Here is a 144,179-nt window from a genome sequence, read left to right as displayed (position 1 = left end):
TCAACCTAGAACTTTAATCAATATGTCCCCTGGACAGTGGTATCCTATAAGATTATCCAGGATGAAAGGAGTGTTTCCATTTAGACCCCTTTGCTGGCATTCTAGCCTGCTTGGCAAATGCGTATTAATGTACATGACTGCTCACAATACCTTAATCATGAACAGCATAAAGAACCTGATCTCACTAAAGGCCCTAATAGGCACAGAGCCCTTTGGGGGGTAAGGAAGCCCTATTAGAGAACACAAAAATATTATTTTAAAAGTGGTTAAAAAAAAAAAAGTGGTTAGAATTGTTCATTTTAACCAGGAATGCTAAACAGGGGCTGCCTCACTGGAGCTGCAGAGTCTTTGTGTTGTAAACCTTTTAGATAAATTCAACTAATAACTTCTGCAAAAGGACTAACCTTTGTGTTCATTAACGAATAGATTACAAGAAAACAGCTTTGCATTCACCTAGGTCATAAAATGTCAATAGGCCCCGAGGCCAGAAGATAATGTATAAGACACTCACAAAGAAGTTACTGTAAACACCCTGGTTTCCTGAGGGACAAGATGATGTAATGTTAAACTTTCTTCCCCTAAAAATGTACTAACTTAGAATATAAAGCTACAGTAAAAAATAAAGTTTGGCCAGACTCTGCCAGACCCTGCAAACACCCCCGTCTGGTCATTCTCTCTCTTTCTCTCTCTCTCTCTCCCTCACAGACTTGGCCCTATCAAGGCTGGTCTCACGTGTCTCTCTCTCGCCAATGCCATTCATCCTGAGGGTACCCCCTGGATCCTGCCGAGGCTGGACCCTGGCACTCAGCCTTCTTTATGGCCCAACTCTCAAATCCATACATGACCACTGGAAAAACCATAACTTTGACTATATGGACCTTTGTTGGCAAAATGATGTCTCTGCTTTTTAATATACTGTCTAGGTTTGTCATAGCTTTTCTTCCAAGGACAAGCATCTTTTAATTTCATGGCTGCAGCCACCATCTGCAGTGACTTTGGAGCCCAAAAAAGTAAAGTTTCTCACTGTTTCCCCATCTATTTGCATGAAGTGATGGGACCTGATGCCATGATCTTAATTTTTTTAAATGTTGAGTTTTAAGCCAGCTTTTTCACTTTCCTCTTTCACCTTCATCAAGAGGCTCTTTAATTCCTCTTCACTTTCTGCTACAAGGGTGGTGTCACTTGCTTACCTGAGGTTATTGATATTTCTCTGGCAATCTTGATTCCAGCTTATCATTCATCCAGCCTGGCATTTCTCATGACATACTCTGCATTTACCAGACCATCTGACCTGTCTCTTGAGAAACCTGTATGTGGGTCAGGAAGCAACAGTTAGAACTGAACATGGAACAACAGACTGGTTCCAAATAGGAAAAGGAGTACGTCAAAGCTGTACGTTGTCACCCTGCTTATTTAACTTATACACAGAGTACATCATGAGAAATGCTGGGCTGGAAGAAGCACAAGATGAAATCAACATTGCTGGGAGAAATATAAATAACCTCAGATATGCAGATGATACCACCCTTATGGCAGAAAGTGAAGAGGAACTAAAGAGCCTCTGGATGAGAGTGAAAGAGGAGAGTGAAAAAGTTGGCTTTTCAGAAAGCTAAGATCATGGCATCTGGTCCCATCATTTCATGGGAAATACATGGGGAAACAGTGGAAACAGTGTCAGACTATTTTTTTGGGGACTCCAAAATCACTGCAGATGGTGACTGCAGCCATGAAATTAAAAGACGCTTACTGCTTGGAAGGAAAGTTATGACCAACCTAGACAGCATATTAAAAAGCAGAGACATTACTTTGCAAACAAAGGTCCGACTAGTCAAGACTGTGGTTTTTCCAGTGGTCATGTATGGATGTGAGAGTTGGACTATAAAGAAAGCTGAGTGCCGAAGAATTGATGCTTTTGAACTGTGGTGTTGGAGAAGACTCTTGAGAGTCCCTTGGACTGCAAGGAGATCCAGCCAGTCCATCCTAAAGGAGATCAGTCCTGAGTGTTCATTGGAAGGACTGATGTTGAAGCTGAAAATCCAATGCTTTGGCCACCACATGCGAAGAGTTGACTCATTGGAAAAAACCCTGATGCCTGAAGGATTGGGGGCAGGAGGAGAAGGGGATGGCAGGATGAGATGGCTGGATGGCATCACCGACTTGATGGACATGGGTTTGGGTAGACTCCAGGAGTTGGTGATGAACAGGGAGGCTTGGCATGCTGCAATTCATGAGGTCGCAATGAGTCGGACATGACTGAGCTGAACTGAACTGAACTCTGCATTTAAGCTAAATTAACAGGGTGACAATATACAGTCTTGAACTACTCCTTTCCCATTTGGAACCAGTCCGTTGTTCCTTGTCCGTTTCTACTGTTACTTCTTGACCTTGTAAGGTGGTCTGGTATTTCCATCTGTTGAAGCATTTTCCACAGTTTGTTGTGTTCCTTGTAGTCAAAGGCTTTAGCATAGTCAATGAAGCAGAAGGAGATGTTTTTCTGGAATTCTCTTGCTTTTTCTACGATCCAAAGGATGTTGGCAATTTGATCTCTGTTTCCTCTGCCTTTTCTAAATCCAGCTTGAACACTTGGGAGTTCTCGTTTCACATACTGTTGAGGCCTTGCTTGGAGAATTTTGAGCATTACTCTGCTAGCATATGAAATGGGTGTAATTTTACAGTAGTTGGAGCATTCTTTGGCATATATAGCTGGTGAGAAGTTGCTGTATTAACAAGGAACCCAGCTTTGCACTCTGTGATGACCTAGAGGGATGTAGTGGTGGGGAGGGGAGGGAAGCTCAAGAAAGAGAGAATATATGTGCTGGGGTCCAGCCTCAGCAGGATCCAGGGGTACCCTCAGGATGAACGGCGTCGGCGAGAAAAGGAGAGAGAGAGAGAGAGAGACCAGACTGGAGGGGTGTAGTAAAGTCTGGCAAATCTTTATTTTTTTACCGTAGCTTTTATATTCTAAGTTAGTACATTTTTAAGGGGAAGATAGTTTAATATTACATCAGCTTATCCTTCATGAAACCAGGGTGTTTTCTGCATACTTCTTTGTGAGAGTCTTATACATTATCTTCTGGCCTTGGGGCCTATTGCCATTTTGTGACCTAGGTGAAAGCAAAGCTGTTTTCCGTAATCTATTCTTTAATGAACACAAAGGTCAGTCCTTTTGCAGAAGTTATCAGTTAAATTTATCTAAAAGGTTTGCCACACAAAGACTCTGCAGCTCCGTTGAGGCAGCCCCTGTTTAGCATTCCTGGTTAAGATGAACAATTCTAAACTCGTATTTTTCTAAATCTTTAACTCTAACCACTTTTAGAATAATATTTTTGTGTTCTCTAATAGGGCTTCCTCACCCCCCGCAGGGCTCTGTGCCTATTAGGGCCTTTAGTGTGATCAGGTTCTTTATGCTGTTCGTGATTAAGGTGTTGTGAGCAGTCATGTGCATTAGTACGCATTTGCCAAGCAGGCTAGAATGCCAGCAAAGGGGTCTAAATGGAAACACTCCTTTCATCCTGGATAATCTTATAGGATACCACCGTCCGGCGGACATTTAATTAAAGTTCTAGGTTGATTCTGTTTGGAGAGAAATCGGGGAAGGCCTTCTACCCGTGTCACAGAAATTAGGGAGTGGTCTAATGTAGCAGGCATCAGAAAGACAGAGATCATCTTTAAGGTGGGCGCCGGGCAGCTTTTCGAAATCCCTGAAGTTCTGATCTGCCTTGCTTGTCAGGCCTCTCCTCACGATCTTGTCATTGGTGGGATCTCGTGTGCTGGCTCCCGGCATCTCCCCCTTTTTTATTTTTTAAGACAGCCAGATGGATCTCAGTCACGAGCTTCTCAGTGTTCTGCCGGAGAGTTCTGAAAATGCAAGGAAGGATTATAATGAGAAGTAGGCCTAGGGCTGCTACAGCAGCATAACTGAAGATAGTTGATATTTTTTCCAGTAATAAAGTTAGAAAAGGTATGAAAAAATTCATTAGCAGCTCCTGCAGCAGTAAAGTCCAGGCGGGAATGTTCTAAGGTTTTTATCTCACCATGAAGCTTTCTAAGATCTAAACTAATGCTGGAGCTATTCCATACACCTGAAATATGATTTTTAATCCTTTCCCAATTGTAATCTGTATCATTTATTTTCAGGGGTGTTACACAGATCCATCAGTAGTCGGCATGACAGAATAGTGCTAACTTTACCCTTAAAGCCTGCAACTCAGTTCCAATATGCATGACTGCTTCTTTTAGGGCATCTATTTTTACTTCTAATTTTCCATCTATAAATTCTTGCATATCTAGAGCTAAAGAAACATTTTTTGACATATCATTGACATATTGAGCAGTATGTACCTGTTGAGTCAATGATATCGCTGCCACAGTGACAGAGGTAATTGCGGTTATTAAGGCTGAAATCCCTAGAATAAGTAGTCCTACAAACCATCAGGATCGCATGAAATCTTGCAGTTGTTGCTGAACGGCTAGACCGTAATTGTCATACCAATAGGTATTCACTGCGACCGGCACCATAAGGTAAGGTGGATGTCGCAGCACCACAAAGGAACAAATATTATATTGAGAGGTTAGGCAGGATGAGAGCATGCGTTGTTCACAGTAGACTATATTGGGTCCACCTGTATAGTTCATCTGTATATGAAGCCTTTTAGAGTTATTAGTAAACAAAAAAACATAAGGGGAGGGTAAACAAGCCAGCACAGAATAGGTGGAATCATTTTCTGGCGGAGATAGAGTAACAAGGGAGGTGGCAGCAAGGGCTCTCCAAATTTCTGGTTGCCAAAAAGTTTTACCCTTAGTTGTATAGGACAACATGGGTGGAACAAATTGATTATAATACCATCTGCTGGCCACCAATGGCCAAGGGAGGGAATCATTTTTTCAATTGTTAAACCTACTGACATGGTCAGAAACAGATCTCAGATTCTGACTTGGATTTGGATTGCTCCAGTCTTGTACCGAGTAGTTTCCGCCTCCCGGTATTTTATAATCTGTTTTTGAATTATAAGTACAGGATTTCCATACCGGGTATCCCAGGCAGTTGTCTATAGTTTTCCATACGACATCTGAAGGAGCAACATCAATATAATTTGGATATTTTGGTGGAGTATTAAGGAACAAGGATTTATAGGGGTCAAGGACCCCGGGCATACAGGCCTGTAATATCCAAACCAGCAGATCTCCTGTTTTATCTGAGAATTTTGATGTTGGAGAATTTGTTAAAATTGCCTTCTTGGAGGTTCTGACACACCCCTCCTTAGAGGGAGTGATAAGATCGCTTGTATGACTATGGGGGAGGTTAAAGCAAAGGGGGAGGTCATCCATTAATCCCCTAAAAGTATAGTTTAAATTGATGGGATAATGATCTTTATCATAGGAAGTATAGGATCCTCCCAAGAGATGAGGCTGGTCTGTGTTGACCCGTATAGGGTCGCTGTTCCAAGTAACTACTTGGAAGGTCAGGGGATCAGGGAAATACGCCCAGTATTTTTCTGATGTAGAAGCGGTAGCACTTGCCTGGCAAGACAGTAAAGCAAGCATAGCAATAAAAGCCCTTTTGGGAGAGGCTGAGAATCCCTGCAGGGAAGCTATTCCCTGTGCTTGATGACAGAGTGACTTAATTTGCCCCCATGTGGGTATGGAGGCTTGTTGAGTTGCCCGCGCTGGACGTCCTGGTGGTTTCCATTTGTTCTTCCGGGATCTCCACTGCCGGTTGTCTCAGAGTCTGCTGGACCTTCTAGGTGGGCGGCGGAGGCAGGGGCAGAGGAGTGTCCTTCTTTTGTGGTCGAAGCAATGGGGGAACCGATGTCTGGGGGACTGCGACATGGCGAATCAGTCTGTCCGGGATCCAAATTGGCTACTCAGCACCCTGGGGGAAAATACAAGCACACCCTCGGCCGCTGGTTAGTAATGGGTCAGGACCCCTCCATTGTCCTGAAAGGAGGTTTTTCCATTTAACCAGAGGTTTTGTACTCTGCTGCTCTGGACTCCAATGTCGGAGCATTGCAGTAATCCCAAATGAATCAGTGTTTAGATTGTATATCACAAAAAGAGCATGTTGTAGAATCTGGTGAGGGGAACTATACTTAAATTCACCTTTATGTAGTTTTAAAATTTGAGTTTTCAGGGTCTGATGTGATCTTTTTATGATGGCTTGTCCCTGTGGGTTATAAGGGATACCTGTGCTATATGAAACATAAATATATGTTTTATATGAAACCTTGTACAAAAGTCTTGAAAAGATTTAGAAGTGTAAGCAGGGGCATTGTCAGTTTTAAGACATTAAGATCGCACAAGTCTAACAGTGAGGGGTTAGTTTTGGTAGAAGCAGAATGAGCTTTTATATGTACCATAATCTTAAATAACACTTATTTACTTTACTAAAGTATCAAAAGATTTTAAAAACAAATATAAATCACTTAAAGGCAAAGAAATTCATAATTTGTTATTGAAAGATTCATCCTAAGAAAACTTTGTTCTCTTAACATAGAGAGTAGACTAAATTCCAGTCTGTTACCAATTTACCGGATAGCAAACAAACAAAATTTTTCAGTTAATCTTAGAAAAGTCTTTTTATAAATCTTGAAGAACTAATAGTATTTTTTTTTTTAAGGCATGAGAGTGAAACTATACAAGGCATGTTTAAAATCTAATTAAATTGTAATTGACAAAGTAGCCTGGTCATTGTTGTGACTTGTAACACTTTAACGTGATAACTAAAATTATAACTGACATTTTACCAGGACATATCAGATTTTCATGAATTTCACATAATTTCTAGGGTATCTGTTAGAAAACGCCGCGGGAAGAAAGAGCCACCTCTAAGGACCGTTGATGAAGGCCTTTATTGGGCGGTCGCTCTCGGGCAGAACTCCCGGGGGCGGGTGAGTGAAGAGACAAAGGGAGTCTGCAACCTGCGGGAAGGGGGGCGGCACCTATATACCCTGGCGGATACGGAAGCGGCGGGACCTTTTCGAATATGCTTGGAGTCAGGCTCTAGGGTGCTGATTGGCCTTTTGTCCGGTGTCGGTTTTTCTTGATTGGCTGGAGTCTTGGCACCTTCGCGTCCATCAGTCTGCCTGGCAACGGGCTGCTGATTGGTGGATGTCTGTCCCTGGTACTTATTTGGGACCTTTTGGCGGGGGCAGTCAGCGTGACCTTTCATCCCGGCCTTTTTGATATAGGACAAGGGGTGGCGTTTGTCTTCTGGCTACTTCCTGCTGGACGGGGGCGACGTGGGGGTCAGGGCCGGTCGGGACGAAAGGTCAGCTTATGCAGGATTGTGAGGTGGGTCTATGTCTTCTTGATTGAGTTGAGTGTAAGCTGTTAGTATCATGGCCCGTCCAGTCGCGGCCTGCGCTATTTCTTGGACCCTGCGAAAAACAAGTTGGAGGAGGCAGGGGCCTATGGTGAGGCCCATAACTAGTAGGAGTATAGGGCCCAGGGCGGGTAAGAGGTAAGGGAGTAAACCATTGAGCCCGGCCCAGAGGGGGCTCTCTTGGAGCTGCCAGCGCCTTTGTTCTAAATCGTCTTGCAGTTTTTTGATCTTAGTCCGGACTGCTCCAGAGCGGTTGGCATAGAAACAGCATCTTTCCTGCAAGAAAAGGCCTAAGCCGCCCTCTCGGGCAGTGAGGAGGTCTAGCCCACGTCTGTTTTGGAGGACAGCTTCTGCTAGAGAAGCTATCTGCCCCTGAAGTTCTAACATGGTGTCAGCCACATGTTGGACATCTGATATGATCTGTTGGGAGAGTTTGGCGTACGTGTGCTGTGAGAGGCCGATCCCTGCCGCCCCCGCTGCTAGGCTGGTGGATAAGCCCAGTCCCACCAGCAGGGGTACCATCTGGACAGCTCGTTTTGCCCTGCCGGCCACATGGTCTAGAGTGGGCATGGGGACTGGTTCTTTTCTTTTCTTTTTATCAGGTCAATGTCTGGGAGCAGAACTGCGAGTACGCAGGTTCCAGTCCAGTTTGTGGGGAGGAAAGTATAGGCCAGGTCTCTTCCACAGACAAAGACCAGGGGATGAGGGGCGCATATTGAGGTGGTGATGTTCTGTATTGTGGTGTAGCTGGCAAAGTCTCTCACCCCCACGTCTATAGCTGTCTCATTGTCCATTATTTGGCCTCTTAGGCAGTATCCTATTGAGGCTTTTATCGGTTGTACCCGCAAGGGTGGTGTCACTTTACACGCTGCTGGGTCTACAGAGGTGTTGACCGGTTGGGAGAGGTTGGCCGGCACGGCTAGCGGGCGAGGGGTTCTTACGGTTAGGCATATCCAGCAACCTTGGGCCCACTCGGGGCTGGACTGATTTAGGGTGTTTTATGTTACTGTATTAAGTTTGTAGTGGCTGGGTCTAATTGTAAAGGACCCCGCCGATCAGGCAGGGCCAGGGGATGGTAATGGACTTTTGGAAAGTAATGGTCCATTACTTTTTGGAGTCTTTGTTAGGCTTGTTGTTCAGGGAGGACCAGTTTTTCGTGGAGGGTGATCCATCCGGAAGGATGTGTTTGTGTCCCCTCCTGGGCGAGTAGCGCTCTGGTTTCTGCCTTGGTGTATTTAGGGATAAAGGAGGTCTCCAGGACCAGTAGAGGGGCCACCTCTCACTGCAGGGCAGTTTGCCGGGCCACCTGGTCAGTCAAATTATTACCCTGGGCTATTTTATCTCGAGCTGCCTGGTGTCCCCGGCAATGTAAGATGGCCACTTCTTTTGGCAGGGGGATGGCCTCCAGTAGTTTGGTAATATGGGAGGCATTACATATTGGGGAGCCTTTAGTGGTGAGAAAGCCCCTCTCTTTCCAGATTGCCGCATGTGAGTGGGCGATTAGGAAAGCGTACTTAGAGTCCGTGTAGATATTGGCCCTTTTGTTTTTTGCCAGGTGTAAGGCTCGGGTCAGTGCAGTTAGTTCTGCTTTTTGGGAAGTTGTTCCTAGTGGGAGGGGTTGGGCCTCAAGGACTTTCTGTAGGGTGACTACAGCGTAGGCCGCTGCCCGGCGCCCATCTGGGTCCTTTTTGGAACTCCCATCGACAAACATGGTCATATCGGGGTCTGGCAGTGGCTCTGCAAAGAGGTTTGGCGGTGGCTGTGTCAGAGAGTCCAAGATCTCAGTACACTGGTGAGCCGGGACTCTTAAGGAAATCGGGAGAGAGGGAAGCGCAGATAGCGGGTTCAGCTGGGAACTACGTCCCACGGCGACCTGCGGGTTGTCTAGGAATATTAGGTGGAACTGCTGTAGTCTGGAGTCACTGAGGTCAGAGAGGAATCTGGAAGCCAGGAGGTCACTGAGGCCGTGAGGGGAGAAAATGGTTAGAGGTTGATATTGAAGTAACTCTTCTGCGTCCATGTAAACCGCTGCTGCTGCTGCCAGTGCCCGTAGGCAGGGGAACCATCCCTTGGCAGTGGGGTCTAGTTGTTTGGAGATGAAGGCGACAGGCAGCAACTCAGAGCCCACCGGCTGTACCAGGGCCCCAAAGGCTATTCCCCCCTTTTCATCAGTATAGAGATGATATGGGTAGTTAGGATTAGGCAGGGAGAGGGGAGCGGCAGATGTCAGAGCAGACTGTAACGTGAGAAAGGCTCGGGTGACCTCGTTTTGTGAGGAGAGTGGCCCCTTTGGGGTTTCTTTTGCTGCTGCATAGAGGGGTTTTGCCAATGAGGCGTAGTTGGGAACCCAATGGCGGAAGAATCCCGCCAGGCGCAGAAAAGACAGGATTTGGTCTCCGTTAGCTGGAGGCTGGATAGACCGGAGGAGTTGGCACCGGTCGGTTGTGAGGGCCTTGGTGGTGGGGGTAATTTGCAATTCCAGGTAAGTAACTGAGGACTGAGTGAGTTGAGCCTTTGACTGTGAGGCCCGGTATCCTTTGGAGGCCAGGAAGTTAAGGAGAGTTATGGTGTGTTGTTTTGAGAGATCTTCGGAAGGGCTACATAGTAAGAGGTCATCCACATATTGGAGCAGGGTACTAGGGCTAAGAGGGCAGAGGGCCAGGTCCCGGGCCAGGGCCTGACCGAAGTAATGAGGGCTATCTCGAAACCCCTGAGGCAGGACCGTCCATGTGAGTTGAGTGGCCTGTCTGGTGTCAGGATCGATCCAGGTGAAGGCGAACAGAAATTGACAGTCGGGGTGGATTGGGAAAAGAATGCATCTTTGAGATCGATCACTGTGAAGTGGGTGGTGCCCGTGGGTATTTGGGATAATAAAGTATAGGGATTAGGGACTAGCGGATGTGTAGGAACGACGGCCTCGTTAATAAGTCGGAGGTCTTGGACTAGTCGGTAGGCCCCTGAGGCCTTACGGACTGGAAGGATGGGGGTGTTACATGGGGATGAGGTGGGGACCAGTAGGCCCTGTCCCAGGAGGTGGTCGATGATTGGCTTAAGTCCTCGAAGGTTGGGCTGGGACAGGGGAAATTGGGCCCGAGCCGGAAAACAGGTGGGGTCTTTTAGGTGTATGAGGACTGGGGGTTGGTGTTGGGCAATTGTTGGGATCTTGGTATCCCACACCTGGGGATCTATTTGGGCGTCAGAGGACCTGATTAGCAACAGCAGGAACCTGCCTGTGGAAGGAGAAGGCCCTGGGGTCAGGTGAAGTGTGGCCTTGAGTTTTGTTAAAATGTCTCTCCCTAGTAGAGGGGTTGGACAGGAAGGAATAACTAGAAAGGAGTGGGTGAATAGGCAGTTGTCTAATTGACAGTTTAAGGGCTTGGTCTCTAGGGGCCGTGATGACTGGCCATCAATTCCCATTACTGAGACCCGGGAAGGATGTAAGGTGCCTCCGAAAGAGGGAAGGACCGAATAGGTAGCCCCCGTGTCAACCAAGAAGTCGATCAACTTACCCGCTACCTGGAGCATTACCCTGGGCTCGGCTTGGGTTATTGGGGTTCCCGAGTCTGGGCGGCTTCAGTCTTCATGAAGGTCAGCAGTTGTAGTGCGGGGTCTGGGCTTGGAGTCACCTTAGGTCGCTCTGGTCCCTTACCCCCTAGGGTCAGGGCCCGAGAGGCCGAGGGACAGTCACTTGCCCAGTGTCCGTGTTGCCTGCACTTTGGGCAGGGCTTTGTGGGTGGTCTCGGGTTAGGACACGTTTTGGCCCAGTGTCCCTCTTTGCCGCATTTGAAGCAGGCCCCCGGTGGGGGTTTTTGTGGGCCCGAGCCCGTTGCCGGCCACAGGGCTGCTACCAGAGCCTGGGTGTGTTGGTTGAGAAGGCTAGCCTGGAGTTCAGCCTTTTGTTTTAGTCTGGCTTTATGGTTAGCTTATGCAGTCTCTTCCCAGGCATTGTAAACTTTAAAGGCCATTTTTACCAGGTCTCGTATGGGAGTCTGAGGGCCTTTGTTGGCCTTGGCTAGTTTTTTTGGATGTCGGGGGTGGATTGAGAGATAAAACAACTGGCCAGGGTGACTGCTCCAGCTGGGGAGTCTGGGGCCAATCTGGTATATTGGGTGAGGGCCTCTGTCAGCCTATTCAAGAACATAGCAGGATTTTCGTCAGGGCCCTGGGTGATCTCATCCAGCTTGAGGAAGTTGACCACTTTATTAGAAGTGGCTTCCATGTCATCTAGGAGGCACTCTACCATATATCTGACCCTGAGTTCGCCTCCCCCAGTCTCTTGATAGTCCCAGTCAGGGTCTGTGTCTGGGACTGCCTCGGCCCCTGGGGGGCGTTTGGGGGAGGGATTAGCAAAGTGTCTCTGGTCAGCCTGGGCTCTAGCAGCCATCCAGATGGCTTGTCACTCTTCTAGGGTAGTAGTGGAACCTAAGACTACATAGATATCTTTTCAGGTTAAGGCATATGAGCGGGTCAGTTGGGTGAACTGTTTGATGTAATGGGTAGGGTTGGATGAGAATGACCCAAGCTTGGCCTCGATTTGAGACAGGTCGTGAAGGGAGAAAGGGACGTGGACCTGTGCCAAGCCCTCGGCTCCGGCTACCTGTCTCAGAGGGAGTAGGGGAGCCGGGGCACGGGGAAAAGAATTTTGGGATGACTGTCCATGGGACCGTGTGTGTGAGCTAACTGGTGATGGGGAGGGTGTCAGGGTCGCTAATGGAGGATAGAGAATGGGAGTAGGAGGGGGGTGTATAGTTTCAGTCGGTTGTGTATCAACTGAGGAAGTGTGGGGAGGTGTTGTCAGGGCAGTTACAGGGGCAGAGGTGGGGGAAGGAGCTGCTGGACTCAGAGGAGCCGAAGTGGGGGAGGAGGCTGCTGGACTCAGAGGAGCCGAAGTGGGGGAGGAGGGGGCAGGAACCGTAGAGGAAGGGGTGGGGGCCGTGGGAGAGGTATAGGGAGGGGGGCCACCAGATCTTCTGGGGGAACAGAGAAAGCAGAGGACTCAGACGGGAGGAGTTGGCTTGGCCCGGGAGGGTGAAGTCGGGGGGGCCATGGTGAGTAGGATTTGGCTAGGAGCGCACGTGGTGCACAGGGTGGGGAGAGAGCGCAACGTCCAAAAGGCCTGAACATAGGGGACTTCAGACCATTTTCCCGTTCTCCGGCAGTAATTATCTAAATCACGGAGGACGTCAAAGTCTAATGTCCCTGTGGCTGGCCATTGTGAGCCATTATCTAGGGAATACTGAGGCCAGGCCTGTGAACACAGAAAAGTGAGCTGCTTGGGGCGGATGTATCCCTTTAGTCTTAGGGTCCGCAGGTTAGCCAGCAGGCACTCTAAGGGTGTGGACTATTGGGGTTCGGGTTTGGAGGCTGTCGATCCCATGGCGACCACGGGGCGTGGAGGCAACCCCCGCTGTCCGAACGTCTTCGGACGTGTCAAGGGAAGCCGGAGGTCCGTGCAGCCGTTCGGAACGTCTTCCTCACGAGCTGGGGACCGGGAAAGGCCAAAGCCGGAGGTCTACTCAGCCGCTTGGGACGTCTCCCTCACGAGCCGGTGACCAGAAGAGGCCGAAGCCGGAGGTCTACTCAGCCTCTGGGGACGTTTCCCCACAAGCTGGTGACCGGGAGGGCCCAGTAAGTGCGCACCCGTTACTGGGCCCTAGGAGACGGTCGCCAGGGAGGGCAGGCCACAAAGCCGAGGGGACTTACCCCGTATCCTGCCGTCCGGGGAGTTGGTCAGCCGCCTGGGTCCGGGGCTACTGCGGCGGTGGAGCTCGAGGGGGCCTCAACAGCGAGTGCCGGGGGCCCTCACCTCGAGCCCCACGTTGGGCGCCAGATGTTAGAAAACGCCGCGGGAAGAAAGAGCCACCTCTAAGGACCGTTGATGAAGGCCTTTATTGGGCGGTCGCTCTCGGGCAGAACTCCCGGGGGCGGGTGAGTGAAGAGACAAAGGGAGTCTGCAACCTGCGGGAAGGGGGGCGGCACCTATATACCCTGGCGGATACGCAAGCGGCGGGACCTTTTCGAATATGCTTGGAGTCAGGCTCTAGGGTGCTGATTGGCCTTTTGTCCCGTGTCGGTTTTTCTTGATTGGCCGGAGTCTTGGCACCTTCGCGTCCATCAGTCTGCCTGGCAACGGGCTGCTGATTGGTGGATGTCTGTCCCTGGTACTTATCTGGGACCTTTTGGCGGAGGCAGTCAGCGTGACCTTTCAGTATCTATATAAGTAACATCAACCATACAATATAACCTGAGAATATTTATCACTCCTCCAACAATAATTCCCATGCAATTTAACATGTCAAATGAACTCAGGTAGTTTAATAGCTCTTTGGGATATCTCAGGGGCCCTCTGAAGCATCCCAAAGTCAGCTAGAAGTCAAGCTATTTAGGCAGCTTTGTCAATAAGTATCAAAAGGGTTTATGGTACTCTGTCAGGTAGAATCATATAGATCACTGTGAAATAATATATTTGCACTTTCCATCAAACCTTTTTAACACTTTTTGTACCCATTACTTTGTTCTCCCATCCTGAAACAGCCACCTGTAAGTCAGACTTACTTCCCCACTTTTTTTTTTGTTTTTAAATGTAACTTCATTTTTCATACCTTCTTTACTGAAGGCACACATCTTACTTTCCTTTAGCAGCCAAGAATTTACCTTTATGTTAGCATTCTATAGATTGGTGAACATAAATACCAGTGATAATTTCTAAAAAAAATTCTAGCAAACATCTCAGGATGGCATCAAACATTATTCATTTGTAGTCCCAAATCTCTTTAATTTTTCTATAAAGGGAAATCAGTGTTTAGTAGTGAATGTTTCAGAATCTTATTATTATTATTTTTAATGATCTAGCTATTCAATAAATCAGCCACTTAATTTAGCACAACACTAGAAATTCAGGTTACCAAAATCTAAAGGGACTGTTTTAGAGAGACATTTCTAAAGTATGATGATTTTTAATAGTTTATCTAAAAACTCCTATCTCATTTACATTTTTTTTTTGAAGTTTCTTTACTTGAGGTACTTTCCTTGTTGACAAACTTGAACAATATTTAACTTATAATAAGCCTAGGCATAATGAAAATATTTTACTTGATGTTAATTACTCTAAGACATGTCTATATTAGATAGGTCAACAAACAAACATTAATATCAGGTATTTAATACTGAATATTTTCCAGTTTACCTGAACCTGGAATTTATTGTTTAATTTAGAATTATTTGATTTGTAAGCACTTACCTTTTTTTAAAGCCAATTAAATAGAGCTCATTTACCAATTAACCTAAAAAATATCACCCAGAGACAAAGACATACCAAGACATATTTAGACAGACACAGTGTAAGATCTAGCTTCATTTTTTAAGTTTGGTCATGAATTAGATATTACAATATAAAATTTACTAATTTATAAAAAGTTGAAATAAATAAAAATTTTAAAGGCTTTTTCCCTTTTTCCCTCAGTCTCAGGATTTAGAGATGGTCTAGATAAGTGTTCCTGAGAGCCCTGGTCTCAAGGTACAGGGAAAGAAAATCAAGTTCTAACAGAAAGTAAAATGACCATCAAAAATCACAACACAGAACACAGAGTTAAAACATACACATAAAAACCTGGCAGTCCTCATCAGACACTCCCTTAAATACAAGAATACAGTCTCTCAGAAAACCTTCTATAGAGACACAGAACTTCAGATGTCTTCAAAGATTTTAAGGAAGAAAGGAAAAGAAGAAGGAGGAGGAGGCGGAAAGGGGGCAAAAGGGGTGGCCTTACAGACGTCTCCTGCCACCTGCAGATACCCAGGCATTATGGGACTTTTCCCTGGGCTTCCAGAGAAGGGAGTTCTGGAACTCGGCCCTACCGGAATTCGAGCTCTCTGCCAAGAGGAGGTGATCAGTCTCCAATCCTCAGCTCAAGCTGAGACCCGTCGACCAAATTCCTGCGTCCAGAACCGGGGGATTAGAAAAATGGGAAGGATAGGAAGGCTAAGGAGAGGAAAGAGAGAGGGAAGGGGAGAGAGGTCAATAAAGTCTCTTGTTCCTTACTAGTCGGGGCACTCTGGCCAGTTGTCCAGTCAGGAGGAGACCAGGGACAAAAGGGTCCCAGTTGCGGCCGCTGGGTCTGGTCCATTGGCAGGCAAGCTGGCCTCTGAGTACCCCAGTGGTCAGGATGTCAGTCTCAGCGAAGAAGAGTCCCCACCAGTTGCAGGAAGGGGGACCCCTTCCAGGGCCAGTAACTGGGCTTTTATAAATGAACTGTCCGAGGAGACACATGTGCTGACAAAGCAAGAGATCTCATTGGAAAGGGCACCCGGGTGGAGGGCAGGAGGGTAAGGGAACCCAGGAGAACTCTCTTCTGGAAAACAAGGACATTGCTCTTGGACAAAGGTAGAAAAGGACTGAACACTGGTCTTTTTAACTTTAATTCCTCTGCAGTTGCATTATGATTCCAATAAAAAGCTGTTACCCATTTTTGTTACTAATTAGAAGAAGAAAAAAAGAGAAAAAAGGAAGAGCCTTAATTTAGAGAAGAAGGAAACTGAAACGTACCCACTTTTCTTACCCTACCTATCTTATGCAGGGGGGCCTGCAGCGCCTAGTAGGGCCCTAGCCGTCCCGAAAACTGAACAATGGGGGGATTACCTTCGGGTTCCCTATTCGTGGCGCCACTTGCTGGGGTCCAGCCTCAGCAGGATCCAGGGGTACCCTCAGGATGAACGGCGTCGGCGAGAAAAGGAGAGAGAGAGAGAGACCAGACTGGAGGGGTGTAGTAAAGTCTGGCAAATCTTTATTTTTTTTACCGTAGCTTTTATATTCTAAGTTAGTACATTTTTAAGGGGAAGATAGTTTAATATTACATCAGCTTATCCTTCATGAAACCAGGGTGTTTTCTGCAACTTCTTTGTGAGAGTCTTATACATTATCTTCTGGCCTTGGGGCCTATTGCCATTTTGTGACCTAGGTGAAAGCAAAGCTGTTTTCCGTAATCTATTCTTTAATGAACACAAAGGTCAGACCTTTTGCAGAAGTCATCAGTTAAATTTATCTAAAAGGTTTGCCACACAAAGACTCTGCAGCTCCGTTGAGGCAGCCCCTGTTTAGCATTCCTGGTTAAGATGAACAATTCTAAACTCGTATTTTTCTAAATCTTTAACTCTAACCACTTTTAGAATAATATTTTTGTGTTCTCTAATAGGGCTTCCTCACCCCCCGCAGGGCTCTGTGCCTATTAGGGCCTTTAGTGTGATCAGGTTCTTTATGCTGTTTGTGATTAAGGTGTTGTGAGCAGTCATGTGCATTAGTACTCATTTGCCAAGCAGGCTAGAATGCCAGCAAAGGGGTCTAAATGGAAACACTCCTTTCATCCTGGATAATCTTATAGGATACCACCGTCCGGCGGACATTTAATTAAAGTTCTAGGTTGATTCTGTTTGGAGAGAAATCGGGGAAGGCCTTCTACCCGTGTCACAGAAATTAGGGAGTGGTCTAATGTAGCAGGCATCAGAAAGACAGATCATCTTTAAGGTGGGCGCCGGGGCAGCTTTTCGAAATCCCTGAAGTCCTGATCTGCCTTGCTTGTCAGGCCTATCCTCACGACCTTGTCATGGGTGGGATCTCGTGTGCTGGCTCCCGGCATATGTGTGTAATTATAGTTGATTCACGTTGTTGTATGGCAGAAACCAACACATTATAAAGCAAATTTTCTCCAATTAAAAGATTAAAAAAAAACCAAACAATAAGATCCCACAAGGTGTATGGCTCAGCCAGAAACAAATAACTTCCCTGAACCCTACCTGTGATACAAATAAAGACAAAGACCTCTGTTAAAAAAAAAGTATAAAGTTTACCCATAACTGTAGCTTTAACATTTAAATGAATTAAAATTAAATAAAATTAAGCATTTGGTTGTGCTTGCCACATTTTAGGAGGTCACCAGACACCTGTGGCTGTGGTTAGAGTATTGGACAGCCTAGAAGGAAAGGGTGAGATAATCCTTGGGGAAGCCTCTTGGACCATACTTGTGTATGACCTTGAAACCACATACAGTCATCCTTTCACCTTATTTGTGAATTTTGGATAATTTTTATCAAGAGTTCTGAGGGTATATAAATTATCTTGATTTTTAAAAACAGCTTTATTAAAATATAATCCACACACCATAAATGTATAGTTAAATAAATGTATAGTTTAACTACACATAAATGTTAACATTTATGTATAGTTAAAATGTATAGTTGAATGATTTTTTTCACAGAGTTTTGTCACCATTATCACAATCAAGTTTAGGACATTTTTATCACCCCCAAAGAAACCCCATACCCATTGCAGTCACACCCCATTTCCCCAAACCCCTTCAGCCCTACATAGCCACTAATTTACTTTCTCTTTCTATAGATTTGACTATTCTTAATATTTCATATAAATGGTTCATTTACTTTGTAGCATGTATCAATACTTAGTTCTTTTTTTATCACCCCAAATATTCTATTTTATGAATTTACTATATTGTATTTATCCACTTGCCAGTTCATGGATTTTCAGGTTATTCCTCTGATTTTTTTGTGTTGATTGAACTGTGGATCTTGTCAGCCGTTATGGGGCTGCATTCAGCTGGGAATTTGGCAGGGGCTCCTTAGTTCTTCATGCCTCTCTCTCCACGTTGTATCTCACTCTCCATGAACCCTCTCTCTCCAACAGGATAGCTTGGACTTCCCTATCCATGGAGACTGAGGTCCAAGAGAGGGAGTGCCACTTCTTAAGGGCTAGGCTACACCTACATGATTTCTGCCACATTCTACTGGTCACAGAGGTGACAATGTCAGATTTAGAGAGAGGAAATATAGGCTATATCCTTTGATGGGAGGGATGATATGTGTGTAATTGATGGGTAAGGAATGTGGGTTACATCTTTGGATTCTATCTGCCACACCCGCATTTATCAGTCATTTTAAAATTAGGTGGGGCTATCTGACTTGTGGACAATGGGCTGTTGGCAAAAATGACATATTTCATTTCCAGGCTAAAGCAAAGAAAAACCTGCAAGATACTCCAGGTGTGTTATCTCTTCTGCAACTAAGAAGGCCTCATGGTGTAATTACTGTGACTTGTTCCACAGAGGATAATTATTTTGCAATCCCCAGACCTGCAACTGACTTTGCATTAGCAAACAATAAACCTGTGTTGTGATAAGCCACTTAATTATGAAGCTGTTTCCTAGGGGAACATAATGGAGCTCATTCTGATGAAAATGCATTGCTTATGTCCTTACCTCGCTTCTAAACCCATTACTGCTGCTGCTGCTGCAGCTTTGGCCTCATCTACTGAGCCTGCCTTCGTTGCTTCTGCTTCTCTGGATAAACTTGTTTAATATAGCTTGACTCTGGGATCTTCCACCCTTAGTGGCTGGTGTACCCGGTTTATTGGTCTTGGATTTCCCCCTTGGACCTGTTGTAGGGCCATAGCAAACAGAGGGATCTGCCTCAAAGTTAAAAATTGAAGGTCCTCATGGCCTCAGCTAGGCTTAACGGCAAAAAAACTGTAGGCAAAGGGGAGCTGTCTAGAAATTTTTAATTTAAAGAGTGATTTAGGGAAAAAGACTTGAAGAATGATTTGCTCATAAGAGCAGAGTATATGGCTCTGACTTTGTGACTGATAATAAAAAAAAAAAACATATATTTGGTTTTCATCTCCATTTTTGGCACAGAGCTCTAAGACCCTTGGAGTTTCTTAAGTGATGAGAAGGATACAGATATTTTCTGTTATGCAAATAAGGTGAAATTTGAGCCCCGCCTAGGGATGGGGGCTGGTTGCTGGGAGAACCAACCCTGTGATTAGAAGGTTGGAACTTTCACTCCCACCTCTCTTGACTCTTAGGGAGGGGAGAGGGGTTGGAGGTTGAATCAACCAGTGATCAATGATTCAGTCCATAAAGCCTGTGTAATGAAGCCTCCAAAACCCCCCTAAGGACAGGGTTCAGAGCTTCTGGGTTGGTGGCCATGCGGAGATTTGAGAGTAGCATTCTCAGAGAGGGTGTAGGAGTTCTGAGCCTTTCCCCCATACCTCGCTCTGTGTATTTCTTCTATCTGGCTCTTCTTGAGTTATATCCTTTCATAATAAACTGATCATCTAGTAAGTGAAATGTTTCTCTGAGTTCTGTAAGCTGTTCTAGCAAATTAATTGAACTCAAGGAAGGAGTCAGTGGAACCTCTCATCTATAGCCAGCAGGTCGGAAGCACAGATGGCAATCTGGACTTGCAACTGATGTCTGAAGTGGGCAGAGTCTTGTCAGACTGAATCCTTAACCTCTCACTAGATAGCATCAGAATTGTGTTTAATTGTAGGACACCCAATTAGTGGTGCTTGGCAGTGTGGGGAAACCCTCCTCCCCCTACTAGAATTGGGTGCAGAATTCTTTCTTTTTTTGGTGCAAAATTCTTAATGGCAGGGGAATGAGGCTGAAGAAAGCGAGATCAGTTAGGGAAATGGTAGTGTAACTGTTACTGCCAAAGTCAGTAATTAAATTTACATTATATAATGTTTTATAGCTGAACTTAGATCATTTATTATTAATCATCATAATTCTATACGATAGTCATTGTTGTCTTTTTAGCTGGAATACCAAGGTTTGGGGATGCTGGTGATTTGCAGTTACTAATAGGCAAAGCCAGTACATTCATCAGTTCATTCATGCAATCTTCTTTAATACAAATCCCTTTTCAGAATCCTGGCACACACAAACAAGGATGATATTTGCATGGCATTACTGAGGGAGGTGCTCCTTAGTATTGCCAATAGAGGACATTCTGGTGGTGGGCATTATACCTAAAGTCTTTTGCTAAGATAATAACTGAAAATAGGGAAGCCATATAAATAATATTCAATATAATTTTAATTGAAGTGAACATTTAAGTGGTTATGAAATATGGTTTTACCTTTTGTATCACTATAAAAAATTTACAGCCATCAGGATCTCCTGGGACACCTGTAACCTGTTTACACTCTACAAAGGTGCTAAGTTACAGGAGCTGGGAAACTCTGGGCAATGCACTGCCCTGTAAGCTGAGAACACAGGGATGAAGGAGACAGAATGTTTACCCACAAGAATTATGTCTAATAGGCAGAACCCAACAAAATGATTATTATGATGTAGTTTAATAAATCTGATGACAGAAGTGTATCTAGGGTACAACCTAACTCAGGCTAAGGGAGGGGAGGTATACTAATCATTTCTCTTGTTTTGTTTTTCTTTTTTCACAGAAGGCAGTGTTGGGACTCAGGGCAGGCTGCCCCCAGATATGCCAAAATGGCATATTGATTATTTTGAATGGAAGATACTTAAGGAACTGTCAATGCAAGAGGAATGACCTGGCCTTCCTCTCTGTCTCCTTCAAAGTAGAAAATAAATTTCCCATGTGAAAGGTACCCTCCTTGCATCTGGAGATATAAGGATACCTTTATCAAGAGAGTTAGTGATGTTGGGGCCAAGAAGTGTGTATAAACAAACTTTGCTGCTTTAGTAATCTCTGTAGATTCTTTACTAGGTAAGCACCCAAAGCCTATGTTTGTCTCATCAATTCCTCACAAATATATTGTTTGTCTAAAAAGACTAAAAAACTGCTTTATAGGTACCATTCCTGGGAACTCTGTGCACACAAATTTGTTTTTTTTCCCTCTTGTTAATTTGTCTTGTGTGAATTTAATTACTAGACCAGCCAAAATAACTTGAGAAGGGTGAGGGAAAGTTTCTCCCTCCCCAACAGTAACATTTATTTGAGGCTTAACATGAAATTTTACAAATAAAATTTATATAAACACAAATCCACATTCAGTCATAGACAGATAACAAATGACAAGTAAAAACAAAGAAAATCAATTGGTGACTATGAAACCACGTAACTCAAATTGGGACTTGAACCAACGAGGCTGGCACTCAAATCCAGTCAAAACTCCCAGTCTTCCTACTGAGATCATACACCTAGCTTCAGCATTTAATGAAGCCCAGTTTCTTGATGTCTCATTGCAGAAAGAATTCAGTGAGAAACAAAGTGACAGGTAAGAAGTGGTTTCATTTAGAGAGAAACATACTTTACAGAGCTGTGCTATCTCAGAAGGTAAGAGGCCCTGAAATATGGCGTGGTTAGTATTATGGGCTGAGTAGTTTCATAAACTAAGGAGTGGGAGAGTTATTTCAACTTTTTTGAGGAAGGGGTAGGGATTTCCAGGAACTGGGCCCCCACCCACCTTTTGACCTTTGATGGTTGACCTCAGAATGGTCATGGCACTGATCAGTCAGTCAGTTCAGTCACTCAGTCATGTCCGACTCTTTGGAACCCCATGGACTGCAGCACACCAGGCTTCCCTGTCCATCACCAACTCACATAGCTTGCTCAAACTCATATCGGTCGAGTGGGTGATGCCATCCAATAATCTCACTCTCTGTTATCCCCTTCTCCTTCTGCCTTCAATCTTTCCCAACATTAGGGTCTTTTCCAATGAGTCAATTCTTCCCATCAGGTGGCCAAAGTATTGGGGCTTCAGCTTCAGCATCAGTCCTTCCAATGAATATTCAGGACTGATTTTCTTTAGGATTGACTGATTTGATTTCCTTGCAGCCCAAGGGACTCTCAAGTCTTCTCCAGCACAGTTCAAAAGCATCAGTTCTTTGGCACTCAGCTTTCTTTATAGGCCAACTCTCACATCCATACATGACTACTGGAAAAACCATAGCTTTGACTAGACAGACCTTTGTTGGCAAAGTAACATCTCTGCTTTTTAATATGCTGTCTAGGTTGGTCATAGCTTTTCTTTCAAGGAGCAAGCATCTTTTAATTTTATGGCTGCAGTCACCATCTGCACTGATTTTGGAGCCCCCCAAAATAAAATCTCTCACTGTTTCCTTTATTTCCCCATCTATGTACCATGAAGTGATGGGACCAGATGCCATGATCTTCATTTTTTCAATGTTGAGTTTAAGCCAACTTTTTCTCTCTCCTCTTTCACTTTTATCAAGAGACTCTTTAGTTTCTCTTCACTTTCTGCCATAAGGGTGGTGTCATCTGTATATCTGCGGTTATTGACATTTCTCCCAGCAATCTTGATTCCAGCTTGTACTTCATCCAGCCTGGCATTTCGCATGATGTACTTTGCATATAAGTTAAATAAGCAGGGTGATAATATACAGCCTTGATGTACCTCTTTTCCAGTTTGGAACTAGTCTATTGTTCCATGCCCAGTTCTAACTGTTGCTTCCTGAACTGCATACAGATTTTTCAGGAGCCAGGTCAGGTGGTCTGTTATTTCCATCTCTTGAAGAACTTTCCACAGTTTGTTGTGATACACATAAAGGCTTTGGTGTAGTCAATAAAGCAGAAGTAGATGTTTTTCTGGAACTCTCTTGCTTTTTTGATCATCAAATGGATGTTGGCAATTTGATCTCTGGTTCCTCTGCCTTTTCTAAATCCAGCTTGAGCATCTGGGAGTTCTCAGTTCACGTACTGTTGAAGTCTGACTTGGAGAATTTTGAGCATTACTTTGCCAGCATATGAGATGAGTGCAATTGTGCGGTAGTTTGAACATATTTTGGCATTGCCTTTCTTTGGGATTGGAATGAAAACTGACCCTTGCTAGTCCTGTGGCCATTGCTGAGTTTTCCAAATTTGCTGGCCCATTGAGTTGCAGCACTTTCACAGCATCACCTTTTAGGATTTGAAATAGCTCAGCTAGAATTCCACCACCTCCACTAATTTTGTGATGCTTCCCAAGGGCCATTTGACTTCTCACTCCAGGAATATCTGGCTCTAGGTGAGTGATCAAACCATCATGGTTATCTGGTTCATTAAGATCTTTTTTGTATAGTTCTTCTGTGTATTCTTGCCACCTCTTCTTAATATCTTCTGCTTCTGTTAGGTCCATATCGTTTCTGTCCTTTATTGTGCCCATCTTTGCAGGAAATGTTCCCTTGGTATCTCTAATTTTCTTGAAGAGATCTCTAGTCTTTTCCATTCTATTGTTTTCCTCTATTTCTTTGCATTGATCACTGAAGAAGGCTTTCTTATCTCTCCTTGCTGTTCTTTGGAACTCTTCATTCAGATGGGTATATCTTTCCTTTTGTCCTTTGCCCTTCACTTCTCTTCTTTTCTCAGCTATTTGTAAGGCCTCCTCATACAACCATTTTGCCTTCTTGCATTCCTTTTTCTTGGGGATGGTTTTGATCACCACCTCATGTACAATGCTATGAACCTCCATCCATAGTTCTTCAGGCACTCTATCAGATCTATTCCCTTGAATCTATTTCTCACTTCCACTGTATAATTGTAAAGGGTTTAATTTAGTTTATACCTGAATGGTCTAGTGGTTTTCCCTGGTAGGTATGTCATTTAGCTTGCTGATATGTTACAATGAGCATATACTGAAGGCTCACGGCCTAGTGGAAGTCAACTTGTCTTCAGTCTTTGCCGGGAGCCGACACACGGAGACCCTACCCTGACCCTAAAAAGGCCATAGGGGAGAAAACCTGATGGGCAAGGCGAATCAGGTTTTCAGGGGTTTTCGAAAAAGTCAGCTCACGAGACCCTACCCCTAACAAGGCCGTGAGGGAGAAAACCTGACGGGCAAGGCGAATCAGGTTTTCAGGGGTTTTCGAAAAGGCCAGCTCACGAGATCCCACCCATGACAAGGTCACGAGGAGAAAGCCTGACATGCAAGGCAGATCAGGTTTTCAGGGATTTTGAAAAGCTGCCCCTGGCTCTCACCTTAAAGATGATATCTGTCTTTCTGATGCCTGCCTCAATGGACTCTGACACAGGCAGGAAGGCCTTCCCCAGTCTCTTCCCAAATAAGAATCCATTTAGAACTTTAATCAATAAGTTTCCCAGGTGGTGGTATTTTATGAGATTATTTAGGGTGAAAGGAGTGTTTTAATTCAAACTCCTTTGCTGGTAGTTTGTTAGCCAAATGCATTCTATGCCCTTGGTACTAATATGCATGATTGCTTATAATATCCTAATCATAAAATAGCATAAAGAACCTGATTATATAAAAGCCCTAATAGACATAGAGCCTTTTTAAGGGGTAAAGGAGTCCTATTAGAAAACATAAGAAAAATTATTCTATAGGTGGTTATTGGGTTGAGATTTGCTTGCTGTGATTTGCTTGCTGTGTTTTTGCTTTTAATGTGCTAAGGTTGTGTTATAGAAACCATTGTTAATATAGTTAAAGATCTAGAGAAATAAGAACTTAGTCCTAGTGTAGTAACAATGAGATGGTTGTTAATTGTCAGCCAGGAGTGCTAGGCAGAAGCTGCCTCACCAAAGTCACAGAGTCAGTGTGGGGTAAACTTCTTAGATAAACGCAACTGACAACTTTTGCAGAAGGATTAATTTTTGTATTAACAAGAATATAATTCTACTCTGTACTATTTCCCTATGAGACTGTTACCTTTCAGTTAAGGTCACCATAAAAACAGAAAATAGGTTTATATTCACCTGACCTGCATAAAATGTTAATAGGCCCCAAGGCCAGAAGATAATGCACAAGACCCTCATAAACAAAGAAGTATGCAGAAAACACCCTGGTTTCCTGAAGGACAAGCTGACGTAATGTTAAACTATCTTCCCCTTAGAAATGTACTAACTTAGGGTATAAAAGCCATGGTAAAAAATAAAGCATTGCCAGACTCTGCCAGACTTTGCACCCCCCGTCTGGTCATTCTCTCTCTCTCTCTCTCTCTCTCTCTCTCTCTCTCCCTCGCAGACTTGACCCTATCAAGATTAATCTCACATGTCTTCTCTCTCTCTCGCCGACACCGTTCATCCTGAGGGTACCCCCTGGATCCTGCCGAGGCTGGACCCCGGTACATCTTGGACCTGTTTGGTTCTAATCAGCTTATGTCATGTCCTCAGGCTATGTCACTCTTTTAAAGAATGTGCTTTGCCCCCTTCCCTCCTGTTTTAATTATATACAGTGGGACATAGTTTTGTCTTGTACAGTAGAAAATGTTTTACAAAATAATCATTTTAAATCAACAGAAGAACAATCATTAATACCTTAGCACCTACTCTTGCTTTCTCCAATGCCCCTGACTAGTACGGCTGGAACTTGTTTTGGTGATTGTCTCCTGCTTGAGATGCATTGCCATAAGTGCTCTGTTTGCTAATATCTGCATTTTCTAGTCCATATCCAGATTTCCCATAGTTCTACACAGTATCTTGATACCACCCATAGCCACTATAGTTTTGATCACCACTATAGGCACTAAATAAGGTTCTGAGACTCAGTTCCTCTGTGTGTGTGTGTGTGTGTGTGTGTGTGTGTGTGTGTATGTATAGGCTTCCCTATACCAACAAGCAATATTTGGATGCCAGCAGAGTGTCTGAGCATTTGACTCAATTTTGACACTACCTGCCCAGAGATAGATTCCACAGGTAAAGTGCTCAGTCCCACAAGCCTTAGTTGTTTGGTCACTAAGTCACGTCTGATTCTGTGACCCCATGGACTGCAGCAAGCCAGGCTTCCCTGTCCTTCACTATTTCCCGGAGTTTGCTAAGGCTCATGTCCTTTGAGTAGGTGATGCTATCTAACCATCTTATCCTCTGCCGCCCTCTTCTCCTTTTGCCTTCAATCTTTCCCAGCATCAGGGTGAGGGGCCACAAAAGGCAGAAACTGAGTCAGTCAGGAGGCAGAGATAGTGAGGGGAAATCTTATGCAAGAGCCCTTATTGTGGTTTCCATCGGAAGAGGTAAAGCAGGACAAGCAGGTTTAGTATTGGCTAGTGTGAATAATTTCAGCGGGCTCTGGGGCACAGGAGCTGTCTCTAGTTGTCTGGTTCCTGATCCTTGGTGCCTGGGGCGGGTTGACAGTGTCCTGGAATGGGAGACCCTAATAGAGAGGAGACTGAGGGTACCAGCTCTGTATTGGTTGGTTTGCACACGACAGGAAAGTTCACAGGCAAGTTGTTTGCTACCCTTAGGAATTAGCTAACCCTGACAGGGATAGTTCCTCCAGGGTAAGCAAGGCCCCCAAGAAGTCAAAATATTAAAAAATTCAGGGAATGGGCCCTTCTGCCATCATTTTAAATTCAACTCCATAAAATGCATCATCATCGCTGCTGCCTGGACTCAGGCTGAGCACCAGCACCTCCACCATGCAGCATGTAAATAAGTATGATGACCCAGAAGAATTTGCAGAGGGCTACAAGATCAACATCAGTAAGGATCAGCAGGATGATAGTAAAATGTTTACTGGAGCCTTGAGTTGGTATATAAGCAAGGAGGACCTGACTGAATACTTATCTCACTTGGTAAGCTGTAGACTGCATGATCAAAACAGATCTAATTACTAGAAGATCAAGAGGACCTGGATTTGTGATTTTCAGAAATGCTGTTAGTGTTAGTAAGACTTTGGAAGTGAAAGAACACTGACTAGATGACAAGTTGATAGACTCCCCCCCAAAAAAAAATGTCAATGATTTAAGAGGCAAGGAATCTCCTAAAAAGATTTTTGTGGGTAGTTGAGTCCAGATACTTCTGAAGAACAAATTAAAGAATACTTTGGAGATTTTGGAAGGGTTGAAATATTGAACTGTCCATGATACAAAAATAAATGAAAAAATGAGGATTTAAAAAAAAATCACATATACAGATGAAGAGCCAGTAAAGAAATTGTTAGAAAGCACATATCATCAAATTGGTTCTGTGATGAGTAAAAAAAAAAAAAAAAGCACAACCCAAAGAAATGTACAAGCAGCAATAGCAACAGGAGGAAGGGGAGCTGCAGCTGGGGGACCAGGTGGTACTAGGATCATGGTGGACATCAGGGCCAAACCCCAAACCAAATATTATGATGAAAGATATGGAAGCTACAAGAGTGCCTATGATATTGTGATTTATAGAAAAATATACTTGATCATTCAGGTGATAATCAGAATATATGAGAAATATGTATTTGGTCTTCATCCATAGTTCCTGTCTTACAGTTCTCTAAACCCTTGGAGTCCATTGAGTGATAAGAGCACTGGGATAACGTTTAGTCTCTTGTCCTCAGTTCCTGAAAATGCTTCAGGGAAAGCCAAAACAATCTTGAGGAAGCAAAAACAGAGCCAGAGGAATCAGGTTCCCTGACTTCAGACTATACTACAAAACTATAGTCATCAAAACAGTGTGGTCTGACTGGCACAAAAATAGAGATATAGATCAATGAAACAAGATCAAGAGCCCAGAAATAAACCCACGCACCCATGGTCAATTAATCTATGATGAAGGAGTCATGATGACACAATTTTGAAAAGACAGTCTCTTCAACAAATGGTGGTGGGAAAACTGGACAGCAACATGGAAAAAAATCAAATTAGATCATTCTTTAATGCCATACAAAAAATAAGCTCAAAATGGATTAAAGACCTAGAGGTGAGACTGAGCACTATAAAACTCCTAGAGGAAAATATAGGCAGAGCACTCCTAACATAGATGGCAGCAGTATCTTTTTTGATCTATTTTCTAGAATAATGGAAATAAAAAACAAAAATAAATAAGTGGGAATTAATTAAGCCTAAAAGCTTTGGCACAGCAAAGAAAACCATAAACAAAACAAAAGACAACCCACAGACTTCGAGTAAATATTTAGAAATGATGTGACTGATGAGGGGTTGGTCTTCAAAATCTACTAACAGCTCATGAAGCTTAATATCTTCAAAACAAACAGTACAATCAAAAAATGGGCAGAAGACCAAAATAGACAGTTCTCCAAAGAATACATACAGATGGTGAAGAAACACATGAAAAGATTTTCAACGTTACTAGTTACTAGAGAAATGCAAATCAAAACTACAATGAGATATCAACTCACACCAGTAAAATGGCTACCATCAAAAAATTCACAAACATTAAGTGCTGAAGAGGGTGTGGAGAGAAGAGAACCCTCCTATACTGTTGGTGGGAATGTAAATTGGTATAGCTACTATGGAGAATAGTATGGAGGTTCCTTAAAAAAGCGAAAACTAGAGTTACCACATGCCTCTGCAATCCCACTCCTGGGTATGCATCTGGAGGAAAACATGGTCTGGAAGGATACATGCATCCCAGTGTTCATTGCAATATGTTTACAGTAGCCAAGACATGGAAGAAACCTAAATGCCCATTGATAAAGGAATGGATAAGGAAGAAGTGGTAGATATATACAGTGGAATATTACCCAGTCATTAAAAAGAATGAAGTAATGCCATTTGCAACAACATGGATGTACCTAGATATTGTGATATTGAGTGACAAAAGTAAGTCAGACAGAAGTAACTGGGACAAAGAAAAGTATGATATCCCATATCTCTCATATGTAGAATCTAAAAAGAAATGATATAAATACACTTAAATACAAAAATAGAAACAGACTTTCAGACTTAAAGAACAAATTTATGGTTACCGGGGGGAAGGGTGGAGGGAAGGGATAGTTAGGGAAGTTTGGAGATCAGTATGTATAACCAACCTGACTGCTGTTAACAAAGTACAACATGATGAAGCTGAGGATGGAGACTGACTTCATTTTACTTCGTTTTAATGTAAGCAGACAGCTGGGTCATGGAAATGAGATACTGAGATTAAGAAATCACAACTGAGTCTCTTTATCATATAAACTATATATATATATATATATATATATATATATATATATATATATATTTCTTTTTTGACTGCACTGTGTGGCTTGTGGGATCTTAGTTCCCTAACCAGAGATTGAACTCAGGCCCTCAGCTTGAAAGCTTAAAGTCCTAACAATTAGAGAGGTAGGGAATTCCCTAGAAACTATATTTTATTCATCCTTTCTGTTATTTAGTTGCTAGGTCGTCCTACTCTTTTGTAACCCCATGGATCATAGCCCACCAGGCTCCTCTGTCCATGGAATTTCCCAGGCAAGAATACTGGAGTGGATTGCCATTTCTTTCTCCAAGGGATCTTCCCAACCCAGGGATCAAACCCGCATCTTCTGTGTCTCCTACATTGGCAGGTGGATTCTTTACCACTGAGCCACCATGAAAGCTCTTATTCATCTTATATCCTGGCATCTATTAGGACACCTGGTTCATAGAATATATACAGTAAATGCTCTTGTATAGACCATGGCCTAGAGGGAGAGATATAAACTCCTGGGTTAGGAAAAACATCTAAACAGGCCAGTTTGCTTGCAAAAACTCAGCCTAGACAGGAGATGGTGCAACAAAGATGAGTTAGGCTTCCCTGTATAAGACAACATTGGGAAGTTAGTAATTGATGTCAGAGGTTAGCGAGAGGCTCTGGGAGCCAGAGGCAGGGTCACTCTTCTGAGGGGGAAATTCAGCAGTAGGAAGTTCCTTGTTTCAGGGGTGCTGAGGAACATGAGAACAGAGATGTCTAATGCCCCATATTTATTTATTTTGGGGGCTGTCAGTAATTCCTCTCTATTATCCCAAAACCTTCAGTAGCAATCTCAACAACTGCCTTGGATTGGTGATATTTTGCAGATAAAAGAGGAGGCTTCATACTTGGTCCTAAATACAGTGTAAGGATGAGAACTATGTGGGAAGAGAGACATGAAAGAATTCAGCAAGAACAGGAAGTCAGAGCCAGAGGTAGCCATGAGGGGCCCCTGGGAATCCCTTGAAATCTCAGAGAGGGCATGGGGTTTTTCCAGAGTATGTAGAGCAGGAAGTTGAGTCAGCAGATTTTTTTGTTTTTTTGTTCAATGAAAGTTGGAAGATTTGGACTTGGGGACATTCTGGCTAAAACGTGTTACATATTCATTTATTAAAGCATACATTTAATAGTTTTTATTGAACACCTACGACATGGCACACACAGAGGGTAGAATAGTGAGTAAAAACAGATGTGGTCTCAGGTACCTGAGAGTGTTCTTCAACTCATGACTATATGGAGATGTCAAAGGGATCTATCCAATGAGACTGTCTGAAATATCACCCTTGAGAGAGAACCATGGTTTGAGATTATTTATAGACAATGAGTCATTAAGGATGTGTTTGTAAACTGACCTAAGCTAAATTGGTTGTTCACAGTTGCTACCAAGTTCTTTTTGGTAGGTGTAAGTGATCTTGATGATTTGAGGTAGTGAAGGCTACGGGTCTGCTTTTCCACAGCCTCCCTTGCTGAACTGATACGCTACAAGGAAAGCAAATCTCAAACTGAAATCTACCATACTATTTATTATGGAAGAGGTGCAAACCAAATATGCAACTTGTTCTTTGGAGTTCAGTGAAGTAACAGCACTCTGCATTTAGGCACTTTAGGTTCACTGGAGCCAGATGTGATAATATTCTATTGCAGGACTAAGCATTCCTTTAAATTGGATCAGGATCAGACTCCTCCTCTAAATGGCAGAATGGGAGAGTCTCAGGCTGAAGGCATACTGCCAATCATTAGGTCTGCACAGCATTTCTAGCCCTTCCTCTAAGAGGAACATCACTCATTACCATTTCTTTTTTTCCCCAAACTTTAAACTCTTTATTTTGTATTGGGGTGTAGCTGATTAACAATGCTGTGATAGTTTCAGGTGAGCAGTGAAGGGACTCAGCCATACATATACATGTATACCCCTCTCCCATGCAGGCTGGCACATAAGCTTGAGTAGAGTTGCATGTCCTTGTTGGTTTTCTATTTTGTATATAGCAATGTGTACATGTCCTTCCCAAACTCCCTAACTATAGCTGTCAGCAACCATAATTTCATTTTCTAAGTCTGATTCATCACCATTTCTCTGGTTAGGAACATCACCAAAGAAAAAAGTGTTTATCATCTCTTATGCCAACTAAAGACTTTTCTTGGGTAGATTCAAGGGAAAGATAGTTCAAGCTCTAGTTAAAACCCTTGGGTAATTCCAGAGTGGAGACTCCTCAGTATCTTTCAAGTAATAACCTATCACAACTTTTTTTAACTGTCACAAAACATACATAACACAAAATGTACCATTTTTAAGTATTTTAAGTATTTAAGTAGAACAGTGGTTATGAGCGGCTGAAATTAGGAGGGAGATATAGAGGTTATTGTTTAATGAGTACAGGGTGGGATGATGGAAAAGTTCTGGAGATGAATAGTGATGATGGCTGCACAACATTATGAATATATTTAATGTCATTGAACTATATACTGAAAGTGAAAGTGAAGTCTGACTCTTTGTGACCACATGGGCTGTAGCCTACTAGGCTCTGAAGCCTGTAGGGACATAGACTGCCTCCGCCACAGGAGTTAAGGCCCTATCAGAGTCTTTTTTTGAGTCTCCTGTAGCTGGCGATCAGAAGGCCTTTTTGGCCAGTCTTTCTCCGTAGCTCTGCCCGTTCAGGCACTAAGAGGTCTCCCTTGCCTGGGGTCCTTCTCTGTCGTTCCGCGTGTCAGGCACGCGGCGTGGTCCCCTGGCTGGGGTCCTACTCTGTAGATCGGCACGTCAGTCACTTGAAGGAGCACCCTGGGTGGGTCCTCCTCTAGTTCAGCGCGTCAGACATTTGATGGTCCTCTCTGTTGTTCCGCTGCCGACGCTGGCGTGTGGTGAGGGAGAGGCCATGGTGGTGACTCCACCCCCTACGCGTGACTCAGCAGTATCTCCTTGCTTCCATCTCTGCCTGGCTTTCCCCCACAGGCGTTTCCGACCACAGTCTCCTCCCTCACATCCCCTCGATCCGTCTCTCCACAGTCAGCAGCAGCCCTTGCCCTCGGATTGCTCCACAATCCCTAAACTCCAGGTCCCAGATGCTGTGCCTTCCTGGGGACCCGTGTCCCTGTCTGGGGTATGTATGGCTGTGGCAAGGACGGTCTGATTTTCGTTCCATTTAGGTTACCACGGATCAGCTGTTTCACTCTCAGCCTTAAATGTTTCTCCTCTGACTCAGATGCCCCGATGTGGGGATCGGACCCCTGCTTCAGTTCCCCTACCTGCCAAGGGCAGGTCCAGTCCTAGTAACACTCCTGTTTTCCCCCCTAGTTCCTTCATCCTACTGAGTATTGTCTGGTTCTATATATTCTTCTCCGCTAGTCAGGTAAGCGCATCCGCTCTCAGCTGGTGTTCTGTATGCACTTCTGTGTCTGAAGGTATATTCCTGATGTTTGCATGGAGAGAGATGTACTCCATGTCCACCTACTTCTCTGCCATCATCTCCTCCATCACTTTAGTTTTTAGAAATATTTAATATTGCAGAATAGCTCTTTAAAATTAGTTCTGCTAAAATTTTGTTATATTGCCAGAGAAATGTCTTGAAATTTGAGTGTACACCACCATGATAATTTATAGTATGGGTAGGCATTGACTTTAAAAACTAAAGGACCAATTGGTGATCCCTGGAAACAGGGACATTTTGGGCAGTGGTGGCATCCCCAGATCCTACTGTCATCTGAGCCTTCTTCTCTGCTCTTAAGCCCACAAGCCATTAGACACAAAGCCATAAGACTTCCAGCAGGAATGGCCCACCTCTGAAGGTGTGGGTGCCTCCTGGGAATTTTGCAATTCTCATAACACATCACAGAAATATTGCTAATGAAGAAGATACTTAAGACAAAGGAACATAAAATTATGTTTTGCAATCAAGAGGACCCAAGTGGAATAACTAGCCTTGAGAGGTAGAGAATTAACTCACAAGCAGAGGTCAGATTCATTGATTTGATAATAATATACTGAGACTTTACCCAGACCAAGTCATGTGATAAATTCCAGAAGGAGGCAGGTAGATTTGGAAACAGAGGGGAATAACATTAATGCTTTATTCTTGTCAAGATCAGGGGTTGGCAAACCGTTGCCCATTACCTGTTTTTTTATGGCCAGTGAGCTGAGCATGGGTTTACATATTTAAAGGTTGGGAATTCTCTGGTGGTACAGTGGTTAGGACTCACTGCCAAGGGCCTGGATTGGGGAACTAAGATCCTGCAAGCCCTGTGGCATGGCCAGGGAGGCAGAAGTGATTACCATTATTTCTAAATTATTTTCTAGGTTTAGTAAAACTAAGAGCAAGATTCCACAAAGTCACCATTTTTCAACTTCATTAATAATCAAAGAAATGTAGGTGACAAGTTTTCTTTTAAAAAAAAGTTGAAATTGACAAAAACATGATAAATCATAGTTTCTAGTAGTGAACTCAGCTCATCATTCCAATCTGTTTTCCCCCTTTCTTCTAATGTCAGTACAAAATATTAAAATTTTCAGACTCCTTAGTATCTAGAGTTGCCATGATACAAATGCTAGTGAGTAGAAGTCTAAATGGTCTTTGTTCATCCTTTACTCTTCTTTATCTCTGGAAACAGATAGGATGATTGGAGAGACAGTAGCCATTCTGTGATCAGGAGGATGAAAAAAAATTATGTGCAATAGAAGGTGAAGTACGAATATCAAAGAAGTATCCTCTTGAAGTGGTTGAGTCTCACACTAGTCCTTCATTGCCTACCCCTGGAATTTTTATTTTGTGATAAATAAATCCACTGAATTATTTAAGCTGCTGTGATAGGTTTTTCTATTATTTGCAGCCAAATATAATCCTTGACAAAAGGTTCACAAAAAGGACTCTTAGTAATTCCCTGGTGGTCTAATGGTTAGGACATCATGCTTCCACTGCAGGGGGCATGAGTTCTATCCCTGGTTAAGGAACTAAGATCCCTCAAGCCACACAGTGAGGTAAAAAAGAAAAAAAAAAAAAAACAAAAATCAATGGACTCTTTTAGGACAGATTTTTAGTTGCCAGAGGAGGAGTGGGGTGGGAGAGTGAAATAGATGAAGGGGATTAAGATGTACAAATTTCCAGTTATAAAAAAAGTAAGTCATGGGGATATAATATACTTAGTCATGGGAATAAAATGTAGGGAATTTGTTAACTTTGTGAGGTAACACATGGTACCTACACCTACTGTGATGACCATATTGCAGTGTACATAAATGTTGAATTGCTATGTTGTATACCTAAAACTATAGTATGTCAATTATGCCTCCTAAAAAAAGAGAAATAAATGGATCCTCTAATTCTCTACAGGTAGAAACAAAAATTGGCAGAAAGTTCCAGGTGGACAATACATTAAAAAATGTTCATAAGTGTATTTAGTCCAGATCATGTTTCCTGAAATTCACCTGGCCCTTAGAAATTTATTCATATATCAGAGTCTTAGTTTTTTTTTAACTGAATACAGGTCATACAGACACTAATAATGTACAGATAGTAATAGTAGAGTCCTCACTTGTTTTTATAAATAATAAATGAAATAGCTTTACAGCCCTTAAAAGAGTGCCTGGATGGTGATAACTGCTTGATACTTGTTAACTATTATTATATTCTTAAGAGTTTTGAAAAGTCTACTTCAATTCAGTTTTACTCAATTATTAAAAAGAGATTTTTGGGACACTTTTGCTGAATAATCACTGTACTATGAATTGTGGTAAACTCTGAAACAGATGAAAACAATATGTTCATTGAGTTGTAGAGTACAGTAGGATGGAGGGTGAAGTCAAGGGAATGGCAGGGAGAGACATACACGTAAGCAAATTATTCAAACGCTATGAGCACACTTTTTTCCTATTCTATCTAAGAGATTAAGGCATTAAAAACATTATTAGTTTAAGTTTTAGGACACACAATGTATAAAGCTGTAATTTTGTGACATCAGCAACAGAAAGGGGTGGGGGCAGAGCTATAAAGAAACAGAGTTATATAATACTGAAGTTAAGCTGTTAAAATTCAAATATGGCATTATAACTTTAGCAGGTTACATGTAATCTTCATGTTGAGCACAAATTAAATAGTATAGAATATACACATAAGAAAATGAGATAAGAATTTAAATGTTTCAGTACAAAAATTTACCAGCTGAACACAAAGGAAGACAGTAATGAGATGATAAGAAAGGAAAATCTTTTAACAAAATGAAAGAAGTAAATCCCCCCTTGTCAGTAATTACTTTAAATATAAATGAATTAAATTTTCCAATAAAAAGACAGAGATGGCAGAATGGATTAAAAAGTCATGATCAGGACTTCCCTGGTGGTCTAGGGGTTAAGAATCTGCCTGCCAATGCAGGAGACATGGGTTCGATCCCTGGTACTGGAAGATACCACATTCCATGGAGCAGCTAAGCCTGTGTGCCACACCTACCGAAGCCCACACACCCAGAGCCTGTGCTCCACAAGCAGAGCCACCACAATGAGAAGCCCGTACACCATGAGGAGAAAGTAGCCGTTGCTCGCTGCAGCCAGAGAAAGCCCATGCACAGCAACAAAGACCCAGCACAGCCGAAAGTTAAAAAAAGTCATGATCCAACTCTATGATATCTCCAAGAGACTCACTTTAGATCTGAAGATGCAAATAGATTGAAAGTGAATAAAAGTGAAAGGCAGGAAAAAGACATTCCATGCAAATATTCATACTAATATCAGACAAAATAGATTTTAAATTAAAAAAAAAACAGTAGCAAGAGACAAAGGACATTATACATTTATAAAGTTCAGTACAGCAAAATGATACAGCAATTATAAACATTTATACAACTAATAACATACCATTATAATATATAAAGCAAAGATGGACATAACTGAGAGATAGATCTACAATAGGCATACAACCCCAAAGGGAAAGAAGTGGGAAACTTAATAACCAAACCAGAATAGCCCCAGCATTCTCCTTCCAAAGAGCAGAGGAACTTTCTCTTCTCTCTCCCTCCTTTCATGAGCTTCTTGGAGTGAAGAATTTCCTGTTAAGTTGGGATCCTTTCCTTGTTTTATGAAGTCTGTAGGGATTGCTGCTGGGTCTTTTAGGAGGAAAAGGCGGTGGTGCCTCTGACCATGTATTTTGCCCCATGGAGATGAAGACAGGTTTTCTTAGGACTAGACCAGGCTCAACACAGAATCATAACTTAGGACTTGTCACAAAGTTTATTTACGTGGGAAACAAGAAAAAGTTGTTACAAAATTAAAAAAAAATTTCCATTAAAAATTAAAAAGCAAAAACAGAACATCTGTTATCAGTATTATTTTACATGAAAGGTATTTTAACAACACCAAAATAGAAAGGCCTTAATCACAGAGTAAATGTAGTTTTTTAGCTTGAATACATCTGGTTCCATAGAAAACCTATATTTTTGTTCTTATATTTTTTTATGTTGTATGCCTAACACTGTCATGACCTGCCCCAATCTTCAGATGGCAATTTGTGAATCTATGGTTTAGTACAAACCCCTCTCATGATCAAAAAGCGTGACATTATTCATACTCTGGAGACAGTGAGCTCTTCAAGGACAAATTTTTATCTCCCTTTCCCAGTGACAAACTCAACTACTTCCTTGTATGTAATTTCCTAATTTTAAGACAAGCTTTTATTATGTACCTGATTTCATTGCATTTCAAATATTTATTTATCTTTTATGCAATTCTCAAGAAAATATTGGTTGTTTCCCTTGTTTGCTAAGCTAACGTTTTCTATTTTGAGGATATGAAGGAAATGAATTACTCAGTAAGTCCGGGTGAACTAACATAAAAAAGAGTTCTTAGATGTATAGGGGTAAGAATTAAACGAGTTGCAAGAATAGACCACAACTAGGCCTAAAACCTGGGTCTGCCACCAGGATGTAGTGACTAACAAACAAGCCTTCAGTATCCAAGTACACTGTTGTATTCTGTAAGACTGAAATGCTGCTGCTGCTGCTGAGTCGCTTCAGTCGTGTCCGACTCTGTGTGACCCCATGGACTGCAGCCTACCAGGCTCCTCCGTCTATGGGATTTTCCAGGCAAGAGTACTGGAGTGGGGTGCCATTGCCTTCTCCAGACTGAAATGCTAGTGTAGGGTAAAACCAAGATGGGGTTTTAAGTGAAAAATGGGTATGGTGACAATTTTTTAAAGGAGTGTAGTTCTAATTTGAAATTTTAATGTAAATTGTTCCTTTGGATATATAAATTAAGATGTAAAAAATCAGATTTCATATTCTTGAAAAATACTAAAATATGTATTGTACCCCAAATATTGGTATTTTGGAACTTAAGAGCACAGTAATTCAGAATGTCAGTACGTGAATGAACGTCTGGAAACATGCTTAGTCTAAACGTAATTAAAAAGGTATTGCTTTAGTCTCCCAAATTTTACTAGTAAAATTTTAGAAGTTTGATATATAGTGCAGGAACAATATTTCTCAGCTCCCTCAGTTGCTAGGTTGTGTTTTTGCACTACTTACTATATTGCACATGAGATACTAAATAGTATATACTTGTTCTTGACTAAAGTGGACAGAGACAAAGATTTTGGGAGTGGTATGTATCTATATCTTATCTATATCTATATATCTGGAGGAGTAAATGGCAATCCACTTCAGTATTCTTACTTGGAAAATTCCATGGACAGAGGAGCCCCCCAGGCAATAGTCTGTGAGTCACAAAGTGTTGGACACGACTGAGTGACTAACATACACACACACATATAGCGCTTCTGTGTGTGTGTGTGTCCTGATAGAAGATGATTTAATGATTTGTCAAGGAAATTTTTCCATACCATTTGCCTGTTGAAGACCCAGGATTAGTTATTCCTTTCACTCCTGCTTGCAAAATGACCGCCTTTTCTCCCAGACCCTCCCCTTTGTAATACAGAACCAAGACAGCCGACTCGCAGTGCCGACAGTGTTTCCCTGAGGCCTTCGTTTAACGCCCCAGTGCAGTCTGTACGTCACACAGCTCCTGAGATACCACAGGCAGCACATTTAACATTTCCCCTAAAACAGAACACAGAACGCCATCCTTCCAACCTCGAAGATTAGTTTCCTCATCAGACATAAACGTACCACCAAGCCAGGGCTCTCTATTTGCCTTGTTTCCTGAGGCTGGAAAAAGGACGGTGTGGACTTGTGCCCGGCCTGGTGAAGACTTCAGCCTGAAACTGACCCTTCCTGCTCACCTCACTTGGCTAGAACAGGTCCCATGGCCCATTTGACTTCACAGAGGAGAGGGGCAGCCTTTCCTGTGCTCCAAACAGAGGGAATTAATCACAGTGAACAACCCAAATGACGACCTGAGAAATCCCCTGATTAAGTGGTGTTAGTGGTCATTTCCCTATGGCTGTAGCAAACAGCAGAGATGTATGGGTGATAGGTCAGTCCTCTCTCCATCTCTCCCTCCAACCCTGTCCTCTGTGAAAACAAATTCAGTGGTTGTGATGTGGTAGAGTGCACGGGTAAGTGTAAGTTGTGAATAACATTCCAGGCCTTGGACTAGACAGTGGTTTATGTGTGTGTAAAGCATTTGCCTTCCTCCGCACTGAACATGCTGGAGGGCTCCTGTATCTTGGACAGCAAAGAGATGTGGGGCTGGAGGCCCAGGAATGAGAAGAAGTAATGCCCTGAACACCAGCAACTGATCCCCCAGAGCAGCCCCAGCAGCAGAGGTGGTGGAAATGAGGTATCATAGGGTCAGTGGTCAGCCAGAGTCTGGACAGTGGACAGTGCTGAAAGGAGTTGGGCTGGCTTGGGTGTGGAATGGAGATGTAGAACATTGTAAGCAGGTGTAGAACATACCCTGGGGATTATGGGCTTCAAATGTGGACAAGAAATCTCCTAATAACGGGAGAGAATGAAAGCCAGAGAAATTTCAGTTTCCTATGGGTGCTAGTTGAACTGAGTGGCACTCCCAGGCTGGTGGAACCTAGCAAGTTACACTGTTACACTGAAAAGAGCTAATGACAATTGCACTGTGGTTACATATGAGAATATCTCTATTAGTAAAATGCAAAGTTGCCTATGGGAAAGAGCCTTGACGTATGTAACTTACTCTCAATTTGCGCAGAAAAAAAGTGTTGTGTGAGTTTGTGTACACGTATAGAGAGAGAGTATATATGATAAAGTAAATGGGTGAAACACAATGGGTAGATATAGGCAAAAGCTATATTTGTGATTATGAACTATCTTTATTTTTACAATATTTTCTAAAGTTTCAATTATTTCTAACCCAAAATAAGTAAAAGAGTGACATGACAGTAGGACATCACATAATTAGGGGTTGGAAAAAGCCCATAGTAGGACAGGAGAGTATCCATCAGCTTCTCCAGGGGGTGGGAGTGTCAGGGATGGCTTAATGGAGAGATTTCAGGAGAGACTGGAAGGATGGCGACCTGACAGGTGTGTGAGGCTCTGGAGCATCTGACTGAGGTGGGAGCAGGACAGGCTGCAGGGAAGAACCGTGAGGTCCCGTCCATCCTGAGAGTCTGTTACGGAGGGAACACTGTGTGTGCTCTGACCCAGCAGGGCTCACCCTCCTCATAGTGGGTGTCACCTGTGTGCCCACGAGCGCTGCCTCCTGCCCCTCCAGCGGGTTACACAATCCTTCTCATTGCTGGGGGCCGAGACTCAGGCAACTTCAGAGGAAGAATGCTCAAGGGTGGAGCCTGCAGCCCAAAGTAGGCTGGGATGGGAAGGGCCCATGTGGTTTGCTCTCCCCAAAAGGTTCAGCACTTTGCCTACCTCAGACCGCCCTGCAGAGGCAGCAGCTCTGAGACTCCTCCTGCTTGGGCGCTCTCCGCTCCTGGCATCTGCGAGGAAGGAAGGCTCAGCTCTCTGTGCTGTGAGGAAGCTGAGTCTGAGAGAAGATCCGAGTGTGTGGGGAGCCGCGATGCCAGCTCAGGTCTGGTCTTAGGGAGGGGGAGTGTCAGAGAAAGGAGCCTGTGGTCCCTTAAAGATTTGTAGGGTTGGATGGGGTGGGCTCTATTCCAGGAGGTTCCAGAGTGCCCAGAATCCCATCATTTTCCATTTGGGGCTTCCTTACTCAGAGAGTTCGAAGAAAAAGGATGGAAGGGAGAGAAAGGATGAACCAGCCAGTGACCGCGTGCATCTCCCTTCTACTCAGGGGACAGGAGTCAGGCTTGACCTCCTGCTGTTCCTCCCCGTGGCCGCCAGAGGGCAGAGCAGCCGTTTCATCCGCTCAGGTGTGCCGAGGAGCCCAGGGAGTGGAACCAGGCTGGATGCTGAAGTTCTGGCCCAGAGCGGGAGTCGTGGAGATGCAGAGAAGCCAGACTTTGCAGCCAAATTGAGCTGTGGCCAGAGTGTTCATCGCTGGTCTCTCTGGATGTGTGGTCTGAAGCCAAGGCCTGTCCTGGGGCGCCATCTGTGCCTCTGTGTGGCTGCTCGGGCTCAGCGGAGCCATAGTGACGAAGACTGCTTCCCTATAGCTGCTCCCGCTCCTACGGCCTTGGCCTTGGGGTTCCCAGAGGGTGCTTGGCGGTCAGGGCTGTGTCCAGGGAACATCCTTCCCTAGTCCTCATCCTCACAGTTCCATTTATCACAGTAGGCATAATGAGGGTTTTCATGTTTAACTGGTTGTGGAGAAGAATGCAAGTGTTGAGTATGTACTAGATTGTGGTCAGCTATTCTTAGCTGAGAGAATCCTCACTTCTGGGGCCTCACAGTCTAGTGATGAGCCTGTGAAGTGGGAAGGGGCTAGGAGCCAATGACCAGGAAGGCTGGTGTGATGGCATGAGACTAAGAACTATCCTCACATCCTCTAGCAGGGACGCTTTCTGTTGAGAAGTTCTGGGACAAGGAAACCTGTCCTCCTTACCTCTCCTTCCTTCCAAGAAGCTGCAAGGAAATCAAAGAAAGTTGCCATAAAGCAGGTGGTGAGTAATAACCCAACTCAGCATCCTTTCCTCTTAACCACTTTTTAGCTAAACAGATCTTGGTCATGGAGATCAAGAGGGGGTGTGCCTACCACTCCTGTCTGCTGTGACTCCAACTTCCAGCCTAGGAGATTTCTATTGGGAATTTTGAGGCTTTTGGATCCAACCTAGTTGTCAGAGACATGATCTTCTGAACATAGGGAGAATGTGCTGTTCCTGGTGAGTCTTAGCATGGTGACCATAGCTCCAATGGGTGTAAGATTTTCCCCTTCTTGTAAGCTAAGAAGTTAGTTCTGTCTTAGTGTCATAGATTCTGGCAGAGAACATGAGCCTCCAGAGGCAGAGACATAGAACTTTATTACTTACAATTACAGAAGTAGTCAGAGCATCAGCTTTTTACTTTGCTGGTGTTCTGGGTCCCATCCCATCACAGTGATGTGAAAAGGGCCAGGAGATATCTGCCCATGTAGTTTGTTTGCCAAGAGGCTTATAAATTGGGTTCGTCAAGCAAATGTAAGCCTTTTTGGAGAAGACAGTTTATTTTCTCTGGGGCTGAGTATAAGGAAGAACTCTGCATTTAGGGAATATGAATCTCATATAATGGGCGGTGACCATGCCTGCCCTTAGCTCTGGGTGCAGAGGCCACATCCTGGTGTGGACTTGAGATGTGGTCGGGCAGGATTTCTGGCCTCTTCTGGCCAGAAGGAGGCTCTATCCCGAGGGAGATACTGTCTCTGTCTCCTAGGACGTTCGCTCTGCAGAGTCTTTGAAAAGGTAGCATGCAACAAAGGCAGAGATACCATCTCTGTCTCCTAGGATGTTTGCTCTACTGAGTCTTTGAAAAGGTAGCATGGAACAAAGGCAGTGAGTGTCCACAGAGAATTGTCCTCAACAAGCGGGTATTTGTGGGAGCCTTCAGGATACATTTCTGAATTCCCAGAGTCTTTCTGGTTGTGGGTCTGAGATGGACCCTGTGCTCTAGACACAGGGTCTCTGACTGGTTCCCTCTGCAGATGGCCTGTATCACCTCTGCATTGAGAATGGTGTCGTCTACCAGACCTTCTGTGACATGACCTCCGGGGGTGGCGGCTGGACCCTGGTGGCCAGTGTCCATGAGAACAACATGCGTGGGAAATGCACCGTGGGCGATCGCTGGTCCAGTCAGCAGGGCAACAGGGCTGACTACCCAGAGGGAGATGGCCACTGGGCCAATTCCAACACGTTTGGGTCTGCAGAGGCAGCCACCAGTGATGACTACAAGGTACTGAGCACCCAGGTGGGAAAGGGTGGGAGCTGAGTGTGGCTGGAGCAGAGCATGTGGAAGGGAGGGTGGGAGATGGGGACATGGAGGAAGGACTGGAGAAGAAGAAAGACAGAAGTCCATGTCTTGAATGACAAATTCCTCTCACCAAGGCTGTTTGGGTGGTGGGGCCTCATCGTCTGCTGGAGGGAGGTGGGGGTCTGAGCACTGCTGGGCACCTGTCCCCTGGAGCCCTGAGCTCTCAGCTCCACTGAGGGCTGTGTGTGTGGGTCTTTGGCTGGAGGCACCTCCTGGGCTGGTCAGGCTGAGTGTGTGTCCCTCTGCAGAACCCTGGCTACTACGACATCCAGGCCCAGGACCTGGGCATCTGGCACGTGCCCAACCAGTCCCCCCTGCAGCACTGGAGGAACAGCTCCCTGCTGAGGTACCACACCGACACTGGCTTCTTCTGGAGACTGGGTTATAATCTGTTTGGACTCTACCAGGTACATGGGGCTGCTAGCTCAGGGTGGAGGCACTTATTTTAGTGAACAGAAAGCCAAGTATTTGGAAAGAGGAGTTAAGTCTGCTCTGTCCCTATCACTAAGTAGCGCTTCTGTTTGGCTTTCTTCTACCTCTGGGTCACTACAGACTAGGGTGCTGCCTCTCAGAAGAACTCTGAGCCAGGAAGTGGAAGAAGCCTGGGGGAGAAAATTATGGGTGGGTAAAGAGGGAGAAAAACAAGGGTCTTGAGGCTGGTTAGGGTCCTAGCTATGATTGCAGGTGGGAAGGATTCACTGTTATTCAGTCTGATTTCTGAGTATGACACCCAAGGGCATTAAATCTCCTACTTCCCTACATGGCAGCTTGCCTACTGTCGCACACAACCCTGTATTTTGGTCCCTGCAGAAATTCCCAGTGAAGTATGGAGCAGGGAAGTGCTGGACTGACAATGGCCCAGCCATTCCTGTTGACTATGACTTTGGCGATGCTGAGAAAACTGCATCTTATTATTCACCAAATTGTCAGTGTGAGTATCTCCCACCAAAACCCAGTCATCAATCCTTCCCTCCTCTCTTGGGGAAAATGTAAATAACAATTAGTGATTGCTAACATTTATGGAACACGTAGCAATACAGTATGCCAAACTGTTTTCTAGAAACTTGAGATGGTTTTGTGTCATGAAAAACCTATGAAGTTACAATTACTGTCCTCTCCATTATAGAGGATATAAAGCCAGACTTCTTAACCAATATGCTCCATGACTTTTATAATAGTTAAGGAAAAGGCAAGCTAATGTTCACAGGTGAGAACAACTTGGAAAGTATTGAGAAAAATTTTTGTTCTCATTTTATCAAGAACACCATGGCTTATCTGGAGAACCTCCAGTTGAGAGTAAGACGATCAAGGCTCAGGCTCACAACAGTCACTTGTCTAAGGCTCATAGGAAAAATTTGTTTTTGCTCTTTATCATGTAAAAAGAACCTCATGTAAAGAGGTAAGTTCTTTTTACATGAGGCAGGTGTAAAGGTGCAGATGTGAAATACTGAGAACCCGAGCCAGGGTGTTCTTGATAAAGTGAGAACAAAAACAAATTTTTCTTGATAAATAGATGGATAGCTATTTTTGAAAGAAGACATTTTTTCAGTATGATAAAGCCATAGAGCATAAGTCTTTGGTGGGAAAATACAAGCCATCAGTTTTTACCTTTACTGTTTCAACAAGAACAGGTAATGGTAGGTAGGGCAAATAAAGTCATGGTAATTGGATGGCCGGTGTGGCTTCAGAAACAGATGGCACCTTCTGATCATTGCTTATTCCTGCTGGACCTCTGGGGGTCTTCTTGCTGATCTCTCAGTGGAGTCTCATTTCTCCTATGAGCCTTAGCAGAAAAGTGACTCTCGTGAGCCTGAGCCTTGGTCCTCTTACTCTAGATGGAGGAAAGTCTCTTCCAGCCAAGTTCAGAGCCTAGATATAGCAGCCACTGTTCACAGAGGTGCTGGGCTTCATCCTTGCAGCTTGGAGTGTTGGGCTATAACCCGACCTGTTGATTTAGGGAATCCCTGGTCTGAACAGTGGAAAGCTGTGTCTAGTTCCTCCTTTGCATACTTAGGCCTTTCTCTGCCTCTTCTTTTCCAGGGGAATTTGTTCCAGGGTTTGTCCAGTTCAGGGTGATTAACAATGAGAGAGCAGCCAACACCCTGTGTGCTGGGATGAGGGTCGCTGGCTGCAACACTGAGCACGTGAGTTTGCGGACAATCCCTGGTGTGTGTGTATGTGTGTGCATGTGTGTGTACATGTGTGCGCACGTGCATGTGTGTGCATGTGCATGCATGTGTGTGTGTGTGCGTGCATGCGTGCATGTGTGCATGTGAATGTCTGATTGGGGTGTTGATGTATGTTCCTTTGGCTTGTGTTTTTATTCTTTTGCTGGTATTTTGTGGACAAACTTTTAAAATTGTTAATATTATTTTTTTGTGTGTATAAATATTGTGCTTTAATGAACTCCTTATACAGAAATGTCACGACAAAAATATATAATTGGAAGAGATAGGGTGTCCCATGTATACTCCATATTCATAGAAAACTATAAGGGAAGAAATAGAAATTGGAATTAAAGAAGCAGCAAGAGGAGGTGAGAAGGAGGTCTGTAGGTCATCTTGTTGGCACTGATAAACAGTATACCTGATATCACAATTTACTAGAGTGATATCCAAAATTTCCATCCCAAAGTCATGGAATTGCCCTGAAAAAAGTTCTTCTGGATTGTTTTTGTTTCTTAATTCTTCAAATGACCAGAACTATTTAAACCAAACAAGGCAGGGTGAGAGTTGGATAAGGTTAGCACCACTCATCTGCAATAGAAACTCAGGTCAGAGATCTTGTTTATGAAAGCTGAGGCAGCAAGACCAGATAAGAAAAACTGAAGTGAAGTTGCTCAGTCGTGTCTGACTCTTTGTGACCCCATGGACTGCAGCCTAACAGGATCCTCCATCCATGGGATTCTCCAGGCAAGAATACTGGATAAAATTGTTAATATTATTTTAAAATTGAGATTCAATGGACATATGACATTATACTAGTTTTAAGCATATAACATGATGATTCTATATTTTTATGTATTGTGAAATGATCATCACAGTAACTCTAGTCAACACCCACCGCTATACATAGTTGCAAATATTGTGTCTTGTGATAACAATTTTTAATATCTACTCTCTTGGTAACTTTTTGATGAACAAAATAGTACTATTAACTATAGTCACCAGTCTGTACATTACATCTCCAGGACTTATTTTATAACTGAAAGTTTGTACCTTTGACCAATGGCTATAATTTACTGTATTGGAGTCCAATTTATCTATATTCTCAATGTATGATTAGTACTTTTATGCTGTGCTTAAGAAGCATTTCCTGATGATATTCTCACATATTCAACATAGAAACTTTATGTTTTTATTGTTTTTCTAGTATTGAGAACACCAGAGTTTGGTTAGTGGAGACTGTCTCTGAGGGACACTCTATGGCTGGGGGCAGGAGGAGGAGGGAGTCAGAGTTCTAAGAGCAAGGATGCTCACTCAGCACATTTTCCTTCCACAGCTCTCACTCTGAGAAATGTGACCCTGAAGTCAAGGACATCTTCACTTTCCCCTGCAGTTATCAGTTTGTCCATTTCTCAGTTGAGGCGTAATAGCTGTGTCTTCATGGAAGGGCCCCTGGTGATGATTTGGAGGATTATGCAAGTGTAGGCCCTGGGAGGAGGGTGGGGTGTATTTCCCCTACACTGCCTTTCAGTGAGCCTTATGCTCATTAATGCTCATTTGCATGTACCCCTACAAGCACTGATTCCTTAAAATACCTGCTAGGGAACCTACAGAGTGCAGCTATTAGAGATGCAAAGCTGACAGAGTCATCTTAAGGAACTCAGACTGAGAAGGAGAGAGATATAAATGCACAATTGCAATTTCATGTGGTATCACCTGAGATAGCAACATAAACAAGAGGCTCTGGGGACACAATACAGGGGCTTCTACCTCTGCTAATGGCACACAGTTGATTCTCCAGCAGGTGACATCTTTGCTGAATCTCAAAAGATGTGTGTAGAGTTCAATAGGCAGCAAGGGGCAGAGTAGTGTCCTTTGAGCATGAGTGGCTAACATGCTCTAAATCACTGGGATTTGATACACCATGGTATGTTGAGGGGGACATGAGCTGTTGTTTAATTTTGGAGCATTATATGCACATGGGGTAGAAGCAGGGAGCTATGCTAGAAATACCTACAGGAAATAGGGCAATCAGGGTGTTTACATTATATCCAGGACATAGATTTTATATTGCAGATGATGGGACATATCAGAAGAGTTCAAACAGTAGTGACCTGATCCACTTTGGTTTTGCTATGATGATGCATAGCCAGGTGAGGGACCTAGATTCAAGAGTAAGGAATTTAGAGGCAAGGAGACCATGAGGCAGGTATAGAGGTGCAGATGTGAAATGTTGAGGACCTGAGCCAGGGTGGCCTTGATAAATTTGAAAGAGCAAGCATGGATGCATAGACAGTGAAATCAGCAATTCTTGATGATTAACTGACCATGAGGGATGGGAAGTGAAGGAGACTACAGACTTCAGGGTTTTGTTTTGGGTGACTGAATGTTATCACTTAAGATGGGTGACAAGAAAAGGAATAGATTCAAGGGCAACAAGAGAGCGAATTAGTTTTGTTTTGCTTAAGTGGAGTTTTAGATCTAGTAATATGTAGGTGGAGATCTTCATCTGGCAGTCCCAGAAAATACCTGACTGGTCATCCAGATTTAGGATGATTATGCTGGTTCTAGCAAAAGTCAAGGGAGAAGACAGGCCATCATTGGGAGACTGAGGTGTGGACAGAATTGTGAGGAATAGCATTTGGGGGCTCCAGGTGACTGCAGCCACAAAATTTAAAGGTGCTTGCTCCTTGGGAGAAAAGCTATGACAGCATATTTAAAAGGAGAGAAATCACTTTGCCAACCAAGTCCGTATAGTCAAAGCTATGGCTTTTCCAGTAGTCATGTATGGATGTGAGTTGGGCCATAAAGAAGGCTGAGCTCTGAAGAACTGATGCTTTTGAACTGTGGTGCTGGTGAAGACTTTTGAGAGTCCCTTGGACAGGAAGGAGATCAAATCAGTTAATCCTAAAGGAAATCAGCTCTGAATATTTATTGGAAGGACTGATGCTGAAGTTGAAGCTCCAATACTTTGGCCACCTGATGTGAAGAGCCAACTCATTGGACAAGATCCTGATGTTGGGAAAGATTGAAAACAAAAGAATAAGGGGGAGACAGAGAATGAGATGATTGGATGGCATCACCAACTCAATGGACATGAGTTTGAGCAAATTCAGGGAGATGGTGAAGGAGAGGGAAGCCTGGTGTGCTGCAGCTCATGGGGTTGCAAAGAGTCAGACATGTCTTAGCGAATGAACAACATAACAATTGAGGAAAAAGAGTGAGCAAGGGGTCTGAGAACAAACATTAAGGAAGATAGAAAGGAATTCAGGAAAGCATGGTTTCAGAGTCCACTGGAGGGAAAGGTTTGTTCAGGGGAACGGTCAAGGCACATAGGAAGAGGGCTGCAATTACAGGGGATTCGACCATTAAGAGCTCACTGGTGTGTCCACAGCCAACCCCTCACTGCCTCTTCTCCCTGCCCCCCAGCACTGCATCGGCGGAGGAGGATTCTTCCCAGAGGGCAGTCCTGCGCAGTGTGGGGATTTCTCCTCCTTTGACCGGATGGATACGGAGCTCACAAGGGATACAGCTCCAGCCGGGAGATCACTGAGGCAGCTGTGCTCCTGTTCTACCGCTGAGAGCTGTGTGGTGTGAGTTGTGGAACCCAGCTCCCAAGCCAGACCCTCAGAAAGGGAAAAATGGAATGCTATCAAGGAGGGAGGGGTATAAACGATGTCACTTTGTGCTGTCTGTGGTTGTAAATTTCACTGAGCTCCGGAGGGATGTTTTAAAATGATGCCTCCTCTTCTGGTGATTTCTACTTCAGACATTCTGTTTGGAACTTCAAGTCTCAGGTATCCCAGACATGTTTGCTTATCTTTCTAGGGGACCCCTGTGGGAGACTGAGGAGTAGGGGAAAATCATTCTCCTTAATTTTCCCACCACACTGTTATTGGCTAGTCATATCAAGCCCTCAACATAAACATCTTAAAGAGGAAAAGATGACTATTATCTAAATTCAGTAGAAAAAAAGAGAAATTGAGGTCATAATTGTGCATTTCCTCTAGTATGACAGTTGAGACAGTGTCCCTAAAATGATTTGGTACTATTTGCAACATCTCTGTATTGGGGAGGGGTCTCACAATATCAAGAAGTTCACTGACACCTAGCAGGATGTCTTGCAACTCAACCCCATTTTGACCCAATCATGGACCAGCACCATTCAAATCAGTTTTGCTCAAGGGTCAACCATGTTTGCTTTTTTCAGTATCTTCCTTTTTTTTTTTTTTTCACTTCCCTAATAAATCTTTTCCCCTTACTAGCTCATTCCAGATTTCTGTCCTTCTCCTTTATCCCTTCTTTCTTACTTCTTTTTGTTACCGCTTCTCTTATTTGTCTATCCTTATGTCAGAGTGTTACATTTCCAAACTTCAATCTGCTGGCCTGTGTGTGTAAAGCCAGTCTACTGACACAGGGTTGTGGTGAAGGAAAGTGCAGCATTTACTGCAGGCACTAAGCAAGGAGTTTGGGTAGCTAATGTTCAAATCCTGTCCTCTGAATGCCCCACTGTCTTTCAGGGGAAAGTTTTTAAAGACAGGATGGGAAAGAGGATTGTTCTATGCAAGATCAGAAAGTCAACATTCTTCTTCTTGGTTGTTGGTGAGATTTGGGATTCAACATCATCAGTCTTCTTGTCCAGCTGATCTGGAGTCTCCCTGCTTGTGGTCAGCACACAGTTAACTTCTTCTATCTGTTGTGGGTTTCATTATTTGCAAATCATTTTGAAGGATATGGCTCAGAAGAGATTTGTCATCTGGAAGGAATATGTTTGGAGTCCTGGCGAACTTTTTTTTTTTCTTTTTTGAAAAATAGGCAGTCATTTTTATGGAGCTCAGATGAGTTATCCAGGTGTCTTGAGGACCTCTGTGCATTTGTCAGTTTTCTTCTCTATGTTCTTTTCAGCCTGCTTCTGTAACCTCATGAGCTGCTTTTAAAAATTTTTTTCCAGTAGCGGATGTTGCTCTTCTTTCTCTTCTCCTCCCGTGTGGCTGCTACTGACTAGGACTTCCAGCCAGCCTTGTGAGCCAGGCAGCCTAGGTAGGCAGACTTGCACGTGGGTGTTTGTTTGCACAATCTGGCACAGTCCTGAGGATGGCAGGAATCACCATCCACTTTTCTCTTGTCATAGGGTGGTGTGATCCCATAAAATACCCCAAGATAGTCCAGAGTGACCTGGCCTTGCCTGGTAGCTGGGGCACCGTGTTTTACAATGTCCACCAGAAGATGCAGCTGGGGGATTGGATGTGGCAGGGGCTGCGTGAGGAATTGGTATTCACGTGCTTGCTGAAGAAGGCCAGGCACTTCAGCTTGTTTCTGTAGAAACTGCCAGACATGTTGTTTCCTCATAGTGCAGGAATACTACCTTCTGGCCCAGAAGCACCTGCTTGCCCAGGATGGCTTCCAGGCGTCCCAGGTGACGGCCTTGTCATCAGGCATCAGGACCTTCCCCTCCACCATCTTTGGCAGCCACCTGGGAAAGAAACTTTTATTGCTTAAACAGGATGATGAGCCTATAGGCATTTACTTTTTATAATTCATTAAACTGTAGATTTATGTTTGATATCCCTTTCTGTATGTTTGTCAATTTTTTACAATATTCTTTTTGAAATTTATTTATTTTAAATGAAACAAAGATGAATATTTTTAGAGATAAAAATTACAATTCACAAAGAAGATAGATATCATAAACCATTAGACACCTTAACAACAACAACAAAAATAAGGCAAAAATCAGATGAAATACAAGGGAAAAGAAAAAATATATAATCATAGTGAGACATATTAACATTTCTCTGAGAATATTTTACCAAATGCAGAAAAAAGAAGAATAGGAGCATCTTGAATGATGTCATTAATAATTTAAATATAATAGATTTATATTTTATTAATTTATATTAATCACATCCTACACAAATACATTTAAAATTTTGTATCTCACACATTATTATTAGATGTCCATAAGACATTTAGAAAAACTGGCAAAAAGATAAATGTTACTAAATTTCAGAAAGTAGAGTTCTTTCTTGAGGGTGTGATTCAGTTATACATATACACATATATTATTTTTGAAGTTATTTTCCATTTAGGTCAATATAAGATATTGACTATAGTTTCCTATGCTATACATTTAACTTTTGTTGCTTGTTGCATATCTATATTTTTAAGTTAGAAATCTAGCATTCTATTTATACTAAGTCAAACAAGTGGAATCAAAATATCATAAATTTTTTAGTTATAAAAAAATTCATGTTTTCTAAAATATATGTATTATACATATTATTTACATATATGTGTTCAAAATCTTTTCTACTATGCTTGATAAAGGCTTGAGAAAGAACTTCAAAATAAAAAAAAAGAAGAGATGGAGGAATTGGAAAATAAGTTAAATGAAATGGGAGCTCTGAATATGAAATAGAAAAAGTGAAACAAACTAGATAAAAGTAAAAGATCTTCATACAGTCCAGTTGTTTTTAAACGTGGCTGCTCATTAGAGACATATCTGGAGCTATGGCAAAAAACAAAAAACTGAAAACAAGTAACACCTGGGCATTTGTATTTTTCAAAAATTTCCAAGGTAATTCTGATATGCATATGAATTTTAAAAAGTGATTACAGGTTCTTCTAGTAAATGGTAGCTTTGATGATGTAGAATTCTATAGTTTTTCTGTTGACCAATCATGATACAATGATATTAAGTAAGTAGAAGTTACATAATCGTAATAGTAAAAGATGTTTATCAGTTTTCACAATCAATATCCAGACAAAAAATAGAAGATAATTACAATTGCAAGCCATAATGAGAACATGATTAACCTAACAATATAAATAATTACATACAATTTTGGGGGGAGTCAAGCATAGTGATGTGGTAAGTAGAAGGGCATATGTGCACCTGTTTTCTTCTGCTCAGCCAGTCTATGTCTTTTGGCTGGTGCATTTAATCCATTTACATTTAAGGTAATTATAGATTTGATCCTTTCATCGTAATAGGTATGATCCTATTACCATTTTCTTAATTGTTTTGGGTATATTTTCTGCAAGTAGGGTTTTTCTTCTCTTGTTTCCTGCCTAGAGAAGTTTCTTTAGCATTTGTTGTAAAGCTGGTTTGGTGGTGCTGAATTCTCTTACTTTTGCTTGTCTGGAAAGTTTTGATTTCTCCATCAGGTCTGAGGGAGAATCTCGCTGGGTAGAGGCTGTCTTGTTGGCTGTAGGTTCTTCCCTTTCATCACTTTACATATGCCATGCTGTTCCGGCTTGTACAGTTTCTGCTGAGAATCAGCTGAGAGCCTGATGGGAGTTCCCGTGTACATTACTTGTCATTTCCCCTTTGCTGCTTTTAATATTTTATCTCTGTCTTTAATTTTTGCCAGTTTGATTACTATGTCTTGGTGTGTTCCTCCTTGGGTTTATTCTGCCTTGGACTCTCTGTGCTTCCTGGACTTGGTTGATTATTTCCTGTCCCGTGTTAGTAAAGTTTTCAGCTATTATCTCTTTGAATATTTTCTCAGGTCCTTTCTCTCTCTCTTCTCCTACTGGAACCCCTATAATGCAAATGTTGGTGTGTTTAATGTTGTCCCAAAGGTCTCTTAGGATGTCTTCATTTCTTTTCATTATTTTTTCTATATTCTGTTCTGTGGCAGTGATTTCCACTGTTCTGTCTTCCAAATTATTTATCTGGTCTTCTGCCTCAGTTATTCTGTTTGGGTTCCTTCCAGTGTATTATTCATCTCTGTTTGTTCTTTAGTTCTTGTAGGTCTTTGGTTAACATTCTTGCATCTTCTCAGTCTTTGCCTCCATTCTTTTTCTGAGATCCTGAATCATATTCACTATCATTATTCTGAATTCCTTTCCTGGAAGGTTGTCTATCTCCACTTCATATAGTTGTTTTTCTGGGGGTTTATCTTGTCCTTTCATCTGGGATGTAACTTTCTGCCTTTTCATGCTGATGAACTTTCTGTAATGTGGTTTTGTTTTAGTCACTGTGGGATTGTGGTTCTTGCTTCTTCTGTCTGCCCTCTGATGGAGGAGACTAAGAGGCTTGTGTAAGCTTCCTGATGGGAGGGACTGGTGGTGGGAAAAACTGGGTCTTGCTTTGGTGGGTAAACCTTATTTTCTTGGGCTCCAAAATCATTGCAGATGGTGACTGTAGGCCTGAAATTAAAAGATGCTTGCTCCTTGGAAGAAAAGCTATGACAAACCTAGATAGCATATAAAACAGAAAAGACATTACTTTACTAAGAAAAGTCCATGTAGTCAAAGCTATGCTTTTTACAGTAGTCAAGTATGGATGTGAGAGTTGGGCCATAAAGAAAACTGAGCACCAAAGAATTGATGCTTTTGAACTGTGGTGTTGGAGAAGACTCTTGAGAGTCCCTTGGACTGCAAGGAGATCAAACCAGTCCATCCTAAAGGAAATCAGTCCTGAATATTCACTGGAAGGACTGATGCTGAAGCTGACACCCCAAAACTTTGGCCACCTGATGGCCAAAGAGAACTGACTCATTGGAAAAGACCCTGATGCTGGGAAAGATTGAAGGTGGGAGGAGAAGGGGATGACAGAGGATGAGATGGTTGGATGGCATCACCGATTTGACGGACATGAGTTTGAGCAAGCTCTGGGAGTTGGTTATGGACAGAGAAGCCTGGAATGCTGCGGTCCATGGGGTCACAAAGAGTCAGACATGACTGAGCAACTGAACTGAACTGAACTGAACTGACTAAACTGGTGGGCAGGGCCTTTCTCGGTAAAGCTTTCCAATTATCTGCTGATAGGTGGGGTTGAGTTCTTTCACTGGTAGTTTCTTGGCCTGAGGTGACCCAGCCCTGGGGTCTATGGGCTCTATGGTAGGGTTAACGGTGACTTCCAAGAGGGTTTACACCAAGGAGAACCTTCCCAGTCAGCTGCTGCCAGTCCCCTTGTCTCTGCAGTGAGCCCCTGCTGACTCTCCAATCCTAGCAGGTAGTTTTGGTTCAGTTTCCCATGGAGACAGTGCTCTGTTCCTCTGAGTCTTGGTGTGCACAAAGTTTTGTTTCCCCTAGTCCTGTGGAAGTCTTATGATCAAATCCCGCTAGCCTTGGAGGCCAGATTCCTTGGGGATTCCCAGTTGCTTTGTTGGGTCCCAAGGCTGGGAAGCCTGACGTGGGGATCTGAACCTTCACAAGAGTGGCAGAACTTCTTTGGTATTATTGTTCTCCAGTTTGTGGGTCACTCACCTGGCAGGTATGGGATTTTATTTTATCATGATTGTGCCCCTCCTACCATCTCAGTGCAACTTCTTCTTTGTTTTTGGATGTGGGGTATCTTTTTTTTGGTAGATTCCAGTGTCCTCCTGTCGATGGTTGTTCAATAGATAGTTGTGATTTTGCTGCTTTCACAGGAGGAAATGAGCATACATTTTTCTACTCCACCAGCTTGAAACAGGAGCCTACAACATTCTTTTTAACAATAGAGCATAAACAAGTCACTGGGAGAAGCTAGACTGGATGCAAGTTTGAAATGGGGATGGCTTTTGGTTGTACTATTCTCTCTCTACACAGACAATGTTTTTTGTTTTTTGTTTTTTTTTTTTTTGGTCTACAGTGCATTTTGAACTATGTTGATATGGACTGGTGATTGATGATAAATCTGAATTCACAAAAAGCAATTCTCTCTCAGAATCAATTGTTTATTTCTTCTATTACATTTTTATCAATGCTTCTCTACCTTACAAACATTTCTAGCATGTTACCACACACAATCCAGCTTCAATCTCTTTCTTTTCTCCCCAGTTTAGGCTGTCCTGTCCTGGAAAGATCAGTTGGCTGCAATCCCCACCTCCTAACATTTCCCTTACTTTCCCCAGCTCCTCTTCCTGGCCAGTGCTCTAACATTCCTTGCTGCTTCTATAGTTTCCCTCTTAACTTTTCTGTCTAATTCCTAACTTCTGGTGCACAGGAAGTTCAGAGATGAGAGAAATTGATCTACAGGGCACAAGGGCACAAAATGGGGAAGAGAAAGGTGCAGAGGGCAAGTGCTGGGCGTTCTCACAATCCCACTGGCCAGCAGCAGTGTGTCAGTCTTCCTTCCAGATACATGAGCAACGTAAGTCTAAAGGCTATCCTGAAAGCCTGTTTTCAGGTGTTATTTATCTTAGCCCATGTCTTCTGCACATAGAAACCTGAGTCAAAGATGAAAGTTCTAACACGTGAGTTGCTAGCTATTGATTCAGAAAATAAGGGTTAGGGGAAAATGGAAGAGATGAATAAAGCATTAGGAACTATGTGATTTGTGATCACTCTGCCTATCCTTTCATAGTGATTCTGGAAGAGAAATGGAAAGGCAGTGTTCTGACCAGAAATCATCCCAGGTCCTGTGGTGCATTGTCCAGGGCGGGAGAAAGTTTGGCTGACATCTGCTATTTCTATATGAGGAACAGGAACAAGGAGGGGCAGAGAAAGAGGAACAGAGAGTGAAGGGGTCAGGGGATAAAGAAAGACCAGAGGAAAAAAGGAAGGGGGATTAAGGAAAGAGATAAGCAAGTTGAGGTGCCAGGGGGAAAGGTCACTGATGAAGGAGTGAAGGAGTGAGAAGGCCTTCAAATATCCCAGTGACACCATTTGCAGCAGAAACAAGCTGTCCCCACTGAACTCTGCTCAAATTGTAGACTCAGGAGCAAAAGAAAGGATCGTCACTGTGTTAAGCCCCTGGGTTTGGAGTGGTTTGTTGTGCCATAGTTAATAACTGATCCAACTTCATGGTGTGGAGGTTGAGCCTGGTGCTCTAGCTGATGACATGCATATTCTTGGTGGGATTGCGGAGGAGCTTGTGGTTTACAAGGACCCTTGCTGGCAGCAATGTGGGGAAAGGATTGGAGGGGGCCAACATTGGACACAGTGAAGATTAGAAATGGTGCCTTGCAGGAGGCCATTTCAGGAGTGCAGGCCTCAGCATGAACTTGTTCTGTGGTCACCAACATCATCCCATGTCCAGATGACTAGTTTGAGGCAATCAAAGTGATTCCATGATGGATTTTAAAATGGGTAATGGATATGGTGACATTTTTCAGAGGCGTGTAGTTTTATTCAATTTGAATTTTAATGCAAAGTGATCTTCACGGTTTATATTATGACATATAATTCAGATTTCATACTTTGAAAAACATGAAAGTATTTTATTTTATCCCAATATTCATATTTTGGAACTTAAGCACACTGTATTTCAGAATATAAGCACGTGAGAAACCTGTACTGCCGTCATACCTCCTCTCAACCAAGCCCAGGTTGTCAGGCTGCTTGAGGTCTCATCCAGCAATTATACACCATTTTGGAAGAGGTCACTGAATACGTATTTAGCCACATATCCTCAATAGTCCCATGTTAGAAATAGTATTCAGCAGAGGATAAAGCCATGTACTGATGCCCAAATAATGAACATCTGGAAGATGACTCAAACAAAATGTAATTAAAAATGCATTGTTATATTACCCTAAATTTTGCTAGTCAAATCTTAGGGGTTTGATGCACAGTGTAGGAACAATATTTCTCTGCCCCTTCCCTTGGATAGGGAGGATATCTGTCACTGGTTATTATAATGCAGAAGAGATACCAAATAGCAAATACATGCTCTTGACTGAGGTGGTTGGAGACAAAGATTTGGTAGTAGTATTTTTGTATATATAAGTATATAATGGTTGCCTCTGTCTGTGTGTGTATATGTCCTGATTGGAGATAATTTTTTTTTATCAGTGAAATTTTTCACACTGTTTGCCTGTTGAAGACCCAGAATCAGTTATTCTTTTCATTCACGCTTGCTAAGCAGACCAACTCTTTCTCCCCGAGACCTTCTCCTTTGTAGCACAGAACCAAGGCAGCTGACTCACAGTGCTGACGCTGTTCCCCTGAGGTCTTCCTTGAATTCTCCAGCTCAGTCGGTAGATCACACACCTCCTGAGATACCACAGGCAACACTCTTAGCATTTTCTTACAATAGAACCTGGACACCATTGTTCTAAGCTGCAAGATGTGTTTCTTCATCAGCTATAATCATATCACCAAGTCGGTGTCCCACGTGTGAATTATTTCCTGATGCTGGAAAAAGGACGACATGAACTTGTACTCTGCCTGGTAAAGGCTTCAGCCTGAAAGTGACTCTTTCTATTTATATTTCTCAGCTAGAATAAGTCCTGTGCCCTGTTTGTCTTCACAGAGAAGAGGCACAGTCTTACATGTGCCTCCAAAAGAGAAGAGAATGAATCACAGTGAACAGCCCTAGTGATTACTTGAGGAATTTCCTGATGAAACGATATTAGTGGTCAATTCCTTATGGTTGTGCAAAACAGCAGAGATGCATGGGAGACAGGTCAGGCCTCTCTCCATCTCTCCTTCTCTCTCTCCTTTTCCCCAGCGCTAATTCAGACAGAATGATGTAGGGAAGCACACGGGTGTGTGTAAGTTATCAATAACATTACTGTTCTTGGGTTGGCTAGTGGTTTCTCAGTGTGTGAGGCATTTTCTTTCTTCTGGGCTGAACATGGAGAATGACTCCTATAGCCTGGACAGCGAAGAGAGGTGATGTTCCAGGTCTGGGACTGAGAGGGAGGGAGCAGTGCCCTGAACATCAGCACTGGTCCCAGAGAGCAGAGCCAGTGCCAGAGGTGATAGCAATGATGAATCTTAGGGTTTGTGGTCAGCCACGACCTGGGCAGTGAACAGTGCTGAAATGAGTCAGGCTGGCAAGGCTGTGGAATGGGGATATTTTGTTTGTTAGCCCACAAAGAACATCCTCTGAGGATTATGGGCTCCAAGGCAGAAAGGAACTCTCATAATAATGGGAGGGAATGAAAACCAGAGACATCTCAGTACCATAAGTATCAGCTCACTAGAACTTCTGGGCTGGTGGATCCTAGGAAAGTTCCAGTTTCATGAAAAAAAGTTAACGATAAGAAATAGATGAATGCATATGGCCATATACAAGAATATCACTATTGGGAAAATACACTCCTATCTATGGGAAAGGACCTTCATGTATGTAACTTACCCTTAATTTGTTTATAAAAAAAAGTTTGTGTGAATTTGTGTATGCCTATAGAGAGAGGGCATACATGATAAACCAAATGGGGTAAAATATGAACTCTAGGTGAATTTAGTTAAAAGCTGAATGTGTACTTTTGTACTGTTCTTATTTTTTCAATGTTCTGTAAATTTTCAATTATTTCTAACCCAAAAGTAAGTAAAAGAATGACGTGACAGTGTGACAACATGTCATAATTAGGAGCTGGATGCAGTGGTCCTGGAGAGGGACTACTCTGGGGAGAGAGGACAGGGGACCCCCAGCTTTGCCTGGGGGTGGGAGTGTCAGGGAAGGCTTCACGGAGAGGTTTCAGGAGAGACTGGAAGGATGACGACCTGACAGGTGTGTGAGGCCCTGGAGCATCTGACTGAGGTGGGAGCAGGACAGGCTGCAGGGAAGAACCGTGAGGTCCCGTCCATCCTGAGAGTCTGTTACGGAAGGAACACTGTGTGTGCTCTGACCCAGCAGGGCTGGCCCTCCTCATGGCGAGTGTCACCTGTGTGCCCACGAGCGCTGCCTCCTGCCCCTCCAGCCAGTCACACACTCCTTCTCATAGCCAGGGGCCGAGGCCCAGGAACCTTCAAGGGAAGACAGCTTGAGGGTGGGGCCTTTGGCCTGAAGCGGGCTGGGATGGGCAGGGCCGGCGTGGTTTGCTCCCCCGTTAAAGGCTCAGCACTTCACCCACCTCAGGACTCTGCAGGGCCAGTAAGTAGCTCTGAGTCTCCACCCGAGTCTCAGCTCCTGGCACCTGTCCGGAAGGAAGGAGGGACTCTCTGAGTCTGAGACAAGATCTGAGTGTGTGGGGAGCCATGATGCCAGTTCAGGTCGTGGTCTCAGAGACGGAAATTTTTAGAGAAAGGAGGGTTGGATGAGGTGGGGGCTATTCCAGGAGGCTCAAGAATGCCAAGAATCCCATCATTTTCCATTTGAGGTTTCCTTACTCATAAAGTTCCAAGAGCAAGGATGGAAGGAGAAAAAGAGTGGACCTGCCAATGACTGTGGATCTCTCTCTTCAGGAGCCAAGGGTCAGATTGTACATCCTGCTGTTGTTCCTCTCTGTGGCCACCAGAGGGCCGAGTACGGGTAAGTCTCTCAGGAGCAGCAGTTTGATCAGCTACCCAGGTGTGCAGAGGAGCGAAAGAGAGCTGGGCTGGATGCTGGAGTCCTGGTCCAGAGGGGGCGTCATGGAGATGCAGACAAGTCACACTTTGCAGCCAACTTGAGCTGCAGTCTGAGTGCTGATAGCTTGCCTCTGCAAGGTTCCTGGGGCCCCGGTCTGTGCCTCTGTGTGGCTGAGGGGGCTCAGGGGAGCCGTGGTGAAGACTGTGCTTCCTTTTAGCTACTCTGGCTCATATGGCCTTGGCCTCTGGGTTCCTGGAGGGAGCTGGTGAGAGTTGTGCCAAGGAGGTGACGGTTGTGCCAATGTGTGGTACCCATTCTCACAAGTCCATTGGCCAAGGTGGGCATAATGATAGTAATAGTCTTAATTTTTAATTAGTGGAGCAGAACAGTGCCAGTGTAAAGCCTTACTAGATTGGGAGTCAGTTAGTCTTAGCAGAGAGGACCCTGACCTCTGTGGCCTCACAGTCCAGTGAAGAACTGGTGAAGTGGGCAGGGGCTGAGAGTTGATGCCCTGGAAGGCTGGCGTTGAGTGGCTCCGGACTAATAATGAGAATTATCTTTCATCTTCTAGCAGTGTCCTGTTCTCCTGAGATGTTTTGGGAGAGTAAAACCTGTGTCCCTTTGCGGTCTTTCCTGCCTCAAAGCTGCAAGGAAATCAAAGAAATTTGTAGTGAAACAGGTGGTAAGTAATAAACCAACCTTGTACCTCTTGTTTTAGGCACTTTTAAGCTGAACAGATCTGCGTCATGGAGACGAAGAAGAGTGTGCCTATCTCTTCTGTCTTCTCTGACTCCAGCTTCCAGCCAAGGTTATTTCCAGTGGGAATATTGAGGGTTTTCTGTCCAACCCAAGGACAGCAAACATGTTCTTGTGAACACAGAGAAATGCAGTGTTCCTAGTGACTCTTAAGGTGGTGGCAGGAGCAATGATGGGTCTAAGATTTTCATTTTCCCCTTCTTGTAAGCTGAAGATTTTGCCAGTCACAGTGTCACAGATGCTGGTAGAAAATGTGAAATTCCTGACAGTGAGACAAGAAAATTCATCATTCACATTCGTAGCAGCAGTCAGAGTATCAGCATTTTCTTGTTCTGGTTCCCTGAGCCTCAGGCCCAACAGAATGATGGGAAGAGGGCCAGGAGACAGCTGCACAGGTAGTTTGTCTGCCAAGCAGGCCGCCAAATTGGGCTTGTCAAGAAACAACCACCATTTTTTCCATCAGAGAATTTATTCTCTCAAGGGCTGGGTCCAGGAGAGGAACTCTGTACCTAGGAAATCTGAATCTCGTGGCAGTGACCATGCCTGCCCTTTGCTCTGAGTCGCAAAGGCCACATCCTGATGGAGACTTGAGATGTGGTCAGGCGCTGATTTCTGGACTCTCCTGGTCAAAAGGAGGCTCTATCCAGAAGGAGATATCACCTCTGTCTTCTAAGGATTTAGTTTTTGGAAAGGTAGCATGGAACAAAGGCAGTGAGTGTCCACAGAGAATTGTCCTCAACAAGCGGGTATTTGTGGGAGCCTTCAGGATATATTTCTGAATTCCCAAGAATCTTTCTGGTTGTGGGTGACCCACAGAGATGGACCCTGTGCTCTAGACACAGGGTCTCTGACTGGTTCCCTCTGCAGATGGCCTGTATCACCTCTGCACTGAGAATGGTGTCGTCTACCAGACCTTCTGGGGGTGGTGGCTGGACCCTGGTGGCCAATGTGCATGAGAACCGCATGCTCGGGAAGTGCGTTGGCGATCGCTGGTCCAGTCAGCAGGGCAACAGGGCTGACTACCCAGAGGGCATGGCAACTGGGCCAATTACAACACGTTTGGGTCTGCAGAGGTGGCCACCAGTGATGACTACAGGGTGGGTGGCACTGAGCACCCAGCTGAGAAAGGGTAGGGAGCAGGGTGTGGCTGGAGCAGAGCATGCAGAAGGGATGGGGATGTGGAGGTGGGGCTGGAGAAGAAGAAAGACAGAAGTCTGTGCTTTGAATCCCAATCTCTTGGAACCAAGGCTGTTTGGGTGGTGGGGCCTCATTGTCTGCTGGAGATGGGGGTATCTGAGCACTGCCGGGCACCTGTCCCCTGGAGACCTGAGCTCTCAGCTCAAGGGAGGGCTGTGTGTGTGGGTCTTTGGCTGGTGGCACCTCTTGGGTCAGTAAGCCTAAGTGTGTGTCCCTCTGCAGAACCCTGGCCACTATGACATCCAGGCCCAGGACCTGGGCATCTGGCATGTGCCCAACCAGTCCCCCCTGCAGCACTGGAGGAACAGCTCCCTGCTGAGGTACCACACCGACACTGGCTTCTTCCGGAGACTGGGACAGAATCTGTCTGGACTCTACCAGGTACATGGGGCTGCTGGCTGGGGGTGGGGGCACTACCTTTGGTGGACAGAGAGCCAAGTGTTTGGGGTGAGGAGTAAGTCTGCTCTGAGTCCCTGATCACTAGCAGATACTCATGCTTGGCTATTTCTTCCACCTGTGGGTCAGCTGAAATCATGTGCTACCTCTGCTGAGCAAGAGAAGAAGCCTTAGGGGGAGAGAGGGTGAAGGACAAGGGTCTTGAGGCTGGGCTGAGGGCAGGGAGGAGGAGTCACTATTATTCAGGCTGATTTCTGCAGAATAACACCTGAGGGCTCTGAATCCCTTATTCCCAATGTGGCGGCTTTTTTTTCCTGTCCTCACACAACCTGTATTTTGGGTCTCTGCAGAAATACCCAGTGAAGTACAGAGCATGGAGTTGTCAGACTGACAATGGCCCAGCCATTCCTGTGGTCTATGACTTTGGTAATGCTGAGAAAACTGCATCTTATTACTCACCATATGGTCAGCATGAGTGTTTCCTTCCAAATCCCATTCATCAGTTCTTTCCTGCTCTCTTGGAGGAAATTATAAATCACAACAGTGATCAGTTTCTAGCATTTACTGAACACTTATCAACACGGTGTATCTCACTCCTTTCCAGGAACTTGACCTCGTTCTGTGTCATTTAATCATCATGAGAAAAGTATGTTCTACAGGATGTAAACCCAGGCTTCTTAACCAACACCCTGTATGATTCTTAGAATAGTAAAGACAAGGCTAATATTCCCTGGTGAGAGCAACTATCAAAGTGGTGAAGAAATTTTTTTTTTTTAATGGATAGACATTAAAGAAGACATTTTTTCAGGTAATAAATCCATAGAACATAAGTCGTTGGTGCGAAAATAAGAGCCATCACTTTTAAAAAATTTATTTATTTTTTAATTGAAGGATAATTACTTTACAGAATTTTGTTGCTTTCTGTCAAACTTCAACATGAATCAGGTATACATACATTCCCTCTCTCTTGAACATCTGAAAAGGTTCTCCCTCCTATCTCCCTCCCCATCCCACCCCTCTAGGTTGATACAGAGCCCCTGTTTGAATTTTCTGAGACATACAGCAAATTCCCATTGGTTATCTATTTTACATTTGGTAATATAAGTTTCCATGTTACTCTCTCGATACATCTCACCCTCTCATCCCCTCTCCCCATGTCCATAAGTCTGTTCTCTATGTCTGTTTCTCCACTGCTGCCCTGAAAATAAATTTTTCAGTACCATTTTTCTAGATTCCATATATATATGTGTTGGAATAAGATATTTATCCTTCTCTTTCTGATTCACTTCACTCTGTATAATAGGTTCCAGGTTCATCCACCTCATCAGAACTGACTCAAATGCATTCCTTTTTATGGCCAAGTAATATTCCATTGTGTATATGTACCACTGCCTCTTTATCCATTCATCTGTTGATGGACATCTAGGTTGCTTCCATGTTCTAGCTATTGTAAATAGTGCTGCAATGAACAATGGGATGCATGTGTCTTTTTCAATTTTGGTTTCCTCAGGGTATATTCCTAGGAGTGGGATTGCTGGGTCATATGGTGGTTTTATTCCTAGTTTTTTAAAAAAGAATCTCCATACTGTCTTCCATAGTGACAGTATTAATTTACATTCCCACCAACAGTGCCAGAGTGTTCCCTTTTCTCCACACCCTCTCCAGCATTTATTATTTGTAGACTTTTTGATGATGGCCATTCTGACAGATGTGAGGTGATATCTCATTGTAGTTTTGATTTGCATTTCTCTAATAATGAGCGATATTGAGCATCTTTTCATGTGTTTGTTAGCCATCTGTATGTCTTTGGAGAAATGTCTGTTTAAGTCTTTTCCCCACTTTTAGATTAGGTTGTTTGTTTTTCTGGTATTGAGTTGTATATTTTGGAAATTAATCCTTTGTCAGTTGCTTCATGTGCTATTCTGAGGATTGTCTTTCACCTTGCTTATAGTTTCCTTTGCTGTGCAAGAGCTTTTACGTTTAATTAAGTCCCACTTGTTTACTTTTGTTTTTATTTCCATTACTCTAGGAGGTGGGTCATAGAGAATTTTGCTTCAATTTATGTCATTGAGTGTTCTGCCTATGTTTTCCTCCCAGAGTTTTACAGTTTCTGATCCTACATTTAGGTCTTTAATCCATTTTGAGTTTATCTTTGTGTATGGTGTTAAGAGGTGTTTTAATTTCATTCTTTTACATGTAGCTGTCCAGTTTTCCCAGCACCATTTATTGAAGAGACTATCTTTGCCCCATTAAATATTCTTGCTGCCTTTGTCAAAAATAAGGTACCCATAGGTGCATGGGTTTATTTCTGGGCTTTCTATCTTGTTTGACTGGTCTATATTTCTGTTTTTGTGCCAGTTACCATACTGTCTTGATGACTGTAGCTTTGTAGTACAATCTGAAGTCAGGAAGGATGATTCCTCCAGCTGCATTCTTCTTTCTCAAGACTGCTTTGGCTATTAGGAGTTTTTTGTTTTTCCATATGAATTGTGAAATTTTTTGTTCTAGTTTTGTGAAAATGCCATTGGTAATTTGATAGGGGTCACATTGAATCTGTAGATTGCATTTGGTAGTATATCATTTTCACAATATTGATTCTTCTTACCCAGGAACATGGAATATCTCTCCATCTGTTTATGTCATCTTTGATTTCTTTCATTAGTTTCTTATAATTTTCTGTGTACAGTTGTTTTATATCCTTAGGTAAGTTTATTCCTAGATATTTAATTCTTTTTATTGCAGTGGTGAATGGGATTGAGTCCTTAATTTCTCTTTATAATTTTTCTTTGTTAGTGTGTAGAAATGCAAATTATTTCTGTGTATTGATTTTGTATCCTGTAATTTTTCTAAATTCAGTGATTAGTAATTTTCTGATACCATCTTTAGGGTTTTTATGTACAGTATCATGTCATCTGCAAACAGTGTGAGCTTTACTTCTTCATTTCCAATCTGGATTCCTTTTATTTCTTTTTCTTCTCTGATTTCTGTAGCTAGGACTTCCAAAACTATGTTGAATAGTAGTGATGAAAGTGGACACCCTTGTCTTGTTCCTGATCTTAGAGGGAATGCTTTCAGTTTTTCACCATTGAGAATAATGTTTTCTGTAGGCTTATCATATATGACTTTTACTATATTGAGGTAGGATCCTTCTAGGCCCATTTTTTGAGTTTTAATCATAAATGGGTGCTGACTTTTGTCAAAGGCTTCTTTTGCATCTTTTGAGATTATCATATGGTTTTTGTCCTTCAGTTTGTTAATATAATGTATCACATTGATTGATTTGCATTTATTGAAGAATTCTTGCATCTCTGAAATAAACCCAACTTGATAATGGTGTATGAGTTTTTTGATGTTTTGCTGAATTCTGTTTGCTAAAATTTTGTTGAGGATTTTTGCATCTATGTTCATCAGTGATATTTGCCTGTAGTTTTCTTTTTTTGTGTTGTCTTTGTCAGGTTTTGGTCTCAGGTTGATGGTGGCCTTGTAGAATGAGTTTGGAAGTGTTCCTTCCTCTGCAATTTTTTGAAAGAGTTTTAGAAGGATAGGCCTTAGCTCTTCTCTAAATGTTTGATAAAATTCTCTGTGAAGCCATTTGGTCTTGGGCTTTTGTTTTTTGGGAGATTTTTGATCACAGCTTCAATTTCAGTGCTTGTAATTGGGTTGTTCATAATTTCTACTTCCTGGTTCAGTCTTGGAAGATTGAACTTTCCTAAGAATCTGTCAATTTCTTCCAGGTTATCCACTTTATTGCCATATAGTTGTTCATAATAGTCTCTTATAATCCTTTGTATTTCTGCATAATCTGTTGTAACCTCTCCTTTTTCATTTCTAATTTGTTGATTTGATTCTTTTTTTTTTCTTGATGAGTGGATAAAAGTTTGTCAATTTTGTTTATCTTCTCAAAGAACCAGCTTTTATTTTTATTAATATTTACTATTGTTTCTTTCATTTCTTTTTCATTTATTTCTGCTTGGATCTTTATGACTTCTTTCCTTCTCCTAATTTTGGGGTTATTTTGTTTTTTTCCCAGTTGTTTTATATGTAAAGTTAGGTTGTCTAGTCAATGTTTTTCTTGTTTCTTGAGGTAGGATTGTATTGCTATAAACTTCCATCTTAGAACTGCTTTTGCTGCATCCCATAGGTTTTGAGTGGTTGTGTTTTCATTGTCATTTGTTTCTAGAAAATTTTTGATTTCCCTTTTGATTTTTTCAGTAACCTGTTGGTTATTTAGAAACATGTTGTTTAATCTCCATGTGTTTGTGTTTCTTACAGGTTTTTTCCTTGTAATTGATACCTAGTCTCATAGCATTGTTTTCAGAGAAGATGCTTGATAGAATTTAAATTTTCTTAAATTTACTGAGGTTTGATTTATGGCCTATCCTGGAGAATGTTCCATGCACACTTGAGAAGAAGGTGTATTCTTGTACATTTGGATGGAATGTCCTGAAGATATCAACGAGATCCATCTCATCTAATGTATCATTTAAAATTTGTGTTTCCTTATTTTCTGTTTTGATGATCCACCCATTGGTGTGAGTGGGGTGTTAGCATCTCCTACTATTATTGTGTTACTGTCAATTTCTCCTTATATGTCTGTTAGTGTTTGTCTTATGTATTGAGGTGCTCCTATGTTGGGTGCATAGATATTTACAATTGTTATGTCTTCCTCTTGGATTGACCCCTTGATCATTATGTAGTGTCCTCCCTTATCTCTTGTAATCTTCTTTATTTTAAGGTCTATTTTGTCTGATATGAGGATTGCTACTCCAGCTTTCTTTTGCTTCCCATTTGCATGGAATATATTTTTCCATCCTCTCACTTTCAGTCTATATGTGTCTTGAGGTCTGAAGTGGGTTTCTTGTAGACAGCATATATATGGGTCTTGCTTTTGTATCCATTCAGCCAGTCTGAGTCTTTTGGTTGGAGCATTTAATCCATTTACATTTAAAGTAATTATTGATATATATGTTCCTACTGCTATTTTCTTAATTGTTTGGGGTTGATTTTGTAGATCTTTTTTCTTCTCTTTTATTTGCTCATAAGTCCATTTAACATTTGTTGTAAAGCTGGTTTGGTGGTACTGAATTTTCTTAACTCTGCTTATCTGAAAATTTTTTATTTCTCCATCAATTTTGAATGAGATCCTTGCCGGCTACTGTAATCTTGGTTGTAGATTTCCCTTTTCAATACTTTAAATATATCCTGCCATTCCCTTCTGGCCTGCAGAGTTTCTGCAGAAAGATTAGCTGTTATGCCTGTGGGGTTTCCCTTGTGTGTTGCTTGTTGCTTCTCCCTTTCTGCTTTTAATGTTCTTTCTTTGTGTTTAGTTTCTTTTAGTTTGATTAGTATGTGTCTTAGCATGTTTGTCCTTGGGTTTGTCCTGTGTGGGAATCTTTGTGCCTCTTGGACTTGATTGACTATTTCTTTTTCCATGTTGGGGAAACTTTCAACTATAATCTCTTCAAAAATTTTCTCATACCCTTTCTTTTTCTCTTCTTCTGGGACCACTATAATTCAAATATTGGTACATTTGATATTGTCCCAGAGGTCTCTGAGACTGTCCTCAGTTCTTCTCATTCTTTTTACTTAATTCTGCTCTTCAGAAGTTATTTCCATCATTTTATCTTCCAGCTCACTGATTCATTCTTCTGCTTCAGATATTCTGCTGTTGATTCTTTCTAGAGTATTTTTACTTTCAGTAATTATTCTGTTTGTCTCTGTAGGCTTATTTTTTAATTCTTCTAGGTCTTTGTGAATTGATTCTTGCATTTTCTCCATTCTGTTTTCAAGGTTTTAGGTCATCTTTACTATCATTATTCTGAATTCTTTTTCAGGTAGTTTGCCTATTTCCTCTTCATTTATTTGGACTTCTGTGTTTCTAGTTTGTTCCTTCATTTATTTAGTATTTCTCTGCCTTTTAAAAAAATTATTTTTTAACTTATTGTGTTTGAGGTCTCCTTTTCCCAGTCTTCAAGGTAGAAATATTTCTTCCTTTTGATTTCTGCCCTCCTAAGGTTGGTCCAGTGGTTTGTGCAAGCTTCCTATAGGGTGAGATTTGTGCTGAGTTTTTGTTTGTTTGTTTGTTTTTCCTCTGATGGCCAAGGCTGAGTGAGGTGGTATCCTGTCTGCTGATGATTGGGTTTGTATTTTTGTTTCATTTGTTGTTTAGTGAGGCATCCTGCACAGGGTGGTACTGGTGGTTGGGTGATGCTGGGCCTTGTACTCAAATGGTTCTTTGTGTGAGTTCTCACTGTTTGATGCTCCCTGGGGTTAGCTCTCTGGTCTTGGAGTCAATGCTCCCACTTCAGAGGCTCAGGGCTTGATCTCTCCCCAAACACCAGCCTAGGTCCAATCTACCAAGAGGAACTTCACCCAAAATGAAAGGACCTTTATTTGATTTCCAAAAGCCAGTGCCCAAGAACACAGTGGAGATCTCTGACTCAGCAGGTCTTGCGGACAGTCGTCCTTGGATTCTAAATAGCTTCTTGATGACGGTAAAGAGGAGTGTGAAAAACCTAGCTTAAAACTCAACAATCAAAAAACTAAGATCATAGCATACGGTCCCATCACTTCATGGCAAATAGATAGGGAAGAAATGTAAACATTGGCAGATTTTGTTTTCTTGGGTCCCCAAATCACTGCTGATAGTGACTGCAGTCATAAAATTAAATAATGCTTGCTCCTTGGAAGAAAAACTATGACAAACCTAGACAGTGTATTAAAAAGCAGAGAGATCACTTAGCTGTCAAAAGTCTGTATAGTCAAAGCTATGTTTTTTCCAGTAGTCATGTACAGATGTGAGAGTTGGACCATAAAGAATGCTGAAAAAAGTGAACGTGTTAGTTGCTCAGTCATGTATAACTCTTTGCAACCCCAGCTTGCCGGGCTCCTCTGTCCATGGAATTCTCCAGGCAAGAATACTGGAGTGAGTTACCATTCCCTTCTCCAGAGGATCTTCCCAACCTAGGGATCAAACCCAGGTCTCCTGCATTGCAGGAAAATTCTTTACTGTCTGAGCCACCAGGGAAGTCTCTCCAAAAGGCTGGGCCCCAAGAACTGATGCTTTCAAACTGTGGTGCTGGAGAAGACTCTTGAGAGTCCCTAGAATTGCAAAGAGGTCAAATCAGTCAATCTTAAAGGAAATCAATCCTGAATATTCATTGGAAGGACTGATGCTGAAGCTCCAATACTTTGGCCACCTGATGCAAAGTACCAACTCGTTGGAAATGATATTGATGGTGGGAAAGATTGAAGGCAGGAGGAGAAGGGGGCAACAGAAAATGAGATGGTTGGATGGTATTATCGACTCAATGGGCATGAGTTTGCTCTAACTCTGAGAGATGGTGAAGGATAGCGAAGTCCATAGGGTTGCAAAGGTCCATGGGTTCAGACTTAGCCTCTGAACAACAACATCACATTCTTGCGAGTTTTGAAAAGTCTACGTCTGTTCAGTTTTACTTACTTATTAAAAAGGCGTTTTGGGGACAATTTTGCTGAAGAATTCCTGTGCTATGAATTGTGATAAACTTTGAAATGGATTAAAAGGGAACAAAGATATGTTCATTGAGTTGTGAGTACAGTGGAATGGAGGGTGAAGTCAAGGGAATGGCAGGGAGAGACACACAAGTAAGCACATTATTCAAACTCTATGAGTACAAGTTTTCCCTACAATTTAAGAGATTAACACATTAAAAACACTTAGTTTATATTTCTGGATACACAATATATAAAGATGTAATTTTTTGACATCAGCAACAGAAAGAGGTGGGACTAGAACTATAAGGAAACAGAGTTTTTGTGTGATATTGCAGTTAAACTGTTAAAATTCAAATATGGTGTTATAATTTTAGTAGGTTACATGTAACCTCCATGTTAAGCACAAATAAACTACTATAGAATATACACAAAAGAAAATGAGAAAAGTGTTTAAAAGTTTCACTACAAAAAATTATCAGCTAAACACAAAAGAAGCCAGTAAGGCAGGCTATGAGGAAGGAAAATTTTTTACATATTTTTAATTGTGGGGTAATTGCTTTACTATGTTGCACTGGTTTCTGCCATACAACAATGGAGAAAGGAAAATCTATAAGGCATAGAGAAAACAAAGCAAAAGGACAGAAGTAAATTCCCTCTTATCAGTAATTACTTAAAACTAAAATGAATTAAATTCTCCAATATAAAGACAGAGATGGCAGAATGGATTAAAAAATCTTGATCAGGACTCCCCTGGTTGTCTAGTGGTTAATATGCCTACCAATGCAGGTGACATGGTTTGTTCTGTGGCTTGGCAAGATCCCACATGCCATGGAGCAAGTAACCCTGTTCACCACAACTACTGAAGACCCTGTGCCTAGAGCCCATGCTGCAAACCAGAGAAGCCACCGCCACGAGAAGCTCATGCACCGCGTCCATTGCGTAGCCCTCTCTCACTACAACTAGAGAAAGCCGGTGCACAGCAACCAAGACCCAGCACAGCCAAAGTTAGAAAAAGACTTGTTCCAACTCTATGAAATCTCCAAGAGACTCATTTTAGATCTGAAGATGCAAATAGATTGAAAGTGAATAAAAGTGAAAGAAAAAGATATTCCATGCAAATATTAAAAGAGACCAGAGTTGGTATACTAGTATCAGACAAAATGGACTTTAAAAAAAAAAGTAGTTGAAAGAGACAAAGGACATTATAACTTTATAAGTGTTCTGGACAGCAAAAAGATACAGCAATTATAAACATTTATGCAACTAATAGAATACATTTAAAATATATAAAGCAAAGATGGACATAATTGAAAGGAGACATAGTTCTACCATAGGCATACAACCCAAAAGGGTGGGAGATTCAATCATCAAACCAGAACAGCCCCTGAATTCTCTTTCCAAAGGGTGGAGGAGCTTTCCCTTATTTTTCCCTCATGTCATGAGCTTCTTGGGATGAAGAATTCCCTGCTATGTTGGGATCCTTTGCTTGTTTTATAAAGTCCCTGCAAATTGCTGCTGAGTCCTTTACGGAGAAAGCCCAGTGCTACCTCTGACCAAGTATTTTGCCCCATGGAGTTGAGGACTTAGGTTTTCTCAGGCCTAGACTAGGCTAAACACAGAATCATTGACTTAGAGCTTGTCACGAAGTTCATATACTTCTATGGGGAATGCAAAAAAGTTACAAAATTAAAAAAAAATCCCATTAAAGATTAAAAAGCAAAAACAGAACGTCTGTTACCAATACCATTTTAAATGAAAGGTACTTTAACAACACCAAAATAGAAAGGCTGTAATCACAGAGTAGATGTAGTTTTTTAGCTTGAATATATCTTGTTCCATAGAAAATCCATATTTCTGTTCTTATATTTTTTATGTTGGATGCCAACCACTAGAAATTGTATTGATCTGCCCCAATCTTCAGAAGGCAGTTTGTGAAACTTTAATTTAGTACAAATCCCTCTTATGATAAAAAATGTGACATTATTCATACTCTAGAGTCAGTGAGCTCTGTGAGAACAAATATTTACTTCCCTTTTGGGTGACAAGTTCAACTACTTCCTCATAAGTACTTTTATAATTTTGAGACAAGCTTGTACTATTTAACTGTATTGCACTTCAAATATTTATTTGTCTTTTATGGCAATTCTTAAGAAAATGTTGATTGTTTCCTTTGTTTGCTAAGCTAACATTTTCCATATTGAGGATGTCAAGGAAATGAATTTCTCAATAAATCTGTAACATTAAAGTTAAAGTCTGAAGTAACATTAAAAAAAGAGTTCTCAGATGTATAGGAGTAAGAATTTTAAAAAGTTGCTAGAATAGACCATTACTAGGTCTAAACTCTGGGTCTCCCACAAAGATGTTGTAACTATAAAACAATGTTTCAGTACTCTAGTACACTGTGATATTCTGTAGGATTGAAATGCTAGTGTACTTACTAAGGTAAAACCAATATGGGGTTTGAAATGAGCAAAGGGTGTGGTGACATTTTTTAAAAAGGAGCATAGTTTTATTCAATTGGAAATTTTAATGCAAATTGTTCCTCTGGTTATATATTAAGATGAACAAGTTCAGATTTCATATTTTTTAAAAACACTGAAATAAGTTTATTATACCCAAAATATTGGGATTTTGCGATTTAAAAGCTCTGTATTTCAGAATGTCAGCACACAAATAAGCGTCTGGAAACATACTCAATCTAAATGTAATTAAAAAGGTATTGCTTTAGTCCCTCAATTTTACTAGTTAAATTTTAGAAGTTTGATATACAGTGTAGAAACAATATTTCTCAACTTCCTCAGCTGCTAGATTCTGTCTTTATCACTCATTACTATATCGCACATGAGATACCAAAAAGTAAATACTTGCTCTTGACTGAGGGGGATGAAGAAAAAGATGTCGGGAGTGATACACACACACGTATATATTAATGTGTGTGTATGTGTGTGTATGTGTCCTGATAGGAGATGATTTAACAGGGACAATTTTCCCACACCATTTGCCTGTTGAAGACTCAGAAGCAGTTATTCCTTTCACTCCTAGTTGCAAAACAGACCACCTTTTCTCCCAGACCCTCCCTTTTGTAATACAGAACCAAGACAGCTGACACGCAGTGCTGACATTGTTTACCTAGGGCTTCCTTTAAAGCTCCAGTGCAGTCTGTACTTCACACAGCTCCTGAGATACCACAGGCAGCATATTTAACATTTCCCCTAAAACAGAACACAGAACGCCATCCTTCCAACCTCCAAGATAAGTCTCATCAGCTATAAACATACCACCAAACCAGTGCCCCACATTTAAGCTATTTTCTAAGGCTGGGAAAAGGATGGTGTAGAGTTGTGCCCTGTCTGGTCAAGTCTTCAGCCTGAAAGTGACCCTTTCTGCTTACATCTTTTGACTCAAACAGGTCTCATGGCCTGTTTACCTGCACACAGAAGAGGAAGAACTGTAACGTCCATCCTGAGAGTCTGGACGGAAGGGAACACTGTGTGTGCTCTGACCCAGCAGGGCTCACCCTGCTCATGGTGTCACCTGTGTGCCCAAGAGCGCTGCCTCCTGCCTCGCCAGCCGGTCACTCACTCCTTCCATTGCCAGGGGCCGAGGCCCTACAGCGGAAGCCAGCCCGAGGGAGGGGCCTGCAGCCCGAAGTGGGCAGGGCTGGGTAGGGCCCGCACGGTCCTTTTCCTCCATAAAGGCTCAGCACTTCACCCACTGCAGGGCCCTGTAGAGGCAGGAGCTCTGAGTCTCCACCTGGCTGGGAACTCTCAGCTCCTGGCATCTGTGGGGAAGGAAGGAGGAAGTTCTTCATGCTCTCGGGAAGTTGTTTCTGAGTCTGAGACAAGATCCGAGTGTGTGGGGAGCCATGATGCCAGCTCAGGTCTTGGTCTCAGGAATGGGGAGATTTAGAGAACAGAGCCCATGGTCTCTGTATGTAGTGTTGGATGGGTTGGGGGCTATTCCAGGAGGTTACAGAATGCCCAGAATCCCATCATTTTCTATCTGAGATTTCCTAACTCAGAAAGTTCAAAGAATCAGGATACAAGGGAGAGAAGGATGAATCTGCCAATGACATTGTGCATCTCTTTTCTTAGGGTACCGGGGCCAGATTCTTCCTCCTGCTGTTCCTCCCTGTGGCCACTAGAGGGCGGTGTGCAGGTAAGTCAGGAGCAGCAGTTTCATCAGCTCACCCAGGTGTGCAGTGGGGCAGAGGAAGTGGAGCTGGGCTGGATGCTGAAGTCCTGGCCCAGAGGGGGAGTCATGGAGATGCAGACAAGCCACACTTAGCATCTACATGAGCTGTGACTTGGGTGTTGATTTTTGGCCCCTCTTGAGGTCCGATCTGAAGATCTGTCCTGGGGCCCCGATCTATGCCTCTGTGTGGTTGAGGGGGCTCAGAGGAGCCGTGGTGAAGATTGCGCTCCCTTCTGTCTGCCCCTGCTCCTATGACCATGGCTTTGGAGTTCCCGGAGGGAGCTGGGTGGTCAGGGCTATGTCCAGGGAACATCCTTCCCTAGTCTTCATCCTCACAATTCCCTTCCTCCTAGTAGTCATTATGATAGTTTTCATTTTTAATTAGTTGAACAGAAGAGTGCAAGTGTCAAACCTGAACTAAATGGAGGTCGGCTATTTTTAGCAGAGAGGATCTTTACCTCTGGGGCTTCACAGCCCAATGAAGAACCTGTGAAGTGGGCCGGGCCTGGGAGCTGATGATCAGGATGGCTGGTGTGAGTGGCACCAGACTGTTAATCAGGATTATCCACACATTGTTTAGCAGCGACCCCTTCTGTTGAGAAGGTCTGGGAGGAGGAAACCTGCGTCCCTTACCTGTCTTTCCTACCTAGAAGCTGCAAGGAAATCAAAACAAGTTGCCACAGAGCAGGTGGTAAGTAATCAACTGACCCAGCATCTTATCCTTTCAGCCACTTGTCGGTTAAACAGATCCCAGGCATGGAGAGCAAAAGGAGTGTGTCCACTAGTCTCTGCTGCTCTGACTCCCAGCTTCCAGCCAAGGAGATTTCCAGTGGGAATTTTGAGGCTTTTCATTCCTATCTAGTTGTAGGAGACATGATCTTCAGAATACAAGGAGAATGCGATGTTCCTGGTGGCTATGACAGTGGTGGCCAGAGCTGCAATGAAGGTTTTCTACTCCTTATACGTTAAAGTGTTAGCCTGCTACAACTTTATGGATGGAGGCAGAAAACCTGAGCCTTCTGAGGCTGAGACACAGAAGTTTGTTACTCACAACCCTAGCAGTAGGCAAAGCATCCACTTTTTATTGTGCTTTTTATTGATTCCCATCTAAACAGGTTAATGTTAAGAGGGCCAGGAGACATTTGCACATGTATTTTGTTTTCCAAGCAGATGACAAATTGGGCTGGTAAAGAAACTACAAGCCTTTTGTAGATTAGTTTATTCCTCTCTTGTTCGACAGGAACTCTGTACTTATGGAATCTGAACCTCATTAAATGAGGAGTGCAATGCCCACCCTTTGCACTGAGTTGCAGAGGCCACATCCTGATGTAGACTTGAGATGTGGTTGAGCACTGATTTCTGGCCTCGAGTGGTCAGAAGGAGGGAGATACCATCTCTGTCTCCTGGGATGTTTGCTCTACAATGTGTTTGAAAAGGTAGCATGGAACAAAGGCAGTCAGTGTCCCTGCTCTTAGATGACCCACAGAGAATTGTCCTCCAACAAGTAGGTATGTGTGGGAGCCTCCAGGATATGTTTCTGACTTCCCAAGTTCTTTCTGGTAGTGGGGCCTGACAGGGACTCCCTGCTCTAAGACAGGGTGTCTCTGGGTTGGTTGCCTCTGCAGATGGCCTGTATTACCTCCGCACTGAGAGTGGTGTCGTCTACCAGACCTTCTGTGACATGACCTCTGGGGGTGGTGGCTGGACCCTGGTGGCCAGTGTCCATGAGAACAACATGCGTGGGAAATGCACGTTGGGCGATCGCTGGTCCAGTCAGCAGGGCAACAGTGCTGACTACCCAGAGGGGGATGGCAACTGGGCCAATTACAACACATTTGGGTCTGCAGAGGCGGCCACCAGTGATGACTACAAGGTACTGAGCACCCAGGTGGGAAAGGGTGGGAGCTGAGTGTGGCTGGAACAGAGCATGTGGAACGGAGGGTGGGAGATGGGGACATGGAGGAAGGACTGGAGAAGAAGAAAGACAGAAGTCCATGTCTTGAACCACAGCGTCTCCTCCAAGGCTGTTTGGGTGGTGGTTCCTCATCATCTACTGGAGGGGGAGGGGTCAGAGCACTATTGCCACCTGGCCCCTTGGAGCCCAGAGCTCTCAGTTCAACCTAAAGCTGCTCCTCTGGGTCTTTGGCTGGTGAGGCTGAGTGTGTGTCCCTCTGCAGAACCCTGGCTACTACGACATCCAGGCCCAGGACCTGGGCATCTGGCACGTGCCCAACAGGTCTCCCCTGCAGCACTGGAGGAACAGCTCCCTGCTGAGGTACCACACCGACACTGGCTTCTTCCAGAGACTGGGACATAATCTGTTTGGACTCTACCAGGTACATGGGGCTGTCGACTGGGAGTTGGGGACACTACCTTTGGTGAACAGAGAGTCAAGTGTTTGGGATAGGGAGTAAGTCTGCTCTGTCCGTATCACTAAGTGCCTCTGCTTGGCTTTCTACTACCTCTGGGTCACTGTGAACTAGTGCGCTGCCTCTTTCAGAGGAACTATAAGCCAGGACGGGGAGGAAGCCTAGGAGAGAGGATTGGGGGTGGCTAGATAGTGAAAAGGATAAGGGTCTTGAGGCTGGTTAGGGTCCTAGCTATGGGTGGTAGGGGGGAAAATACATCAGCATTATTCATACTGTTTCCTGAATAATGTCACATGAGGGTATTAAATCCTCTACTGCCTAGAATGGCAGTATCTCTATTGTCTTCCACAATCTGTATTTTTTGGTCCCTGCAGAAATACCCAGTGAAGTACGGAGCAGGGAATTGCTGGAGCGACAATGGCCCAGCCATTCCTGTTGACTATGACTTTGGTGATGCTGAGAAAACTGCATCTTATTACTCACCATATGGTCAGCGTGAGTATCTGCTTCCAAAGCCCAGTCGTCAACCCTTCTCTGCACTCTTGGAGAAAGTGTAAATAAGAGAAGTTAATGATTGTTAGCATTTATTAAATATGTACATATGCCAAGCTGTTTTCTAGGAATGTGACATGGATTTTTGTTATGTCACAAAAATATTTATCACCATCATGAAAAAACTATAAGCTCAGGCTTCTTAACTAATAACCCTGTTTGATTCTTTCTTCCCCTTAGTTTATTTATTTTTGATTTACTTTCACCTTAGTTTATTTATTTATTTTAAACCAATACCATATTGGGTTGGTTTCTGCCATACATCAACATGAATCAACCATGGGTATACATATGTCCCCGCCCCCTTGAACCTGCCACCCCATTCTACCCCTCTAGGATGTCACAGAGCCCTGATTTGAGTTTCCTGAGTCACTGTAAGAATCTTATAATAGTTAAAAGCTAATTAATGTGCACAGGTGAGAACAACTTGCAAAGTAGTGAGAAAAATTTGTTTTTGTTATGATGGATAGCTCTTATTGTAAGACATTTTTTTTAGCATGATAAAGCCACAGAACTTGTCTTTGGTGGGAAAATAAGAGTCATTTTACTTTAAAGTCATGGTAATTGGATGAGCAGTGTGCCAGCAGAAACTGACGGCTACTTCTGATCATTGCTTGTTCCTGCTGAACCTCTGGAGGTCTTCTTGCTGATCTCTTAGTGGACTCCCATTTCTCCTATGAGCCTTAGACAGACAAGTGGCTTTTGTGAGCCTGAGCCTTGGTCTTCTTGCCCCGGATGGAGGGAGGGTCTCTTCTTGCCTTTTTCAAGGTCAGGATGTAGCAGCCACGGTTGAAAAGTGCTGAGCTCTATGCCCACAGATTGGCTGTAATGGGACCTGTTGATTTAGGGAATTCCTGGGCTGGTCAAAGGGAAGATATTTCCAGTTCATCCTTTGAATCCTTGGCGCTTTCTCTGCCTCTTCTTTTCCAGGAGAATTTGTTGCAGGGTTTGTCCAGTTCAGGGTGTTTAACAATGAGAGAGCAGCTCACGCCCTGTGTGCTGGGATGAGGGTCACCGGCTGCAACACTGAGCACGTGAGTTTGGGGACGGTCCCTGGCTTGTGTGTGTATGTATGTGTGCGAGCACGCATGTGTGTGCATGTGTGTGCATGTGTGTGTGTGTGCGCACGCATGCGTGTGTGCCTGTCTGGGGTGTTTGATGTGGCTTGCATTTTTACTCTTTTCTGGCATTTTGTGGACATAAGGTTTAAACTGTAGCTATTATTTTTTAATTGACATTCAATTGACCTATATAACATTATATTAGTTTCTGATATATAGTGTAGTGATTCTATATTTTTATATATTATGAAAGGATCACTGTAACAAGTCTAGCCAACACCCAGCACTACTCACAGTTGCCATTCTTTTTTCTTGTGATGAGAAGTTTTAACATCTACTTTCTTAGTAACTTTTCAATGTATAATATAGTATTAAGACTAATGTCACTATACTGTACATTACATCCCCAGGGCTTATTTTATACATAAAAGTTTGGAACATCACTGATGGTCCAGTGATTAGGACTCTGGAATTCCACTCTTGTTGTTCAGTTGCTAAGTCATGTCCCTCTCTTTGTGACCCCATGAACTGCAGCATGCCAGGCTTCCCTGTCCTTCATTATCTCTTGGAGTTTGCTGAAGCTTATGTCCATTGAGTCAGTGCTGCCATCCAACCATCTCATCCTCTGTTGACCCCTTCTCCTCTTGCCCTCAATCTTTACCAGCATCAGGATCTTTCCCAGTGAGTCAACTCTTTGCATTAGGTGCCTAAAATATTGGAGCTTCAGCTTCAGCACCAATCCTTTCAATGAAAATTCAGGGTTGATTTCCTTTAGGATTGAGTGCTTTGATCTCCTTACTGTTCAAGGGACTTGCTAAAGTCTTCTCCAGCATCACAGTTCAAAAGCATCAATTCTTTGCTTCTCAGCCTTCTTTATAGTACAACTCTTGCATCCATAAATGACTACTGGAAAAACCACAGCTTTGACTATAGGGACCTTTGTCAGCAAAGTGATCCTCTGCCTTTTAACACACTGTCTAAGTTTGTCATAGGTTTTCTTCCAAGGAGCAAGCATCTTTTAATTTTGTGGCTGCAGTCACCATCTGCAATGATTTTGGAGCCCAAGAAAATGAAATCTGACACTGTTTCCACATTTTCCCCCCTCTATTTGCCATCAAGTGGTAGGATCAGATGCCATGATCTTTGCTTTCTGAATGTTGAGTTTTAAGCCAGTTTTTTCACTCTCCTCTTTCACCTTCATCAAGAGGTTCTTTAGTTCCTCTTCACTTTCTGCCATTAAAGTCGTATCATCTGTATATCTGAGGTTGTTGACATTTCTTTTGGCAATACTGATTCCAGCTTGTGCTTCATCCAGCCTTGCATTTTGCATGATGTATTCTGCATATAACTTAAATAAGCAGGGTGACAATATACAGCCTTGACATACTCCTTTCCCAATTTTGAACCAGTCCATGGTTCCATGTCCAGTTCTAACTGTGGCTTTTTGTCCTGCATACAGGCTTCTCAGGAGGCAGGTAGGGTGGTCTGGTATTCCCATTTCATTAAGAATATTTCACAGTTTGTTGTGATCCACAGAGTCAAAGGCTTTAGCATAGTCAATGAAGCAACATGGATTTTTTTTTTTGAAATTGCCTTGCTTTCTATGATCCAGCGTATATTGGCAATTTTATCTGTGGTTCCTCTGCCTTCTCTAAATCCAGCTTGTACATCTCTGGAAGTTCTCAGTTCACGTAATGCTGAAGCCTAACTTGAAGGATTTTGAGCATAATCTTGCTGGCATGTGAAATGAATTTAATTGTATGGTAATTTGAACAATCTTTGGCACTGCATTTCTTTGGGATTAGAATGAAAACTGAACTTTTCAGTCCTGTGGCCACTGCTGAATTTTCCAAATTTGCTGGCATAATGAGTGCAGCACTTTAACAGCATCATCTTTTAGGATATGAAATAGGTCAGCAGGAATTCCATCACCTCCAACTTTGTAGTGATGCTTCCTAAGGCCCTTAAGGCTTTCTTATCTCTCCTTGCTATTCTTTGGAACTCTGCATTCAAATGGGCATATCTTTCCTTTTCTCCTTTGCCTTTTGCTTCTCTTCTTTTCTCAGCTATTTGTAAGGGCTACTCAGACAACCATTTTGCCTTTGCATTTCTTTTTCTTCGGGATGGTTTTGGTCACTGGTAAATGTTACAAACCTCATCCATCGTTCTTCAGGCACTCTATCAGATCTAATCCCTTGAATTTATTCATCACTTTTGCTGTATAAGCATAAAGGATTTGATTTAGGTCATGCCTGAATGGCCTAGTGGTTTTCCCTACTTCTTCAATTTGAGCCTGAATTTTGCAATAAGGAGCTCATGATCTGATCATGGTCAGCTCCAGGTCTTGTTTTTGCTGACTGTATAGAGCTTCTCTACTTTTGGCTGCAAAGAATATAATCAATCTGATGTTGGTACTGACCATTGGTTGATGTCCACGTGCAGAGTTGTCTCTTGTGCTGTTGGAAGAGAGTGTTTGCTATGATGAGTGTGCTCACTTGGCAAAACTCTGTTAGCATTTGCCCTGCTTCATTTTGTACTCCAAAGCCAAACTTGCCTATTATTGCAGGTATCTCTTGACTTGCTACATTTGCATTTCAGTCCCCATGATGAAAAAGACATATTTTTTTTGGTTTTGCTTTTAGGAAGTCTTGTAGGTCTTCATAGAATCATTCAACTTCAGCTTCTTTGGCATTAGTGGTTGGGAGATAGACTTGGATTGGCGTGATGCTGAATGATTTGCATTGGAAACGAAATGAGATCATTCTGTCATTTTTGAGATTGCACCTAAGTACTGCATTTCAGGCTGTTTTGTTTACTCTGAGATCTACTCCATTTCTTCTAAGGGATTCTTACCCACAGTAGTAGATATAATGGTCATCTAAATTAAATTCTCCTATTCCTGTCCATTTTAGTTCACTGATTCCTAAAATGTCCATGTTCACTCTTGTCATCTCCTGTTTGACCACATGGACCTAACATTTCAGCTTCCTATCCAATATTATTCTTTACAGCATTGAACTTTGCTTTCACCACCACATACAACCACAACTGGGTGTCATTTCTGCTTTGGCTCAGCCTCTTCATTCTTTCTGGAGCTATTTTTCCGCCTTTCCCAATAGTATATTGGCCGGCTACTGACCTGGCAGGTTCAGCTTTCAGTGTTATGTCTTTTTGCCTTTTCATACTGCTCATGATGTTCTCAAGGCAAGAATACTGAAGTGGTTTGCTATTCCCTCCCCCAGTGGACCACGTTTTTCAGGCCCTAATTAACAGGGACATGCCCTTTAGCCACTCAGTGTAGCTGGATGACATGCTCAGTGCCCTGGCTGTCCCACTGCTACTCCACAGTGAACGTTTAAACCTTCACGGGCCATCAGGTGTCGGTCAGTCTGTGTCTGGGGGTTGAGGCAAAGGCCCTGCTGAAGTAGTTGGGAAGTGGGTCCAGAGAAGGCTGGAGCTGATGTTGGAGGACTCCCAGGAGCAGAGGGCACTCTCCTTCACCACTGCCGCTGGCCACCCTGGAGCCAAGAGTCCACCGTGGAGCTGATCCGCTGCCTGCTTCTTCATATTTATATTCCTGATGCTTTGTAGGAGGCCCAACTGGATCCCTAGTTGGGGAACTGAGATCTGTAACATGCGTGGCATGGACAAGAAAAAAGAACTGAAAGTTTATACCTTTTGACCACTGGACATAATTTACTGTATTGAAGTTCAATTTTTGTATATTCTCATATATGATATGCATTTTATGTTGTGTTTAAGAAGTATTTCTGCTTGTTGAGGTCACAAAGACATTCTCAAATATTCTTAGTAAATTCTAGAAGCTTTAGGTTTTTGTCGATTTTCCAGTCTTGTAGAAGAGAGCCCCGTAGGTGTGTTGGCTGGAGACTGTCTTTGATGGGTATTTTGTGACTGGAGGGGCAAGAAGAAGAGGGTGTCAGAAATATAGGGGGGAGAACATTCACTTAGGCTCTTTTCCTTTCACGCCTGTCAGCCAAGACATGTGATCCTGAAGGGCGTCTTCATTTCCCCCTCAAATATGTTGCCCATTTGTCAGTCGAAGTGAGACTACTGTGTCCTCATGAAAGAGCCCATAGGTTGCGATTCTGAGGATAATGCACGTGTGGGCCTTGGGAGTGGGGCGGGTTGTGTCGCCCCCTACGTTGGCTTCCATGGAGCCTTGCCATGTTCATTAGTGCTCATTTGCATGTACCCTTGCAGCCTGTTTCCATAAAAATACATGATAGAGCACCCACAAAGTGCTTGATATTAGATATGCAAAGCTGACAGTCATTTGAAGGAAATCAGACTGAACGAGATGGAGGCATAAATGCACGATTGCAATGTGGTGTCACCTGTGATCGCAACATAAACAAGGGGCCTGGGGAACAAAATATAGGAGCTGCTACCTCTAATGATGGCACATAGCTGATTCTCCAAGTTGGTGACATTTTTGTTGAATCTCAAAAGCTGTGTGTAGAGTTCAACAAGTAACAAGGGCAGAAAGATGCCTGTCTAGCAAACATTGTCAGAATCATTGGTGTTTGAGAGACCAAGGGGGTGTTGAAGGGCCCTTGAGCTGTTGTTTGCTTTTGGAGCATCTTGTGCATTTAGGTAGGAGCAGGAGCCGAAGCTGGAAATACCTACAGGAAGCAGGGTAAGCAGGGACATTTCCATTCTGTCCAGGATGTAGATTTCATGTTGTAGAAGATATGACTCATCAGAGGATTTTGAAGAGAGGAGTGACCTGATCAGCTTTGATGTTTCTATAATGTATAGCTAGGCGGAGGACATGGATCCAAGAGCAGGGAAATTAGGGGCAGGGAGGTAATGAGACAGGTGTAAAGTTGCAGATGTGAAATGCTGAGGACCTGAGCCAGGGTGTTCAAGGACAATAAGAGAAAGAATTAGCTTTGTTTTGCTCAGCTGGAGTTTTAGATCTAGAGATATGTAGATGGAGACATGCGGTGGCAGTTGCATATGGGGTTTCAAGCACAGAAAACATGGACCTGACTTCTGAGATTTAGGAGTTTCTTGACAATGTATGATTATGCTGATACTAGCAAAAGTCATCAGGAGACTGTGGTGTGGACAGAACTGTGGGGAATAGCATTTGGGGGAATCAGTTGAGGGAAAAGGGTGAGCTAAAAGGCCTGAGGATAAATGTGAAGGAAGGTGGAAAGGAATTCAGGAGAGAACATGATTTCAGAGTCCACTGGAGGGAGGATTTTTGGCAGGGGATTGGTTAAGGCCAAGTAGGAGGAGGACCAAAGATTCCAGGGGATTTAGAGGATAAGATCTCCGTGTGTCCACAGCCAACCCCTCACTGTGTCTGCTCTCTGCCCCGCAGCACTGCATCGGTGGAGGAGGATTCTTCCCAGAGGGCAATCCTGTGCAGTGTGGGGATTTCTCCTCCTTTGACTGGGACGGATACGGAGCTCACCGTGGTTACAGCTCCAGCCGCGAGATCACTGAGGCAGCTGTGCTCCTGTTCTACCGCTGAGACCTGAGTGTATGAGACGTGGAACCCAGCTCCTAAGTCCAGACCCTCAGAGATGGAAAAATGTTTCCATTTTCTCCAACAAGGAAAGGAGAATAAATTGCATCATCTGTGACTCTTAAGTCTTTTTGAATTCTTTTTACAAATTAACTGACACCTACAGGATGTATTAAAATAATGCCTCTTATTCTGGTGATTTTTGATTTAGACTTTCTGAGTTGGGAACTTTCGGTCTCAGCTCCCAGAACATAAGTTTGCCCCTCTTTCTAGGCGAATCCTGAGTGAGACTGAGGAGCAAGGGAAAGTTTTTCTCATTAATTTTTCCTACCATATTGTTATTGGCTAATCAAATCAAGCTCTCAAAGGAAACATAATGAAGAAAAGATGAATATTATTTAGATTCTGTAGGAAAAAAGTAGAGTTGGGTAGTTGAGACTACCCATTTCCTTTATTTCTCTAGCTTTGACAGTTAAGACGTTATCCCTAAAATGATTCTAGTGTGAACTGCAATGTGTGTGTGTTGGGGAGAGTTGTCTCAGCTCCAAGAAATTCACTGACAACTAGGTTGGAGGTTCTACAATTCAACTCAGTGTTGACCAATCTACTATGATTTCTACTATGAGAAATCCTCAGATCCCACAGTCCTTTACATCTGCCCCTTGGATCCCCCACTTCAGACACCAGTTGCAAGTCTGGAAGGACCGGCTATATATTTGAGGGTCCAATGAATCCCTTCTTTGGTTTAACTAATTTGTTAGAGTGGCTCGCAGAACTCAGAAACAACTGGTGATTGGTTTATTATAAAAAGATAAAAATTGGGAACTGCCCTATGTAAGAGATGCTTAGGGCACAGTATGGGGACAGTGTAAGGAGACTCCATGCCCTCTCAGCGTATCACCAACCCCAATTCACCATCTTTCCCCAGTCCAGAAACCCTCTGAAACTACTTCTTTTTTTTTTCTTTTTAACAAATGTTTTATTACATAGGCATGATTGATTTAATCATTTACCAGGGCAGTTGTTTCCATCTTCAGCCCCTCTTCCCTCCAGGAGGGTCAGGGTTTGTAGTACTGATAGTTCTAACCCTTTAATCCTGTGGTTAGTCACTTGGCAACTAGCCTACTTCCTTAGGTGTGATCCAAAAGTGACTTCATTCACTTAACACAAAAAACTTTTTTTTTGTTTTTTCGCTCTGATCACTTAAGAAATCCAAGAGTTTTAGGAACTCAGTGCCAGAAACACAATGAAAACAAAATTTATACTTAGTGTAAATCAATATCACACTCCCCAAGGATGTGAATGGCAGGATCTGGGCTCCCATCTTCAGTTGCTTGTTCAAAAGCAGAACCACACATTGAATTAGTTCTCAGTGCGTCATCTGTACAATGCAAATTCAATGACAACAGTTCTGGCTATGAGCAGAGTGCAGATATTTTATTCTATTTTATTCAAAACACAAATCTGACCATAACATTCCTCACCTCCCATCACTGTACTCTTTCTCCATTGCTCCTTGTGGATTAGAGCAGTGGTTCTCAAATAGGGTGGGAGATGGAGGAGACGAAGGTGCTGTTGTCTCTCAGGATGACTGCTAGATTTAGCAAATAAAAATATAGGAGACTCACCTACACTTTATTTCAGATAAATAATGAATAATGGTTTTAGTATAAATGTGTCTCCTGCAATATTTACCTGGAGATCCTACCCCCAGCGAACTCTTGGGAGCATTTGGAGACATTTTCATGACTGGGAAGTGATGTTGTGGGGCCGGAGTGCCACTGGATAGAGGCCACGGCTGCTGTGAAACACCATCCATTGCCCAGGACCCCTCCCTCAAATGGAGAGTGATGTGATCTGAAATGTCAATAGTGTGTTTGAGAAACCCTGGACACAGGACTTGTTTTATTTGTAGAGTACTGACATTCTGAGTTTCTGAACATCTGTAGCTGAGGGCAGAAGGAAAAATTTAAGAAAATGTGTTTAATTTAAAAATTTCACAAAAATCTATTTCATTATCAGCCCCAAGTATTTAATAATTTTATGCATTTAAATTGATGAAATGGAGATTCGTATTCTAAGAGAAGTCAAGAAAATTTAAGCATAAAAATTTCTCCACCCCTTGGCTGCCTTGGTCTCCTCTACTGTGCACTGTGTATCTGCCTTATTCATCCACCAGACCTCTGTACTGGCAGAAGTACTTGCTCAGTCATAAAGAGCACCATTTTCCTAGCACCAAGGCAACGCCTTAATAGGCCACATTCCTTCTTGAACTCGTAAGGGGTCACCATGACTTTGCACTTAGAGATCAGGATTTTGCAAACTCTCTACATCACTTAATGTACAGCCGTCTGTCTCATAAATCTATATAGGACTTCCTTGGTGGGCCAGTGGTAAAGAATCTGCCTGCCAATGCAGAGGACATGGGTTTGATCCCTGCTCCAGGAAGATTTCACTTTCTGTGGGGCAATAAAGCCATATGCCACAACTACTGAGCCCAAGTTTTGGAGCCTGGGAGCTGTCCCTTCTGAGCCTGAGTGCCACAACTACTGAGGCCTGCATGCTCTAGAGCCCATGCTCCACAACACGAGAGGCCATCACAATGAGAAGCCTGTGCACCACCACTAGAGAGTAGCCCCCACTGGCCACTGCAACTAGAGAAAGCCTGTGAGCAGCAACCAAGGCCCAGCACAGCCAAAATAAATAAATAAATGAGAAAAGAAAACCTATATAACTAGGCGTGGACCTCTAACTGGTAGAACAGTTCTTGGAGCTTTTTGACAGGCTGTTCCTGAGTTACCATCCTCAGTTTAGCTTGAATAAAACTCCATTTCTTTCATAGATCATCTGATTAATTTCTTCATTGACTAAATAATGCTTAGGTGACTGGACGACTACAGCCTTGGTAACTAGATAGATAATTTCTATGTAGCTAGATAGCCATTTTACTTAAAATTGCCCACACTTTTAAAATACGGTTCTTTTGTAGATTATCCTTTATTTTGATGACTGGGGATCAGGAGAGGGAGAACAAAGCCTACTGGTCACAGGGGAATTGTATCAAGACCCATCTTCTGATATCTCTTCCTAGAAGTTTCTGCATTTAGATAAACCTCCCACCCCAGAGAAACTCCAAGTTCATGGCCTCCAACAGTAATGCTCCTCCTGTTAACCAGAAGACACGTCAGCTTCACACCAGACACACTGTCTAAATGTAGCCCATTCCATTTGAACCAGAATTGTTGGCTTTTGCAGAAACAGAAGTAATGGGATCCAACTGACATTTAGCTGGAATACCCAAATGAGTGCAGCTGAAGCCTAACATCCAAGCAACATTCACACGACTGTCAAGAGCTTCGTATTCTTTTTGTTAAACTGATCCTCCAAATTCTGTCCCCTGAATCACTCCATAGCATGTATCTGAAAGTCCCCAGTCCTGTAATGCACTGCAACCTTCTCAGGTTGGACTCGGCACTCTACCAGGTCATGGGCTGGAACCCAGGAAGCCAGCCCTCATAGTCAAAGACAGCTGAACCATGGGTTGCAGGTCCAGCAAAATCCAAGTTAATATCGTTAATATCACAACCAAGGTTTATTGACTCTCTCATAAGAAGACTTGATTTTACCATTTTTCTTTACTGTGTTAGTGAGAGTAGGTAGCACCAAACTCAGATTCAAACCTTGACAAATCTGGTCTTCATTTTAATTTGATTCTGCTCTCAGTTGCATTGTTCTGTGATAGGTCATACAGTGTATGTATTTGGTTCTAAGCTTCCTGGCACTTGACCCGTGTTTGTGTTAGATGATCCAAATGTTGAGAATGTTGTGTCAGTGTGTGATTTTGTTTTCACATCCAGACAACCCCAAACCAATCCTTCCTTGAAAATGTCTCTGGCAGTTTTCCAATGACACCTCCTGACAGAGGAGTACACATCGTTTACACACAGCTCACCGTGTGGGTCTCAATGGCAAGCCTGTGAGAAGAGGTCATCTGGTGTCTACTGAGGGGAAGCTGCAGCCACAGCTGAGGCCGTGGGCTTGTCATGGGTTGGATGGCAGCTGTCCTGGCTGGAGGGTGAAGTGAAAGCCTTCTAGTTGTTCTTGGCTAAACCTGATTTGTATGGTAGTTAATCAGCCACTATTCATGTACAGTTGACTCTTGAACTATGTGTGGGTTGTGGGCCAACTCTCCCCACAGTCTAAAATCTACATATAAATTATAGTTGACCATCTGTACCCATAGTACCTCCATATCCGAGGTTCCTCTGTGTTTATGGCCAACATCTGCAGATTCAATGAGTCACAAATTGTGTAGTCTATATTATTTAATATTTGAAAAAAAAAATTCATGTGTAAGTGGACCAATCTAGTTCAAACCTGCTTTGTTCTAGGGTCAATTGCTTTTATCCGCCCCCTAGTATCTTCTCTTTTTTTCATCTCTTTATTAAATTTTTGTTCTTTACTAGCTCATTCCTGATTTTCTTTACTGCTCACTTATTTTTCCTTTCTCTACTTATTTTCGTTACTTCTTGCCTTATTTCTCTCTCCTCATGTCAAGGTGATGCTGAACCAAGACCAAGTCTTCTGCCTTGTGTGCAGAAAAACCTATCTACTGATACAGGGTTGTGGTGAAGGAAAGCGCAGCGTTTACTGTAGGTGGCAGCAACCATGAGCTCATTTTCTAAGCCTGTCTCTTTCTATTTTGTAAATAAGCTCATCTGTATAATTTATTTTTAAATTCCACATATAAGGGATATGATATTTCTCCTTTTCTGTCTGACTTAACGTCACTCAGTATGACACTCTCTAGGTTCATCCGTGTTGCTGAAAATGGCATTGTTTCATTCTTTTTAATGGCTGAGTAATATTCCATTCTCTGTGTGTGTGTGTGTACATATATATGTATGACATCATATATATATATATATTTCACATCTTTATCCATTCCTCTGTGGATGGACATTTAGGTTTTTTCCATGTCTTTCCAACATTGTGTAGTTTTGGCTCGTTTATCATAGACTAATGTAATCTGATTAATTAGATTGACTATAGGTGCATGAGTTTATTTCTGGTTTTCCTATCCTGTTCCATTGATCTATGTTTCTATTTTTGTACCAGTACCATACTGTTTTGATGACTATAGCTTTGTAGTATAGTCTGAAGTCGGGGAGCCTGATTCCTACAGCTCCATTTTTCTTTTTTCAAGATTGCTTTGGTTATTTGGGGTCTTATGTGTTTCCATATAAATTTTGATACTTTTTTTTGGTTCTAGTTCTGTGAAAACTGCCACTGGTAATTTGATAGGGGTTGCTTTGAATCTGTAGATTTCCTTGGGTAGTATAGTTATTTTGACGATATTCTGATTCTTCCAATCCATGATCTTGGTGTACCTTTCCATCTGTTAATGTCATTTTGGATTTTTTCCATCAGCATCTTATGGTTTTCGAAGCACAGATTTTTGTCTCCATAGGTAGGTTTGTTCCTAAGTATTTTATTCTTTTTGATGCAATGGTAAATGGAATTGCTTCTCTAATTTCTCTTTTTGATCTTTTGCTATTCAGTTCAGCTCAGTTCAGTCACTCAGTCATGTCCGACTCTTTGTGACCACATGAACCACAGCATGCCAGGCCTCCTGGTCCATCACCAACTGCCAGAGTTTACCCAAACCCATTTACAGGAATACAGTAGATTTCTGTGTATTAATTTTGTAGCCTGCAACTTTACCAAATTCACTGATGAGCTCTGGTAGTTTTCTGGTAGCATCTTTAGAATCTTCTATGTATAGTATCATGACCTCTGCAAACACTGACACTTCAACTTCTTCTTTTTCAATTTGGCTTCCCTTTACTTCTTTTTTCTCTCTGATTGCTATAGCTATACTTTCAAAACTGTGCTGAATAAAAGTGATGAGAATGGACATCCTTTTTTTTTTTTGGAGTTTCAGCTTCAGCATCAGTCCTTCCAATGAACATCCAGGACTGATCTCCTTTATTTTTATTTATTTATTCCATTTATTTTTATTAGTTGGAGGCTAATTACTTTACAACATTGCAGTGGTTTTTGTCATACATTAAAATGAATTAGCCTTGGATTTACATGTATTCCCCATCCCAGTCCCCCCAGAATGGACATCCTTGTCTTGTCTTGTTCCTGATCTTAGAGGGAATGTTTTCAGCTTTTTACCACTGAGTATGACAGTAACTCTAATTCAAGAAAATTAGAGATACCAAGGGAACATTTCATGCAAAGATGGGCTCAATAAAGGACAGAAATGGTATGCACCTAACAGAAGCAGAAGATATTAAGAAGAGGTGGCAAGAATATACAGAAGTAATACAAAAAAGATCTTCATGACCCAGATAATTACGATGGTGTGTTCACTCACCTAGAGCCAGACATCCTGGAATGTGAAGTCAAGTGGGCCTTAGGAAGCATCACTATGAACAAAGCTAGCGGAGGTGATGAAATTCCAGTTGAGCTATTTCAAATCCTAAAAGATGATGCTGTGAAGGTGCTGAAGTCAATATGCCAGCAAATTTGGAAAACTCAGCAGTGGCCACAGGAATGGAAAAGGTCAGTTTTCATTCCAATACCAAAGAAAGGCAATGGCAAAGAATGCTCAAACTACTGCACAATTATACTCATCTCACACACTAGCAAAGTAATGCTCAAAATTCTCCAAGCCAGGCTTCAACAATATGTGAACTGTGAACTTCCAGATGTTTAAGATGGATTTAGAAAAGACAGAGGAACCAGAGATCAAATTGCCAACATCTGCTGGATCATTGAAAAAGCTAGAGAATTACAGAAAAATATCTATTTCTGCTTTATTGACTATGCCAAAGCCTCTGACTGTGTGGATCACAATAAACTGTGGAAAATTCTGAAGCAGATGGGAATACCAGACCACCTGACCTGCCTCTTGAGAAATCTGTATGCAGGTCAGGAAACAACAGTTAAAACTGGACATGGAACAACAGACTGGTTCCAAATAAGGAAAGGAGTACGTCAAGGCTGTATATTGTCACCCTGCTTATTAAACTTATATGCAGAGTACATCATGAGAAACGCTGAGCTGGATGAAGCACAAGTTAGAATCAAGATTTCTGGGAAAAATATCAATAACCTCAGATATGCAGATGACACCATTCATGGCAGAAAGTGAAGAAGAACTAAAAGCCTCTTGATGAAAGTGAGAGGAGAATGAAAAAGTTGGCTTAAACTCAACATTCATAAAACTAAGATCCTGGCATCTGGTTTCATCACTTCATGGAAAATAGATGGGGAAACAGTGGAAACAGTGGCTGACTTTATTTTTTTGGGCTCCAAAATCACTGCAGATGGCGACTGCAGCCATGAAATTAAAAGACACTTGTTCCTTGGAAGGAAAGTTAAGACCAACCTAGATAACATATTAAAAAGCAGAGACATTACTTTGCAGACAAAGGTCCATCTAGTCAAAGCTATGGTTTTTCCAGTAGTTATGTATGGATGTGAGAGTTGGACCATAAAGAATGCTGAGCTCTTAAAAACGGATGCTTTTGAACTGTGGTGTTGAAGAAGACTCTTGAGAGTCCCTTGGACTGCAAGGGGATCAAACCAGTCAATCCTAAAGGAAATCGGTCCTGAATATTCATTGAAAGGATTGATGCTGAAGCTGAAGTTCCTATACTTTGGCCACCTGATGCGAAGAACTGACTCATTGGAAAAGACCTTGATGCTGGGAAAGATTGAAGGCAGGAGGAGAAGGGGACGACAGAGGGCAAGATGTTTGCGTGGCATCATTGACTCAATGGACTTGAGTTTGTGCAATCTCTGGGAGATGGTGAAGGACAGGGAAGCCTGGCATGCTGCAGTCCATGGGGTCTCAAAGAGTTGGACAGGACGGAGTGACTGAACAACAACAATGAAATTGAAAATAAAAAGAGAGCAAGGATGGTATAGTATTATCAGATAAATTAGACTTAAAAATTTGTAAGAGGCAAAGTACATTATATATTAATAATGGTTCAATATGGCAAGAAGATACAGCAATTATAAACATTTATGCAGCTAATAAAAGACCTTTAAAAAATATAAAGCAAAGATGGACATTATTGAAAGAAGAGATAGTTGTATAATAAGCATGTAACCCCAAAGGGAAAGGGGTGGGAGACTTTTTGCAAAACTCTAACTGCCCCTGCATTCTCCTTCTAAGGGGTGAAGGAGCTTTCCCTTATCTTTCTCTCCTTCCATGAGCTTCTTGGAATGAAGAGTTACCTGCCAAGCTGGGATCTTTTCTTAGATTGTAAGTTCTCTAGGGTTGCTTCTGTGTCTTTTAGAAGGAAAGCTTAGTGGTGCCTCTGCCCAAATACTTGCCCAATAGAGATGAGGACTTTGGTTTTCTCAGGGCTAGATTAGCCTCAGCACAGAATCATAAACTTACCACTTACATAAAATCCATTACCTCCATGGGAAACAATATAAAGTTACTGAATTTGTCAGTTAAAGACTGAGAAGCTAAAATTGAACATCTATAATCCATATCATTTTACATGAAAGACATTAAAAAATTTTATTTGCGTATAGTTGATCTACATTGTTGTGTTAGTTTAGGTGTACAGCAAGGTGGAAAGAATTTAAACACTAACAAAATAGAAAGGCCATAACCACAGAATAAATATACTTCTTTAGCTTGAATATATCTAGTTCTTGGGAAAAGAATTATGTATGTTGCATGTCACCAGTTGATGTATCATTACCTGCCACAATCTTTAGATGACATTTTGTGAATATTTGATTCAGTTTAAATTCCTCTTATAATCTAAATATTTGATATTGTTCATACATTGGAGTCAATGATTTCTTTGAGAAAGAAGATTTACCTCCTTTTCCCCATGACAGAATCAACCACTTCCTCCAGTATATTTTCATAATTTTGAGGCAAGCCTTTATTAAACAATTGATAACATTGTATTCAAACCTTCATTTTTCTCTTATAGCAGTTCCCAGGAAAGGGTTGATGGCTTTCCATATCTGTAAGCTAATATTTTCTATTTTGAGTATGTCAAGGAAATGAATTACTCAATAGAACCAGATTAATTACAAAAGAAAAAGACTGAGGTGTCTGGGAGTAAGAATATTTAGCAATTGCAATAACAGACTACATGTAGGTCTAACCTGGGTCTGCCACCGTGCTGTGACTACAAAACAAGCTTTCAGTACCCCATTGTTGCTGGTGTTCAGTCACTAAGTCGAGTCTGACTCTTTGCAACCCAAGGACAGCAGCAAGCCATGCTTCCCTGTCCCTCACTTTCTCCCAGAGTGTGCTCAAACTCATGTCCATTGGGTTGGTGATGCCATCCAACCATCTCATCCTCTGCTGCCCTCTTCTTCTTCTGCCTTTAATCTTTCCCAGCATCAGGGTCTTTTCCAATGAGTCCACTGTTCCCATCAAGTGGCCAGAGTATTGGACCTGCACCTTCAGCATCAGTCCTCCAATGAACATTCAAGGTTGATTTCCTTCAGGATTGACTGGTGATCTCCTTGCTGTCCAAGGGACTCTCAAGAGTCTTCTCTAGCACCACAATTCAAAAACATCAATTCTTTGGCTCTCAGCCTTCTTTACAAAACAAGCTTTCAGTATCCCAGTACACTGTGATATTCTTTAAGGTTGAAATGCTAGTGTACTTACTGGGATAAAATCAGGATGGGCTTTTTTTTTTTTTTAATTTAATTTTATTTATTTATTTTTTATTAGTTGGAGGCTAATTACTTTACATCATTACAGTAGTTTTTGTTATACATTGAAATGAATTAGCCATGGATTTACATGTATTCCCCATCCCAGTCCCCCCTCCCACCTCCCCAGGATGGGCTTTTAAGTGAGAATGGATATGGTGACATTTTTTTAAAAGGAGTGTAGAATTACTCAATTTGAAAATTTAATGCAAAATGATCCTCAAGATATATACTGTTACATAAATTCAGAATTCATAGTTTTTTAAAAGACAGTAATACATGTTATTATACCCCAAATATTAGGATTTTGGATATTAGGCACACTTTATTTCTGAATGTCAGCACATGCCAAACCTGTACTACAGACACAACCCCTCCTTCCCTGACCGAGGTTTTCGGACTTTTTATGGTGTCATCTAGTAGTTACATATCCTTTTGGTAGAGGTCACTGAATATGCCTTTGGCCACATATGCTCAATTGTCCCATGTTAGAAACAGTATTCAGCAGAGGATGCCTTTTGTTGATGGCCAAAGAATGAACATCTGGAAGGTGACTCAATCCAAATGTATTGCTTTATTCCGCCAACTTTTACTAGTGAGATTTTAGAAGTTTGGTATCATGTAGCAACAATATTTCTCAGCTGCTGGGTTGGGTCTGGGTAACTAGCCAGTTTATTTTACATGGAATATGCTGTGCTTAGTCACTCAGTCCTGTCTGAATCTTTGTGACACCGTGAACTGTAAGTGTCACAGGCTTCTCTGTCCGTGGGGGTTCTCCAGGCAAGAATACTGGAGTGGGTTGCCATACCCTCCTCCAGGGGATCTTCCCAACCCAGGGATCGAACCCAGGCCTCCCACACGGCAGACAGATTCTGTACGGTCTGGGCCCCCAGGGGCGCCCTGTACGTGGGGCACCAAACAATAAAACACTTGCTCTTTACTGAAGTGTATATGGAAAAGTATTTGGGAGCTATTATGTGTGTGCGTGTGTGTGTGCCCTTGTTGAAGATGATTTGTGAAGAAAATTTTCCACACTGTTTGCCTGCTGAAGCCCCAGAATCTGTTATTCCTTTCATTTCTCCTTGCAAAACAGGCCAGTTTTTCTCCCAGACCCTCTCCTTTGTAATACAGAACCAAGACAGCTGACTCGCAGTGCCGACATTGTTTCCCTGAGGCCTTCCTTTAACGCCCCATTGCAGTCTGTGCATCTCACACATCCTGAGATACCACAGGCAACACATTTAACATTTCCCCTAAAACAGAACACAGAACGCCATCCTTCCAACCTCGAAGATTAGTTTCCTCATCAGACATAAACGTACCACCAAGCCAGGGCTCCCAATTTGCCTTGTTTCCTGAGGCTGGAAAAAGGACGGTGTGGACTTGTGCCCTGCCTGGTGAAGACTTCAGCCTGAAACTGACCCTTCCTGCTCACCTCACTTGGCTAGAACAGGTCCCATGGCCCATTTAACTTCACAGAGGAGAGAGGCAGCCTTTCCTGTGCTCCAAACAGAGGGAATTAATCACAGTGAACAACCCAAATGACGACCTGAGAAATCCCCTGATTAAGTGGTGTTAGTGGTCATTTCCCTATGGCTGTAGCAAACAGCAGAGATGTATGGGCGATAGGTCAGTCCTCTCTCCATCTCTCCCTCCAACCCTGTCCTCTGTGAAAAAAAATTCAGATGGTTGTGATGTGGTAGAGTAAGTGTAAGTTGTTAATAACATTCCAGGCCTTGAACTAGATACTGTTTTGTATGGTTGTAAGGCATTTGCCTTCCTCCGCACTGAACAAGCTGGATGGCTCCTGCACCTTGGACATCAAAGAGATGTAGGGCTGGAGGCCCAGCAGTGAGAGGAAGCAGTGCCCTGAACATCAGCGTCTGACCCCGAGAGCAGCCCCAGCAGCAGAGGTGACAGAAATGAGGTATCAGTGGTCAGCCAGAGCCTGGGCAGTGGACAGAGCTGAAAGCAGTTAGGCTGACATGGGTGTGGAATGGTGAAACCTCGTTGTATGCTGTAATGAACCTAGACACAGTATTAAAAAGCAGAGATATCACTTTTTTGACCCTGTAGTCCATATAGTCAAATACTGTCAAATGTCCATATAGTCAAAGCTATGGTTTTTCCAGTAGTCATGTACAGATGTGAGAGTTAGACCAAGAAGGCTGAGCACTGAAGGATTGGTGCTTTTGAACTGTGGTGTTGGAGAAGGCTCTTGAGAGTCCCTTGGATTACAAGGAGGTCAAACCAGTCAATTCTAAAGGAAATCAACTCTGACTATTCATTGGAAAGACTGATGCTGAAGCTGAAGCTCCAATGGTTTGGCCACCTGATGCAAAGAGCTGGCTCGTTGGAAAAGACCCTGATGCTGGGGAAGGTTGAAGGCAGGAGGAAAAGGGGATGATGGAGGATGAGATGGTTGGATGGCATCTCCGATTCAATAAAGATGAGTTTGAGCAAATTCTGGGAGATACTGAGGGACAGGGAAGCCTGGCTTGCTGCAGTTCATGGGCTAGCAAAGAGTTGGACATCACTTAGTGACTGAATAACAATAAGAACATCCCCTGGGGATTTTGGGCTTCAGTGTGGATCGGAAATCTCCTAATAATGGGAGGCAATGAAAGCCAGAGAAAATTCAGTCTGATGAATGCTGGCTGAGCTGAGTAGAACTCCCAGGCCAGCGGACTCTAGCAAAGTACCAGTTATATTAAAAAGAATTAATGATAAAAGTTGATAATTGCACTGTGGCTAATATGAGAATATCTGTATTGGGAAAGGACATACTTATCTAGGGAAAAGGCCTTCATATATGTAACTTATTCTCAATATGTTAAAGAAAGAAAGGCTGCGTGAGTTTTTGTATGCATATAGAGAGAAGGCATACATGATAAAGCAAATTGGGTAGAACACAAACTATCAGTGAATCCAGGTAGAAGCTATATGTGTCTTTGCACTATTCTTATTTTTGCAATATTCTATAAATTTTCAATTATTTTAGCCTCCAAATTAAAACAGAATGACATAACAGTGTGGCACATGTCATAATTAGGGTGACAAAGTCCATAATAGGCCAGGGGAGTATCTGTCAGCTATGACTGGGGGTAGAAGATTCAGGGCAGGCTTCATGGAGAGGTTTCAGGAGAGACAGGAAGGATTGCGACCTGACAGGTGTGTGAGGCCCTGGAGCATCTGACTGAGGTGGGAGCAGGACAGGCTGCAGGGAAGACCCGTGAGGTCCCGTCCATCCTGAGATTCTGTTACGGAAGGAACACTGTGTGCTCTGACCCAGCAGGGCTCACTGTCCTCATAGCGAGTGTCACCTGTGTGCCCAAGAGCGCTGCCTCCTGCCCCTCCAGCCGGTTACACAATCCTTCTCATTGCTGGGGGCCGAGGCCCAGGGACCTTCAAGGGAAGACAGCCCGAGGGAGGGGCCTGCAGACCAAAATGGGCTGGGATGGGCAGGGCCCACAGGCTTGGCTCTCCCTATAAAGGGTCAGCACTTCCTTCATGTCAGGACTCTGCAGAGGCAGCAGCTCTGAGACTCCTCCTGGCTGGGCGCTCTCCGCTCCTGGCATCTGCGAGGAAGGAAGGCTCAGCTTTCTGTGCTGTGAGGAAGCGGAATCTGAGACAAGATCCGAGTGTGTGGGGAGCCGCGATGCCAGCTCAGGTCTGGTCTTGGCCTCAGGGATGCAGAGTTTCAGAGGAAGGAGCCTGTGGGTCCTTAAGGATTTGAGGGTTGGGTGAGGTGGGCTCTATTCCAGGAGGTTCGAGATTGCTCAGAATCCCATCACTTTCCATTTGAGGTTTCCATATGCAGAAAGTTCAGAGACCATAATGGGAAGATGAAAAACGATGGATCAACAAGGATGGAAGGGAGAGAAAGAATGAACCCTCCAATGACGCTCTGGACCTCCTTTCTTCTTTAGGGGCCAGGGGCCAGATTCTGCCTCCTGCTGTTCCTCTCTGTGGCCACGAGAGGGCGGGGAGCAGGTAAGTCAGGAGCAGCAGTTTCATCAGCTCACCTAGGTGTGCCGAGGAGCAGAGGGAGTGGAGCTGGGCTGGATGCTGAAGTCCTGGCCCAAAGGGGGAGGCATGGAGATGCAGACAAGCCACACTTTGCAGCCAAATTGAGCTGTGGCCTGAGTGTTGATTGCTGGTCTCTCTGGATGTGTGGTCTGAAGCTAAGGCCTGTCCTGAGGCCCCAATTTGTGCCTCTGTGTGGCTGAGGGGGGCTCAGGGAAGTCATAGTGATGAAGACTGTCTTCTTCTAGCTGCTTCTGCTCCTGTGGGCTTGGTTTTAGGGTTTCCAGAGGGTGCTTGGTGGTCAGGGCTGTGTCCAGGGAACATTTTTCCCTAATCCTCATCCTCACAGTTCCATTTATCACAATAGGCATAAAGAGAATTTTCAAGTTTAATTAGTTGTGGAGAAGAATGCAAGTTAAGTCAAGTCTGTACTAGATGGTGGCTCAGCTAGTCTTAGCAGAGAAGACACTGACCTCTGGGGCTGCAAAGCCCAGTGATGAACTTATGAAGGGGAAAGGAGCTGGGAGTCAATGACCAGGAAGGCTGGAGTGAGCCGTATGACACTATTAATGAGAATTATCCTCACATCCTCTACAGTGACCCCTTCTGTTGGGAAGTTCTGGGGGGACAAAACCTGTGCCCCTTTCCTGTCTTTCCTGCCCAGAAGCTGCAAGGAAATCAAAGAAAGTTGCCACAGCGCAGGTGGTGAGTAATAAACCAACTCAGCATCCTCTCCTTTTGGCCCCATTTTCGCTACAGATCCTGGTCATGGAGATCAAGAGGGGTGTGCCTACCACTCCTGTCTGCTCTGACTCCAGCTTGCAGCCTCGAAGACTTCCAGGGGGAATTTTGAGGCTTTTGGGTCCCATCTAGTTGTAGGAAACATGATCTTCTGAACACAGGGAGAATGTCGTGTTCCTGGTGACTCTTAGCTTGGCCAACAGAGCTCTGATGATTGTAAAATTCTATCCTTCTTGTAAGTAAGCTAAGTAGTAGAAAACATGAGCCTCTAGAGTCAGAGACATAGAACTTTATTACTCACTATCACGGAAGTAGCCAGAGCATAGCTTTTTCCTGTGCTGTTTCTCTGGTCCCGTCCCATCACAGTGATGTGAAGAGGTCCAGGAGATATCTGCACATGTAGTTTGTTTGCCAAAAGTGAACAGTGAAAGTGAAGTTGTTCAGTTGTGTCCGACTCTTTGTGACCACATGGACTGTAGCCTGCCAGGCTCCTCTGTCCATGGAATTTTTCAGGAAAGGATACTGGAGTGGGTTGCCATTTCCTTCTCCAGGGGATGTTCCCAACCCTGGGATCGAACTCCATCTCCCGCACTGCAGGTAGACTCTTTACCCTCTGAACAGCTCATAAATTTGGTTCATCAAGTAAGTACAAGTCTTTTCTGATATTACAGTTTATTTTCTTTTGGGCTGAGAATGAGGAGGAACTCTGCACTTAGGGAATCTGAATCTCATAAAATGGGCAGTGACCATGCCTGCCCTTAGCTCTGAGTTGCAGAGGCCACATCCTGGTGTGGACTTGAGATGTGGTCGGGTGCTGTTATCAGGCCTCAAGTGGTCAGAAGGAGGCTCTATCCAGAGGGAGATACCATCTCTGTACCCTTGGATGTTTGCTCTATAAATCTCTGAAAAGGTAGTATGGAACAAAGGCAGTCAGTGTTTCTGTTCTTAGATGACCTATGGAGAATTGTCCTCAAGAAATGGGTGTGTGTAGGAACCTTCAGGATACATTTCTGACTTCTCAAATTCTTTCTGGTATTGGGGCCTGACAGGGACTCCCTGCTGTAAGACAGGGGGTTTCTGACTGGTTCCCTCTGCAGATGGCCTGTATCACCTCCGCACTGAGAATGGTGTCATCTACCAGACCTTCTGTGACATGACCTCTGAGGGTGGCGGCTGGACCCTGGTGGCCAGTGTCCATGAGAACTATTTACCTGGGAAATGCACCGTGGGCGATCGCTGGTCCAGTCAGCAGGGCAACAGGGCTGACTACCCAGAGGGGGATGGCAACTGGGCCAATTACAACACGTTTGGGTCTGCAGAGGCGGCCACCAGTGATGACTACAAGGTGGGTGGCACTGAGCTTCCAGGTGGAAAGGGTGGGGAGTGGGGTGTGGCTGGAGCAGAGCATGTGGAAGAGAGGGTGGGAGATGGGGATGGAGAAGAAGGACAGAAGTCCATGTCTTGAGTCATAGCTTCTTCCCGCCAAGGCTGTTTGTGTGGTGGGGCCTCATCATCTGCTGGAGAGAGGTAGGGGTCTGAGCACTGCCGGGGACCTGTTCCCTGGAGCCCTGAGCTCTCAGCTCAAGGGAGGGCTGTGTGTATGAGTCTTTGGCTGGTGGCATCTCCTGGGTCAGTAAGGCTGAGTGTGTGTCCCTCTGCAGAACCCTGGCTACTACGACATCCAGGCCCAGGACCTGGGCATCTGGCACGTGCCCAACAATTCCCCCCTGAAGCACTGGAGGAACAGCTCCCTGCTGAGGTACCACACCAACACTGGCTTCTTCCGGAGACTGGGACATAATCTGTTTGGACTCTACCAGGTACATGAGCTGCTGGTTGGGGTTGGGGGCACTTCCTTTGGTGAACAGAGAGTCATTGTTTTGGATGAGGAGTAAGTCTGCTCTGTTCATTGCACTAGAAGGTGCCTCTGCTTGGCTTTCTACTACCTCTGGGTCCCTGTGAACTGGTGCGCTGGCTCTCTCAGAGGAACTCTGAGCCAGGAGGTACAAGAGGCTAGGGGAGAGAGGAGGGTGGGTAAAGAAGGAGAAAAACAAGGGTCTTGAGGCTGGCTAGGTTCTGAGCTATGAGTAGGGGTGGCAAAGAATTGCTGTCATTTGGGCTGTTGTCTGAATAATGCCACCCAAGGGCATTAAATCCTCTACTTCCCAGTACAGCAGTGTCTCTACTCTCCTCAGTCTGTATTTTGGTCCCTGCAGAAATACCCAGTGAAGTATGGAGCAGGGAAGTGCTGGACTGACAACGGCCCAGCCATTCCTGTCGACTATGACTTTGGTGATGCTGAGAAAACGGCATCTTATTACTCGCCAAATGGTCGGCGTGAGTATCTCCTTCCGAAATCCAGTCATCAGTCCTTTGCGGCACTCTTGGGGAAAGGGTAAATAACAACAATTAATGATGGCCAGCATTTGTGGAACACATATCAATACAACACACCAAACTGTTTTCTAGAAACTTGACATGGTTTGGTGTCATTTAATCGTCCTAAAAAATCTATGGAGTTAGAATTACTGTTCTCTCTATTGTAGAGACTATAAAGCCAGACTTCTTAATCAATACACTGTGTGACATAATAGTTAAGAGGCAAACTAATGTTCACAGGTGAGAACAACTTGGAAAGTAGTGAGAAAATTTTGTTTTTGTTATGATGGATTGCTGTTATTTGAAAGAAGACGTTTTTTCAGCACGATAAAACAGGAGACGTGGGTTTGATACCTCAGTAGGGAAGGTCCCCTGGAGAAGGAAATCGCTACCTACTCCAGTATTCTTGCCTGGAAAATCTCATGGACGGAGGGACCTGGCAGACTGCAGTCTATGGCGTCACAAAAAGTCGACCACGAGTGAACTAAAGTCATAGAACGTTAATGTTTGGTGGGAAAATGTGAAGCATCAGTTCTTACATTTACTGTTTCAATGAGAGCAGGTAATGGTAGGTAGGGCAAATAAAGTCATGGTAATTGGATGAGCAGTGTGCCAGCAGAAACCGACAGCCACTTCTGATCAGTGCATATTCCTGCTGGACCTCTGGGGGTCTTCCTGCTGATCTCTCAGTGGACTCTGATTTCTCCTATGAGCTCCAGGCAGACAAGTGACTTTTGTGAACATGAGCCTTCCTCCTGTTACTCCAGATGGAAGGAGGTTTCCTTCCAGCCAAGTTCAGAGCCAGGATGTAGCAGCTGCTGTCCACAGAAGGGCTGGGTTTCATCCCTTAAGCTTGGAGTGCTGGGCTGTAACCTGACCTGTTGATTTAGGGAATCCCTGGGCTGGTCAAAGGGAAATTGTTTCTAGTTCATCTTTTGAATACTTAGGCCTTTCTCTGCCTCTTCTTTTCCAGAAGAATTTGTTGCAGGGTTTGTCCAGTTCAGGGTGTTCAACAATGAGGGAGCAGCCAATGCCCTGTGTGCTGGGATGAGAGTCACTGGCTGCAACACTGGATTTGTGAGTTTTGGGACGATCCCTGGTGCATGTGCACATGTGTGTGCATGTGTGTGTGCGTGTGCGTGTGTGTGTGTGTGTGTGCATGTGCATGGGAACACTTGTTTGGGATGTTCTAATGTATATCTCCTTGGCTTGCATTTTATTCTTTTGCTGGTATTTTGTGGACATACTTTTAAAATTGTTACTATTGCTTTTAAACTGAGATTCAATGGACATAAAATGTTTTATTATCTTCAGGCATACAACATAATGATTCTATATTTTTATGTATTTTGAAATGATCATCACAGTAACTCTAGTCAACACCCACCATCACACGTAGTTGCAAATTCTCTTGTCTTGTGATAAAAAATTTCAATATCTACTTTCTTAGTAACTTTTCAGTGTAGAAACCAGTATTATTAACTATAGTCACTAGTCTATACTTTACATCCCCAGGTCTTATTTTATAACTGAAAGTTTGTACCTTTGACCAATGGATATAATTTCCTGTATTGAAGTCCAGTTTATCTGTATTCTCATGTATGATTTGTACTTTGATGCTGTGTTTAAGAAGTATTTCCTTATATTGAGATCGTGATGATATTCTCACACATTCAATGTAGAAACTTTTTGTTTTTATTTTTTTCCAGTATTGAGAACAGAGCACCATAGTTTGGTTAGTGGAGACTGTCTCTGAAGGACATTTTACGGCTGGGGGGCAGGAGGGAGTCAGAGCTCTAAGAACAAGAATGCTCACTCAGCACCTTTTCATTCCACACCTGTTAGTCTGAGAAACGTGACCCTGAAGTCAAGGACATCTTTACTTGCCCCTTCAGTTACCAGTTGTCCATTTCTCAGTCAAGGTGTAATAGCTGTGTCTTCATGGAAGGGCCCCTAGATTATGGTTTAGAGGATGATGCAGGTATGGACCCCAGGAGTAGGGTGGAGTGTGTTCTCCCTACATTGGCTTCCAAGGAGCCTTATCTTGCTCATTAGTGCTCATTTGCATGTACCCTTGCAAGCACTGATTCCTTAAAATACATGCTAGAGAACCTACAAAGTGCAGCTATTAGAGATGCAAAGCTGACAGAGTCATCTTAAGGAGCTCAGACTGAGTGGGAGAGAGATATAAATGCACAATTGCAATCTTATATGGTATCCTCTGAGATAGCAACATAAACAAGAGGCTCTGGGGACACAATACAGGAGCTTCTACCTCTGCTAATGGCACACAGTTGATTCTCCAGGAGGTGACATCTTTGCTGAATCTCAAAAGATGTGTGTAGAGTTCAATAGGCAGCAAGGGGCAGAGTAGTGTCCTTTGAGCATGAGTGACTAACATGTTCAAAATCACTGGGATGTGATAGACCATGGTGTGTTGAGGGGTCAGTGAGCTGTTGTGTAAATTGTATCATGATATGCACATGGTGTAGAATCAAGAGCAGATGCTGGAAATACTTGCAAGAAGTAGGGCAAGGAGGGGCTTTTACATTATGTCCAGGACATAGAGTTTATGTTATAGGTGATGGGACACATCAGAGGAATTTGACCAGATTAGTGACCTGATCACTTTGGTTTAGCAAGGAGGGGGACATGGATTCAAGAGCAGGGAAATTAGAGTCAATGAAATCATGAGGCAGGTGTAAAGGTGCAGATGTGAAATAGTGAGGACCTGAGCCAGTGTGGCCTTGATAAATTTGAAAGAGCAAGCATGGATGCATAGACAGTGAAATCAGCAGTTCTTGATGATTAAATGAATGTGGAGGATGGGAAGTGAAGGAGGCAACAGACTTTAGGGTTTTGTTTTGGGTGCTATCAATTAAGATGGGTGACAAGAAGAGAAATACATTCAAGGGCAGCAAGAGAGCGATTTAGTTTTGTTTTGCTTAAGTGGAGTTTTAGATCTAGTGATATGTAGGTGGAGACATTCACAGGGCAGTTGGATGTGGGGTTTCAAGCCCAGAAAATACCTGGCTGGTCTTCCAGACTTAGGAGTATATCTTGACAGTATACGATTATGCTGGTTCTAGCAAAAGTCATGGGGGAAGACAGACCGTCATTGGGAGAGTGAGGTGTGGACAGAACTGGGAGGGATAAATAGCCTTTGGGGGAGCCATTGAGGAAAAAGGCTGGTTGAGAGGTCTGAGAATAAGCATGAAGGAAGGTAGAGAGGAATTCAGGGAAGCATGGTTTCAGAGTCTACTGGAGGAAAAGGTTTTTTCAGGGGAGGGGTCAAGGCAAGTAGGAAGAAAGCCAAACTTACAGGGGATTCGACCATTAAGAGCTCACTGGTGTGTTTACAGCCAACCCCTCACAGCGTCTTCTCCCTGCCCCCCAGCACTGCATCGGCGGAGGAGGATACTTCCCAAAGAGCAGCCCCTGGCAGTGTGGGGATTTCTCCTCCTTTGACTGGAATGGATACGGAGCTCACAAGGGATACAGCTCCAGCCGGGAGATCACTGAGGCAGCTGTGCTCCTGTTCTACCGCTGAGAGCTGTGTGGTGTGAGTCGTGGAACCCAGCTCCTAAGCCCAGACCCTCAGAAATGGAAAAATGGAATGCTATCAAGGAGGGGAAGGGAATAAATTACATCAGTTTGTGCACTTTGTGACTCTCAGTTTCTTTTAATTCCTTTTACAAACTGAAGTCTGGAGCGATGTTTTACAATAACGCTTTGTAATCTGGCGATTTCCACTTTAGACTTTTGGAGTTTGGAACTTCTAGTTTCAGAGTATCCTTCATGATAATATCTCTGGCAGATTTGCCAAGGTCAGCATATGTAGATGAGTGCACATTGCTCACACACAGAGTTCTGTGTATAGGTCTAATGGCAAGACTGTGAGAAGAGGTGGTCCGGTGTCTCCTCAGATGAGTTCTGTAGCCACAGCTGAGGCCATGGGGTTTGCTCAGGGTTGAGCAGCAGCTGTCATGGCTGGAGGGTGAAGTGAAAGCCCTGTGATTGTTCTTGGCTAAACCTGCTTTGTATGGTGGTTGGTCAATGATGGTTAATGTACAGTTGACCCTAGAACAATGTGTGGATTGTGAGCACCAATCCTCCAAACAGTCTAAAGTCCACATATAACTTATGTCTGATCATTTGTACCCATAGTTTCTTCATATCTGCAGTCCCTCTGGGTCTGTGTTTCACATCTGCAGATTCAACAAGTCATGAATTGTGTGCTGTGCTGTGCTTAGTATCTCAATCATGTCAGACTTTTTGTGACCCCATGGACCCCGTCAGGCTCCTCTGTCCATGGGGATTCTCCACGCAAGAATACTGGAGTGGGTGGGAGGAGCTAAGGGAGGACAGGGAGACCACTTTCTCTCCTACAAATTCATCGAAAGAACATTTGAACGCTGAGCAAACTTCACAAAACAACTTCTGGTCGCTAGCAGAGGACATCAGGTGCCCAGAAAAGCAGCCCATTGTCTTTGAAAGGCGGTAGGACAAAATATAAAAGGTAAAAGAGAGACAAAAGAGTTAGGGACGGAGACCCGTCCCGGGAAGGGAGTCGTAATAGAGGAAGTTTCCAAACACCAGGAAACCCTCTTGCTGGCGGGTCTGGGGGAAGTTTTCGAATCTCGGAGGGCAACATAACTGGGAGGAAAAATAAATAAAACCCACAGATTACATGTCTAAAAGCAACTCCCAGCAGAAAAGTACCCTAGACGCTCGCATCCGCCACCAGCAAGTGGGGGCCGAATGGAGAGGAGCGGGTGGCATTGCTTAGGGTAAGGTCCGGGCCTGAATGCCCTGAGGGCAATTGGAGGGAGCTAATGCGAGATAGCAACTTAAACTGTGGGATAGCAAGAGAGAGAGAGAAAATTAACCAGCCCAAACACACTGCCGGCCATTCGCAGAACAAAGGAAGGACTGAGCAATTCCAGAGAAGAGCTAGCCAGAGGCAGACTGGCCCATCTCCCCCAGGAGGCAGGAGGCAGTGGGGAGGGGAAAGGGGCAAACTTGGCCCCAGAGACAGCACCCCTACCAAACTGCAAACAGGCTTCCAGTTTCTAACCAAAGACTTCCTGAGATTCTGGATGGTTGACATCTGCTGGGAGGGTCGCAGCTAGAGGCCAGTTCCCCAGAACAGACGTAAGGCGCGCACCTGACTGATGTGCAGAAACTGGGGCTGGGTCCACAGAGGGGATAAGGCGCACCGCACCCAGGGAGAGTGCGCTCGTCAAGCTCCTGGTGGCCTGAGCTGCTCCGGCGGGGAAGGCACAAAACGCAGGCCCAACCGAGTCCGAGCTTTTGTGGAGTACCCGAAAACTGGAACCCCACGCAATGCAGGGCCCTCTCCCTATAGAGCAGCCTGGAGTCTGAGCAGTGTAGACAGGGAAAGCACACGCCGCGAGCGGGGGCAAACCCAGTGTGGCCGGAACCCTGCGAGTGCTCCCCACACAGGCCAGTGACGTTTGTCTGCAGCGCCCCTCCCTCCCCACAGGACGACTGAACAAGCAAACCTAGACAAGAGACCACCTCCGCCTGCGTGTGTCAGGGCAGAAATTAGACACTGAAGAGACCAGCAAACAGAAGCCAAATAAACAAAGGGAACCGCTTCAGAAGTGACCAGTCCAACAGATTAAAATCCCTGTAGTTAACACCAATACACCGGAAGGGGCCTATAGATATCGAGAAGCATAAGCTGGAACAAGGAGCTATCTGAAACTGAACTGAACCCACACTGCCCGCAACAGCTACAGAGAAATTCTTAGATATAATTTTACTACTTTTTTAATTAAAATTTTTTTCTTTTTTAAATTTTTTCTCTTTTATTTTCTTTTAAAATTCCCTATTACTCCTCTATTACTCCTTATTTTTCATTTATTTTTTACTATTTTTTAATTAAAATTTTTTCTTTTTTTTTTTTTTCTTTTATTTTCTTTTAAAGTCCTCCATTACTCCTCTATTACTCCTTAATTTTCATTTCCATTTCACTATAACCTTGCAAAAAAAAAAGACCCTATTTTAAAGCAAACTTCATATATATTTCTTAAATTTTTTGTGTTTTTGTTTTTAATATTGTATTTTTAAGAGTCTAACCTCTACTCCAGATTTTTAATCTTTGTTTTTCAGTATTTGATATCAATTTTGGACATTTAAGAATCCAATAGTCAGTACCCATTTTTACTCAGGAGTGTGATGATTACTCTCTTTCCCTTTTTCTCCTTTTTCTCCCCCAGATCACCTTTATTTCCTCCCTCCCCCTTCTATTCTCAATCCAATTCTGTGAATCTCTGTGGGTGTTCTGGGCTACGGAGAACACTTAGGGAACAGAGTACTGCGTAGATCTGTCTCTCACCTCTTGAGTCCCCCTTTTTCTCCTCCTGTTCATCTCTATCTCCCTCCTCCCTCTCCTCTTCTTCATGTAACTCTGTGAACCTTTCTGAGTGTCCCTCATTGTGGAGAATCTTTTCACCTATAACCTAGAAGTTTTATTATCAGTGCTGTATAGTTGGAGAAGTCTTGAGGCTACTGGAAGAATAAGACTGAAATCCAGAGGCAGGAGACTTAAGCCCCAAACCTGAGAACACCAGAAAACTCCTGACTACAGGGAGCATTAAGTAATAAGAGATCATCCAAAAGCCTCTATACCTACACTGAAACCAACCACAACCCAAGAGCCAATAAGTTCCAGAGCAAGACATACCATGCAAATTCTCCAGCAACGCAGGAACATAGCCCTGAATGTCAACATACAGGCTGCCCAAAGTCACACCAAACACATAGACCTGTCTCAAACCTCACTACTGGACACTCCATTGCACTCCAGAGAGAAGAAATCAAGCTCCATGCACCAGAACACCGACACAAGCTTTCCTAACCAGGAAACCTTGACAAACCAGTTGTCCAACCCCACCCACTGGGAGAAACCTCCACATTAAAAGGAACCACAGACCACCAGAATACAGAAAGGCCACTCCAAACATAGCAATCTAAACAAGATGAAAAGGCAGAGAAATACTCAGCAGGTAAAGGAACATGAAAAATGCACATCAAGCCAAACAAAAGAAGAGGAGATAGGGAATCTACCAGAAAAAGAATTTAGAATATTGATAATAAAAATGATCCAAAATCTTGAAAACAAAATGGAGTTACAGATAAATAGCCTGGAGACAAAGATTGAGAAGATGCAAGAAATGTTTAACAAGGACCTAGAAGAAATAAAAAAGAGTCAATTAAAAATGAATAATGCAATAAATGAGATAAAAAACACTCTGGAGGGAACCAACAGTAGAATGACGGAGGCAGAAGATAGGATAAGTGAGGTAGAAGATCAAATGGTGGAAATAAATGAAGCAGAGAGGAAGAAAGAAAAAAGAATCAAAAGAAATGAGGACAACGTCAGGGACCTCTGGGACAATGTGAAACGCCCCAACATTCGAATCATAGGAGTCCCAGAAGAAGAAGACAAAAAGAAAGGCCATGAGAAAATACTTGAGGAGACAATAGCTGAAAACTTCCCTAAAATGGGGAAGGAAATAGCCACCCAAGTCCAAGAAACCCAGAGAGTCCCAAACAGGATAAACCCAAGGCAAAACACCCCAAGACACATACTAATCAAATTAACAAAGATAAAACACAAAGAACAAATATTAAAAGCAGCAAGAGAGAAATAATATATAACACACAAGGGGATTCACATAAGGATAACAGCTGATCTATCAACAGAAACTCTTCAGGCCAGAAGGGAATGGCAGGACATACTTAAAGTAATGAAAGAGAATAACCTACAGCCCAGATTACTGTACCCAGTAAGGATCTCATTCAGATATGAAGGAGAATTCAAAAGCTTTACAAACAAGCAAAAGCTCAGAGAATTCAGCACCACCAAACCAGCTCTTCAACAAATGCTAAAGGATCTTCTCTAGACAGGAAACACAGAAAGGTTGTATAAACGTGAACCCAAGACAACAAAGTAAATGGCAATGGGATCATACTTATCAATAATTACCTTAAATGTAAATGGGTTGAATGCCCCAACCAAAAGACAAAGATATTTTGTTGAATGGATACAAAAACATGACCCCTATGTATGCTGTCTACAAGAGACCCACCTCAAAACAAGGGAAACATACAGACTGAAAGTGAAGTGCTGGAAAAAAATATTTCACGCAAACAGAGGCCAAAAGAAAGCAGGAGTCACAATACTCATATCAGATAAAATAGACTTTAAAATAAAGACTGTGAAAAGAGACAAAGAAGGACACTACATAATGATCAAAGGATCAATCCAAGAAGAAGATATGACAATTATAAATATATATGCACCCAACATAGGAGCACCACAATATGTAAGACAAAAGCTAACGAGTATGAAAGGGGAAATTAACAATAGCACAATAATAGTGGGAGAATTTAATACCCCACTCACACCTATGGATAGATCAAATAAACAGAAAATTAACAAGGAAACACAAACCTTAAATGACACAAAGGACCAGCTAGACCTAATTGATATCTATAGGACATTTCACCCCAAAACAATCAACTTCACCTTTTTCTCAAGTGCACATGGAACCTTCTCCAGAATAGATCACATCCTGAGCCATAAATCTAGCCTTGGGAAGTTCAAAAAAATTGAAATCATTCCAGTCATCTTTTCTGACCACAATGCAGTAAGACTAGATCTCGATTGCAGGGAAAAAACTATTAAAAATTCAAACATATGGAGGCTAAATAACACACTTCTGAATAACCAACGGATCATAGAAGAAATAAAAAAAGAAATCAAAATATGCATAGAAACAAATGAAAATGAAAACACAACAACCCAAAACCTATGGGACACTGTAAAAGCAGTGCTAAGGGGAAGGTTCATAGCATTACAGGCTTACCTCAAGAAACAAGAAGAAAGTCAAATAAATAATCTAGCTCTACACCTAAAGCAATTAGAGAAGGAAGAAATGAAGAACCCCAGGGTTAGTAGAAGGAAAGAAATCTTAAAAATTAGGGCAGAAATAAATGCAAAAGAAACAAAAGAGACAATAGCAAAAATCAACAAAGCTAAAAGCTGGTTTTATGAAAAGATAAACAAAATTGACAAACCATTAGCAAGACTCATTAAGAAACAAAGGGAGAAGAACCAAATCAACAAAATTAGAAATGAAAATGGAGAGATCACAACAGACAGCACTGAAATACAAAGGATCATAAGAGACTACTACCAGCAGCTCTATGCCAATAAAATGGACAACTTGGAAGAAATGGACAAATTCCTAGAAAACTATAACTTTCCAAAACTGAACCAGGAAGAAATAGAAGATCTTACCAGACCCATCACAAGCAAGGAAATCAAAACTGTAATCAGAAATCTTCCAGCAAACAAAAGCCCAGGACCAGATGGGTTCATAGCTGAATTCTACCAAAAATTTAGAGAAGAGCTAATACCTATCTTACTCAAACTCTTCCAGAAAATTGCAGAAGAACGCAAACTTCCAAACATTCTATGAGGCCACCATCACCCTAATTCCAAAACCAGACAAAGATGCCACAAAAAAAAAGAAAACTACAGGCCAATACCACTGATGAACATAGATGCAAAAATCCTTAACAAAATTCTAGCAAACAGAATCCAATAACATATTAAAAAGATCATGCATCATGACCAAGTGGGCTTTATCCCAGGGATGCAAGGATTCTTTAATATCTGCAAATCAATCAATGTAATACACCACATTAACAAATTGAAAGATGAAAACCATATGATTATCTCAATAGATGCAAAAAAAGCCTTTGACAAAATTCAACATCTATTTTTGATTAAAACTCTCCAGAAAGCAGGAATAGAAGGAACATACCTCAACATAATAAAAGCTATATATGACAAACCCACAGCAAGCATCACCCTCAATGGTGAAAAATTGAAAGCATTTCCCCTAAAATCAGGAACAAGACAAGGGTGCCCACTCTCACCACTACTATTTAACATAGTTTGGAAGTTTTGGCCACAGCAATCAGAGCAGAAAAAGAAATAAAAGGAATCCAGAAAGGAAAAGAAGAAGTGAAACTCTAGCTGTTTGCAGATGACATGATTCTCTACATAGAAAACCCTAAAGACTCTACCAGAAAATTACTAGAGTTAATCAATGAACATAATAAAGTTGCAGGATATAAAATTAACACACAGAAATCGCTTGCATTCCTATACACTAACAATGAGAAAACAGAAAGAGAAATTAAGGAAACAATACCATTCACCATTGCAACAACAACACCACCAAAATAAAATACTTAAGAGTATATCTACCTAAAGAAACAAAAGACCTATATATAGAAAACTATAAAACACTGATGAAAGAACTCAAAGAGGACACAAATAGACGGAGAAATGTACCTTGTTCATGGATTGGAAGAATCAATATTGTGAAAATGAGTATACTATGCAAAGCAATCTATAGAGTCAATGCAATCCGTATCAAGCTACCAACAGTATTCTTCACAGAACTAGAACAAATAATTTCACAATTTGTATAGAAATACTAAAAACCTTGAATAGCCAAAGCAATCTTGAGAAAGAAGAATGGAACTAGAGGAATCAACCTGCCTGACTTCAGGCTCTACTACAAAGCCACAGTCATCAAGACAGTATGGTACTGGCACAAAGACAGAAAATAGATCAATGGAACAAAATAGAAAGCCCAGATATAAACCCACATACCTATGGACACCTTATCTTCGACAAAGGAAGCAAGAATATACAATGGAAAAAAGACAACCTCTTTAACCAGTGGTGCTGGGAAAACTGGTCAACCACTTGTAAAAGAATGAAACTAGAACACTTTCTAACACCAAACACAAAAGTAAACTCAAAATGGATTAAAGATCTAAATGTAAGACCAGAAACTATAAAACTCCTAGAGGAGAACATAGACAAAACACTCTCTGACATAAATCACAGCAAGATCCTCTATGACCCACCTCCCAGAATATTGGAAATAAAAGCAAAAATAAACAAATGGGACCTAATGAAACTTAAAAGCTTTTGCACAACAAAGGAACCTCTAAGCAAAGTGAAAAGACAGCCTTCAGAATGGGAGAAAATAATAGCAAACGAAGCAACAAAGGATTAATCTCAAAAATATACAAGCAACTCCTGAAGCTCAATTTCAGAAAAATAAATGACCCAATCAAAAAATGGACCAAAGAACTAAACAGACATTTCTCCAAAGAAGACATACAGATGGCTAACAAACACATGAAAAGATGCTCAACATCACTCATTATCAGAGAAATGCAAATCAAAACCACAATGAGGTACCATTACATGCCAGTCAGGATGGCTGCTATCCAAAAGTCTACAAGCAATAAATGCTGGAGAGGGTGTGGAGAAAAGGGAACCCTCTTACACTGTTGGTGGGAATGCAAGCTAGTATAGCCGCTATGGAGAACAGTGTGGAGATTCCTTTAAAAACTGGAAATAGAACTGCCATATGACCCAGCAATCCCACTTCTGGGCATACACACCGAGGAAACCAGATCTGAAAGAGACATGTGCACCCCAATGTTCATCGCAGCACTGTTTGTAATAGCCAGGACATGGAAGCAACCTAGATACCCATCAGCAGATGAATGGATAAGAAAGCAGTGGTACATATACACAATGGAATATTACTCAGCCATTGAAAACAATACATTTGAATCAGTTCTAATGAGATGGATAAAACTGGAGTCCATTATACAGAGTGAAATAAGCCAGAAAGATAAACACCAATACAGTATACTAATGCATATATGTGGAATTTAGAAAGATGGTAATGATAAACCTGTATGCAAGACAGAAAAAGAGACACAGATGTATAGTACAGACTTTTGGACTCTGTGGGAGAAGGCGAGGGTGGGATGATCTGAGAGAACAGCATCGAAACATGTATATTATCAAGTGTGAAACAGATCACCAGCTCAGGTTGGATGCATGAGACAAGTGCTCGGGGCTGGTGCACTGGGATGAACCAGAGGGATGGGATGGGGAGGGAGGTGGGAGGGGGTTTCAGGATGGGGAACACATGTAAATCCATGGCTGATTCATGTCAATGTATGGCAAAAACCACTACAATATTGTAAAGTAATTATCCTCCAACTAATAAAAATAATTGGGAAAAAAATTACTCGAGTGGGTAGCCTATCCCTTTTCCAGGGGATCTTCATGAATTGTGTAGTACTATACGATTTAATATTGGAAAAAAACCCACATATAAGTGGACGAGCACAGTTCAAACCATCTTTGCTCACAGGTCAGCTGTATTTGCTTTTTTCCAGTATCTTCTCTTTTTTTTCACCTCCTTAATAAATCTTTCCCCTTACTAGCTCATTCTAGATTTCTGTCCTTCTCCTTTATCCCTTATTTCTTACACCTTTTTGTTACCTCTTGCCTTATTTCTCTATGTCAAATTGCTACAAATCCCAGCTTGAATCTGTTAGGTGTAAAGCCAATCTACTGATGCAGGATTGTGGTGAAGGAAAGTGCAGCATTCACTGCAGACACTATGCAAGTAGTTTGGGTAGCTAATGCTCAAATCCTGGACCCTGAACTCCCTACTGGCTTTCAGGGAAAAAATGTTTAAAGGCAGAATGGGTAAGAGGGTTGTTGTATGCAAGATCAACAGGTGGACACTCTTCTGATTGGTTGTTGGTGGGGTAATTGGGACTCAACATCATCAACCTTCTCCAACTGATCTGGAGTCCACCTGCTTGTGGTCAGCCCCCAGTTACCTTCTTCCATCTGTTGTAGATTTCATTATCTGCAAATCATCTTGAAGGATATGGCTCAGAAGAGATTTGTCATCTGAAAGAATACATTTGGGGTCCTGGTAAACTTCTGTTTCTTTTTTCTTGAAAACTCAACAGTCAATTTTATGGGACTCAGGCTAGGAATCCATGTGTCTTGAGGACCTCTGTGAACTTGTCAGTTTTCTTCTCCGTGCTCTTTTCAGTTTGCTTCTATAGCCTCATGAGCTGCTTCCCCCCCCCCCCCCCGCCCACTAACGGATATTGCTCTTCTTCTTTCTCTTCTCCTCCAGGGTGGCTGCTACTGCCTTCTACTTCCAATCAGCCTCATGAGCCAGGTGCCCTAGGCAGGAAAACTCGCACATAAGTGTCAGATGCACATAGATGTCAAGATGTCACCTTGAGGATGGCAAGGATCACTGTCCACTTTTTCATGTCATAGGCTGGTGGGATCCCATCAAGGACCTTGAGGTGGTCCAGAGTGGCCTGGCCTTGCCTGGTCTTGGGGGTACCATGTCTCACACTATCAGCAAGAGATGCAATTGGGGTTTGGATTTGGGAGGGGTTGGTGTTTATCTGTTTGTGGAGGAAGGCCAGGCACTTCAACTTGTTTCTGTAGAAACTGCCAGGAAATATTGATTCCCCAGCAGTGCAGGAATACCACCTTCTGGCCCAGAAGCACCTTCTTGGCCAGGATGGCTGCCAGGTAGGCCAGGAGATGGCCTCAGCCATCAAACACAAGGACCTGCCCCTCTGCCATCTTTGGCAGTTGTTTGGGAAAGAAACTTTTGTTACTTAAACAGGAAGATGACTCTATAGGTATTTACTTTTTGTAATTCATTAAACTGTCTATTTATGCTTTATATCCTTTTCTGTATGTGTATTAATCTTTTACAATAAAGTATTTTTTTTAAACAATAAATCCTAAATAGTTCACTGGGAGAAGCTGGACTGGATGCAAGTGTGGAATGGAGCAACTTTAAGTCATACTATTCTTTTTTTTTTTTTTTTGAAGCACAGCATTGATATATTTATACCGGGAAATATAATGCCACATTTTAATGCTTATCTGGAAGGGAAATGTGCCAAGAAATAGTTAAAAAGAATAATGACAAAGGATCTCAAAACAAACCACAAAGCTTCAGTAATTAAAACAGTATGTGTTAACATAGAAATAAATAAACCAGTGCAATAGAATAAATTATCCAGACATTCCTTATAATTGGGAATTCAGTAAATGATCATAGTGGCATTTCAATTCATTGGGGATAAAGTGTTGGGATTATTAGGTTTAATTTGGAAATAAAGTAAAATTAGATTTACAAGTAAGTCACACTATTCTCTCTCCACACAGACACAGACTGATAATTTTCTTTATTCTAAAGTACATTTTGAATTATGCTGTTATGGACTGGTGATTGGTGATGAATCTAAATTCACACAAAACAATACTCTCTCATAATCAAATATTTATTTACTCTTTTACATTCTTACTAATCGTTGACTGTGAGGATCACAACAAATTGTGGAAAATTCTTCAAGAGATGGGAATACCAGACCACTTGACCTGCCTCCTGAGAAATCTGTATGCAGGTCAGGAAGCAACAGTTAGAACTGGACATGGAACAATAGACTGGTTTCAAATAATGAAAGGAGTCCATCAAGGCTGTATATTGTCACCCTGCTTATTTAACTTATATGCAAAGTACATCATGAGAAATGCTGGACTGGATGAAGCACAAGCTAGAGTCAAGATTACCAGAGAAATATCAATAACCTCAGATATATAGATGACTCCACACTTAAGGCAGAAAGCAAATAAGAACTGAAGAGCCTCTTGACGAAAGTGAGAGAGAGTGGAAAAGTTGGCTTAAAACTCAACATTCAGAAAACTAAATCACGGCATCTGGTCCCATCACTTCATGGCAGATAGATGGGGAGGAAGTGGAAACAATGAGAGACTTTATTTTTTGGACTCCAAAATCACTGCAGATGTTGACTGCAGCCATGAAATTAAAAGACGCTTGCTCCTTGGAAGAAAAGTTACGAAAAACCTAGACAGAATATTAAGAAGCAGAAACATTTATTTGCTGACAAAGTTCCGTCTGGTCACAGCTATCGTTTTTCCAGGAGTTATGTATGGATGTGAGTGAAAAGAAAGTGAAGTCACTCAGTCATGTCCGACTCTTTTGCGACCCCATGGACTGTAGCCCACCAGTCTCTTCCATCCATGGAACTTTCTAGGCAAGAGTACTGGAGTGGGTTGCCATTTTCTTCTCCAGGGGATCTTCCTGACCTGGGTCTCTTCGAACCCGGGTCTCCCACATTGCAGATCTTCCTGACCTGGGATCTTCAAACCTGTGTCTCCCACATTGTAAAGACGCTTTACTGTCAGACACTTTACTGTCTGAGCCACCAGGGAATCCCTATGGATGCGAGAGTTGGACTATAAAGAAAGCTGAGCGCCAAAGAATTGATGCTTTTGAACTGTGTTGTTGGAGAGACTCTTGAGAGCCCCTTGGACTGCAAGGAGATCCAAACAGTCCATCCTAAAGGAGATAAGTCCTGGGTGTTCATTGGCAGGACTGATGCTGAAGCTGAAACTCCAATACTTTGGCCACCTCATGCGAAGAACTGACTCATGGGAAAAGACCCTCATGCTGGGAAAGATTGAAGGCGGGACAAGAAGTGGATGACAGAGGATGAGGTTCTTGGATGGCATCACCAACTCAATTGACATGAGTTTGAGTAAACTCCGGGAGTTGGTGATGGACAGGGAGGCCTGGTGTGCTGCAGTCCATGGGGTCTCAAAGAGTCAGACATGACTGAACGACTGAATTGAACTGAACCTTCCTCCACCCTGTAAACATTTCCAGCATGTTACCACACGCAATCCAGCCTCAAACTCTTCCATGTCTCCCTAGTTGAGACTGTCCTGTACTGGAAAGATCTGTTGGCTGCAATTGCCATCTCCTAACGTTTCCCTCACTTTCTTCAGCTTCTCTTCATGTCCAGTGCTCTAAGGTCCCTTGCTGCTTCTACAGTTTCCTTCTTAGCTTCTCTCCTTGATTCCTAACTTCTGGTGCACAGGAAGTTCAGAGATGAGAGAAATTGATCTACAGGGCACAAGGGCACAAAATGGGAAAGGAAAAGTGGAGAGGGCAAGTGCCAGGCATTCTCATAATCCTACTGACCAGCAGCAGTGGGTCCATCTTCCTTCCAGGCATGTGAGATATGTGCCTCTGAAGCCCACCCTGACAGCCTGTTTCCAGGACTGTTTCTGATGTTTTTTATCCTAGCCTGTGTCCTCCACACATGGAAACCTGAGGCAAAGGTGAAAGTGCCAACACATGAGTGTTGTATGTGAATTCAGTATGTGAATTCAGAAAGATAAGGACCAGGAAAAAAAGAAAATGAAGAAAAGCATCAGGAACTCTGTGATGTATGATCACTCTGTCTGTCTTTCTCTCTTTCTTTTGCAAATTAGAATTCTTTTTATACATATATACTAAAATACCCACCTGGTTCTGCCATGTTATTTGCCCTAAAAGGGGGATGAGGCAGAATGAAGAATCCCAGTGCATTTGAGTGGGCCTTTTCACAAAGTAGAGAATGCTAACCCCATCCTCAGACTACTATCCCTCTTGCTGTTCCCAGCCCCCAATTCCTGCAGCAGGAAACTCCTGTGGCCTGGCCTGGCACTGGGAGAGTAAGGGGAACCTGAAGGGCTAGGTGAGTGAATGAGGACGTATGGACTTTGAAACACAAAAACACTGCAGTGTTGGGAGTGGGCTCTGTGGCTTGGGCAGCTGCCTGGGCCTCCTGCTCTGTGGCACAGGTGGGTGGGTGTGGGATGGCCACTCCTTCAGGAGCAAGGAAGCCTCTGTCTCAACAGAATACTTTCTCAAAATTGTTTCTGGTACAAGATAATTGTACCGGATATATGAGGTGTGGAGGCGCAGAGGCCAGGCCAGCCACCCTCCCCAGACCTCAGATCATGGCGGCACAGGTGAGGCGGGTGGGGTGCTGCTTCTCTGGGAGGACTCGCAGGAGCATCTAGAAGGAAGCACAGTGAGTTTGTGAGTTTGTGTGTGCATTTAGAGAGAGGGAATACATGATAAAGCAAATGGGGTGAGATACGAAAAAATACAATTCACATTCTTACTAACCATCCTCCACCCTGTAAACATTTCCTGTGAATATTTAGTTTTCAAAAAATAGATGAAATTGGGTAGAAACTATATGGATTTTTTTAGTAATGTTGTTATTTTGGCAATGTTCTGTAAATTTTCAATTATTTCTAACCCAAAAGTAAATGAAAGAATGACATGACAGTGTGACGTGCCACAAATGGAGAAAGTCCAGTAGTAGGCCAGGGGAGTATCCATCAGCTTTGCCTGGGGGTGGAGGTGTCAGGGCAGGGGAGAGGTTTCAGGAGAGACTGGAAGGATGGCGACCTGACAGGTGTGTGAGGCCCTGGAGCATCTGACTGAGGTGGGAGCAGGACAGGCTGCAGGGAAGAACCGTGAGGTCCCGTCCATCCTGAGAGTCTGTTACGGAAGGAACACTGTGTGCGCTCTGACCCAGCAGGGCTCACTGTCCTCATGGCTAGTGTCACCTGTGTGCCCACGAGCGCTGCCTCCTGCCCCTCCAGCCAGTCACACACTCCTTCTCATAGCCAGGGGCCGAGGCCCAGGAACCTTCAAGGGAAGAATGCTTGAGGGCGGGGTCTGCAGCCCAACATGGGCTGGGTTGGGCAGGGCCCACAATTTGCTCTCCCCAAAAGGCTCAGCATTTCACCCACTTCAGACTCTCTGCAGAGGCAGCACTCTAAGTCTCCACCTGGCAGGGAACTCTCGGCTCCCAGCGTCTGCGAGGAAGGAAGGAGGGAGCTCTCTGTGAAGTGACGAATCTCTTCTGAGTCTGAGACAAGATCCAAGTGTGTGAGGAACCACAGTTCCAGTCCAGCTCTGGTCTTAGTCTCAGGGATGGAGAGTTCCAGAGAAAGAAACTCAAGGCCCCTTAAGGGTGCATAGGGTTGGATGGGGTGGGGGCTCTTCCAGGAGGTTCCAGAATGCCTAGAAGGCCATCCCTTTCTGTTGAGTTTCCCTTACTCGGAAGTTGGCGGAACAAGATGGGGGCAAGAGAATGAGTGGACTAACCGTTTGCATGTCCTAAAGACACAGCCCAGATTCCGCCTCCTGCTGTTGCTCCCTGCGGCCACCAGAGGTCTGAGTGCAGGTGCGTCACTCAGGCGCTGCTGCTCCGTCAGCCCACCCAGGTGTGCACCCAGGTGTGCACCCAGGTGTGCGCCCAGGCGGACCAGAGGCAGTAGAGCTGGGTAGGAGGCTGATGTTCTGGCCCAGAGAGGGAGTCGTGCAGATGCAGAGAAGTCTTACTTTGCAGCTGACAGAGCTGTGATCTGGGTGCTGATTGCCTGGCCTCTCTGCATCTGCTCTGAAGCTAATGCATGTCCTGGGGCCCCACTCTGTGCCTCTGGGTGGCTGAGGGAACTCAGGGAGCTCAGGGCAGCTGTGGAGAAGACAGTGCTTCCTTCTAGCTGCTCCTGCTCCTATTGCCTTGGCCTCAGGTTTCCCAGAAGGAGCTGGTGAGGGTTGTGGCAACGAGCAACCTTGTCTAGTTCCCCATCCTCTCAAGTCCAAAGGTCACAGTAGAAGTAATGATGCTTTTTTATTTTTAATTAGCTGAGCAGAAGAATGCAAGTGTCAAGCATGTACTAGATCATGGTCAGCTACTCTTAGCCGAGAACACTCTGACCTCTGTGGCTTCACAGTCCAGTGACGAACTGGTGAAGTGGGCAGGGGCTGGGAGATGATGGCCTGGAAGGCTGGTGTGAGCAGCTCCAGACTGTTAGAGAATTATAGCAGCATCCTTTCTCCTGAGACATTTTGCAAGAGCAGAACCTATGCCCCTTTCCGGTCTTTCCGGCCTCGAAGCAGCAAGGAAATCTAAGAAAGTTGTGGTGAAGCCGGTGGTGAGTAATAAACCAACATGGGATCCTCTCATTTTAGTCACTGTTAAGCTGAACAGATCCCCGTCATGGAGATGAAGAAGAGTGTGCCCATCTCTTCTGTCTATCCTGGTGACTCTTGAGCAGTGATGATTGTAAGATTTTCCCCTTCTTCTAAGCTAAAAAATTAGCCACTCCAGTTTCATAGGTGCTGGCAGAAAACAGGAAACTCCTGGCAGTGTGGCAAGGAAATTCATCATTCGTGGCCGTTGCCAGAGCATCAGGATTTTCTCATGCTGGTTTCCCGAGCCTCAGTCCCAGCGGAGGAACGGCAACAAGGCGGGGAGACGGCTGCACAGGGGGTTCCTTTGCCAAGCAGGTGGTAGAGTTGGCTTGTCAAGAAACAGCAAGAGTTTTCCCCATCACATAATTTATTCTCCGAAGGATTGGGCCCAGGAGAGGAACTCTGCACTTAGAGAAGCTGAATCTCATGTAATGTGCAGCCACCACGAGACAGCAGCCAATGCCCCGTGTGCTGGGATGAAAGTCACTGGCTGCAACAACGAGCAAGTGAGTTGTTGGACAAACACGGACAACGACCTGCCCGTGTGTGTGTGCTTGAGAGGGCACCCACCCTATGGAGTGTGATGATATGCTTCTCCATGGCTTGTATTTTTACCCTTTTGCTGATATTTCGTGAACATAATTTTTAAAGTGTTACTATCACTTTTTAATTGAAATTCAATTGACATTTAACATTATATTAATTTCAAGTGTGTGTCATAATAATTCTATATTTTTATACACTGCATATGATCGGTGTAATAAGTCTAGTCCACACCCACAAGCATATGTAGTTACAATTTTTTTTTCTTGTGATGAGAAATTAACATCTATTCTCTCACAACTTGCCAATGTATAATATAGTATTAGTCACCATTCTGTACAATATATCCCCAGGACCTATTTTATAATTGAAAGTTTTAATCTTTTGAACATTGGACATAATTTCCTGTATTGAAGTCTAATTTGTTTGTATTCTCACATATGATTAGTACTTTTATATTGTGTTTAAGAAGTATTTCCATATGTTGAAGTCATGAAGTTATTCTCCAATATTCACATTAACATGTAGAAGCTTTATGTTTTTGTTGTTTTTCCAGTGTTGTAGAAGACAGCACCACAGTTGTGGTGACTGGAGACTGCCTTTGAGGGTCATTTTTTGGCTGAGGGGGAAGAGAAAGAGGGAGTCAGAGCTCTAAGAATAAGAAAGTTCACTTAGCACATTTTCCTTCCACACCTGTCACTCTGAGAAATGTGACCCTGAAGTGAAGGACATCTTCACTTCCCCCTTCAATTATTAGTTTGTCCATATGTCAGTCAAGATGCAGCAGATTCACCCTTGTGGAAGGGCCCCGAGCTTATGTTCAGAGGATAATACAGATGTGGGCTTTGGGGAGGTAGGTGTTTCCCCCCTCCTCTGGCCTCCATGGAGCTTATCCTGTTCATCGGTGCCCATTTGCACGTGCTGTGAGTTGTGAGTGTGTGCTCAGTCGTGTCCAACTCTCTGCAACCCCATGGACTGTAGCCAGACAGGCTCCTCTGTCCTTGGAAATTTTCAGGCAGAAATCCTGGGGTGGGTTGCCATTTCCTGCTATAGTGGATCTTCCTGACCCAGGATCCCACTCCTGTCTCTGGCATCTCCTGCATTGGTAGGCAGATTCTTTACTACTGGGACACCTAGAAAGCCCCATTTGCATGTACCCCTGCAAAAACTGATTCTTGTAAAATACATGATAGGTACTCACAAAGTAATAGATATTAGACATGCATAGCTGACAGAATCATTAAGGAACTCAGATGAAGTTGGACAGAGATGTAAATGCATGATGGCAATCTTCATGAGCTATCACCCGGGGTAGCAACATAAACAAGGGGCCCTGGTTTATGAAGATGAGCCATCATCCATTTCTTAAAAAGCTGGAAATAGAGCTGCCATATGACCCAGCAATCCCACTTCTGGGCATACACACCGAGGAAACCAGATCTGAAAGACTCTCGTGCACCCCAATGTTCATCGCAGCACTGTTTATAATAGCCAGGACATGGAAGCAACCTAGATGCCCATCAGCAGACGAATGGATGAGGAAGCTGCGGTACATATACACCATGGAATATTACTCAGCCATTAAAAAGAATTCATTTGAATCAGTTCTAATGAGATGGATGAAACTGGAGCCCATTATACAGAGCGAAGTAAGCCAGAAAGATAAAGACCATTACAGTATACTAATGCATATATGTGGAATTTAGAAAGATGGTAATGATAACCCTATATGCAAAACAGAAAAAGAGACTCAGATGTATAGAACAGACTTGTGGACTCTGGGAGAAGGCGAGGGTGGGATGTTTCAAGAGAACAGCATCGAAACATGTATATTATCTAGGGTGAAACGGATCACCAGCCCAGGTTGGGTGCATGAGACAAGTGCTCGGGCCTGGTGCACTGGGAAGACCCAGAGGGATCGGGTGGAGAGGGAGGTAGGAGGGGGGACCAGGATGGGGAATACATGTAAATCCATGGCTAATTCATTTCAATGTATGACAAAAACCACTACAATATTGTAAATAATTAGCCTCCAACTAATAAAAGTAAATGAAAAAAAAATAAAATTTAGGAACCACTCTAAAAAAAAAAAAAGGAAAAAGATGCTCATGCAACAGAAATGAAGAGAATAAAGAAAAAAAAACAAAAAAGATGAGCCATCATCCAGATAGTGAGGTGTGGACAGAGCCCTGAGGAAAAGCATTTATAGGGGAAGGTAGGCTAGCAGGCCTGAGAGTTAATATGAAGGGAGTTCTAAAGGAATTTAGAGAAGTACATTGTTTCCAACTCTACTTGAGGAGTGGGTTTTATGGGCGGAGCACGGGGCAAAGCCAAGTAGGAACAGACTAAAGATTCCAGGGGATTCAAAAATCCAGAGCTTGTTGATGTCCACAGCCAACCCTCACTGTGACTTTTCCCTGCCCCCCAGCACTGCCTCGGTGGAGGAGGATAGTTCGCAGAGGGCAATCCAGTGCAGTGTGGGGATTTCTCCTCCTTTGACTGGAATAGGGTATGGAGCTCACCGGGGATACAGCTCCAGCTGGGCGATCACTGAGGCAGTTGTACTCGTGTTCTACTGCTGAGAGCTGTGTGGTGTGAGACACGGAAGCCAGCCCCTAAGCCCAGATACTCTGAGATTGAAAAACGGAATGCTAACATGGAGGGGAGAGGAATAAATCACATTACTTTGTGGTTCTGAGTTTCTCTGACTTCATTTTGCAAGTTGACTGAGACCTAAAGGGAGACTTTTAAATAATGCCTCCTTTGGGGTTGATTTCCATTTTAGACATTCTGAGTTTGGAACTTCAAGTCTTGGGTCTCAGACACAAGTTTGCTCCTCTTTCTTTGGACTCCCTGAGGGAGATAAGGAACAGGGGAATCCATTCCTTAATTTTCCTACCCTTCCATTATTGGTTAGTCAAATCAAACCCTCAACATAAACATCTTAGAGCAGAAAAGATAACTGTTATTTAGATTCAGTAGGAAAAAAAGATGGAGGTCACACCTGCCATGTCCTTTATTCCTTAGGACAGTGTCCCTAAAATGATTTTAGTGCTAATTGCAACATCTGTGTGTTGGGGCAGGTTCTCACAACATCAAGTAATTCACTGACAACTAGCTGAGTGTCCTCCAACTCAACTCAAATTTGACCCAATCTACCAGGAGAAATCCTCAGATCCCCAGGTGAAGGCTGCCTCTTGACAGATCCAGTGCAGACACCACTTGATATAGGGTGACATGAGTACTCCTGGATAGAGGCCAGCTCCTGCTGAGAAACGCCAGGCATGGTACAGGACCCCTTCCCCAAATGTAGAGTGATATAAAACACCAACAGTGCTGTAGTTGAGCAACCCTGGAGAGAGGGTTTTTGTCTTTACTTTTTAAAAAACAATTTTCACAAAGGTCAGTTTCATTTTGGTTGTTAGTACATTTAACAGTTAAATAGATTTAAAGGTGAATGCGTTTAAAAATGTTCCATGAATGCAGCACTGATAACTAGATAGATAACCAGTTTCACAAGAGACTAGGCAATATGAAATTGTATAGACTTTTAAAATACAGTTCTTGTGTAGATCATCCTTTGTTAAGGGGTGTGTGCGTTCATGCTAAGTCACTTCAGTCAAGTCCAACTCTTTGGTTCCCCATGGACTGTAGTCTGCCAGTCTCCTCTGTCCATGAGATTCTCCAGGCAAGAATACTGGAGTGGGTAGCCATGCCCTTCTCTAGGGAATCTTCCTGAGCCAGAGATCGAACCTGCATCTCTTATGCCTTCTGCATTGGCAGGTGGGTTCTTTACTACTAGCACCACCTGGAAGCCCAGGAGGGGTAGTTAATCCTACTGGTCACAGGGCAATTGTGTTAAGACCCAATCTTCTGATATCCCTTCCCAGAGGTTTCTACAGCTGGGTGAACTTCCAACCCCAGAGAAAGGTCAAGTTCATGGCCTCCAGGCAGTATGCTCTTCCTGTTTACCAGGAGAGTGTTAGGTTCACGCCAGGCACAGAGGTTGAGTGTAGCCTACTCCGACTAAACTAGAGTTGTTGGTTTTTTCAGAAACAGAAGCAGTGAGATCCAAGTGATATTTAGTTGTAATGCCCAAAGGAGTGCAGCTGGTACCTAATGTCTGAGCAACATTCACCCAAATGTCAAGATGAATTTCTCTCTGATAAACTGATGCTTCATATTCTGTCCCCAGAATCAGCGACACTGGGTTTAGCTGGAAGTCCGCAGTCCTGTAGTGTCCTGCAAAGTTATTCCTTGTTAGCTATGATTTGGCACTGTCCCAGGTCATGGGCTGGAACCCGGCAAGCCAGCCATCAAAAAGACAGCTGAACCATGGATTGCAGGTCCAGCAAAATCTGAGTCAACATCACAACTAAGGTGTATAGACTCCCTCTTGTAAGAAGACTTGATGTTATTATTCTTTACCACGGCAGTGTGAGAAGGCAGCATCAAATCTCAGAGTCAAACCTTGTCAGATCTGGGCCTCAGTGGTAATTCAGTTCTGCTCCCAGAGTCTGTCAGTTTTGCACTGCTCTGTGACAGGTCACACTGTGTACATGTCTGGTTTCCAAGTTCCCGGGAACTCGTGATAGTCACTCAGTCATGTCTGACTCTTTGCGACCCCATGGACTATAGCCTCCCAGGCATCTCTGCCCATGGGATTCTCCAGGCAAGAAAACTGGAGTGGGTAGCCATCCCCTTCTCCAGTCCCAGGAACTTGATCACTGTCTGTTAGATAATGCAGATGTTGAAAATGTTGTGTCGGTGTATGATTTTGTTTTCTCATCCAGACAACCCCAAACCAATCCTTCCTCGAAAGTATCTGGCAGATTTGCCAAGGTCAGCCCATGACAGCGGAATACACATCGTTTACCCACAGCTCAGTGTGTAGGTTTCAAGATAAGACTGTGAGAAGGGGTAGTCTGGTGTCTCCTGAAGGAGAGCAGAAGCCACAGCTGAGGCCACGGGCTTGCTATGGGTTGGGAGGCAGATGGCCTGGAGAAGGGTGAAGTGAAAGCCTGTAGCTGTTCTTGGCTAAACCTGATTTGTGTGGTAGCTGGTAAGCTATTGTTAATGTACACTTGACCCTTGAACAATGTGTGGGTTGTGGGCACCATTCTTCCTCAGAGTCTAAAATCCACATATAAGTTATAGTCGATCATCTGTACCCATAATTCTTCCACATCTGAGGTTCCTCTGTGTTTGTGGTCCACACGTACAGATTCAACGGCGTGAATTGTGTAGTCTATATTATTTAATAATGAAAAATAAAACCCACATGTAAGTGGAACAGTACAGTTCATAGTTGCTTTGCTCCAGGGTTAACTGCATTTTTTTTTTCTTGTGTCTTCTCTTTTTTCCACCTCCTTATTAAATCTTTGTTCCCTACTCCAGTTCAGTTCAGTTCAGATGCTCAGTCATGTCCAACTCTTTGTGTCCTCATGAACTGCAGCACCCCAGGCTTCCCTGTCCATCACCAACTCCCGGAGCTAACTCAAACTCATGTCCACTGAGTCAGTGATGCCATCCAAACATCTCATCCTCTGTTGCCTTCAATCTCTTTCCCAGCATCAGGGTCTTTTCCAATGAGTCAGCTCTTCACATCAGGTGGTCGGAATTACAGACCTTCAGCTTCAGCTTCAGTCCTTCCAATGAATATTCAGGATGGATTTCCTTTAGGATTGACGGGTTTAATCATCTTGCAGCCCAAGGGACTCTCTCAAGAGTCTTCTCCAACACCACAGTTCAAAAGCATCAATTCTTCAGTGCTCAGCTTTCTTTATGGTTAAACTCTCACATCCATACATGACTACTGGAAAAACCATGGCTTTGACTAGATGGACCTTTGTTGGCAAAGTAATGTCTCTGCTTTTTAATATGCTGTCTAGGTTGGTCATAGCTTTTCTTCCAAGAAGCTAATGTCTTTTAATTTCATGGCTACAGTCACCTTCTGCAGTGATTTTGGAGTCCAATAAAAGAAAAAAAAAAGAAGGGAAAGAAAAGTAGAAAATTTGTTCCTTACTAGCTCATTCTTGATTTTCCTGCTAATTTATTTTTTCTTCCTCTATTTATTTTAGTTACCTCTTGCCTTATTTCTGTCTTCTCATGTCAAGGGGTTACTGAACCAAACTTGAGTCTGCTGGCCTATGTGCAAAAAAGCCAATCTACTGACACAGGATTATGGTGAAGGAAAGTGTGGCATTTACTGCAGGCAACAGCAAGATGTTTGGGTAGCTAATGTCACCCTCCTCCCCCCACCCATTGCCTCTGATCTCCCCATTGGTTTTCAGGGAAAGGGTTTTAAAGACAGGGTGAGGAAGAATGTTGTGTAGTGCAGGATCAGCTAGAAGACATTCTTCTGATTGGTTGTTAGTGAGGTAACTGAGGGTCAATATCATCAGCCTTCTGGTTTCGGTGATCTGGACTCTACCTGCTTGTGTCAGCATATGGTTAACTACCCATTGGAGGTTTTTGTATCTTCAAATGATCTTGAAGGATATGTCTCAGAAGGTATTTGTCATCTGGAGGAAACACGTTTGGAGTCCTGACAAAATTTTATTTCTTATGGAGGTTAGTGAGTCTATAGCATTTGCTTTTTAAAATTCATTAAATGGTATATTTTTGCTTTATATCCTTCTCTGTATGTCTTAATTTTTACAATGAAGTTTTCTTTTTAGCATAAGACATAAAAAGTCACTTGGAGAAGCTGGGTCGGATATGAGGTGAAGATGGGGGAAAAATTTCATTTTCTCCCTATGTACACACATACTGAGAATTTTCTTTTTTACCCTGAAGTACATATTGAGTTCTGTTAACAAGGACTGCTCTTTGGTGCTGCATCTAAATTCAAAAAAGCAATAGTCTCTCGGAATCAATTATTTATTCCTTCTTTTAATTCTTCCAAATCTCCTCCACCTTCCAACAATTTCCAACCTGTCATTACACACAGTCCAGCCTCAAATTCCACCCTGTCTCCCCATTTTAGGCCGTCCTGTGTTAGGATGATCCCTTGGCTGCGGTCACTCCCTCCTAATGTTTCCCTCACTTTCCCCTGCTTGTCTTCATGGTCAGTACTCTAACAGTTTCTTGCTTCTTTTTCTACAGTTTCCTTCTTAGCTTTTCTCCCTGTTTCCTAGTTTCTGGTGCCCAGGGATGTTCAGTGTGAGAGAAATTGATCTACAGGGCACAAAGGCACAAAATGGGGAGGAGAAAGGTAGAGAGGGCAGACAGCCTGTGTTTGTACAATCCCACCGACCAGCAGCAACGGGTTGCTCTTCCTTTCAGATATGTGAGCACTTTGATTCTAAAGTCCATCCTCACAGCCTGTCTTCAGAACCATTTCTTGGATGTTTATCTTAGCCTGGGTCCCCCACACATGGAAACCTGAGGCAAAGATGCAAGTGTTAACTCTTGACTGTGGATCTGCCAGCGCAGAGAGATGAGGAGTAGGAAAAAGTGGGAGAGATGAAACTTATTAGAAGCTATGTGATTTGGGATCATTCTGCCCGTCTCTTTACACTGATTCTGGAAGACACGTGGAGGAAGCAGAGGACTGACCTGAAATCTGTCCCAAGTCCCATGGTGCGTTGTCTAGAATGGGACAGTAAGTGGGTGATGACAGTTAATCCCACATGAAAAGCAAGGACAAGGGTGGCAGAGAAAGAGGAAGGAGAAAAGATGGAAGGGGTCAGGGGATTGAAAAAAAGCAAAGAGAAAGAGAGAATCTAGGGAGAGTCAGGAAAGAGAAGGTAAAATTGAGGTATTGGGAAGGAAGTTCACTGAGGGGAGAGAGGAGAGAGAAGCCCTTCAAATGTCCCACTGACACCACATGCAGTAGGAACAAGCCATCCCCACTGAGCTCTGCTCAAACTGTAGACTCAGGAGCAAAAGAAGTGATTGTTCTTTGTTACACAGTGTGTTTGGAGGGGCTTATTGTAACTGATCCAACCTCCATGGTGTGGAGTCTGAGCCTGGTGCTCTAGCTGAAGACGTGGGTATTTTGTTGGGACTGTGTATTTGATTCTGCTTTACAAGGACCCTTGCTGGCAGCAGTGTGGGGAAGGTATTGCCGTGGGCCAACACTGGATACAGATTAGGAAAGGGTAGGAGGCCATTTCAGGAATGGAGACTTCAGCTAGACCTTGACCTATGGTCACCAACATCATCCCAGAGGATTAATTTGAAGCAATAAAGATTGCTTCACTCCTAGCCAAAGGCTGATTCAGGAGTGGTCATGTGTCCCGTCTCTGGCCAATGAAAAATGAGGAAAAGTGTACTGGGGCCTCTGGGAAAACCTTCATTTCTTCTCAAAAATAGCCAGAGGAAGAGAATCTTCTTTTCCCTCTGGATGTGTTTTAGTCTTATAGATTATTATAGGCTGTACTTTATTCTCCCCAAATTCATACCAGAACCCTAATCCTAAGTACCTCAAAACATGACTGCATTTGAGGGTCAGGCCTTTAAAGAGATTATATACTTAAAATGAGCCCATTAGTGTGGGTCTAATCCACTCATTTATATCCTTATAAGTGCAAGCACTTCAACAACACACATCACTAGGGATGCATGCAGAGAGGAAAGACCATGTGAGGACACAGTGAGAAGCTGGCCATTTGCAAATCAAGAAGGAGGCCTCTGAAGAAACTGGAACCTGCTAACACTTGATCTTGGACTTCTACTTTCCAGAACTCTGAGAGAAAAAAAGTCTGTTGTTTAAGTTCCCTTCTCCTTATGAGTCTGTGGTATTGTGTTATGGTAGACCTGGAAGGTGAAATTATTAGTCATTTCCGACCATCTGGAGTGTAGCCTGCCAGGCTCCTCTGTCGACGGGGATTCTTTGCTGTGTGAGGTGGGTCAGATTGTAAAGAATCTGCTTGCAAGGTGGGAGACCCTGATTCAATCCCTGGGTTGGAAAGATCCCTTAGAGAAGGGCTGGGCAACCCACTCCAGTATTCTTGCCTGGAGAATCCCCATGGACAGAGGCACCTGGTGGGCTACTGTCCATAGGGGTTGCAAAGAGCTGGACACAACTGAGCGAGCAAGCACAGACCTAGAAAAGTATTGCACATCAGCAGACATTTTACCCTCAGCCAGAGGATGAGCCAGGGCAGAGAGGCTGAAAGTGCCCAGGCCCTTGAAGACACTGAGCTGGTGCCATCAATCAAGCCAGAAACTGCCTTGCCTCTGAATTTCCTGTTTCATGACGTGATGTATATGCTTTTTGTTCAAGTCGCTTTAAGATAGGCTTTGTATTAGTTCTAGTTAAAAGCCTTGTAACTGACCTGAAAGTGAAAGTTGCTCAGTTGTGTCCCACTCTTTGCAACCTCATGGACTATACAGTCCACGGAATTCTCCAGGCCAGAGTACTGGAGTGGGTAGCCTTTCCCTTCTCCAGGGGATCTTCCCAACCCAGGTCTCCTGCATTGCAGGCAGATTCTTTACTAGCTGAGCCACAAGGGAAGCCCTGCAACTGATCTAGACCTGAAATAATCAAATGTCAGGGGCAGTGCGGCTTAAGGGCAGTGGTGTGGGAAACAGATTGAGGAGGAAGTAGGAGGGAGAATGTACAGGACACAGTCACTGGCTGTGTCTGGATGAAGGTGGTTAGAAGGTGTGATGTCCCTAATATCACTTGTACTGTTTCCCTAGATGCTTATGTGCCGTCAGCTGTAGGTTGCTCCTTGACTTCACACCACATAGGGTGAAATGCAGAATGAAATGGAAGATGTCAAAATATGAAAAGTTATGTCTTAGAAGTAATAAAAGGACATACTACAAGCATAAGTTTTCTTTGGAGTTTTCTTCTTGGGCAGTGTTTTATTTTCCTTTATCAATCTGTCTCCTATTTTGTGTAAATCAGTACTTTGAACCTACAAACACAGGAAATGTTGGCGTAACAACAATAACAAAAGGTTCAGTCTTTTCCCAAGGCTTGAGATATGATCAGTGGTATAATGAAGTTATATATTAGGTATGTGGTATCACTGTGGAGGAATGGATCAATTCTATTATAGCTGAAGGAAGAATCTGAGAACAGAGGAGTGCCACTGGAATAGAAATGATAGACAAAGCTTGAAGCATCAGGATGGTTTGTACTGACACCCTCCCATGTGTAGTGTCTGCATTTGCTCATCTGTAGTAAATGTTCACTAGTTTGTGCGAGAAAATGAGAAATTCAAAGATAAAGTAGTGTCACTGTGTAAAGCAATTTATTTCAACTGAAGACTTTTACGTTTTCTGAGATGATCATTTCCAATTTTGTTTTTAAAATATGTTTTTTTTTTTCTAGGAAATGGTGACGATGGTCGAAGTTCAGTTAAAAACATTTTTTTGGTATATTTTTTCCAGAAAGAAAGATACAAAGAAAAAGCCCAAACCATCACCACTCTTATTAGTCTTGTACTCAAGTGTTTTCACTTGGAAAATACAGAGGTCCACAAAATTCTCAGATCTGAACACTATGCTAAGAGGTGACCTTTAACATGTGTCTTTTAGAGACTGTGGAGTATCAAGAGAGAAAGCTCTCTTGATACTTCTCGGTATCAAGAATGTCAGCTCTCAGCTCCTGGTCCCATTGTGGAGAGAAAAGAGGGCATCTCTGTGCTGGAAGCAAGTGCTACTGAGACTCAGACAGGTGTGTGAGTGCAGGAGCCCGGATTCCAGGTCAGAGATGTGTGGAGGACAAGGGATCCTTAGCCTTTGCATCTTTGTGCGACTGAACAGGAATTAGGGGTAGACATCAGGAAGGCAAACCTTTGTTTTGTTTTTTCTTAGATTACAAGGATCCCACCCAGCTTCTTGCTATTTCTCAAATTGGCCACTAGAGGGTGCAGTGCAGGGCTAGAACAGCCCTTCTCACCTCTCCTCTAAGAGTCAATGACAGAACTGGGCTGGGCAGGTCCAGAGTCCTGGTGCCTCTAGGGCAGAGGGGATGTCTTTGAGCTGCACGGAATCCACTTTGTGCTCAGACTTGAGTTGTCTGTAGGCTGAGTGCTGATTTCTGTTGGCCAGTGGGACCTAACATGGAGAGGTAAGGTGCTTGGTGAGAAATGCCCTGGGTTCCACCTTTGTGCCTCTGAGTGGCTCTCAGAGGCCTGTATTAAGAACTGTGTTCCCTCCCAGTCTCCCGACTCCAGTGAGCTTGGTCTTGCGATTTCCAGAGGGAGCTGAATGATCTGTTTTGTGTCTGGGACTGCTCCCTTCCCGTCTTCCTCCCCACAACAAGAATAACAATGGCATTTAGAAATGCGTGTTCCTCTTCATTTTCATTTATGCTTTTTTTTTTAAAAAAAGTAAAGTATGTTTCTTAATATCATGTCATCTGATTTTTAGTAAATTCTAATCACTGTTTAATAGCTTCATTTTTGGTATAAGGAAATAGGCTCAGAAATGTTATATATAATTGTAAGTCCCTTGACTGTTGTGAATAATGTTGCAATGAACACTGGTGTAAGCATCTGAGTCTTTGTTTCCTTTCTTTCATCTTTTAAAAGTTGACTCACATTTTTATTTTGGTTGTGTTGAGTGACAGGTGGTATCTTATTTCCTATTTCCATGACCAGGGATTTGAACCTGTTCCCCCTGCAGTGGAAGCATGGAGTCTTAACCACTGGTCCATCAAGGAAGCCTGAGACTAGAGTCTTTATTTGTGGCAGGTGACTCTTAAGATTTATCTCTTCTTCCTCCTCAGCCTTCAGCCTGGCCCTCTCCCAGTCAGGATGAGGCAGCTTTCCTGTCAGGGAAAACCTCAGATCTGATGGGGTAGTAATGAGTGTATGGGCACAAAAGGGACAGTTTTGTGCATTCCTCCTCCTTGTGCCAGTCTGGTCCCCATGATTCCCTCCAGTCATGGTCCAAAGCAGTGTGAGGCAATGTGCACATGTGCCTGCATTCACCTTAACAAGCATGCAAGGAGCAGCTACATTCTGCTGGTGTGGAAGAGGAAAACACATGGATAGGATGTGACTTGCTCAGTGTTTGGCAGGACAGACATCCATACAAACACATAATTATCATCTGAAGCATATTAATATAACAAAAATATTACTGAGTGGATACCGTGACACTCTAGCTCTGCTAGAGTATCAGTGGTGATGACTCATGAAAGGTAGCTTCTGAGTGTGTCTTGGAAGATGTACAGGAGTCTATGGGAAATCAGTGCAATTTAGGTTGAGTGAATAGTCTATTTAGAATCATGACTATTTTAGAGATATCATGTTATGGCAGCAACTTGGTTTTCAATTTTGGAGCATGGAATGTGTGTTGGGCAGATGCAGGAGGTGATGCCAGAAATATTAACAAAACCCAGGTGATGGGGGAACTTTTACACGATGTCAATGATTTTGGGCTTCTGCTGTATGTGATAGGAGCATTAAAGGATTTTAAAGGAAATATTGACCTGGTCATCTTTGTTTTACAAAGATCATGTTGGTGTCACAATAGTGACAGATCCCAGGGAAAGATGCTAGAGACAAGGATGAATGAATAGGTTCAATGAATAGGTTCAATAAGCCACATGAAGCCTTGAGTAGGGCAATGCCCATGGAGAGGAACAGTGGGATTTGATGAATTCAAAGATTTTATGTTTATGAGAAGTGGCACAGAGGGAAGATGAGAAGAGAAGAAGTTTAGAATCACCACCTGGTTTTCATTTGGGTGACTGAGAGTTTGGATGTCTAGATAATGAACTGGTTTGGGATCAGTGAGGCATAGAACTAACTGTTTTGGTCACATGTGGAACTGAGCTACCTTGAAGATATCTAGGTGGCAGTTGGATTTTGAGGTTTAGCCCAAGAAGCCTCTGGATCAGAGACAGCAATTTTGGGGCCATCAGTGAAAATTTCTGAAGCCAGAGGTTCATGCAATCTATAAAGGAGGGAATGTGTGTCCTTTCTTGGGGAACAGTTCTTAAGGAACTCATGAAGGAAGAGTCTAGCAAGTAATTTAGAATAAATATTCAGAAATGTTGAAGGGATGTCAGGAGAACCCCATGAACAGTATGAAAAGGCAAAAAGATATGACACTGAAAGATGAACTCCCCAGATAAGTAGGTGCTCAATATGCTACTGGAAAAGAGTGAAGAAATAGCTCCAGAAGAAATGAAAATCCTGAGCCAAAGCAGAGACAACACCCAGTTGTTTGGAGGTGAAAGCAAAGTCTGGACGTGAAAGCAAAGTCTGATGCCATAAAGAACAATGTTGCATAAGAACCTGGAATATTAGGTCCATGAGTCAAAGTAAATTGGAAGTGGTCAAAGAGGAAATGCAAGAGTGAACATAGACATTTTAGAAATCAGTAAACTAATATGGATGGGAATGGGTGAATATAATTCAGACTATCATAATATCTACTACTGTGGACAAGAATCCCTTTGGAAGAAAAGGAGTAACCCTGACTGTCAACACAAGGATCTGAAATGCACTGCTTGGACACAATCTCAAAAATTGCAGAATGATCTTGGTTTATTTCCAAGGCAAACCATTCTATATCAAAGCAATCCAAGTCTATGCCCCAACCACTAATCCTGAAGAAGTTGAAGTTGAATGGTTCTAAGAAGACCTATAAGATCTTCTAAAACTAACACCATAAAAGATGTCCTTTTCATCATAGGGGACTGGAATGCAAAAGTAGGAAGTCAAGAGATAACTGAGAACCTGAACCTGAGTGGCTTAGACCTGGGAAGTGCACACAACCCAGGGCCTGCTTTAGACAGGTCCCCTGCAGGGCAACCTGGGGGCCTGAGCAGTGTAGACTGGGAAAGCACACACGCCGTGAGCCGGGGGAAACCCAGTGTGGCCCAGACACTGCAAGCACTCCCCACACATGCCAGTGATGTTTGCAATATTCTTCCCTCCCCACAGCACGACTGAACAGTGATCCTAAATAAGTGACCACCTTTGCCCCCTTGTGTCAGGGCGGAAGTTAGACACTGAAGAGACTTGCAAACAGAGGAAACCAAAATAAACAGAGAAGAGGGAATGGCTTTGGAAGTGACAGGTACAACAGATTAAAGCTCTGTAGTTTTAGCATTGACTACATTGGAAGGGACTTATAGACCTTGAGAAGCATAAACTGAAACAAGGAACTATCTGAAACTGAACTGACTCCACACTGCCCTCAACAGCTCCAGAGAAATTCCTAGATATATTTTACTATTATCATTTTTCAATTTTTTTATTTTTACATTTTTTATTACCCTTTAATTTTCATTTTTATAAACAGTGCTGTGGGAGGGGGGACTGGGATGGGGAATACATGTAAATCCATGGCTAATTCATTTCAATGTATGACAAAAACAACTGTAATGATGTAAAGTAATTAGCCTCCAACTAATAAAAATAAATGGAAAAAAAATTTTCATTTTTAGAACCTACTAATACCTTGCTAAAAGACACTATTTTTAAAGCAAATTTCATATATATTTTTACTTTAAATTTTGCAATTTTATTTTGTTTTTTTAATAGTGTATTTTTGAGAGTCTAACCTCTACTCTAGATTTTTAATCTTTGGTTTTGGGTATTTGTTACCAATTTCGTACCTTTAAGAAGCCAATCTTCAGTACCCATTTTTACTTAGGAGTGTGATTACTGGCTTGATTCCTGTCTCCCCTTTTGACTCTCCTTTTTCTTCCCTAGGTCACCTCTATCTCCTCCCTCCCCCTTCTCTTCTCTACTTAACTCTGTGAATCTCTTTGGGTGTTCTGGGCTGTGAAGAACACTTAGTCAACTGATCACTGGCTAGGTTGGTCTCTCTCCTTTTGACTCCCCCTCCTCTCCTCCTGGTCACCTCTATCTCCTTCCTCCCTCTTCTCTTCTCTATGTAACTCCGTGAACCTCTCTGAGTGTTCCAGACTGTGGAGAGCTCACAGGGAGTTGATTACTGGCTAGATTTCTCTCTCCTCTTTTGATTCTCCCTCTTCTCCTCCTGGTCACCTCTATCTCCCTCCTCCCTCTTCTCTTCTCCATGTAACTCTGTGAACCTCTCTGGGTGTCCCTCACTGTGGAGAATCTTTTCTCCATTAACCCAGATATTTTACCATCAGTGCTGTATGGATGGAGAAGTCTTGAGGCTACTCTTAGAATAAGACTGAAGCCAGAGGCAGGAGGCTTCAATCCAAAACTTGAGAACACCAGAAAGCGCCTGACCTCAGGGAACATTAACCAACAAGAGCTCATCCAAAAGCCTCTATACCTACACTGAAACCAAGCTCCACTCAAGAGCCAACAAGTTTCAAAGCAAGACATACCAAGCTAATTCTCCATCAAAGCAGGAACATAAACCTGAGCACAAAAATACAGGTGGGCAAAAGTCACACCAAACCCATAGACACCTCAAAACTCACTACTGGACACTTCATTGCACTCCAGAGAGAAGATATGCAGCTCCACCCACCAGAACATCGATGCAAGCTTCCCTAACCAGGAAACCTTGACAAGCCACTCATCCAACCCCACCCATGGGGAGGAACCTCCACAATAAAGAGGAACCACAAACTTCCAGCATACAGAAAGCCCACCCCAAACCCAGCAACCTAAACAAGATGAAAAGACAGAGAAATATTCAGCAGGTAAAGGAACATGACAAAAGCCCACCAAACAAAAGAAAGGAGGAAATAGGGAGTCTACCTGAAAAAGAATTTAGAATAATGATAGTAAAAATGATCCAAAATCTTGAAAACAAAATGGAGTTACAGATAAATAGTCTGGAGACAAGCATTGAGAAGATGCAAGAAAAGTTTAACAAGGACCTAGAAGAAATAAAAAAGAGTCAATCAATAATGAATAATGCAATAATTGAGATCAAAAGCATTCTGGAAGGAACCATCAGTAGAATAACTGAGGCAGAAGATGGATAAGTGAGGTGGAAGATAGAATAGTGGAAATAAATGAAGCAAACAGGAAAAAAGAAAAAAGAATTAAAAGAAATGAGGACAACTGCAGAGGCCTCTGGGACAATGTTAAATGCCCCAACATTTGAATCATAGGAGTCCCAGAAGAAGAAGACAAAAAAAAAAAAAAAAAAGCCATGAGAAAATACTTGAGGAAGTAATAGTTGAAAACTTCCCTAAAATGGGGAAAGAAATAGCCACCCAAGTCCAAGAAACCCAGAGAGTCCCAAACAGGATAAACCCAAGGTGAAACACCCCAAGATACATATTAATCAAATTAACAAAGATCAAGCACAAAGAACAAATATTAAAAGCAGCAAGGGGAAAACAGGAAATAACTCACAAAGGGATTCCCATAAGGATAACAGCTGATCTTTCTTTTCTTTTCTTTTTTTTTTTTTTTACAGCTGATCTTTCAATAGAAACTCTTCAGGCCAGAAGGGAATGGCAGGACATACTTAAAGTGATGAAAGAGAACAACGTATAGCCCAGATTACTGTACCCAGCAAGGATCTCACTCAAATATGAAGGAGAAATCAAAAGCTTTACAGACAAGCAAAAGCTCAGAGAATTCAGCACCACCAAACCAGCTCTTCAACAAATGCTAAAGGATCTTCTCTAGACAGGAAACACAGAAAGGGTGTATAAACTCAAACCCAAAACAATAAAGTAAATGGCAATGGGATCATACTTATCAATAATTACCTTAAATGTAAATGGGTTGAATGCCCCAACCGAGAGACAAAGACTGGCTGAATGGATACAAAAACAAGACCCCTATATATGTTGTCTACAAGAGACCCACCTCAAAACAAGGGACACATACAGACTGAAAGTGAAGTTCTGGAAAAGGTATTTCATGCAAATGGAGACCAAAAGAAAGCAGCAATACTTATATCAGATGAAATAGACTTTGAAATAAAGGCTGTGAAAAGAGACAAAGAAGGACACTACATAATGATCAAAGGATCAATCCAAGAAGATATAACAATCATAAATATATATGCACCCAACATAGGAGCACCACAATATGTAAGGCAAATACCAATAAGCATGAAAGGGGAAATTAACAGTAACACAATAACAGTGGGAGACTTTAATACCCCACTCACACCTATGGATAGATCGACTAAACAGAAAATTAGCAAGGAAACAGAAACTTTAAATGATAACAATGAACCAGTTAGACCTAATTGATATCTATAGGACATTTCACCCTAAAACAATGAATTTCACCTTTTTCTCAAGTGCACACGGAATTCTCTCCAGGATAGATCACATCCTGGGCCATAAATATAGCCTTGGTAAATTAAAAAAAATTGAAATAATCTCAAGCAACTTTTCTGATCACAATGTGGTAAAATTAGATGTCAGCTACAGGAAGAAAACCTATTATAAATACAAACACATGGAGGCTAAATAACACAGTTCTGAACAACAGACAAATCACAGAAGAAATCAAATAGAAATCAAAATTTGCATAGAAACAAATGAAAATGAAAACACAACGACCCAAAACCTATGGGATACAGTAAAAGCAGTGCTAAGGGGAAGGTTCATTGCAATACAAGCCTACCTTAAGAAACAGGAGAAAAATCAAATAAATAAACTTCCCTGGTGGTCAGAGGTTAAAGCATCTGCTGGTGATGTGGGAGACCCACGTTTGATCCCTGCATCGGGAAGATCTCCTGGAGAAGGAAATGGCAACCCACTCCAGTATTCTTTCTTTTTTTTTTTTCATTTATTTTTATTAGTTGAAGGCTAATTACTTTACAATATTGTAGTGGTTTTTGCCATACATTGACATGAATCAGCCATGGATTTACATGTGTTCCCCATCCTGATCCCCCCTCCCACCTCCCTCCCCATCCATCCCTCTGGGTCTTCCAAGTGCACCAGCCCTGAGCACTTGTCTCTTGCATCCAACCTGGGCTCATGGTCTGTTTCACCCTTGATAGTATACTTGTATCAATGCTATTCTCTCAGAACATCCCACTCTTGCCTTCTCCCACAGAGTCCCAAAGTCTGTTCTGTACATCTGTGTCTCTTTTTCTGTTTTGCATATTGGGTTATTGTTACCATCTTTTAAAATTCCATATATATGCGTTAGTATACTGTATTGGTCTTTATCTTTCTGGCTTACTTCACTCTGTATAATGGGCTACAGTTTCATTCATCTCATTAAAACTGATTCAAATGAATTCTTTTTAATGGCTGAGTAATATTCCATGGTGTATATGTATCACAGCTTCCGTATCCATTCGTCTGCTGATGGGCATCTAGGTTGCTCCAGTATTCTTGTCTGGAGAATCCCATGGACAGAAGAGCCTGGTGGGCTACAGTCCATGGGGTTGCAAAGAGTTGGACACAACTGAGCGGCTACACTACTGCTACTGCACTACTCCTGAAGCAACTGGTAAAAGAAGAAATGAAGCACCCCAGGGTTAGTAGAAAGAAAGAAATAATAAAAATTAGGGCAGAAATAAATGCAAAAGAAACAAAGGAGACCACAGCCAAAATCAACAAAGCTAAAAGCTGGTTCTTTGAGAAGATAAATAAAATAGACAAACCATTAGCCAGACTCATCAAGAAAAAAAGGGAGAAGAATCAAATCAACAAAATTAGAAATGAAAATGGAGAAATCACAATAGACAACCCAGAAATACAAAGGATCATAGGAGACTACTATCAGCAACTATATGCCAATAAAATGGACAACTTGGAAGAAATGGACACATTCTTAGAAAAGTACAACTTTCCAAAACTGAACCAGGAAGAAATAGAAAATCTTAACAGATCCATCACAAGCACAGAAATTGAAACTGTAATCAGAAATCTTCCAGGCAAACAAAAGCCCAGGGCCAGATGGGTTCACAGCTGAATTCTACCAAAAATTTAGAGAAGAGCTAACACCTATCCTACTCAAACTCTTCCAGAAAATTGCAGAGGAAGGTAAACTTCCAAACTCATTCTGTGAGGCCATCATCACTCTAATACCAAAACCAGACAATGATGCCACAGAAAAAGGAAACTACAGACCAATATCACTGATGAACATAGATGCAAAAATCCTTAACAAAATTCTAGCAAACAGAATCCAACAACATATTAAAAAGGTCATACATCATGACCAAGTGGGTTTTATCCAAGGGATGCAAGAATTCTTCAATATTTGCAAATCAAGCCATATGATACACCACATTAACAAATTGAAAGTTAAAAAACCATATGATTATCTCAATAGATGCAGAAAAGTCTCTGCAAAATTCAACATCCATTTTCCTATACACTAACAATGAGAAAACAGAAAGAGAAATTAAGGAAACAATGCCATTCACCATTGCAATGAAAAGAATAAAGTATTTAGGAATAAATTTACCCAAAGAAACAAAAGACCCACATATAGAAAACTATAAAACACTGATGAAAGAAATCAAAGAGGACACAAATAGATGGAGAAATACACCATGTTCCTGGCTCAGAAGAACCAATATAGTGAAAATGAGTATACCACGCAAAGCAATCTACAGATTCAATGCAATCCATATCAAGCTACCAACAGTATTCTTCACAGAACTAGAACAAATAATTTCACAATTTGTATGGAAATACAAAAAAATCTCGAATAGCCAAAGCAATCTTGAGAAAGAATGGTACCGGAGGAATCAACCTGCCTGACGTCAGGCTCTATTAAAAAGCCACAGTCATCAAGACAGTATGGTACTGGCACAAAGACAGAAACATAGATCAATGGAACAAAATAGAAAGCCCAGAGATAAATCCATGCACCTATGGACACCTTATCTTGACAAAGGAGGCAAGAATATACAATGAAGAAAAGATAATCTCTTTAACAAGTGGTGCTGGGAAAACTGGTCAACCACTTGTCAAAGAATGAAACTAGAACACTAACACCATGCACAAAAATAAACTCAAAATGGATTAAAGATATAAATGTAAGACCAGAAACCTTAAAATTCTTCGAGTAAAACATAGGCAAAATGCTCTCTGGTGTAAATCATAGTGGGATTTGGTGCATAGATCTGGAGATCCTGATGCACCTCCCACAGTAATGGAAATAAAAGCAAAAATAAACAAATGGGACCTAATTAAACTTAAAAGCTTTTGCACAACAAAGGAAACTATAATCAAAACAAAAAGACAGCCTTCAGAATGGGAGAAAATAATAGCAAATGAAGCAACTGACATATAATTAATCTCAAAGATATACAAGCAACACCTGAAGCTCAATTCCAGAAAAATAAATGACCCAATCAAAAAATGGGCCAAAGATCTAAACAGACATTTCTCCAAAGAAGACATACAGATGGCTAACAAACACATGAAAAGATGTTCAACATCCCAAGTTATCAGAGAAATGCAAATCAAAACCACTATGAGATACCATCTCACACTGGTCAGAATGGCTGCTGTCAGAAAGTCTACAAACAATAAATGCTGGAGAGGGTGTGGAGAAAAGGAACCCTCTTACACTGTTGGTGGGAATGCAAACTAGTGTAGCCAGTATGGAGAACAGTGTGGAGATTCCTTTAAAAACTGGAAATAGAGCTGCCATATGACTCAGCAATCCCACTGCTGGGTATATACACAAAGGAAACCAGAATTGAAACACACACGTGTACCCCAATGTTCATTGCAGCACTGTTTACAATAGCCATGACATGGAAGAAACCTAGATGTCCATCAGCAGACTAATGGTTAAGAAAGCTGTGGTACAAATACACAATGGAATATTACTCAGCCATTAAAAAGAATGCATTTGAATCAGTTCTAATAAGGTGGATGAAACTGGAGCCTATTATACAGAGTGAAGTAAGTCAGAAAGAAAAACACTAATACAGTATATTAACACACATATATGGAACTTAGAAAGATGGTAATGATGACCCTATATGCAAGACAGCAAAAGAGACACAGATATAAAGAACAGACTTTGGACTCTGTGGGAGAAGGCAAGGGTGCGATGATTTGAGAGATTAGCATTGAAACATGTATATTATCATATGTGAAATAGATTACCAGTCCAGGTTCGATGCATGAGACAGGGTGCTCAGGGCTGGTACACTGGGATGACCCTGAGGGATGGGATGGGGAGGGAGGTGGGAGAGAGGTTCAGGATGGGGAACACATGTACACCCATGGCTGATTCATGTGAAAGTATGGTAAAAGCCATCAAAATATTGTAAAGTAGTTAGCCTCCAATTAAAATAAATAAATAAATAAATAAAACACACAGACACAAAGAAAAAGCAAGGCGATTTCAGAAAACATCTACTTCTGCTTTACTGACTACGCTAAAGCCTTTGACTGTGTGGATCACAACAAACTGTGGAAAATTCTTAAAGAGATGGGAATATCAGACCACATTACCTGCCTCCTGAGAAATCTGTATGCAGGTTAAGAAGCAACAGTTAGAACTGAACATGGAGCAACAGACTGGTTCAAAATTTGGGTACTGGCACAAAGACAGAAATATAGATCAATGGAACAGAATAGAAAGCCCAGAGATAAACCCATGTACCTATGGACACCTTATCTTTGACAAAGGAGGCAAGAATATATAATGGAAAAAAGACAACCTCTTTAGCAAGTGGTGCTGGGAAAACTGGTCAACTCCTTGTAAAAGAATGAAACTAGAACACTTTCTAACACCATACACAAAAATAAACTCAAAATGGATTAAAGATCTAAATGTAAGACCAGAAACTATAAAACTCCTAGAGGAGAACATAGGCAAAACACTCTCCGACATAAATCACAGCAGAATCCTCTATGACACACCTCCCAGAATATTGAAAATAAAAGCAAAGATAAACAAATGGGACCTAATGAAACTTAAAAGCTTTTGCACAACAAAAGAAACTATAAGCAAGGTGAAAAGACAGCCTTCAGAATGGGAAAAAATAATAGCAAACGAAGCAACAGACAAAGGATTAATCTCAAAAATATACAAGCAACTCCTGCAACTCAATTCCAGAAAAATAAATGACCCAATAAAAAAAAATGGGTCAAAGATCTAAACAGACATTTCTCCAAAGAAGACATACAGATGGCTAACAAACATATGAAAAGATGCTCAACATCACTCATTATCAGAGAAATGCAAATCAAAACCACAATGAGGTACCATTACATGCCAGTCAGGATGGCTGCTATCCAAAAGTCTACAAGCAATAAGTTCTGGAGAGGGTGTGGAGAAAGGGGAACCCTCTTACACTGTTGGTGGGGATGCAAACTAGTATAGCCGCTATGGAGAACAGTGTGGAGATTCCTTAAAAAACTGGAAATAGACCTGCCATATGACCCAGCAATCCCACTCCTGGGCATACACACCGAGGAAACCAGATCTGAAAGAGACACGTGTACCCCAATGTTCATCGCAGCACTGTTTATAATATTACTCAGCCATCAGGTATGATTTAAATAAAATTCCTTATGATTATACAGTGAAAGTCACAAATAGATTCAAGGGATTAGATCTGGTAGACAGAGTGCCTAAAGAACTATGGACGGGAATTCATAACATTGTGTCAAAGGTGGTGACCAAAATCATCTCAAAGAAAAAGAAATGCAAGAGGGCAAAATGGTTGTCTGAGGAGGCCTTTTCTAAATCCAGCGTGTACCTCTGGAAGTTCTCGGTTCATGTACTGATGAAGCCTAGCTTGAAGGATGTTAAGCATTACCTTGCTAGCATGTGAAATGAGTACAATTGTGCAGTAATTTGAATATTTTTGTTTAGAAAATAGAGTTTAGAAAATAGCTGAGAAAAAAAGAAAAGCAAAAGGCAAAGGAGAAAGGGAACGATATAACCAACTGAATGCAGAGGTACAAAGAATAGTAAGAAGAGATTAGAAAGCCTTCTTAAGTGAACAATGCAAAGAAATAGAGAAAACCAATAGAATGGAAGAGATTAGAGGTCTCCTCAAGGAAACATTTCATGCAAATATGGGCACAATAGAGGATGGAAATGACAAGGGCCTAATAAAAGGAGATGAGATTAAGAAGGGGTGGCAAGAATACATAAAAACTATATTTAAAAAGTCTTATTGATCTGGAAAATCTTGATGATGTCATCACTCACCTAGAGGAAGAAATCATAGAGTATGAAATTAAGTAGATCTTAGGAAGCATTACTATATACAAAGCTAGTGGAGGTGCTAGAATTCCAGCTGAGCTATTTGAAATCTTAAAAGACGATGCTTTTAAAGTGCTGCACTCAATATGCCAGCAAATTTGAATAACTCAGCATTGGCCATGGGACTGGAAATTGTCAATTTTCATTTCAATCCCAAAGAAAGGCAATGTCAAAAATATTCAAGTTACTGAACAATTGTGCTCATTTCACATGCTAACAAGGAAATGCTCAAAATCCTTCAAGATAGGCTTCAATAGTTCTTGAACTGAGAACTTGCGGATATACAAACTAGATTTAGAAAAGGCAGAGGAACCAGAGATCAAACTGCCAACAGCCACTGCATCATAAAAAAAGTAATGAAATTCCAAAAAACCATCTACTTCTGCCTCATCAACTATGCTAATGCCTTTGTGTGGATCACAGCAAACTGTGGAAAATATTTAAAGAAATGGGAACATCAGATCACCTTACCTGTCTCCTGAGAAGCCTGTATGTAGATCAAGAAGCAACAGTTAGAATCATACGTGGAACAACAGCCTGGTTCAAAACTGGGAAAGGAGTAGGTCAAGGCTATATATTGTCACCCTGCTTATTTAACGTTTATGTAGGGTGCATCATGCGAAATGCGAAGCTGGATGAATCAACAAGGTGAAATCGAGATTACCTGGAGAATTATCAACAACCTCAGTTATGTAGATGATACCACTTTAATGGCATAAAGTGAAGAGGAACTAAAGAACCTTTTGATGAAGGTGAAAGAGGAGAGTAAAAAAGCTGGCTTAAAGCTAAGCATTAAAAAAAACTAAGATTATGGCATTCTCTCCTATCACTTCATGGCAAATAGAAGGAGAAAAAGTGGAAACAGTGACAGACTTTATTTTCTTGGGCTCCAAAATCACTGAAGACAGTGACTGCAGCCACAAAATTAAAAGATGCTTGCTCCTTGGGAGAAGGAAAGCTATGACAAAGCTAGACAGTGTATTAAAAAGCAGAGATATCACGTTGCAGACAAAGATCTGTACAATCAAAGCTCTAGTTTTTCCAGTAGTCATGTATGGATGTGAGAGCTGGACCACAAAGAAGGCTGAGTGTCAAAGAATTGATGCTTTTGCACTGTGGTGTTGGAGAAGGCTCTTGAAAGTCCCTTGGGCAGCAAGGAGATCAAACCAATGAATCCTAAAGGAGATCAGTCCTGAATATTCATTGGAAGGACTGATGCTGAAGCTGAAGTTCCAATAATTTGGCAATTTGATGGGAAGAGGTGACTCATTGGGAAAGACTCTGATTTGGGGAAAGATTGAGAGCAAGAAGAGAAGGGGCCGGCAGAGGATGAGATGGTTGGATGGCATCATCTACTCAATGGATATGAGCTTGAGCAAACTCCGGGAGATGGAGAAGGACAGGGAAGCTTGGTGTGCTGCAGTCTATTGGGGTGCAAAGAGTCTGACATGATTTAGTGACTGAACAACAAATCTTGGATAGCTATTATTTTAAAGAAGCCACAGACTTAAGTTTTTGGTGGGAAAATGAGTCATTTTATGTCAATGTCATGGTAATTGGATGAGCAGTGTGCAAGCAGAAATCAACAGCCACTTCTGATCAGTGCATATTCCTGCTGGACCTCTGGAGGTCTTCCTGCTGATCTCTCAGTGGACTCTAATTTCTCCTATGAGCCCCAGGCAGACAAGTGACTGTTGTGAACACAAGCCTTGGTCCTGTTACTCCAGATGGAAGGAGGTTTCCTTCCAGCCAAGTTCAGAGCTAGGATGTAGGAGCCGCTGTCCACAGAAGGGCTGGGTTTCATCCTCTAAGCTTGGAGTACTTGGCTGTAACGTAACCTATTGATTTAGGGAATCCCTGGGCTGGTCAAAAGGAAGCTGTTTTCAGTTCATCCTTTGAATACTTGGCCCTTTCTCTGCCTCTTTTTTTCCAGGGGAATTTGTTGCAGGATTTGTCCAGTTCAGAGTGTTTAATAATGAGAGAGCAGCCCATGCCCTGTGTGCTGGGATGGGAGTCACTGGCTGAAACACTGAGTTCGTAATTTTGGGGAAGAATCATGTCTTGTGTGTGCACGTGTGTGTGTCTGTGTTTGTGTGCACAACCCCTTATGGGGTATATTGGTGTATGTCTCTGTAGCTTGCTTTTTTCTTCTTTTGCTGGTATTTTGTGGACATAATTTCAAAATTGTTACTATTATTTTTACTTGAGATGTAATCAATATGTAATATTATGTTAGTTTCAGGTGTGTACCATAATGATTTTATATTTTTATGTATTGTGAAATGATCATCAGAATAAGTCTAGTCAACATCCACTACCACACATAGTTACAAATTCTTTTTTCTTCTAGGAAAACTTTTAACATCTACTCTTTCATAATTTTTCAATGTACACCATAATATTATGACTATAGGAAGCATACTGTATATTACATCCCCAGGAGCTTAATTTATAAGTGATAGTTTGTACCTTTAACAATTAGACATAATTTACTTCATTAAAGTACAATTTATCTATATTCTCATGTATGATTAGTACTTTTATGTTGTGTTTAAGAAATATTTTCATATACTTAGATCACAAAAATATTATCTAATATTCTTATTAACTTCTAGAATCTTCATGTTTTTTTTCTGTTGTTTCTTCAGTCTTGTAGAAGTGAGCAGCATAGGTGTGCCAGCTGGAGAGTGTCTTTGAGGGACGTTTTGTGACTGGAGGGGCAGGAGGAAAAGGGAGTCAGAGCTCTAAGAACAAGCATGCTTACTCACAGCTTTTCCTTCCACACCTGTCAGTCTGAGAAATGTGACCCTGAAATCAAGGGCATCTT

General features: G+C 42.7%; 3 protein-coding genes and 6 pseudogenes across 3 annotated transcripts; 5 read left to right on the top strand and 4 right to left on the bottom strand.

Moving 5' to 3' along the window:
- The first annotated feature begins 26,457 nt into the window (after positions 1–26,457).
- LOC139035084 (heterogeneous nuclear ribonucleoprotein D-like pseudogene) lies at positions 26,458–38,053 on the top strand (annotated as a pseudogene).
- A 1,843-nt stretch (positions 38,054–39,896) lies between these two features.
- Positions 39,897–47,984, top strand: LOC110134672 (intelectin-1-like). Its single transcript, XM_070467151.1, is given in 9 exon segments — positions 39,897–39,908; positions 40,131–40,194; positions 40,792–40,899; positions 41,913–42,160; positions 42,487–42,645; positions 43,049–43,169; positions 44,279–44,382; positions 47,833–47,902; positions 47,905–47,984. Coding segments are annotated over 9 exon segments (966 nt in total).
- Positions 47,985–49,237: 1,253 nt separating this feature from the next.
- Positions 49,238–49,863, bottom strand: LOC139035037 (large ribosomal subunit protein uL13-like; annotated as a pseudogene).
- Positions 49,864–54,388: 4,525 nt separating this feature from the next.
- Positions 54,389–61,557, top strand: LOC110134663 (intelectin-2-like; annotated as a pseudogene).
- Positions 61,558–61,562: 5 nt separating this feature from the next.
- LOC110134664 (intelectin-2-like) lies at positions 61,563–82,189 on the top strand. Its single transcript, XM_020889324.2, has 9 exons — positions 61,563–61,571; positions 61,710–61,733; positions 72,496–72,559; positions 73,176–73,286; positions 74,221–74,468; positions 74,773–74,931; positions 75,339–75,459; positions 76,447–76,550; positions 81,928–82,189. Exons 1-9 carry the CDS (start codon positions 61,563–61,565, stop codon positions 82,078–82,080), a joined length of 993 nt encoding a protein of 330 aa, XP_020744983.2. The 3' UTR covers positions 82,081–82,189.
- A 2,929-nt stretch (positions 82,190–85,118) lies between these two features.
- On the bottom strand, positions 85,119–86,008 carry LOC139035083 (voltage-dependent anion-selective channel protein 2 pseudogene; annotated as a pseudogene).
- Positions 86,009–95,452: 9,444 nt separating this feature from the next.
- Positions 95,453–102,490, top strand: LOC110134673 (intelectin-1-like). The gene is made up of 8 exons (XM_020889329.2): positions 95,453–95,464; positions 95,724–95,787; positions 96,418–96,525; positions 97,659–97,906; positions 98,223–98,381; positions 98,778–98,898; positions 99,914–100,017; positions 102,338–102,490. Exons 1-8 carry the CDS (start codon positions 95,453–95,455, stop codon positions 102,488–102,490), a joined length of 969 nt encoding a protein of 322 aa, XP_020744988.2.
- A 9,493-nt stretch (positions 102,491–111,983) lies between these two features.
- LOC139035036 (large ribosomal subunit protein uL13-like) lies at positions 111,984–112,489 on the bottom strand (annotated as a pseudogene).
- Positions 112,490–122,165: 9,676 nt separating this feature from the next.
- On the bottom strand, positions 122,166–122,759 carry LOC110134667 (voltage-dependent anion-selective channel protein 2 pseudogene; annotated as a pseudogene).
- Between the last annotated feature and the right edge of the window lie 21,420 nt (positions 122,760–144,179).

The sequence above is a fragment of the Odocoileus virginianus genome, chromosome 5 (genome assembly GCF_023699985.2).
Source record: "Odocoileus virginianus isolate 20LAN1187 ecotype Illinois chromosome 5, Ovbor_1.2, whole genome shotgun sequence".
In the NCBI taxonomy this organism is placed as follows: domain Eukaryota; kingdom Metazoa; phylum Chordata; class Mammalia; order Artiodactyla; family Cervidae; genus Odocoileus; species Odocoileus virginianus.
This window is presented reverse-complemented; position numbering and strand designations above follow the sequence as displayed.

What these genes read in the sequence shown, in the direction of transcription:
- LOC110134673 (XM_020889329.2), top strand. An exon ending in ATCTGTTTGGACTCTACCAG is followed by an intron (nt 98,382 to 98,777) that starts GTACATGAGCTG and finishes TGGTCCCTGCAG; the next exon opens with AAATACCCAGTGAAGTATGG. An exon ending in TTACTCGCCAAATGGTCGGC is followed by an intron (nt 98,899 to 99,913) that starts GTGAGTATCTCC and finishes CTTCTTTTCCAG; the next exon opens with AAGAATTTGTTGCAGGGTTT.
- LOC110134664 (XM_020889324.2), top strand. An exon ending in CACTAGAGGGCGGTGTGCAG is followed by an intron (nt 72,560 to 73,175) that starts GTAAGTCAGGAG and finishes CACATTGTTTAG; the next exon opens with CAGCGACCCCTTCTGTTGAG. An exon ending in CCGGCTGCAACACTGAGCAC is followed by an intron (nt 76,551 to 81,927) that starts GTGAGTTTGGGG and finishes TCTGCCCCGCAG; the next exon opens with CACTGCATCGGTGGAGGAGG.